This window comes from Poeciliopsis prolifica, unplaced genomic scaffold, assembly GCF_027474105.1.
Source record: "Poeciliopsis prolifica strain line A6 unplaced genomic scaffold, Auburn_PproV2 SCAFFOLD015, whole genome shotgun sequence".
NCBI lineage: Eukaryota > Metazoa > Chordata > Actinopteri > Cyprinodontiformes > Poeciliidae > Poeciliopsis > Poeciliopsis prolifica.
In genome coordinates, this window is record NW_026562390.1 from 10,875,063 (window position 1) to 10,991,824 (window position 116,762).

The 116,762-nt window shown below is 38.5% G+C and overlaps 3 protein-coding genes across 6 annotated transcripts; all 3 read left to right on the top strand.

The window, feature by feature from the left end:
* Positions 1-21,712: 21,712 nt before the first annotated feature.
* On the top strand, positions 21,713-24,264 carry LOC129366292 (transmembrane protein 250). Of its 2 annotated transcripts, none has more exons than XM_055040041.1 (2): positions 21,713-21,913; positions 22,147-24,264. In XM_055040041.1, exon 2 carries the CDS (start codon positions 22,298-22,300, stop codon positions 22,715-22,717), a length of 420 nt encoding a protein of 139 aa, XP_054896016.1. In that variant the 5' UTR covers positions 21,713-21,913; positions 22,147-22,297; the 3' UTR covers positions 22,718-24,264. The 2 variants fall into 2 exon arrangements, with proteins under 2 accessions (XP_054896016.1, XP_054896015.1); XM_055040040.1 differs by having other exon boundaries at positions 21,713-21,902.
* A 3,156-nt stretch (positions 24,265-27,420) lies between these two features.
* LOC129366307 (nucleus accumbens-associated protein 2) lies at positions 27,421-62,109 on the top strand. 3 transcript variants are annotated; one of them, XM_055040066.1, is made up of 7 exons: positions 27,421-27,746; positions 49,621-49,795; positions 49,885-50,655; positions 53,940-54,116; positions 55,617-55,722; positions 55,961-56,058; positions 56,152-62,109. In XM_055040066.1, the coding sequence occupies exons 2-7, from the start codon at positions 49,684-49,686 to the stop codon at positions 56,667-56,669; spliced, it is 1,782 nt and encodes a 593-aa protein (XP_054896041.1). In that variant the 5' UTR covers positions 27,421-27,746; positions 49,621-49,683; the 3' UTR covers positions 56,670-62,109. The 3 variants fall into 3 exon arrangements, with proteins under 3 accessions (XP_054896041.1, XP_054896044.1, XP_054896042.1); XM_055040069.1 differs by lacking the exon at positions 27,421-27,746 and adding an exon at positions 47,468-48,532; XM_055040067.1 differs by lacking the exon at positions 27,421-27,746 and having other exon boundaries at positions 48,560-49,795.
* Positions 62,110-63,272: 1,163 nt separating this feature from the next.
* On the top strand, positions 63,273-89,569 carry nup214 (nucleoporin 214). Its single transcript, XM_055040070.1, has 36 exons — positions 63,273-63,433; positions 65,009-65,204; positions 65,326-65,480; positions 65,740-65,938; positions 66,038-66,108; positions 66,194-66,257; positions 66,664-66,767; positions 67,117-67,223; positions 67,353-67,419; positions 67,758-67,881; positions 70,554-70,712; positions 71,308-71,749; positions 71,850-71,977; positions 72,126-72,214; positions 73,261-73,344; positions 74,627-74,776; positions 75,144-75,302; positions 75,451-75,554; positions 75,644-75,826; positions 76,636-76,724; positions 76,804-76,887; positions 77,058-77,357; positions 77,509-77,676; positions 78,861-78,972; positions 79,343-79,394; positions 80,006-80,075; positions 80,261-80,345; positions 80,445-80,497; positions 80,593-82,128; positions 82,719-82,786; positions 82,898-83,066; positions 83,673-83,831; positions 84,940-85,111; positions 86,219-86,364; positions 87,022-87,055; positions 88,967-89,569. The coding sequence occupies exons 1-36, from the start codon at positions 63,392-63,394 to the stop codon at positions 89,001-89,003; spliced, it is 5,961 nt and encodes a 1,986-aa protein (XP_054896045.1). The 5' UTR covers positions 63,273-63,391; the 3' UTR covers positions 89,004-89,569.
* Positions 89,570-116,762: the final 27,193 nt, after the last annotated feature.

Here is a 116,762-nt window from a genome sequence, read left to right on the forward strand (position 1 = left end):
GCTTTCCTCTTGCCATTCTTCTCCAAATGACGTTTTTGTGGATTAAAGTTCATGACTCGTGATTCTATCCACAGATATGTCAACCTGAGAGGCAGATCAATGCGGCTCCTCTGAAGTTGCCGTGCAGCTCTTTGCTCTTTCTGATTAAAGCTCTCTTTAAGTTTTTGAGCAACTTAATCTCTGATCTATCTGAATTGTTCTTGAGTTTCATGATGTCTACTCACCAATGTTCTCCAGCAAATGTCCTATTAAAAGCTGCGGCTCACATTGGCACTAGAACGCACACGAATGGATATTAGTTACTTATTAGATGACTGCGGATTATCATCGGTTGCAATGGATCTCATACAAATTTACATCATCCTTTCTAGATTTTAACTTTAAAATAACAATCGTGGTGGCGGTGAGGAAAAAATGTGAGACATTTTAACTGAATACAAGGTGTACTTCAGCCCCGATCCTTACATCAAAGTCCCTCCCTTTGATCAGCACCTCAAACAAATCTGGTCCCAAAAAGATGACTTAAAATCTCTTTAGCTGTGGCACATCCCTCCCGAAATGAAAGCCATCCCTCGAATTTCTAACCATTAGCTATCAAACCCCCATCCCTTGCTGCATTAAATGTATTTAGACCTAACAAAGTGCTCCCCCCTGACTCCGACACTTCTTTAAATGACTTGAGAAGGGAAAGAAGAGGAAGAAGAATGATGAGAAGGGGGTGGAAAGCAGGGAAGGGAAGAAAGGCGGCTTGGGAATTTACGGTGACAAAACGACGGGGTCAAGCAGAAAGTGTGATGAAGGTATTGATCAGTGAAGCACGCAACCAACATGTGGCCCGAACCCTGACCCTTAAATAGCAAATGAATCTCAATCCAATGGACTAAAGTGTCTGATACACACTAGAACAGCAGAGATGCATGAAGGCACACAAATACAGTAGATTTCAGATAAAATACACTGATGTCTGTGCTTGTGTGGACTTGTAGTACACATTACGCATTGTAACTTTAATAACATAATTCTGTACTAAATCATCCTGACAACAATTTAGAAAAGAAACAGTTGAGGTTTAAAATTTTTGATAATCAACCTTGATTTGGGTCAGTTTGATGCAGAAACCTCGTAGGCCTTCATTTCTATTGTTATTCCCTGTATATGTTGTTGTTTTCTGCATGAAGTTAGTGGTATATTTCTGCTCACACACAATAAACATGTCATATTTTTAAAAAATGAAAAAGGTTGACATAAAAACATGCAGAATTAAAATGAATACGAAGGTAAACATAATCTTAATTGAAACAAAATTCCAATTTTAAACATTTAATATCAAAATAGTGAAACGTTCCAACATATGTTCCTCACCAGCATTTAACTGTTTTAAAATCTTTGAATATCAACATAATTTAAAGATAGTGCACCACTGTAATTTATTAACATATTGCTCATTAGGTTTATTGAGATAGCGGTCATATAAAACTTTTCATTTTACTTATAATGTTAGAAATCACATAACCTGTCATTAAATGATTCACAGATATTCAATGATCATCCTAAAAATAAAACCAACAAGCAAGTATCAAAGAAAAATATTTAGATTATTTTAACGTCAGTCAAAGCGCTCTTATGATTTAATGTCTCTTTCCATTTAGCATTTCCTGCAACTGTGCAGTCAGCCCCACGTAGGCATGGCACAAACAAACATACGGCTTCACTAGAAACCATTCCTTTCATCTACTTAACCCCCAGCCATATGCATATGCTCATGTGTAAACAGTGACATTACCACGCACGTGCAACCCCCCCCCCCCCCCGACACACACACACACACACACACACACAACTGCTCATATGCATACTACTCCCAAACAAACAAAAAATCCTTTTAAGTAATGAAACCACATAAACTGATATGTTACCCCGTACACTAGAGTTATGGGCACGTTTTACATAAAATCCGCATCGGCAGCATTGTCTGGAATGCATGCGTGCATACGGATTTGCATTTTAGAGGTTATTAAATAAATGAGTGGGGTGAGGTGAACTGGGATAGAGAAAAAAAAATGAAAAAGCAGCCCAATTTTGTGCTCTATCATCTCAAATACTGGGTGCTATAAATAACAAGAACACACACCCTCTTGTTCTCTATCAAACCCCTTTTAGAAGAAACCCCCACCACCACCAGCACACTCACCAAACTCGCTCACACATAACCAGCAGCTTGCACAGGAAATGGGACAAATATTTTTCCAAAGAAATAATCACAACCTAAAGATGAGTTTTTTTTTTTTGTTTTGTTTTTTTTTTCCTTATTTCCATTCAGACTTCTGATTACCTGCGGGGCACAGAGCTACCACTTCTGGATCAGTCCAAGCCTTTTCTAATCCAGCAGGGCTCGCCAGCTTCTCACGAGCAAATCTCATATTTCTAAATGCTGGATTATGCTTTTCTTTTATTACTGCTGGAGCTGCCTGAGGGTCGCAGGGTTAGTGGGGGGTAAGGCCAAAGTGATGAGATTACTGGAAAAGCCTGGGGACTTAAATATGAAGAGAGGAATAACAAAAAAAATACATATACGTGTTCATTAAGATGATGACTGAATGGATTCAAAGATGGGTTTGAAATACAGATAAAAGTAGGTTCAGCATGATTATAAATCTGAGATAAGCTCAAAAGCAGTTCACCAACCGTACAGACCAGGGGAACGTAAACACAGTTTATTACACACAGTGCAGGACTTGTAAGCCCTAAAAAAAAAGTGCATAGAGGCTGAAGGGGTAAAAATTGGATTTAACATGCAAACACAGACATGAAGAGCAACCAGTGTTTGTGAAAGTAGGCCAGGTTCTGAAAGCCTTTTGTTAAATTTGGCTAGGTTTCCACAGCGCCCACACTTCTACTGGTGTGATAACGCTATCACATCACAACAGCTGTAGGTAGCCAACAGTCTGAGAACCGATTGAGATGGTGATGCACAGGTAGAACGCAAGCATTGCAGCGATGGGAAAGACTGGGTAAAAATGACCTTGCTGGAAATAACAACAGCAACCCTTAATGTGTTGCATTACAAGATACGTGATAAAACACTTTTATGGGGAAGGCTGTTAACGCCGGAGTCTCATCGCACATGGTGCCCCCTCAGCAGCCCATTTCATCTGTGTGTATGCGTGTGTGTGTGTGTGTGTGGTGTGTGTGTGTGTGTGTGTGTGTGTGTGTGTGTGTGTGTGTGTGTGTGTGTGTGTGTGTGTGTGTGTGTGTGTGTGTGTGAGGAGAGGTTGGAGTCCACTGATCCTAAGTTGGGGGGCAGCAGCTCCTACTAATTGTCTTTGTTTTCACCTTGGTGCTGCTTTGCCTTTGGTGATTTTTTTCTTTTTGTCCTTTTTCACATCATTGGAAAGAGCAGAGAAATAAGATATGTAGATGTTCCTTTCCTGTTAGAAGGAAATCCGTTTTATGAGTCTGTTTTCTGTTGAGGCATTTGAAGGCTTTTACATTACGATGAGTGTTTATCAGCAGGCTTAATGGTAGACAGGCCATGTTTGTCTTCACAGGACTTTCTATGGAGCACTGAGTGGGGCACATGGTGAATGTGGTCTCAGCACCGCCCTCTAATGGTAGTGTTGCAGAAAAACAATACTTACACCTCGTGCTGTTCGAATATTAAATGTGTAATTCAGCCAGGGATATCATGAAAATTAGACAGTAAATGCAGTTAATTATTAAATAAAGATGAACAAATTGTGATCATTATTTTCTACTAGCATGCTTTATTCTTGTTCTCAAGTTGCAGTCTATTTTTCATCTGCAAACAGAGGACGAGGCTCATTTCAAATTTATTTGAGACCAGTTTACATCCCTCACCAGACTTATAAGTTGCCACAATATTAAGTCAGCACAGAGACAGCTTTTTACATCATTAAACAGCAAAATTTTAATATCTGAAGTTTCAAAATAAAAATTAATGACGACAGTTTTCATCATTAAATGTCAATCAGCAGTTAATTTCTTTGTAAGTCATTTTTGAAACAAAAACAAAACATATTTTACATATTTTAAATTAATAGAATACTTTGAATATTTTAAAACATTTTAAAGGTTGATCTACTCTCTCCTCACTTGTCTGCTCAGTTTGTCATCCTGGCCAGCTACAGATTTAATGACAGCATGCTGTCTGCAAGCTGCATGGTGGTATAGTTGGTAGCAATGTTGCCTTGCAGGAAGAAAGTTTTTACCACAGGATGCAACCTTTCTCTTATATTTAAGGTTTTTTTTAACTGCACTGTTCTCCCTTGTTGCTCGCTGTGACACTTGATCAGTCTTCCCGGTTTTGTGTCACTGTTGTCTTCTTTGCTGTTCACCCACTTCCCCAGTTGTGGACCCTGACACTCCTTCCGGCCCTCATATTCAGGCATTGTAGATGTTAGGCCAGGACTTATTGATCAGGCTATAAATTATCCATGCATCACCTTTCCTCCGCTCATTGCTTGTCTCACAAGCCGTCCAAGACCTTATAGAGGGAAGAAGAGCGGGGTGGAATGGAGAGTAGAGTGGTGAAAGAGAGAGAGAGTCTCCTACAAATTGTTAATTAAATACGAATCAATCCTCTGCTATTCATCAGGCCATGAATCCACCTCACCTTTAAGGTGGGGGGGGGGAGCTGAGGCACGCCGGGCTGGAGAAAAATCAATAAGGTGGGCAGAGGGGAGGGATAAGTGTTTAATCCACCAATCAAACTACATCATAATCATTATATGGAGACAACTGGACATTATTGGGTAAAAAAGGTGGGCTCAGAACACCAACATTTCACTTTAATATAAGACTGCTACCTGCTTCCACTATGTTGGTGTAGGCAGACGTTGACAAAGTATTTAAAAAGTGTGGCACTGAAACAAGTTATCCAAAAAGAATTAGGTCCAAAGAACATGATTAAATTGAATTGTGGATATTCAATCTATGGATGAGGTGAGGAATGGGAGTCTTTAGATAACACTTTTCTTTTGAACAAACTAAAAAAAACAGGAGAAAATTTATTCAACAAAAATGGAATACACATATACTGGCGCGTATAAAATGGAGGATATGTGATCTAGAAAACATCGGCCTGCAAAATGCCAAATATAACAGATTAAGGATTACACAAACAAAAACATATCAAATAAAATACTGGACCGAAAATGTAACCATTGGTAATTTGAACTGGAGTGTGCAGCTGGATAATTATCAGACACACACCAACATCAACAATCTCTGAATGTTTAAACAAATGAAACAAAATAAAGGTTTTGAAGTGGCATAGTCAATGTCTGGAATTAAATCTCATTGGGTTGCTTTAGCCAGTCCAAACTCTCCAGTGTATTTAAGCATTTGTACAAACAGTCAAATGCTAAAAACATTCCCACAGGAATGGAAAAAAACATTCCCACAGGAATGGAAAAGACATGTTTCCAGTCAGCATAAAAGCTTGATGTTGTTGCTGGGAGTGGCACAAATAGTCTATAGGTTTGGGCGAAATTCATTTTTCATAGGGTCAGGCTTGTTTGGAGAGATTCCTCCCTTGATACACTGAGTCATCCTTTGGAAAAAGCATTCTGCATTAACTCAGGTTATGTCCTTTGTGGGAAAAATCTCCCAGAAAGCAAATATATTCTCACAGCTCTGTTATAGGCTGTTCTTCTTAGGACTGGACTTAAATAAAAATCAGATTAAGTCAGATGATCAGTTTTAGATAATGTGCTTGAAATGACCCACTGAACCAGACAGAATGAAAAGTTAGTCAAAGTAAAAAGTTGCTAAGTTTTGTCTTGTTTATCTGTCACCAGCTGCCTGGCCTAGGATGAACAATGGTCAATGTTTTGGTCTCAAATGTACAGCCTGAAAGATGGAAATGAATCGACTCTCTCAGTTGAATACAAAGAAAATTAACTGTTGGAAACAGAGTAATACTAGCAGACTGGGAGACTTGAGTGCCTTTGGATTTGAAACTACAGTAAAGAATCCCATCTGTACAAACCCCACATCATGATTACATGAGTGATTGCAACAGAGCTGTTCTGAGAGTGCTGTCAAACCAAGAGCAACTCTCACTTCCTCTCTCTTAAGAACCCTGGGAGCTTAACAATCATCCAAACATCTGTCTGGAGCCCAGAGAAAGGCAGTGGCCCAGATGTCAGAGAGATTGGTCTTATGGGAGTAAGGCTCTTGGTGCGTATACTGAGCAGCCCAGTCAGAGAATGGGGATTATAGAGCCAAGGATAGCAGGATGTCAACCTCAAATTTAAGTTTCGTTACTACATCTTATCCTGTTCTTTAATAATTTATTTTATATTTTATGACAAATTACACAAAACATTTCTGCATTTGGCAATGTTTCAGTTTGTTTTCTTCTGTATGATTGCAATAACATAATTACATACTTCCAGAAGCAGGATGTGCTTTTACTCCAGAACTTCCACTTTACCTGGAAGGTTTTGTGCTGAACTCACTTGTTGTTTTACATTTGTGTCTTTTCTTTCTCACCTTTATTGCATTTCACTGTATGTGCATTTTTGGGTGGGAATGTAGCAGTGCATATTTCATGTCTCTGAATATTCCTCTGCAAGTGTGGCTTCTGTTTCGCAGTCTTAATCCTCTCCATTGGAGCATCGCCTCACTCTTCATCTGAGAAACAATTTCTCCTGCAGAAGATTCTCTCCTTAAGACCTCGCCCCTCTCTCTCTTGGTGTTTCCACTAAGAGTCAGTCCTTCAAATAAAGCATTTACCCCAAAATCCAGATAGTACTGTACTTTGTCAGAAAGTGTATCTAAATGTGTGATTTAAATTAATTAACGCCACCAGTAGTTATGAATTTCAGACCTAAATTATTGGTGGTGTTAGAAATGTTGAACTTAATTGAAATAGATAAGAAGAGAAATGGCTTTATCTTTTATTCCTGACTTCACCACCTACCTATTTCATCTTTTCCTCTCAAACTAATTCTTCTAATAAATTCTAGCAAAAACCCTGGTGTTGCTCTGCAGAGGAGAGAACATCTGATCCGGAGTACATTTAATAGCTGCTTAGTTCATTTGCGAATTTTAAATATGAACAAGAACACGGTCTCATTCATAGTGCAAGAAATTTTCAAGAGAAATTGGACAAAAATATTTGTTTTTTCAGTGCTTTAGTACTAATAAGCAACAGGATAGTAAAACAACAAAGTAAACTGAATGCAAATATAAAAAGGAGCAAATTACCTGCATTAACTGAGACAAATTACATCCAATTGGATCCCCAGCGCCAGCCTAAGAACTTACACATTCATTTAAGTGAACGAAGCATGGAGCTGGGGCTCATTTATAAAACAGCGTTCAAGTGATGAAATGTGGTTATTTTGCATTCTTTTTCAAAATAAAGACTTAATTTAAACAAAAAATAACACCACGTAATCAGAACATATGGAGCTAAGAAAAAAGCACCAAACAACAAGACGTGTAGAAGGTACAAATCCAGGGGGCACAGAGAAGATGAGCACATAATTTGAAAAACAGAAAGGTCAATTGAAAATGAAGAGAATGTGTAAAAAAGAGTATTAAACAATTAAAAGGGAAATCCAAGACCATGTTCTGGACAACAGAAACAAGGAGGTGTGCTGATTACAAATCTAATAATCCACAAATGAGAGAAACGAAAGCGTGAAGGAACTACTGTGAAAAATAAAATAAAAACCAAACATAATAATAAAAAACTAATTAGAATACTTCATATATAATATAAAATATTGAGAGTTGAGATACCCCAACTGCAGTTACACTCCAGCCCACTATTACCCTTTCAGGATTAGGTAGGCACAAAATAATTGATGGTAAGAGCCTTTGTGAACTGATGGACACAGTTTCATAATATGATGTTATGCTTTTAACTCTTTTCTCTCTTCATTTAGTTTTAAAAATGTCATCCAAAATGTATTTTTAATTTAAAAATATGGATCTTTAACTGAATTTTGCCCTATTTTATTTATTTATTTATTTATTTATTTAGTTATTTATTTATTTATTTTTTTTTTTTTTTTTTACCAACTTCCACATCATCCCACTCAATTAGAGGACCGGCCTCCCACTCCCTGGAGGACTTTCACTTTTTCATTCTTTCCTCCCCAAGTTGCAACAATAACAACCTGCAATTGATAGTGTGGGTCTGATGGGTGGTTTTCTCTAAACGCTTTGCCAGGAGTGGAGAAGGCAAAGGATGCGATGAAGGATGAGCAATGCCGAGCAAGTAATCCAGATGAGGTTTCCATGGCAACTGTGAAAGTCAGGTAGCCTGTTCAAAGTGAGCAGAAAGCCAGGAGGACGAAGCTGTGATCAGGCGCTGTCAGAGAACCGGAGCGCGTGGAGAAAAAGAAGGTTGTGCTGCAGGAAATGGATTGCGAGGCGTTATTCACGGCAGAGAGAGGAGCTGGTAGAGGGATGAGAGAAGGGGAAGGCGGAGGGGAGGACCAAGGCGCAGCCGAGATGAGAGTTTTGCAGCACCATTTTTCACAGCAGACAAAAACATTTGCTGGGATATCAATTTAGAGCTAAGAAGCAGTCTTCCCCTCCTGCCCCATCATCCATCATCTTTTCGTGCTAACCACCACTTGCGCTCTCCACCCCGCCTTCCTCCCACCCACACACATACAAGCTTAGGCCTTTCCTTTTCCTTTTCTTTTTCCATTCTCACAACACCCTCCACAACCTCTTAAAGTTGTACAAAACGCAGACAGATGAAATCCAAAGCAACCCCCCACCAAATAAAAATAAATAAAAAATAAAAACAGAAGAGTGTGACCTGTGGGATCAGTGTGTGGATGTGAATGGGAAGGAAATGCAAAGCAGAGCTGAAAACGTTGCGCCTCAAATGGCTGGGGCTGAGGAGGCGGGGTCTGGCGGCTGCCCCGGCAGCCGTCTCTCCAAGTCTTCTCCCATTAGCACCAGTAGGGGAGACCCCACCCTTTGGCTGCCCCCTTATTGGCACCTTTGCCTGCACCCCATCACTCATCTCCCAGCCATCATCCATCACCCATCGCGATCAATAGGAGGCCACGCATTCATCAGTTCCCTGGTGCTGATGGGAAAAAGGAGGGGCGGCAGGGATGGAAAGGGTTGGGGATGGAACCGTAGCACTTTGAGGGCCAGACGAGAGACAAGAATATCTGAAAGTGAGTAAAAACTGAGGAAAATGTGATAGGTAAAGGAGGAGGAGCCTTGTTAAATTGGGACATCACTGAGGGGATTTTTAAAAACAAAGTTGGATTTCTTTATGGCTTTTGATCTCACCAAGGAGAATATTAATGCGTTTAGGGGTATAAAATATGAGATTGTGCAGAGTCTATTAAGACGTAAAGAGGAGTGTTGGAAAGTGACAAGAGCTTTAATAAAGGCCTGTTTAATATGCAAAAGTCACAGTGCTCTGTGGCAGTGATCATCATCACTATGAGAAATAGTATCTCTGTGCATATCATGTCCACTTGAGGTGTGGCAGCCAAAAACATGAAAATGACTCCATCACCGCAATCACAGGAATACTGACGAAAAGTATAATTACACACATGGAGCACACAAACACGCGGACACACATACAGGGAACATTACGGTGCAATGTCACTGTCAGTCATCCAGCAGTAGTCGGCTTCCAGCAAGGCTCTGCACTTAGTGTTGACAGCTCATAAGTTCTACCAGCACGCACACACAAACACACATGCTGGCTCAGCCCTGAAGGTGGGCCGCAATGGATCGCACTTTACCATGATGGATGCTCTCTCTACCCAGAAAGGTTAGGGACAGGGCAATAAGTTACTGAGCACCACATTCGGGGCGACTCGCAGAGGTTACCGGGAAATATACTGTACAGTGACAGCAAATGCTTGACTGCTGGGATGTGAAAAAATGTGCAGTCTACTTCTGATGGGGGGTTTAAGTTTGACAAGCTACGAGAGCTCCTTTTATCACTTTATTATATATAAAGTTCTGCTGAAACATTTTACATAACTAATTTTACCATAAAAAAAATGTGAAACACTTGGGTGGATATGGAAACTTTTCCTAAGGTATTCTGTGTTCCTAATGTTAAAACCACAAGTTTTAATACATTTTGAAAAGACAACATCTAATGGGGGATGGAAAATAATGTTCTTTTGAGAATGTTTTTTACGTATATGTAAAATAATATAAAAACTGTGTTATCCTTATTCATTAAAACACTCTAAAATGTTACTTTTGAGAGCCGCCTTTCAATGTTTTAACATCCTCTACTATTTTAGAACCTCTACAATCCTACAAGCTGTGGAAATGTCCTACAATTTTTGTCAAAATCTTTTCAGTATAGCTCAATCTCAGTCTGTTTGGCTGTAGTGTCCCTAAACAGCAAATGTTAGTCTTATAACAGACAGAATTTTGACCTAGACTTTGACTGGGCCATTCAAAACCGGGAATTTGCATTGATCAAAATCACTCATATTCCCAGGCCTTGCAGTATTAACAAATTTTCTTTCAGGGTGGCCTTCCACCATTTTATTATGTGGAAGTCTATCACATTAAATCTAAAAATATCACATCAACGGGGCATGAATACTTTTGCAAACTCCTGTAAAGTTACAAAGTGCACAAATCCAAATCAAAAACCACAACTTCTTGAGCTGCTTTTTAAAGCAGGTGAACGCGAATGTCCAGTCCAACCATTAACCACACTGACGTATTTAAGCGTTAACAAAAGAACATGGGATGAGAGTAAAGAAAACTGGGGGTTAAATGACATGTCTAGAAGCCACATTGCCTCCACGAAGTAGCTGAAATCACCCAGTCCTAAAGTCTTCTCTGTGTGTGGCTGTGTCAAATGTCACTCTCAGGTTTCGAACCCTGGGTCTCCATCTGCTCGGACAGCTCTCACTGGATTATTCAGGAGGAGGCTAAACGCTCTTTGTACCGAGCTGACTGAGACAAAACCCCACCTGGGGAGGAAAAGCTACCAAAAACTGTGCAGCAGCTCACTCGTCTTAAATATTTTTGCTTGCATGGGACTAATTGTCATGGTATCAATCACATGTCCATCAAGAGGAACCGTTTGAGCCATTTGAAATTGTAGTTTTTGCTGAATAAAAACAATTGTGACGTAGAAAAACACACATAATAATGAATAATAGAAAAAATCAGTTTAAAAAAAAAATCAATGTCAAGCGTATTTTTTTAGACTATGTATATTTAATTTAAATGTCAGTGGAACAAATATACTTACCTAATATAACCAAATAGAATCCGACTGTATGTAAGAGCAATAAATAAACATCAAAATCATAAACAAGGAATTCATAAAGAAAAAAGTAACTACACAAGAACTCCCATTTGCAATTTATATAAGAGACTCAGAAAACATATAGAAGGCACTCTTTTGAGATTAGACAAAAAAAATTAACTTTTTGGCCAACATGAAAGACACTGTTCATAGAGGACCAATGTTCACCACGAATCATCCAAAAAAAAACATCTCCACTGTGGATAGATGGTTCATTTTTCTTCTACTTTTAGGGACTTTTTAGGATTCCTAGTTGTAAAAACATCAAGAATGCTCCACGAAGTTGTCATTCCAACCAGAAGAATTGAAGCACCAAACAGCCCAGAGTTTTGTCTCTAACATGGCTACTGAGAATGTAGAATTTAGTGCTAATAAATATCGATAGTAATTTTGCATAAGCTATTTATTAGCATTTGTGATCAAAATAGCAATATTACATCTGATATGAGGTGGGACATCATTCTCGGTTACAAGCTGAGACTCGTGAGACAGGCTGGACACAGCACACAGGGAGGGATTGACCGAAGCACATTCAAGTGGTAAAAAGACCGAGTCAAAGTCCAAATCTTGAGTCTGCTGCTTACTGGCATTCCAATCTGAGCTAGAAATGTTTTGATAAAAAGAATAGACAAATATTGATAGAGACATATCCCAGCAGACTTGCAGCTGTAATGACAGTAAATGTGCTTTCTGCAAAGAATTATGAACACATTTCTATTTATTTATTGTGCACTCCTTTGTTTTGTTCTTTCCCCCATAAAACCCCAGTAAAACACATTAAAGTTTACATAAAGCAAAGTTGGACCATCAAAACTTTTCGATGCGCTGTTTTACGCATTTCATTGTTAAGCCTATCATCATTCATTCCTTTTTAGCTTGTCTTCTTTTTCTCGTGTGCAGTATTAACATTTACACTTCGTAATGCTTGCAGTGGTAACTAGCTTTACCTCACACACACCCACGCATTCACATCACACCAGTAAACACAAGTGTTTGCTTGCATGTAAGATAGGAACAAGTTGCAAATAAAAGATGTCTGTGTTTAATATTTGAGGAGTTGAAGGTAACCGCAAACCTACAAACCTAAGGGGGTGGGCAGTGGCTGAGTGTGAAGCTGGACATTTGATCTGGACACCTATTGTAAAAACCTAGAAGACTGATATCCTCAACCTGATTTTTGTTTCACCAGTTCATTTTGCTTGTTTGTTTTCCAGGTTGGCAGCGAGCATTGCTGTTCATTTGTCACAGAAATGAGTTAGAGGAAAATGTGAAGTACTGCAACGGGAAGTTGAATGCAAATAAAAACTATCTATACCTTCAAGGCTCATGAGAGCCAGACTGTAAAGTGGATTTGTAGGAATCCCATAAACATTAATTGACAGCAGTAATCTCCTGTCAAGCAACGTAAGAAATATGAGGCGCAGCAGGGATCAATCAGACATTTAGAGACCCCATCTGGAGCTAAAGACAGAGGCACAGTGAAGAAGAAACAAGCTGCTTAGAAGAAAACAGCTAAGCAGGTGCTTCCAGACTGTAGAATTTAGCTACTAGCGCAACACATTTTGTTTGATAATAAAATATGCCAGAGCATGGTCCTATATTGTGATCTTCAAAGAGTTTTATCATTAGATTCAATGCTTCCCTGTTTCAAGATGCAACAGGAAACAGGCCCCCAGTGAGCATGCAATACCTTTTCCCACCAGATGACCAATATGTTGCAAACTATCTATATATTAATAATGACATTTTATTACAATTCACTTACAGATTTTAAGTTTGAACACTAAATAATATGCTTTTCTTTCTTTGGCTCACTGAATACATCTCAAACCCTGAGTTTATGTCCTGTAACTTTAAAATATATTGCTGGTCTGACATGCTGGAATCAAACTGTTAAATTTCCATTTCACCATGGAGTAAAACTTTACACAGTTCTGAAGAGGCTGCCATATTTCATTTAGCATTTCCTAACATGTATTTCAAGGTCTTTGGAAGAGAAACAAACTCACAGAGGGAATGTTATGGAGATCCGATCATCCAAAATTGTAAGTCTTTGCTACAGAGAACTTTGGACGTCGTTTTGCTTCTTGTCTCATCCTTCTGACTGTACATGATGGACACTTACCTTTTCCACTTTTTATCTAGGCTAGGGATTCTACATTGGATGAAATGGGAAGGCATCTCTTTGGGTGGCTGAGGTGGTTGTTAGATGGCTGCTATGTGAGCGGGGGTACTTTTGTACTTTATTTATCATTAATGGGGCACAGGTAAGAATACACAGCTCGTCTGGCTCTTTGTTACAGAATTAGAAGACTGGTCCAGAAAACCAATGCGTTTATCTCATGTTTTCAATCTAGGCCACGTTTTGGTTCAGCTCACAAGTAGGTCCCACAAGTAGGGCCAGTGAAACACAATAGGAAGAAGTAAGAACCACCTGTTTTAAAGAAATAAACAAGTAAAGTCAGAGGTACAACAAGAGACTGATATGATTTGGAAGAAATGAACCATTCAGCAGTCAGTCATATTTTGCCACGTAGAAATAATTTACAGCATAAATCTTTCTGTATTAAAATGTTCACATGAGTTGGTCAAGGGGCTTGATAGCATGATTCAGTCCAGACATAAATCAGTATAAGTGATCTGATAGATTTTTCTGTGTTAATGTATAGTATTCTTGGCATGTGTGCAATAACTCAAATGAAGGCAGGGAGAATGAGTGTGTCCAGCATCCAGCCCTCTGTTGGCCAAGCCAGCAGGGTTAGGTCATCAAATCGACAACATGACTAACCCATCAATTCACCTCTCCTGACCTCTCAGGCCAATCAGGCTAATGGCTGCCAGTGGTCTGAGTTTTATTTTGCTAGGATCCTTTCAATTGCACCACTCTGTGTTCATAAGCACACTCATAAGCAGACACTTTCCAGGTTTCTAACCCATGTAAATGTCTCTATACTGGCAGGTTCACAACTGCTGAACTCTCATTAGCCTTGACATTTCACTCTTTTCCTTTAAAAAGTGTTTTGTGTGTATTTGTCCCCATATACAACTCTCTAGTTTGTATAAAATGCACAGCGTGCATTCAGGTCTACTAAAATGCAGAATCGCCATATTTTGTCCGAGCTGTCCGATTTGAATCGATATATCTGTGCAGACTGAATCTCCATAAATCGATTGTATCGTAAAAATGTTGAAATGGGTGTGGCTATGAGCATATACTGGAAGTGACAGTTAAATTGATCTGATCCAGTGAGTGGTCACTGTATCATGTTTTCAATTGTTCGATATAATGATAATGTATGGATTCCTAACTGACATTAGTTTACATAAGGGCTGCTATTCCATACGGTCCGGTGTTTCTGCTCTGTTAATGTCGTTATTACATGTGAAATGTGTCCAAATGACAGGTCAAAAGAATTGACAGGACAGAGCAGTGTTTCTTGCAAACATGTAAAGTGTTATCTCGACACTAACAATAAGAGAAATTAACTGAACCAATATACAAATCAAACCAATAACCAATATATAAAAAACATAGATGGAATCATTGGGTAGCATGTCTTTGGAAGAAAAAAACTACAGAAAATCTGGCAGTGTTAAATTATTATTATTATTATTTCTCTCTTTTGTTAAATTGTGATGTAATAAATAAAAAATACGAGTGTTAGAATTGGGTGTACAACAAAGACAAAAAACGACAAAGATCATAGCAGAAAAACATAAGGAAATGTTCAAATCCATCCATCCAACCATTTTCTGTACAGCCTTGTCCGCAGTGAGGTCAGAAGGGGTGCTGGTGCCTATCTCCAGCGAACATTTCGGGTGAGAGCCGGGGTCACCCTGGACAGGTCGTCAGTTTGTCGGAGGGCAATGTTAAAATCACCGATCGCAATAAAATAACATCACTACTACTACTGAGAAAAAACTAATAATAATAAAGTTTGTGAATGTGACCTACAGTCAAGACAAGGAGCTATTCATTCTATTCACTTTTTAAAGGGTGTCCATTTAAAAAATGCATTTTTAAGAGCTAGTTATCCTGGATTCATTGCTCTTCCCTAACTTCACTGAACCACATTGATCACCATATAGCTAAGGCTGAGAATGAGGATGAAGGGATGAAAAGGATTGACCCTTAAAAAGATTTTTGGAACTGATAAATCTAATTGCTTTTGGACAGAAGAGAGGAAGCTGGAAACACTTTTTGCTTTTTATCGTCTTTATATATTGCAGAATGTTTCATTTTCATTTAATCATGTAGCATCATTGTTAGTAATGTAATAGATTTCAGAAAATGTCCTGAGCTAATAAAGAAATTTTTAACACATAATCATGCCTCTTTTTTTGGAGGGGGGGGGGGGGGAGTTCTGCCACAAGAAATTAAAGATCACAATATTTGCTATTGTATTTTTTAACCATCTGTCAACTATGTCCTGCATCTTGGTGTAATGTTACAACATAAAGATCCCAACCATTTCCATTTTCACTCGGCAGTGTTGTTGTCCACCCTACCCTTAATTCCATGGCAACATCATTCATCCTGCAGCCGTCATTAATCGTTTCTTTCTCTCATTTTCATGAAAAAAAATCAACTGAAATAAACTGTGCATCTTTTTCAAACAGAGCAATTTCCCTGCCATCTGTTCACCAACATAAATCAGAGCTTGTTGATGTAAACCTCCTCCTTCCTGAAGCAAACTTAATCCCCCCCGGCCGCCTCCTCCCCACACACCCCAACTCCCTTGCTCTCTAAATCATCTGTGCATATTAATATCCTATGCTTCACTGCCAGCCACAAACAAATCAATATGCAAAACATAAAAACGGGGCCTTATCGTGGTTGTCAAAATCCTGATAACAGAAAAATTTCAGTAAAGGTGAGTAAACAGCTCTTTTTATAAATGACACGTTTCTATTTTGTTAGGCAAACAGTAAAGAGAGAGTAATCAAAATTGTGACACCATCTCTGGGGTTTACAATTGGAACAGTGCAAATACTATCATAAATTCAACCTTACTTACTTTCAGATGTTTCTTGAATGTAATAAATAAATAAACACTCTACCTGTTTTTCAGCAGCCTTACCTCTGCTGCTGGTCTCCAATAAGCCTTTGTCCGTTCCGAGGTCCAAGCTTCACAACTCTCACTTTCCCATACAGATGTTTCCCTATAAATCCATAATCCAGCCTCAGGTCCTCATGCCAGGAATTAACAGTGGCCAGGCCCAATTGGGTACCAAGGAGAACAGAACACACACACACACACACACACACACACACCCCCACACACACACACACCCACACACACACACACACACACCCCTACACACACACACACACACACACACACACACAAGCCAAAAGGAAAGCTTTATATGATTAAAATTAATGTTTGTTTATTAAGTTGAACTTTAAAATCAGCTTGAACTATGCTAAAATTATACCACGTTTCCCGAATGTTGCTTTTGTAATGTATATTTTTTATGGAAACAACCTCTAAACCCCATCTTGTTTTCCAGGTCGGGTTTAACATGTTTGGCATATTGTCGCGGCCTCACAAAACATCCCACCAAAACTTTGAGATACAACAGTTCAAAGCAACATCTGGACAGATAAATCTACAGTGCAACAGGAGCTGGTTTTTAATGACAGCAGATGGCTGACGGGATTAGGAAACACTCACACACACACACAGATGTGTGCGCACAAGAGACACACGAGCACAAGAAATGATGAAAGCAAGAGGAAAAAAGCACTGCAGAAGGCTGACAGTGCTTGAACAGCTCTGTGGCTCTTTCCCAAATAGATTAACGATATAAATAGAGAGTGAAAGTTAAATCCAATTAGTTATATTACATATATATATTTTTTTATATTAGACTTTAATCTTTAGAACAGCTACGGTTTATAATTTCAACATTCAATCAAACCTTTTATCTGCAAAAAAAAACACTCGCTGGGAAGACCGACATCCAGATGCTATGTATGTTCCCCAGAAACATATATTCATTTTTCAAGAATAAATGTAATGTAGAATATCAAACTCATTTACATGTACAAAAATATGTTTGTGACCAAAGTTTAGTCTGAGACAGAAATCTGTTTTGGAGCTCCACTGAGTTACTTCCTGACACACAGCTTTGATTAAACTTTCACTAATTAAAGCCTTCCTCATCTTATTAGCTCGACTAATTGATTTAATTTGTTTCAGCTCAACTATTGGCTGTGACCTCTACTTAGTTAATGAATTAATTGATTTAGCCCAAGTACATCTGAAGGAGTGAAAGAGCATTTTGACTCGTTGACTGTTTAATCTTGCTCACCCTAGAAAACTAATTGGGCTATGATGGCAGGAAAAAAAATTAAAACTTGACAAGGAAGAACATAATTTATATTTTAAACCTTAAAGTAGTGTTTTTAATGGGGGGGGGGTCTTGCAAGAGGAGAAATATAGCAAACTTTTCTGGCCACAGTGCGTGATTATAGCCCGTAGATGTCTTTTATAAGGTCTAAATCAAGCCTAAATCACCAGTGCCTGCTTTATTGACATCGTTTTTCTCAGTAATGGCAGCAGACAAAAAGAGCTTCTTCAGCTTGGAAGCGGTTATTACCCAGATGCAGGGTGAGGATGCTGCGTTCATATCTTGGCACCATTTAGGGCCATTTGCAGCAGTAATGGTGCTGAATGTATTAATATTTCAAAATGAGTAATAATTTAGAAGCTGGAGTTTGTTCAAAGGTCCCTACAAGGCTTGAGTCCATGCTGCTGGATGAGCTACTCTTCACTGGATTAAAAAGTGCTGCTGAAGGTAGCTAAACTTGAACAAATAGCTCCCTCTAGTGGCGAATAAAGCAAATTTTCACTCTCGATCACGTCTAAGAGGGACACAGAAGAACAGCTTTCATCATGAAAAACACAGTTGAGAAATGTCAATAAAAAACAATGCTTTAGGTACATATTCTTAAAAGATTTTTATAGAAAGTATTACAAAAAGTGTAACATGACCTTGTCCTCCAAAAAGCATTCAGTAACTCTTAAACTACTAAAGTTTAAAAAAAATAACTTTAGATGGTGTATTTAAAACATTTCAGCTGCGGATGCATTTCTAATCAAGTTCAACTACATAGATTTTCAGATCAAATACAAACTGTTTAAAAATGCTCTGCTTCAAGATTACCACCATAAAGCTACTTTTTTGTCCTATTTGTTTGACCCTATACCATGAAATAACCTTTTATCCAGATGTCTTAAGCTACCTGAGAATGAGTTCACTGTATGCCAATAGCCTCCATAGTGACCAGATCTCAGAGAGGCTTTGGGATGTGGTGGAGCAGGTGATTTTCTTCATGGATGTGAACCAAAACCCTACAACACTTGTGTGATGCTCCTATTTGAGTATGGGGCCAAAGCCAGACTATGACCTGGAGAGATTTGTATTAGTATATAGTTTTGTTTTCAAATAATGGAACAGTAACTGGTATGTAAAATATCCTTTTACAAGCTTAAAAATATAAAAAATTGTTTGCAAAATACTTTCCTATGCAACATAATATGCGCAAAGGTAAGATACAATACCAAACGTCACAACAAAATACAATACTGTGCTATGTTATTGTCAAGACATGTCTGCAGTATATTTACTACGTGTTTTTCATGCAAACACACATCCTCCTTTAAACAAAATCCAAAGTACAGATTGTAAGATTAGCAGACAATAAAATTTCAAGGTGGTTAATGTTTCATTTCAAGACTGATGGATGTATGAAAGTATTCACTTTATCCTTATAAAACTGTGAGCCCTCTATTTTCTTCTATAATTCAACCCAGACAACTGTAACTGTGTGTAGTCCCTTTTTTAATTACTGTGCAATTTAAGAAAATCTGAGTCTGTTCATTTGTGTGTTTAATACATGAAATGTCAGGAGCAAACTGCAACTCCTGGACTTGAGTTGGGTAAAAACACATGATGAATACCCAGTTTTAATAAATACAGCCATTGAGATTGAATGATCTGAGCTGACTCAAATTTTCATGGAACAAATTACATTAATGAAGCAAACATGGATTAATGTATCCAGCCTCAGTGACACCTTTATGTGTGTTTGATTAAACATTCTCAGGTTTGTTTTTCTCATTTTGCATAATACACCTTTAAATTCTCGCCAATGTGACCCAGCACACTATTAACAACCATAATAAACTTTTTTTTTAGTGTGTGCATTTACTTTGACTTATGGTCACCTGCTGCCATCTGGCTTGCTGACAGCCAGCGGAGATGTAATCCTTCTTCGAGCTCATAAATCGGTCCAGTGGAGGTTACGTGATCTACAGAGTGAAGCACACTCACAGTATGAGGACGTGCACAAGTCCACACACTGTGCAACCTTGTGTCGGCTTTACAGAAACACAAATTCAGATCCACACATGCCCTTTGCAATGTCTTTTTCTTTGCAAATGGCTGCCAGGATAGTCACAAGACTCCACTTTACTAGCTCGCTTAAATCAATGCAGAGCTGCAATGAATCCTTTTATTGAATTAGGGCGTTTTATTTTGCCACCCCTGTTTATTTTCAGTTGAAGCAGATTAAAAAGGAAGGAGACACTATCTAATGTAACATAGTTAAACACTACTTGATACACCACTTTTGAAATGTCCATCCATCAGTGTATGTTTACCACTTTGGATGATGTTTTACAACATATGAAGTCTGAAGAAATGGAGTAATATAATCTTCACGATATGCGACCCCCTATCTTTACAAGGAACTAGTACGTATTTGCTTTTCTCAAACCTCAAGACGTATACATGTGTAAGAATAATCAGACGTTTAATGACTCACTTTCGGTGTGCACTTTTGAAATTCTTGATCCTTCTGCTGAAGCTCCTGATTGCATTTATGTTTTCAGATGTAGGAAAATATGTAAGAATGGTAAGAAATAGTGAAGAAGTGCTTAGACCTTCTATGAAAAACTAACATGCAAGTTCAACATCTCCATAGACTGAAAAGATGCTGATTCAAAATGACATGGCCACTCCAAGCTTGACACCCTGAAGCTCAATTGAAATGTACACTTTCAAACCAACCAATTAAAATGTTTCTAACTTGTTAATCTTCCCTTTTTATGTATTTGGGGCACTGCATAACAAAATGGGTCAAGGCAGCAGCACCCCTGTGACCTTGCATTGAGAAATAAGTCTAGACAATGGATAGATGTCTGAAGACATAAGGCTTACAATGTTTTTGCTAAGACTGAGAGAGCAAAGAGGAAGCAAAATTTCTTGATAAAAAAAAAACAATCAAATGAAAAGCCTTTTCCTGCAAACTTTATCCCTGTAGAAAATTCTCATGAATTTGACATGTATTTCCATTTCCCACATGTAGCTCATAATTCCAACATGTTATCAAGTATTTTTGTTCATGTGTTGTATATGTGGTAAACTTGTGGTCACAAGAGAACCACATGCACACCACATGTGATCTGATCTTTTCCATGTGCAGATCATGTGCTTGTGCTCAGTGTCATACCCTTATCATGTGTTCATGTAAAAGTATGTGGAGCATCTAATACCACTTAAACTGCAAACCCAGGCAATAATAGTATATTTGAATGCTCTATTTTATCTATTCTGTGCTAAAGCTGTCTTCTAACACCTCCACCATGGTGCAATGCAAACCAAGACAAAGTGTGTTTCACTCTGTCTCACCATCATAGATCGTCATACATTATACCGATACACATTATGCAAATATCTTAAATTTTTAAAACATTCAATTGTAGGACAGGAACAGAAGTACGAAGTTTGAAAAGAATGGACTGATACCAATTTGTGGCTCAGGTGTCTCAAATGATATACATATGATATACATCTAAACATGTAATAAACAAATGTACACCTTGAGTGTACCATGTAATACACATATTTGATCCCTATAAATGTCAGATGTGGATTTCACTATGACTGGGCCAAGATTTCCCCTCAATTTGGTTGTGTTGTCTTAGGCTGCAGTACTGTAATAAAGTTTTACTGTTCAACCAAGTCTATAGCATGTAGAGTCTAATTCCTTCAACATCACCACATCAGATAGATAGATAGATAGATAGATAGATAGATAGATAGATAGATAGATAGATAGATAGATAGATAGATAGATAGATAGATAGATAGATAGATAGATAGATAGATAGATAGATAGATAGATAGATAGATAGATAGATAGATAGATAGATAGATAGATAGATAGATAGATAGATAGATAGATAGATAGATAGATAGATAGATAGATAGATAGATAGATAGATAGATAGATAGATAGATAGATAGATAGATAGATAGATAGAGTTCATGTTCATGGATGAACACTGTCCCTTTAATTCTGACGCTGACGTCACTACACGATGACTCGTTTATTTTGCGACCGCACCGGCTCAAATTCAGTCTGGCTAAAGCTACATCCATAGACAGAAAAATATAAATCATAGTGTGAAAAATACCAGAAGGGATTCTGTTTGGGGGGGAATCTTCTGCTCAACGCTTCAAAATGTGATCCAGCCACCAGACGCCTCGGAAAACAGCAGCCCTAGTTTGCTTTGAATCAACGGTCTGTTTCATGTATGATCCTGCAGGCATTCTTGCATTTTCTGCATGTTGCTCTGTGTCGTCGCTGCGATTTACTTGAATATGCGTCAAAGTAATTCGTAGATGTCTTATCCCACCTGAGAATGCATCGTTTGCATAAGTCTGCATTTTGTAGAGCGTTTCTAACACGTTTTGCATTTACAAAAGCATTTACAGGTTCCAGTAATATAAACTGACTGTGGTTGTTTTTGCTTTTCTTCTTGCAGAGTTTTGTTGCATACTAAAGAGGGAATCTGGAAATTCCACTGGTATTCCTGAGCTCCTTCACTAAAGCCGGTCTGGGGGCTGGAAGCAGGTCCCACTGTGCATCCCCACTTGTCACTCCTGTGCACCACACTGGGCTCTGGTAGCCCCTCCATGCCTATGATCCCCATCCCACGCAGGGTGCGCAGCTTCCATGGCCCCCACACCACCTGCATGCACTCTGCCTGCGGCTCGGCGCACACCACCAAGCTGGTGCGCACCAAGTACAACAACTTTGACCTTTACCTGCGCTCCCGGTGCATGTACAGCTTCCTGCGCTTCTTGCTGTACTTTGGCTGCAGCCTGCTGACCTCTCTTCTTTGGGTGCTCCTCTCTGCCCTCTTCTTCCTGCAGTACGTCAGTGTGCGCGTCCTCCTTCGGCTGCAGTACAAGCTTTCCGTCATCCTACTTCTGCTCGGACACCGGCGCCTGGACTTTGGAGTGCTCAACGATCTGATCATCTACAGCATGCACATCACCATGTTTCTGGTGGGGGGACTTGGCTGGTGCTTTATGGTGTTTGTGGACATGTAGCTGAACTGCTGACAATGTTGAAAAGACTGAAAGGGTGCAATGAGCAGGCATCAACCGGCAACTTGAGCATCATGTGGCACTAGACGGGAAAGTACCTGTGAAATCTTTTGCAACTGTTGCTCAGCGCTCTAAGATTTGTCATCCTTAAAAAAAGAAATTTTATCTTGCTAGATTTCTTATCCATTCAACGCCAAGTCACATCACTATTTCATCTTTATAAACAAACCATTAGGTTTCTGTGTAGTTGATCATTGCCATTGCTTGTTAAATATTTAAAAAATTGTGGAAATAAATTACCATAAAAATTTTGAAATAACACATAGAAGCTTCTTTAAAAAAAATCAGATTCCGTCTTGTTCCTATTGATTGTGGTTGACTCATACACTAATATTGACTCATCTAAATAATAAATTATAGAAGTTGATTAAACCAACTACAGTTTTGACATGTTATATGATGGTCAAGAAACCTCATTTGCTTATAGACAATTACTTTAAACCTTCAGTTGTCGAGGCCAATAAAAATGGAAACATTTTCACTAAAATGTAAGACGACTGAGAAAACAAGTACGAAACACGGCAGGGGAGCACACTGCTCCTCCATCCACCTGACCGGCAGTAGTTCAAAAATTCTTTAGCTTCTGACCCACAAAATAACAATGAAGGAAACAAGTCTTGATTGAGTTTATACTTTTTAATCAAATTCAATTAAACAGAGATAAAATAAAAATTGGATAACAGCTTATATAATTTCAAAGAAATTGCCTCTACTCACTAATAAGAGCATTTTTTAATACATATGTTTCACCATAATACTTGTATAGTAAAATTTCTGAAGAGGATCCCATTCTGCCACTCAAGTTGATTTGTGACTTCAAATGAAATTCCATTTTAAAAATGTACTGATCATCTGTTAACCAAAGTCTACTTTGTTTCTTTTCAGTTCCAAACTAAAATCACTTTATTGTCTGCTCACATTAAGATACAGACTAACTAATTTGACATACTGTTTAAACAAAGACATTTGTTGGGTTATTGTTTAATGGATGGAGGCCTTCATATGCAGTTGTTTGAAACCATATACATTCAATTTGGAAAAACAAAACACTCAGACTTACTAGAAGGGGACCAGCAACTTGTATTTCATCCATTTGTAAACCATTTTGTCAAAATAACTGTTTGTTTTATAAAGCTATGACTTACTATAACAAAAAATGTGAATGTCACAGTTGCATGAAATACTGACGTACGACTGTATGACGCAATTTTGTCTTTTGTTTCAACATATCCTGAGGTTTGCTCTAAAAGCCACAGATAAGTTTGACTATATTAGGCCATGTGCAAACATTATCTTTTAAATATACATCTATATTCCAGATTAAGCAAATGTGCAGTTACATGTCAACCCATGGAAGCGAAAAAGGAGCAGTGATGTGTGATTTTGTGGTTAGTGTGACCAAATGTAAATGGATTTAACGTGTTTTTTTTTAAACAATTATTTAATAAATATTCTTGTCTGTTGCATTGTTATTTAAAATGCAAAGCCTAGGGAATGTGTTTACCATGCAGTCCTGCACTCTTGATATCATGCCTCGAGCTGTGTCACAAGAGTGTGTGACAGTTCATCTTGAAAACGCCTCTGGGTCAAGTGTTCCATCAGTCGCTCTTCACATGGTCTCAGAGTCGCTCTGACAGACTTCTCTGTTTAGCTTCCTCTGGCACACAACCACAACTGGACCTCTCTGTTTCTGCCAAGCATAACAATGGACATGGCTGGCTCCCAACAGCCTTATATAGCCTCATTTACACTTGGCATAAAGGAAGCTAACGGGAACTGCTGAGACCTCTGGCTGAGCTGAAATATGCATTTAAGTACTTTATTCTAAGGAACTGAACATTTGATTTAATATAGAATTTGGTTTTAGTTTCCTCATTAAATTATGCAAAAAAATAAAAAAAAAAAAACAGTCTGGAAATAGTTTAAATGCCAGCTTTAGATCTGAACTTTTGACACTAGCTGGTGGGCTGACTGAGACATGCTTGAGACCCATTTGGCCTCTGGCTGTAAATGGATAATCGGGGCAACAATAAGCTTTTGTGCACAGGATAAACACATCATATGCCTCATTCTGAGTCTGGGCCGATCTAACTGCTCGCATGAGCCACAAAGAAGTAGTTCTGACAAGTCATCACCCCTTTTCATTTCTTCTTTTTTGCTTTAAAAGCTGGAAGTTGTTTGCTTAGTCTGAGAGACTCGCCAGACTTAATTAATCACTTGTTGCGTTTGTTTCTGGAAGCACCATGAACCTCTCACCTTGTTTACCATATTTTCCATCAACATTTTGTAACAGTTTTTACAAATACAAGTTAGGTGGAAACCACATAGGATCATAAAAAATGTAAATAATAATCTTTTGTGGGTAAAAAAAAAACAACCTCAATCTATAACTCACTTTAAAATGGCAGTAATTGGAGACTAAGAGTATGTGTCATTCAGTTTTACAAGAAAAAATTGAAACATTTTTAGAAATATTTTCTTGCCAGACTAGTGCAGTCACTGAAATACAGCAAACAGGCTTGTAGAGCTATTACGCCTGATTTCCTCAGAGGCAAATGTTATGTTTTAGCAGCCCTACCTAAAACATAAAACGTTTATTTATTTAAAGAAAGAGACTAACGACTTACGGGTGACAAAATCACTGGGCTGGGGGTTATGTGCTACTCTCCTGGTGAACCCTGGGAAGCATCTGTTCCAGATGTTATCAGCTCACATAAAAAAATTTAAAAAAAGAAAGAAAGAAACAACGGCCAAGTTTCTCATATTTCCCCAAGCTTACTTTTACTTTGCTCGGTAAGTAAACTGTAAGAAAACATCACTAACTATTATGACATGTCAAAATAACATTTTTGACATTTTTCAATGCCATAACATTTCATCTGTGTTAAAAAAAACATTTAGTGCTAATTGGAAAGAAAAGTAAACTTTCTTTTTAAAAAAAATAGCAAAGGAATACAAGTTGAACAAACAACAAATTATAAAGATGACACATTTAGCTGCTGTTCAGTATAAATAATATTTGGACATCATAATCTTCTGCATGACCACCCTTCTTACTGTGGTGGGTGGTAAAATAAATATAGGTCATTGTCCAGTCTAAACGCCAGTGGGTAAAGGAAATGGACCTCCATGTCACATCATGTTTATACCCTAGAGAGTTAAAATCTCATGGATCACTAGTTAGAAGGTCCATGACATTCTGTTTACATATACAATTGCAGACCTGCATACCTTTACCTATATCTGTTAATTCATATGTTCATAGATACATGCTGGGATATACAGACATATCCTGGGAGGGTCTCTCAACTCCACAATCCTAATCACTAAAAAGTGAAATAAGAGTATTGACTGTGACTGTATTCAATTAGGCCCAAAGTTATTTATGCTGCTGGTAGATGTAAGTTCAAACTAATCTTTTAGTATTACCAACATGAAGTAAGATGAAATGTTCATCCTGTTTTCTTATTCTCAAACATAGTATGATTTTTATCTGTGAAATATGCTACATAAATACACTTTACTTATTTATGTTATTGTTTCAAAATAGTCTGAACCTGCAACAGACTGGCGACCTGTCCAGGGTGTACCCCGCTCTCGCCCGGAACGTTAGCTGGAGATAGGCACCAGTAAGAGTTTTAATAAAAACTGATGTTTTTTTTTTTTTGTTTTGTTTTGTTTTTTTTAATGTATGTAAGTAAAGTTCATCTGAAAAGTGCTTTTCACAGACGTAAGATCACAAAGCGCTGTGCAATAAAAATCTACCTTACAAACCATACAAAACACATAACCAGCAGAAGAAACACGACAAAATCAAGAGATAAAAGCCTGGGAAAATAAAAATGTTTTGATGTTTTTGATGTTTTCTGTCTCATTTCCCATTTGAAACAATCTTCTTGGTTAAATGAAAATCATTTTAGTCTTTAATCGGTTTTGGGCTATTCTGTAAAAATCCTACATACAGGCAGACATACTAGATAAATAATGCACATATGAATATGTATGTTTAAGGCTCATGTATTTATTTATTACATAAATATGTAATAAATTCGTTGAATACATACATACATACATACATACATACATACATACATACATACATACATACATACATACATACATACATACATACATACATACATACATACATACATACATACATACATGAAACACTGTTGACTTGAGGTCACTCCGCCAGCAGTTGGCGCCTGTAATTTAGGAGAACAACACACATGCGCATCATGTGTCCTGGGCTGTCTTCATGCAGTGACACGTGAGATACCCACACATGTAAATGTAATTCAGGATCTCCTTCGTACTCAGGCGTCCTATTTACAACGCTTTTGTGCTTCAGTGCGGCACCAAACACAGCGAGAACAAACTTAGACGTCCTTTAGAGCTCTCTAACTATTAAACAGTGAAGAAGAGTACACCTTTAAACCCCTAGAGTGCACGAGATCGTGTATTTAAAAAAAAAATATATATATGTGTATATATATAAAAAAAACAGAAAAGAAAGAGGCGCATGACATGACAGTTAATGTACCGCGCGTACGGTAAAGTGAGCGACCGACTATGTCTGCGTCTTTAAGCAGAAGTCTGTACGGACTGCTGCATGATGTCAGCCTGCTCTCGGTCCGTGCGCTGCTCGTGTGAGAGCCGCATTTTACTTCCTGCACAGGGACAGGAGCGGGCAGAGAAAGAGAGAGTGGGATAGCGAGATGGGGGTACGAGCGGCCGAGACAGGACTAAAAGTGATAGAGTGAGCCAGCGGACGAGACGAAGGAAGAAGCCCGGGGCCTGCTTTTGTCTCCTCTCCCCCTTTTTTTTTTTTTCCTTTTTTTTCTTTTTTTTTTTTTTCTCTTTTAATAGAAGAAGAAGAGAAACGAATCCTACAAAGTTTAGAGGTTATCCAGCCTGCCCACATCTGCGCCAGCTGACAGCCTCAGTCTATGGAATAGCGACATATCGGGTAAATATATCCCTCTCCCACAACCCTCCTCTCTCGGCGTGATATACAGTGCCTGATTTGTGTGACGCATAGGTTTTTTTTTTTTTACCATGCATTACTGTCTCGATTCTCTCCCTTTATTTCTCACTCGGCGAGTGAGAAATAAAGCGACACTCCAGGCGCTACGCTGAAATCATCTGCAGATTCGCTGCTCATCCTTAAATAAAAGTTAACACTCCACAACTTTAATAAGAAGTAATGGGAGCTTTTACGTGGAGGAGCCTCCTCCCCCTCTACTTGAATGCGTAAAGCGCGACTGTCGAAGAATTTTTTTTTTTCCTTTTTTTTTCTGAAACTCGTGAAAATCCGGTGTTGATGTTGGTCAGCGCTTTGACCTCAGGAAGTAGTGTTGTCATTAGTGTCAACTGTACAAATGGCATGATGCTGCGATGGGGCTTACGTCATGATTTGGCCCACAAATAAATATATAAATCAATCAGTCACCAGCCAGGACTGTAAGGCAATAAGTTGCGAAGTGGCATGTTGCAGGTATGGGGGTACAAAGAGGGAGGTGTGTATGTGTGTGTGTGGGTGGGGGGGTTGTCAACTGTGTTCTTATCTCAATACATTAAATAGGAAACTTGTTTAAAAAAAAAAATTAAAAAAATCATGTAAAGCAATCACATAATAGAGCAAAAATAACCAATCTTACATAGGATTGTGTAGTAAACATAAAAATAAACCCAGATATGTTGGTTTTAACTGTAAATTATTCAGAGGCAAGTCTGATTTGTGGTGCAGTTTACCTCACCTGAACTTTGTCATCAGACCATACATCCATACACCCATACACACACACACCCACACTCCCCCCCCCCCCCCACACACACACACACACACACTTACACACTTTTTCTTTTTATTGTGTGTACAGCAGTGCAATGTGTGGCTAGCCAGCAAGTAGTTTGTGGCAGTTTTTCTTCATTTCCTGTTAGTGTTCTTTCCTCAGCAAACACTTTCTCTCTATCACCATGTTGTCATTGATGTTGTCTAAACGGTTGCATTTTGTGTATACCCAGAGGTTGTTTGGATCCTAATCTTATAAATCTGAGCCTTGCAATTTTATAATATTGTTGAAAAAGTGTTTTTAATTATTTTTTTAGCATCCTGGTCCCAAATCCCGTTTCAGTTGTGTCTTCAAAAAACTGGCTTTTCTTTTCTCCGGAGTTAAAAAATCACATTGAATAGGAGGTTTTTTATTTACTTGTAAGAGAACTTTAAAATCAATATATATGTATAGGTGCACCTAGGTACCTTGAGGCAAGACAAACACAGGTTTGTTTTTCCTTCACGCCGTTTTTCTCATACCCACGCTCAAATACGAGGAAATCATTTCTGGGGATGTAGGCGTGTGCTGCAAAGTTTTGTTTTTCTCTCATCCGAGTTTATCACCACATACGTGGAAAATGTGGGAATTTATTGTTCTCCTGAACGGACTCCTTCCAGCAGTCAACCAGCATTGAATTGGAAGACTGCCATGGAGTTTGTGATTGCTCTCAACAGCTGTATTTGTCTGTTTGTGGCTGTGTGCATCTGTGTGATTTGGTGGTGCATTAGTGTGTCCCAGGATGCCCTTGTTCTGTGGGACTCTCAGTTTATGGCATTCCAACAAGAAAAATAAGAATAAAATAAATATATGGACTCCAAGTAGTGAAGATATTATTTGAATGTTAAAAAAAAAAGTATACACTGTATGCAAGTATGCATGTATTCATTTCCTGTTCATGACTTGACAAACCTGTTAAGCAGTTGGGGAAAAACCAACTAAAAACTATTTACTTCATCCCCATTTCCTTTATCCACTTGTCACATCAGTAAACTAGCGGATAGATGCCTGTTGGTTCCATTGGTTCATTTTAAATAATTTCTTTAGCATGAAAAAACCCCAGACACAAATGTTGTTTGATTTAACAACATCCGTGCTTTATGATAAAGGTTTGATGACATAACAAAAAAATGAAAATGATAATATCCGTTCTACTGTCTTTACTTTTAACTAGCCTGCAGCTTCTTTTGTCATTGTGTGTGTAAGTGCGTGTGTACACGTAAAACCGTCTTTTTTTTATTTTATTTTATTTTTTTTTTATGAAAGTTAATGCTTGGTTTTTATCCCGCCCTCTGCTTACCAATGTAAACATGTGTGAAGGGTGTGTTTACATGCCCATAATTTTCTCTGAACTGGAATGACTCACTCTTCATGGGTTGCGATACAGAGCACCAATCATACATCATATTGACAAACAATAGTGGTGCGCTTTCTAGGTATTGCCGAGCTTGTTCAAGGAAAGCCCTGAAGGATAAAAACCTGCTTGGCCTGTTTTGTTCAGGCATGTTGCCATTTGTGGAAAAGAGAATTCAAACAGTTCAGAGTAACACGTGAAAACACGTCCTTATTCTCAGTGTAACTTTAGACGATTCCTAAAAAGACCGACATTAACACACCAAGCGAAGTTAAGTTGTGACGGGAAGTTCAATTCAAAAGATAATGTAAATAGATGAATTACAGGAACAAATGCTTGAAACCTTAACAGCCTTGTCTTTGTTTTATGGTTTTAATCTGCACTCTCAAATATGGTGCAAACCCAAAGTAATAAACACCACAAATCTCCCCAAAGAACAAGCAAAAGAGTTGGCACAAACTGAACACTAAAATCTGCAGGGGTTTTTGTATTCATTTTTAGTATCCAGCCTAAGAGTGTTTTCAAGAAAAAGATGCTTTAATACAGTTTCCTCTTAAAGATGGGTAAAATACAAAACAATGAACAGTGAATAAATGTCTCTAACTTGAAGATCTTTACTTTAATGTTTTATTCAACGTTACAGGCTGTAGTTAATTTCTTTTAGAATTAATTACATTACAATTTCTTTATTGAATTAATTACGAAATTAAATTATGTCATTTTTTTCACTTACCTGCTCACAGAGTTTCAGCCACACAGGTTTGATTGAAACAACCTGATCAAGTGTTGAAACTAAAACTCCTTATATTGTTTTTTTTTATTTTTTATGTAAAGGTAAAAGGTAACCCTGGTGCGTTCATATAAATCAGTTCATGTCAGTGTAAGACGTTAACAGGCAGAATTGGTTGTTAGTCATTAAAAAAAAACTTTAAAAAGTAGTGATTTTATCTTTGTAATATAAAGATTTTCAGAATGAGCATACCTTGTTACATCAGCAGAGATTCTTGCTGGAGACCAGAAATGCTCTTATTAGTCTTTTACTAGCAAATGTCAGTCACTGGTTTTTGAGTTAAAATACAGATTTTGCAGGTGCTGTCTTGCAACAATAAATTAGTGCTCGGAGTCACTACTGGGATAGCAGATGTGTCAAGATTAAAGAGACATGCCTGTGGGAACCTGAGGGCAAGCCCATGGAGACCAACAATCATCAAACATTGTGTGCGCTAAACGGCAGATCTGCTGAATATAAAACAAAAAACAGAGCTTTGACTTTCACAAAAAGTTGAATTAGCAAAGCTATAGAATGAACTTTCTGGATATCTTCGCACTGATTGCAATATCTCTTGTCACATAGTTTAAAGTGGATAACAATGCAAAAAACTGATATTAGAGATATCGTGAATTACTACCGATAAGGCCTGTAAAAAACAACAATAAATTAAACATGCAATATTTATTCACCTGTTTGCATGGAGTCTTGGAATAAATAAATTTTTCCCGTCACCCGTTAAAAAATAATACAACAGATGGAAGTTCAAACATTTATTTGCAATATTTTTAGGGTTGTTACCATCTCTGTCAGAGGGAGCTCCATGTAGTTCATTCATAGAACCAGTAAAGAACTGTTTCTTTCACCAGGCCTGATTTGGAGCTGAAACAGCTGCGTTAAAAGAACTGTTGTTGGAACCCGTCCTCAGGTTATTTGAAGGATTGACACTCTTCGAGAAAAATAGATTAAGAGAAAATTAAATTGAAGTTACAGAGATGTGTTAAGTTGGATTTAACTTTGCTTATTTTCCAAAGCATTATTATTTCACTCCTACACTAACACATATTACAGAATAAATTAGCTAATGGTAATGTATGATTGACGCTACATGAATCTTTACTGGTGTGTGTGGTGCTGTTTTCCTGATGTGTTCTGGTCCATGCAGACATACTTACTAATAATTTAATAGTTTGAAATTTGATATCATTTGTATGTAACAAGGGACACTGCTTGCCTATTTTATTTTTTATTTACTTGAATTTAATACCCTTTTTTTGACCACTATTTAACTCTGATTCCCTTAGGGTCCGACTGCTATTCAAGTTACAACAGTTTCTTCCTAAAAAAATATGCCAAATGTGTTTTTGTCCTTTTTCTTCTCCCGAGATTTGCATTTTTCATTGTTGCTCACCAGCGTGCCAATGTTCTGATGTGATTTTTCACAGAAACACTTGTAACAAATCATCTAATGTATCAAAAAAAAAAAAAGAGAGAGAGAGACATTTCAACTGTCAGCTATGGTGGAACATTGTGTTTGCATGATGTTCTTCTTTTTTTTTATTACTATTATTTCACTTTTCTAAATATAATCTGCTATTCACTTGAAGAACACACACGCAGAGAGAGGGTTTTGCAGCCAGAAGTCCAAGTTTGCAAAGTACTTTAAAACACTTATCTATATCGTTGTCACTTACTGAGCACAAAGATGAAGTTCTTGCTGAAAACTGTGTGAAAATATTGTAAACTGAGGTGAAAAGTGTGAGCCACAGTGAATCGGTAAAAGCCCATAGGAATCTTCAAACGTATTTGGCTGGCTCTGGCTCTTTACGTGCTTTTCAGGAAGCTTTCCAAGAATTTAGACAATGAACAGTAAACATGGCATGTTCCTAGAACAATTCCACATTAGATCTTAGAGATCACGTGGCTCTCTCCCTCTCTGTCCCTTTTTTTTTTTCTCAGAACGGACTGCCCCCACACCACACTCCATAGCAGATAACTAGCAGCAAAGTCTCATGTTCCTTGTGTACGCACTGCAGTTACACTTGACAAGGAACTGGCACAAAGTGACAGCAGTGCTATAGTGCACACTTTATGGGTGTGTGCCTGCGTGTGCAGGTGTGTGCATGCGGTCCTCTTTCTCTCTCTCACTTTGTCTCAGAGATTTCGGCTAAGTGGCATGTTTGGCTGTTGGCAGAATTCCTAGGAAGATCACATGTCATGAATGTCGTGCCTGTGTTGTGTGGGCGTATAAGTTTAGTGGTGTGATCGTGCATGTCCGTGCAGTTGTGCATGGATGGAAAAAGATTATTAAAAAGAAAAGAATGTGAAATGAAAGGCAGCATATGCACATGTGATTGCTCCAAATATTTTCAGCATGAATAGAAGCATGTAGCCATGGCAGTGAATTACAAAGTACTAAGAAGTTTGACAAGGACGTGTTGCTGAAATAGTCATGAGATTGCATTCTCCAGAAGGATGGAAAATTAGATTTCTTTACTTAATGACACTTCATAGTCGATAGTGTTTTGCTTCATTTAATGGCTTTTGTGGTATTAGTCCAGTAAAATTTAATTTAGCCTAAATAGTCTTATAGACAAGATGTTTCATTGATCTTGTCATGTAACGCTTTAAGAGCTATGAAAAGTTGCAATTTGTATATTTGGACTTTCTGGCTCCAGATGTTGTTGGTTTTTTTCTGTTTTTTTTTCTTCTGAAATTAAAGAAGGCTTTTTAAATGGGGTCATACCTTTTTGTAGATCTTTACATTTTAGAGAAGGCTCTCCTGACAAACTTGAGGAAATACACATGCACGCTTTCAGAAAGACCGAAATAGGACCATACACCAACACAGACTTATGCAAAGTACAGAAAGAGCATTCTGTGTGACCTTTATTCTGCAGCCCACCTTAATTTTCCATGCTCGTTTGCTTCGTACCATACATAATTAAATTGCTGCAAACTCCAAGCCTCACTCAAGGCTGCTACCAGAAAACAAAACCTGCTAATCAGTATATAAGATAATAGCTGAGGAAAGCAGATAGGCAGACCCTTCCTCTGTCATGCTGACCTATGTTGCGTGTGTTCTTCATGAACTAACGGCTGGACAGAAAGCCTGACAGGACCAGCAGAAAAAGACAGAAATGTGAGGTAAGTAGTCATTGTTATTACTATTCTTCTTACTTTCATTACCAAAACTAATATCGATAGTGCACACACCCTTTCATACAATAAGCGTGAGAGATTTGCTGACTTGTTTGGGATTCCAACATAGATGATAGTTCTGTGGAAGTTGTGAGTAAGGCCCCATCCACACTTATGTTGATATTTGTGTAAAAGTGTATTTTTCTTCTATGTTTGGAAAAAAAAAAATCTGCATCTTCAGTAGGATGCAATAATCTTGAGCAAAAGTTAAACATCTCGATGTAGTCTAAAGCAAAGAAGGATAATACTTATTTATGGATCAATGCAAATACTGGGTATGATTTTTTTTTTTTTACTATGCTAAAATAAGAAGCGAATCAGAAGAACATGTGATTTGTTGATGAGTTCATTGACACAAGTGTGAAATATTCCATAGATCACCGGTTAGCTTAAAGCAGAAGTTGTACACACAGTTCTAACAAAGATTCGTTCTTGTCTTTGAAACAGCCGTCCAATGAATATAAGGAAGTAGATAAACCGGTGTTGTCAGGTTCTATATGTCACATCTTTTCATTGTTGCTTTAACACTTTGTGTCAGATTAGTATATGGCTCAGGCCATGTTGTGACATCATTAGTAATTCTCACATTTTTTGCAGCACAGACAAAAAGTGTGTTTGTGCTGTCGTAGCCCCGCCCAACTACATATCAGTTCCTTGATACCTATTCTCAGCCTTTCCAAGAATTAAACACAGTGCTGCATTTTAACATTAATATAAAGATGTGTGTTGAATTAAACTCTTGGCCGGAATGTTTAGCAACTAAATGGAAGCCAGCTGATTCAACATAAAATGTATACAGATTTCGCAATTGAGAATGACGTGAATTATACTTGCAGAGTTTTCATTTCTAAGAATGAGCATTAGCGCTGGGATATTTCTGCACTAGAAATGTACAGAGCATGTAGGAACATGTTGTTAATAACATAAGGATTTAAATTAATCACTTCCTGGAGGCACTTGAGGAATGTCTGGCTCACCTTCAGCTCATTGGTTTGGCTTTGCTTTAGGAAACCTGCATACTTTACTCATACCCAAACGAGCACACTCTTATTTCTCACTTTACAGAAGACAAGGGATTTCCTTTTTTTTCTGTTTCTTATTTTTGCGGTTCAAGAGCACCAACCGCTTTACATTACTTTATTCATCTCTGACTACAGTCAGAGACACACAAGATGTTAGCCGCAGCCCATTACAGTTGACATGGTTATCCAGGGTGACATGTTATTTGAGTACATGTATGCTGGCTTAGTGTGGCGCTGACGGGAAGATTCTTAGGTCACAGTTTATGTGTGGGAGGGTGAGGTGGGGGGCAATGCTCTTAAAATAAATATGCATACATCTCTGAGCAATGGAGAAAATCATCTTTCATAACACATCTTTGTGCGAATCGTCTTTCTTTGTCATTTGAAAGTATCTTTGATTCACTTTCCCTAATTTGAAAGCAGAAGACTGTTTCGCCCCTCTCTAGTTTGTATTTTTTAATTAAAACGTTGTTTTTTTAATCCTGTGAACTGAATGCATTCTCTTTGCCCTGATTGAATGATGTACATGGGGCTTTCAGTCATTGTGGCCACAGCTCTCTCACTATGTCTTTGTCTCTTTGTGTGGGTGTGTGTTTGTGCATTCCTGTTTGTAGACAGTGGAGCAGTGATGCTGAAAGATGTGTCCTCATTTTTCACTTCGCACCGGACTTCTCATGGCAGCCATGTTGTTTTTGCCTGATGTCACACGTGTGTCACTATTTTGCAGTCACCTCCAAAACAACGACTTTTAGGAGGCGATCAAAACGACTCGTTTATTCACTCCAGATCTCCCTCTTCTCTATGTGTCACTCTCCTGCTGCTCTCTCCTTTAGTCACTGCTGGTCTTATGTGTTCTTTTAACTTTTAAGCCATCACTCATGATTCTGGAGGCATTTCAGTCAAAAAGAAAGACTTCAGTCTGGCCTAGGGATGTAGAAATATATCCTGTATGTATTTATTTTTTTTAGTTTTATTTTCTTAGTTTTTTTACTAAGAATCCATATTTGCTGACCGCAACTACTTATTTAAATAGACGACTAATATGTCAGTATGTGAGTGAATAGTTGGTTCACCAACAATTATTTAAATCCCTGTCTCTGCTTTATGTGGCCACACTTTCTATTCTCAGTATTACCACAATTGTACTGGTACTGCAGTACAGTACTACAACACACTACAAATATGCACATTTGCAAGCTGTACTCTGTGGCATGCACATTATCATAAGACAGTCACTAAAATTGAAATGAAGTAAGATACATAAATTGGATGATTCGAAATTGATTAGAAATGCTTTTAAGCAAATGTTTTGATTTTGAGATATTTTTATCTGTTTGTGAAAACACGAAAGGGGTATTTTAATGATGAGTTTGTCCTGTAGACCAGTTTAGATGAGGTCAGACATGAAAGCTGCAAAAGGCTGGAAAGACTAAAGCTTGACTCGATTATTCTTGAATAAAAAACATTCTTTGCTTTCAGTCACTTAGGTACGGTGGTACTGGTTGAGATGTGAGATTTGTCAAACAGTAAGATCTCGTTATGCCTAGACTACCAAACTGGAGCATTTGCAAGTTTTGAGGTCTACGACAAGACCAGTCAAAGAATGCCCTATTACAAAAATTACAACTCACTTAGACCTGATGACTAATTAAAAATTCCCCATCTGCCTTTAACACTCCCTTCAAAGGGTCTTTCTTTGTAGCTGTTTATGTAATGCTACATCATGCACCATGAGCTGATGCAAAGACAATAAAAAACATACAGACATCCTGTGACATCTAACCCAATTGTGGTCCCGAGGAGACATTCAGTGACAGTCAGCAGGCCAGCTCCGGGCCACTTTGTCTCTAGATTCTTTTTCTTTTTCTTTCTTTCTAGTGTTTTGTAAAGGATATACGCTGTTTGATTACCCGCCGAGCAAAGTGCAACGCAAATGACAGGAAAACCTGTTTTTTTTTAAGTCAGATTCTGTCCAATATTATATATAAAGAATTCACGTAAACAGTTGAACTTTGTGTTTCTTACGATAAGTAGGGGGGTAGGGGCTTTTTGTTGGTTGCGATTTGAGCTGATAGTTGTCATATTGCAACTAGGTTCTGAGAACTGTTAACTTGAAGAATGTGATTGACATTTTCCAAGTCAAAAGTCCTTACTAAATACGTTTTTGTCACTTCTGGTAATGTTGTATGAAAAGTCTTTAAGCGTATAGAGCTTTAGCACACATAAAAAAAAAAAAAAAAAAAAAAAACAACTGCCTTGATTTTAGTTGTGTTTGTTATGTAGGAAAAATGTCCTATGTTGACAAATACTTATCACTGATGTGACATTTACTGATTTAATTGAAACATTTACTTAGGTCTATTGGAAACCTTCTACAGAATGAGTGTAATTGAAGTATTTTTGGTGCATACTTTACTTTTTAGAAGTTTCTTGGAACTTTTAAGTAGTAATCCACAACTTCCTGTTTTTTGGGATATCACTACGATTTTGCCAAACATGTTTATTTTCTTTACTCTTCAAAATGGGAAAGAGGGAGTCAGAAAGTGGCTACAAAATATTATTAGTCATCTTAATATGCCTATATATTCAGTAAGAGTATTAATTAAAAAGTTAAGAATAGCTGGATTCATGACAGACAAGTTTGGATGAGGACCCAAGTTTATTTTGCCATTATCCAGACAAAGAAAGACAGTAATACATCTCCAAATATCAAATTAAAAGAAAAACTTTATCTAAAATTATGTTTGTACATTAAGACATTTTATTTATTTTAAGGTGCTGAATATCTTATCCTTAAATCGCTATGAATCTTTATTTTTCTTGTATGTCGTGGTGTCAAAAAGAAAAAACAAGAAAATGTTTCACCCCAGAGATTTCTTTTTAGATGTCTTTCCTTAATAAGAGCACTTATACAAAGAATTACTGTTCAATATTAAGAAGTCTTTAGTTGCTTAAGAAATTCACAATAGTCAGTTGTATATATCTATCTATATATATAGATATAGCTATATATGTAGATATATAGATAAGTCTATATATCTACATATATATATCTATATATATATATATATATATATATATATATATATATATATATATATATATATATATATATATATATAGTTGTAATAAGCATTACATAAAAAAGCTAGTTGCAATAAGATATATATATATATCTCTTTGGAACCTGTTCTAACAAATTAAATGTGTAAACAAATTCAGTGTTTTTCAGCGATCTGTCATCAGCTGTCTTGCGCTAAGGCATGCTAAGAACAACGGCACACCTGCTTTCATAACTGTACTTGCTGAAATAAATTATCAAGCTTCTAAAAGCAAACATCCCAAAATTGTACAGCCAATTATTTCTTTCGTAAGCCAACAGACTCCCTGCAGTGGCGTAATGGCTGTTTGGACATGAGAACTTTGGAGATGCACACCAGAGCGCTCCTCCCAAAGAGTAAAACCAATGCCCTTGTCAAAGCAGAGTCACAAGGCAGAGCTGCAATATCCTAACAGTGGGGCCAAGGGCGAAGCATGTGTCATGTTTAGTTCACTTTGTTTCAGACTTATCGGTTGTCGTACACAAAGCTTTGCAGGCAAACAAAACTCAATAAATTCTCAGCTTTTTTTTTTCCCCATAAAATAGAATCTGCAACTTAGTTAATTCAAATTAGTGCTATCATTTCAAACCACTAAATATTGTATTTATGAGTTGTTGAAGTTTCAGCTGTATTGGGATTTTTCAGGCATATTTAAGGTTTAATTATTAGTGTAGCATACTCTCTATAAAATGGACAGATAGCATAATTTGAACTTTACTAATTTTGCTTCCCAACAACAGACTACAGGAAGGTTCATGAAGCGCACCTTAACATTCAAGACATTGTCTAAACTGATTAAAATGCTTATGGAATAACAAGGTTATTTTTATTATGCCAGTGGGTCAGGGCATCTTGAAGGGATTTGCAGAAAATCAGTTTCCTCAGGTTAAAGACGAAATCTACGTATATGTTCTTTATTTCTAAAAGGTTCCTATTGAACATGTTATTTCAACAATGATCTTCATCCATACAGAAAAAAAAATCCAAAATATTTATGAAAAGCCTGTAACATATCATCTAGAAGACACTAAGAAGAATGACAGCTTGGTGTTAATTTCTCTTACTGGAATTGAAAGTGAGGTCAGAAGCTCTCGAGCCCAAGTCTACACTCTTACATGCCAGTCACACTTAGAAGTGCCATATTTATTTATCTGATAACTATCTCCATGCAGTTGATAGAGAAAAACAAGTTATACAATTGGCAAAGGCAGAAGAAAAAAAAGGAAACTTCCTGAGCCACTTAAGAATTATACTTTGTCGGCAACAGCAGTGCATCATTCCATGTGCTGGCAAAAGCAAAGCATAGTTTCATCATTTTCTGTGTGCCAGCATGAAATGAAGTCCCTGAGGCTCATTGAAGATATTCAAAGTATATATTTGAGTCCTAACAGTCACATGGCAGCCGTGAGACTGCCAGCATGTACATATGCATACTTTTTAATTAAAATCTGCCTTAGAAGAAGACATGTCACATGGCAGTTATGACTTGGTTTATACTGAAACTTCACATTCACTCATTTATTCAGCGACTGGAGGGCTTTCTCTTCCTTACTTTTCTTCTTGTGCTGCTGACGTATGGCTTCCCTTAAAGCTGTAAGGGAGTTTTTGGTCTTGTGTCAGTGGTGGTTCAAAATATCTTTGTAGGATGTGTTGCTACAAACTGGAATGACCCACAGGCCCCCGTGGTGCTGCAATTTGTGCTCAATATTACAAAAATATGCGCAATCTACCTGCCATCCTCTTTTTGCTTTTTCATTATTTGTCAAATGCAAAATGTCGCTCCACCTAAAAATTGGTCCCATTTAGATGCTCATTGGTTTTGCCTCATTCTGCAACTTAATAAGATTAGCCTGTTTCTTCAGAAGTTGGTGACAAATAAAACTTACCCTGTTTTCGTGCTTGCTTCTTCCCATCAGATGAGTTTCTCAACTCTTTTTACATTTATCCAATTGTGTGATTCTGCCTCATTTCCCTGTTCTTTTCTAACTCTGTTTTCACTGTGACTGTGCTATGTCAGCTTCTCTTTTCTTGTTTTCTGTTAACATCCTCCACTCCCACTACCTCTTTCTTCCCATCTCCTTGAATTCTTACTTTGCCTGCTCTCAGAGTCACCTTGTCTCTGCTCTCATTTAAGACTATTCCTCTTATGTGCCTTTCAACTCGTCTCTCTTTTCAGTGTCACTTTGTCTAAGTTTCCCTTGTGTACCCATAGCCTGTCATGTATGTTCAGCTGCATTTGGAATGACATCCAAATGTCTGCCAATGTTCAACTGAGCATGCACTCCAGTTCGGTCTGGGATAGTAACCACTAAATTGATTTTATCCTAATAAATGCCATGTACAAGGCATCAATAATGTCTTTGCCTGAAAGAGAACCACTCAAATTGTAAATGGTTTCTTTTTTATATTATTTATCTGCTTTAAACTGTGACTAAATACTTCTTAATTCCAGAAATTATCAGCCACAACTTTGTTTCTTGCAAACTCCTAGCTTTTGATCTTTTTTAGTTTTTAAAAAATTGATCCATAAAAATATCTTGAGTGGAACATTGCTCTGCTTTCATGTGGCACTTTTTTATCAACTAAAAACAACTGCCTTCCTTAGGCAACACATGATACTATGAGGGAATGATTGACTCAAAAAAATAGTAACGGTGTATTTTGACTGGGTTGTTCTGCTCTGCATTCTGGTTCTTGGGTTCAGTCATTTTTAAAAATAATTATTATTATTGATTGTATTTTTTTTTTTTTTTGCTTTGTTTATTTGTGTTTTAGTTGACATTCTGGTTGGCCCATGTTTATAACATGTTCTTCAGTGACTTTCTCATTTATCTGTATCAGCCTTTTAGGCTGGCTCGTCTCCAGCGACTTTTTAACTGATGATTAAACTCACCTGGTCCTGCTTTCTACCAATCACCTCTTCTGGACTTTTTAAGCCCGCATATTTCCTCCATTTCTTACTGGATTCTCTGCTGTTCGTTCATGGTTTCTGGTTCTCTTCAGCAATACTTCATGTTTCAGGTATTAGCGTAAGTTCTGGACCTTATTATTTTATTAAAAACCACATCCTTCAACTCCTGGAGTCTTATGTTCAACTGGATCCACCACCAACTGTGTATGACATGCTTGGGTATTATTATGAGCCTTGGGTGTGAAGGGGAGCACTTTATGCTTTCACCCAGTTGTCTCTGTCTTGAGACATTTGTCTTGAGGGTAGAAGGAAGTCATATTTGATCTGACTGGCCAACAACACTTGACTACAAAAGCATCGAAGAAGCCCACATCATGTTTAATTATGTGGAAGAATTTTTGGTATGCAGTAGAAGAAGGAAACAGTGACTGGGAGAAACATGAATTACTAATGATCTAAGTGATGCGAATATATGACTTGCAAATTGTTAACGCCTAACAACGCTTAGGATTTTATGATCAGTCATCAAGCTGCTACTGGGAAGGGAAGGGCCTGGGCATCTGTTTGTCCACAGCCCTGGTGTGTGCCAGTGTGAGAGGATTGAAACAGCTCAGATTGTATTGAAAAAAGTATTTCTTAATATTGATCCATTTAAAAGTTCAATTGTTTTGAGCACACAAGTTTTTGTTTTTCAGGGATGAGTTTAAACATTTCAAGTAAAAATGTTTTGTTGAAAAAAAATGTTATATGCTTGAACTGATCAAGCCTGAGCTGGATGCTTATATACTATTATTTAAATGCAGTTTGAGACTGACAAAAGCGCATTTTATTTGTAAAAACACAGAAAGGGAGCATTTATGTGCAAGTATGTGCAATATTTTTTTTTTAAAAATCAAAATTTCCTGTGATGATAGTGGATTGTGATCAGTAAAACTATCCAAATATGTCAAAACTCTTACCTCCTGAGGAAATGCATCATTAAACCTCTCATTTATGCACTTTGAATTATAAGAATTAAGCTTTGAATGAGTCTAAATTTCTGTGCCTTCAAAAGTCACCAAGATCTCTTTAAAAGAAATGGGTGCAGTGTCTCAGCACTGGTGCTTAACTGACCTACTTCATTTAGAAACCACAGAAGTCTGCAAAACAGGTTTAAATCTTGATCCTTGACGAGGTTTACTCACAAAATTTGGTGAGTGCAACTTACTAAATTTGAAGATGTGAGTCAGCTTCAATCTGCCACAACCATGGAAGATATATATTCATTTACTAAAATGGTGTCAGATGTAATGGAAAGAACTCTTTTAAAACTCTGGATTTTTGCCTCATCTGTCAACAGAATTGTTTCCCAAAAGTTTTGAGGATCTTTAGGATGTTTTTTTTTTTTTTTTGTAAAATGGAAACAAGCCTTTATGTTCTTTTGACAGGAAGTTTGCTGCTCGGATCTCCCATGGATGCAGTTCTTGACCAGTCTTTCTTCCTGTTTACTCATGCTTGCTGTTGTTGCAGATATTGCTATAGGTTCCTTTGTGGTCTCCTGGTTAAATTGTCAAGTTGTTGCAAGCCTGGCGACTCTTGGAAAGATTCACCACTGTTCCATACTTTCTCCATTTGTGGGTAATGGCTTTTGCTGTGGTCTGCTGGAGTCCCAAAGCTTTGAAAATCACAATATAACCCTTTCCAGGCATTTTGTTTCTTATCTGTTCTTGAATTTCTTAAGGTCAGGGTCTGAAGTGTTGCTTTTTGAGATTTTTTATCCTACTTCATGCAGATTGTATTTTAGTGATGTCGTTATTCTTGGGGCTAGGCAATAATCAGTTGTTGGTGTGGCAGGTAAACGTGAACCAGAAAAGAGTTTCTTTAATCACTCTAGATATGTGATTTACCAAGGGAGTCAATTATACTTACAGAGAAGCGTTTGATTTTTTAAACATTTTTCTTTTACTTTTAATAAATGAAATTCCCATTGGTCACTACTTTTTGTATTTGCATAGGTTACATTTTCATGGCATTAGCAAATATGAGTAAGAATGTTTGTTTTTTCTTTCTTAGTGTTTTTTTTTTTTTTTTCAATTTGAATTTTGGAAGACCAGTCAAATCTACCTACTTTTGAGATACAGGACAAAGAGAAACACCTGGTTCCCATAACACAAAGTGTCTAAACTCTAACTCTACAGTCTAGCTATGTGACCCAGACAAAACACAGACATATTAGGGGTTAGATTCATTCAGCTATGAATTCAATTAAGAGAAAAATAAGTTAATTAATATGATAATTGTACATAAAACCCCTGCTGACTTAGGCTTTTAAAAGTGAAGGCATTATCATAGTGTGATTGTTGTGTTGTCTCAGACAGCATTCTTTTATTGGTCTGAACTGAAAGTATCTTTTTTCTTCTCCTCAGACACAAGATAAGCCTACATCATCAGCGCATATAATTGGTGCATATTGAGTGAATGCAAGTGGAGAGACAGCAGACAATGTTCTGCCCACAACAAATAATTTCATAGTTGTCTCTTTATTACGTAACTGCATGAATCATAGCAGTTTATTTAGTTTTTTTTTTTTCCCTTTTTTTCTTTTTTTTTTTTCCCAGCTATGTGGAGACAACATTACCCGGCAGGGTCTATAGACAGACAGTCACACTATAAGCAATGGCAAGAAGCCTCTCTCTCTCTTTCGCTCACCCTCCCGACATCCCATAATGATACTCAGACAGACTCAGGCAGACGCCTGCTCAGTCCCGATTGGTAGAACTGTTGCCAGGGAGCGTTGCCTTCTCAACGTGGATAGAATCTGTTGTCTGGTACACTTTAGACATGAGAACAACTGCAGGATCTGAATATTTATAACGAGGGGACTGTTCATATTGAGATTGTACAGAAGCAACATAAGCAAGAGCAAAGGGCTCGCTCTGCTATTGTTCAGGCTCACATGAAACTTTTCACAGGGTTCACTCTTTGCATTGGTTCTTGCACTTGAAATGAGACATTAATTGATGCTGTTACTTTTCTGTGTCTTTAGGAGGTAATTGTTGGAGTTGTGGGTAGGTTTTCACAATCTCCATTGTGCGAGACCCGCTTCACTTTTGACCTCACTCAAATGATTCAAAAATAGCCCAAAAAGACCAACTTGAGTTAGTCTTTTTGAGTAAGTGTTTAACCCTTACTCTATTGTCATTTATGCAGCTACAGTAGAACTGGTAATTAAAATCTGTGAGTGGATGCGTGATTGTGCATGTGTTTGTTTGCCATCTGGAGGATCCGCTTGTGTCTTCGCATTATTCAGATAAGGCTGGACCTGCTGTTAAGCTTAATAACACTGTGCATAAGTATGGGTCCCTAATTAAAAATGGATACAACACATTCCGAAGAAAGCAGACAAAACGCAATCAGGGTCGCATTTCAGTTGAGTTTATAAAACAAAATAAAAAAGCAAAACGTCTGCACAGGCAAAGCGCCAGAAGTCAAAGTGAGGTATATAAGGATGAGGATTATCACAACACATCTTAATGTGCTAGAAAGTTTTAAGATGGGAAAGCAAACTCTCCTCGGGTAATGGGAACAAAAGTTTGCAGTGGGGCACACACACGTTTGATGGAATTTGCATGTCAATTCTTGTGTGTGTAAATGCACATGTGCACCTTAAATTTTTCTTTTGCACATTTTCCTCTATAATGCATGTGTTCCTGTTTCTTATTCATTCAGCCATACATTTGCATAAATATGCAGCTATGTGTCTGTGTATATGTGCTATGTGGCACTCTACTGTCCTGTCTGCCTGACTCAACATATTCTCTGCTCACTCTCCTTTGCTCTTTCTCTCTCTCCCCCTCCCTCTTACTCTTTTCCCTTTCTGCTCCAACCCCCCAACCCTCCCCTCCTCCAATCCCTCCCGACATCCTCTTCTTCCCGCTCTGACTGGCTGGCACGTACATGCATGTCTGTAGACTCTGTACTGTGCTTGCTGCCGTGGCACGCGCCAACCTCACTGCAATGCAGCCCTGTGTGCATTAATTGGCAGAGAGACAGTGGGTACGTGGTATGCAGGATGGGAAGGGTAGGAAAAAAGGGAGGGGGTGCTGGGGGGTGAGCAAGAGGCAATGTAAGGACACAATAGTAACAATAACCAATAGACAGACGAGTGGACAAGCAGTCTGGCAGCATCCCAATGGGACAGACACACAGACAAACAGAATGTGTATTGCTGAGTGTGCATGGGGAGATTACCTGACTGTGTGTGTTTGCGTGTGTGTGTGTGAGAGAGAGAGAGAAAGCGCAGGGGACTGAGTTTATGTCTGTTTGCATTAGCATGTTTGCGGATTTGTTTCTCTGGCGTTTTCACAGAGCTTTTTTTGTGTGAGCTCACTCATGTGTGCCTATATGTGGCATGCAGATACCACACACTCTGTGGCTAAGCTCTCCAAACCAACCTCACTGACTCACTGTATTCAACCCTCGGTGATATCTTCACTTTCATGTTTCTGCTGCGACTGAGGAGTAAAAGTTTGCTCAGTTTAAAGTGCAACTTTCTCCACCTGAGGTTACTTTGGCAGAGAGTGAAACGAGTTTGTCTTGATGCTCTCAGGGAATGCGCTCCGATGTAAAAAGTGCTCTGCGTCAGCGTTTTATTTATTTATTTTAATGTTCCATATTCAAACGAAAAAAGATGGAATGAGATTCTGAAGGTCGTGATTGCTCTCATTTCCTAAAATTTCTTTAGAGGGGGCTGTTTCCATCATGCTTCTCAGTTTTAAGCTACAATGCAAGAATAGCAACTTTTGTGTGTATACTTTCTTGCAAACTTGCCCATACGTCATCAATCGTTCTTACGTTTTGTACTTTATTGGGTTTCCATTCCATAGATCATATCAAACCAGTACATTATTGTGAAATGAGAGAAAATTATTTATGATTTTTAAACTATAAAAGGATGCAAGTCTACCCATGCATGCCTGCCCATCTGAGATGAAAGGCCAGGCATAGAGAGCCAAGAAACCCAAGGTAACTCTGGAGGAGCTGTTGACAAGAAAACTAATACCGTAGTCTTCCACTCAAGAAATCTGGTCACTCTGTAAGTTTGGCAAGATAAAGTCATTGTTGAAAGACATCCAATAACAAGTCCTTAACTCATGCCACGTTGGGAGCTTAGCAAATATCCAACAACATAATCTGGTCATAAGGGGGCCAGAGTTAAACTTTTCTGACCTACATGCAAAATGCCACCCTACACATTACACAGAAAGCTTGCACAATTCATGTGCTCCCTGATACCTACTGGGAAATAAGTTGATAGCAGGACCATGTTTCGTTCTCCAGTATGGACATGAAAGCTGGTCAGAGTTGAAGAGAAGTTGGATGGAAATATATTTGAAATATGGTGGAAGCAAACCTGTTACAGAAAAAAATGAGAATGGGAAGTAAGCTCAAACTTGGATTGGGGTGACGCTAAACCTGGACTTCCAATGGAATGGTTTGATGAAAGATTGACCCAGTCAAACTCTAGACTTAAATAACAAGTCCGGGGTAATGGTTCTGCTGTGGTAGGAGGGATCAGGAGATTTATTGATGGATGCAGTTGTGCCTCTTTTGCTGTAATTTGTGTATTTCTCCAGCTTGTAATAGTAAATGGAGAAAGAGCAGAGGAATAATGTGAAATTCAAGATTTAGGTGTCAGTCACATATAGACATAAGCTATGGCTCATTACTGGAAGAATGAGATCACTGATACAGTGATTTAAGTGAGTTTCCTCCGTAGGCTGGTGCTAAGAGAAGAGAAAATATGAGGGACTTTGCCATTTGGAGGGAACTTTGTGTCCAGTCACTGTTTTTCCGCTTTGAGGGAGTCAGTTAATGTATCTGGTCTGGAGAACACCTATTAGTGACATTGCCCTAAAAACCTTTCACTGTAATTGTACTGAAAAGTGGTTCTACAAAATATTGTCACAGTGGCAATGAATGCAAGTGAAACTTTTCAAAAAAGTTAATTGTGCACTTTTCATTCTAGTGCACAATTATGTGCTGCTTTATGTTGATCTTTTACATTAAGTCCAAATATATTTGAGCCTTATAACTGCGTTATGAAAAAATATATGATAAAGTTGCAAGGGTGTGAATACTTTTGCAGCCAGTACGTGTTTACACAAACACAATAATACATTTGTTGCACATCCATCTTAGCAATAAGCATTTTTTAAAGCCTCCCACACAAATCTTTGTGGTAGTTATCATCTTCGATGCTAAGCTTCTTGTTGCCGTTGTCCTATCACTGGCTGCAACATTCGTCTTCTCTCTCATCCACGTCAAGCGACATCTATGGAGGCTGTTTTTTTTTTTTTGTTGTTTTATTTTTTTTTTCTGTGCTGGCAAAAAAAAGTAACAGCAGAGAAATGCCACCTAAATAAGCAGAGCTACCAAAGCGGAGGTGTAAATTAATCATTTAATTTATCAATTCATGTGCAAAATAGGGCTTGTGTGGAGACAGTGCTTTGCTCTGGTTGTGTGTGGGTGTTTTGGCAAGAGATGTCCTGGCATGATTCAGAGAACATACACGACACTTGCTGAAAAGTAAAAAGAAAAAAAAAATCTCTTTATTTGTCCCCCGCTATTGTCTCAAAAAGTGGAAAACACCTCTCGGCAAACTTTTCAAACCTTCCAGTTTGGCTGAGTGAAGGAATGATGCATTCTCTCCAGACTTGCGTCAAAGCGGCAATTCAGAAGTTTCACTATTCCGTGTCTAATTAATTAACAGCGTGCACGACCTCTGCAGGCTTCTTTCATATCTCTTTTGTCTGAGTCATTCCCCTCCCTCTGCTCTGTCGCACCGTGTAGACATCCGTGTTAAGGGGCATGTGGCAGAAGTTGCTTCAATCTAATTGTCTTTCCCTGCTCGTATTGTCCTCAAATGACTTTCTCTCTGTCTCAACTCTCCCCACCCTCCCTTGGACTTTCTCTCTGCCCAGTCGCTGTCTCGGTCTGTAACTGTAGCCTGTGTTTTTTTCTCCCTCCCACTCCCTGCGACGTATAGATACTGCATTGATCAGACACACGCGCACAGACACATGCACACACACTCACTCACCAACCCAGCCTCCCACTCCTTTCATCATTGATTCGCCCTGCTCTTCCCTCTTCTCTCGCTCTCTCTCTCTCTCCTCTATATTCTCTTGCTCCCCTCTTCTCTCTGTACAGCAGCACTTGTTGAATTCAGCCCTCAGAGAGTAGAAAGCAAGGAGAGATAATGATAAGGAGGCATTGAGACGGGGCTGGAGCAGACCGCGAGCAGAGAGAATGGGGTCTTGGAGGACATAAAGATAGGAGGCAGGACGAAGGAAAAAAAAAAAGTCATAGAAGCTTCTCTGAGGCAGACACTTTAGGTGAAAGCGGGAGCTGGCCAGACGGAGGAGCAACATCAGAGTGCTCTTCTTTCTGTCTGTACTACTCCTCATCTGTCCTGCTCCCGACTCTGCTTAAAGCAGAAGACTCAGAACTGTCTGTGCTAACAGTGAGCAGTATTTCTGCGTGTTAGCAGAGGAAAAGTTATGATGTGCTGGTTTCCTCCAGGTGAGTGCTTAGGTGCCAGGTTACACAGTAATTTCCCTATGCAGCCAACACTGCCTGCGCCTGTGTATCTGTGTATGCATGCACACTTTTATGTAAGTAAGCCAGAGTGCATGTGTGTCTGTATGGAGTTCATGAAGTGGGAGAAAGAGAGAGAGAGAAAGGGAGGGAGAGAGAGAGAAGCTTTGTGTGTGTGTGTCTGTGTGTTAAAGAGGCGGTGACATTTTTTCAGTTTGTATTCCTGGAAACTGCTCTGCAGCATTGCTCAATAATGAAACTACTGCGTATATGTATGTGTGTGTGTGTGTGTGTGTGTGTGTGTTTGTGTGGGTAGGTGGAGAGACAAAGACAATGATACAAGGTTCATGGAAGTAACGAAGGTGCAAGTATTCCTGGAGAATGCGCTGTGACGGAATTCAAGGAACTGTCGGCGTTAATGCGTAAATAATAAATCTGTCTATCCGAAGCTTAAAAAGGGAGCAAATGCTGACAAAGAAATAGCGTCAGCAAAATGAAGGAGAATCTATGAACTCTGACATGAAAAACTGTCCGTATTCAGTGGGTTTTGTTGCTGAGGGGGAAAAAAAAAAGTTATTGTCAAGGCTATCTTGTAGGCCGTCAAAGTCCAAGCTGCAGGAAAACTGCTGTTCATGCATGACAAGCAATACGTGGAATGAGCCTTAGGTTTCCAGGAATTAAAAGTCATGTCAAACAACATAGCCTTAAGAGGTTTCACAACATTTCTCATACAGTAGGCATGGTGTTGTATCCATTTTTTTTGTCCTGTGGAGTGACTTGGCTCCTCCTTCCTCTCTCCTGTCTCAATCTCTCACCCACTATCTTCGCATATCCATCTTTCTTTCACACTCCTCTCACTTCTCCCTCAACTGTATTCGTTTTCTCACTTAATTCCATCTCAGTTTTCAGTCTTTGCTTTCTCCTCTCAGTTGTCGCTCCTTGCATCGCTCTCTCTCTCTCTCACTCTCTCTCTTCTCTAGAAAATCTCTTCATATTTCACACATTTTCTACTTTTTTTTCTGCTAAAAGATGTCCTCCATACATTTTTTGTTTTGCCTCTTGTGATTTTACAGATGTCTTTCTTGGTGGAAGAGTGAGAATCTGAAAGCCCATCTTCCTCTCCCCCTTCGGCCAACATGTCCCAGCTGCTCCATGTGGAGATCCCGAATTTTGGAGCCACAGTTCTGGGCTCCCTCAATGAGCAGCGGCTGCTGGGACATCACTGTGACGTATCCATATTGGTAAAAGGTGAGTAAGCTGGAATGTTTTTTAAATCATTATTATTAATTAGTACATTTTGCAAAAATGTTTTTAATGTCCTTCTCTGGCTGAACTAGGTCAGGCTTTCAAAGCCCACAGGGCCGTTTTGGCAGCCAGCAGCCTCTACTTTCGTGACCTCTTCAGCAGCTCAACCAAGACCCAGTTTGAGTTGCCTTCCTCAGTCACACCTGCTTGCTTTGAGCAGATCCTCACATTCTGCTACACAGGGAAGCTAACGATGGCAGCGAGCGAACAGCTGGTTGTCATGTACACAGCTGGCTACCTCCAGATTCAGCATATAGTTGAAAGAGGCATGGACCTGATGTTTAAGGCAAGCTCACCTCACTGTGACTCGCAAACTGCAGGGTCTTTAGAGGAGACGGGATCAGAGCCGCAGAGTCCTCTCAATAATGGTATCGGCCTATCAGTAGCCAGCGTTCTGGGAACCCAAAGCTGGTCAACGTCGTCCCTACTCCTGCCGCAGCGTAAAATTAAAATAGAAGTGGGTGACCCAACACCGATTTCCACACCCTCAACGCAAACCAAGATTTCAACCTCGGAGCTGGGGAGCCGGTTGGCGAGAGCCTTCTACTCAGCAGCTGGAGGCCCTGCCATTCCTGGTATGCCTACCTTCCACCTTCAAGGAACTACTGGAGGCGGAGCCGGGGGTGGGGCAGGTGGAGGAACAGGTGCGGAAAGATCCAGCCCAGGAGAGTCGAGCCTTCCCACCACAGACAGCCCCACATCCTACCAGAATGATGACGAAGAATTTGAGGAAGAGCCATATGACGGGATCGCAGAGGACGCCTACAGTCAGCTCTATGGACGTCCCACTAACCCCTATGGGAGTGAGTACAACATTCCAGTCTTTTGCTGCTTGTTAACAAAAGGCTACATATGAATTAGATATGCAACTGATTTCCAGTCACAAATTTGTAAAGTTTAAAGGGAAACCTTTTTGATTTTTCTACAAAAACTCTTATCTTTTTTCCTAATTTCTGCATATTTTGAAGACATAATTGTCCAAGCAATAAAATATTTATAATAACATGCCTTCTCAAAAATATCACAGTTACAAAGCTATACTGAGACATGTAAACATATCTAACAAACAGATCTAAAATCTTACAGAATATGGGGCAGAATGCTGGTTAGCAATAGCAACTATCAACGTCAACCTCTGCTTGCACTCCTCTGTAGATTTAACTCCATGATCTAGCTGGTATTTCCAAGATCCCCATCAATTATTAATCCAGCATATTCTGTGACAGCATTGAACTATTGAAGGAGGTGAACAGAGCGTTTTTGCTGCGCTATGTTTACGTTCTTGTTATTTTGTTGGCACTATTCTCTGAAGAGAAGAAGCCTAAAGAAATAGCTGAAATACCTTCAAAGAAAACACATTTTCCTTCCAAGAAGTTTCTTCTTATGCTTTGTTTCCGATGGCAGATTACCAATCGGGCCGGTCCAACATGAAATCAACTGATTCCAGGCAGCCAGATTATTTCTGAGAGCAAGAACTCCGTATCACTCAGAATTTAAATTTTAAGAGTTTTATATTAATGTTATGCATAATTGCATTAGCTTTTCACCTGCCTTTGGCTCAAATCTGGGATATTTCCTTGAAATGGAACCAATCCAACGTAAACATTTAAGTAAGACTCGAAATGACTTTCAGAAAAAATTTGTAGGATTTTTCCAGAGGTTTCAATAGCAGGACTTAAAAAAGAAGAAATAAGATGTCAACATCCATTTTATTCCATTTATATTATTTAATCTTTCATAAATGATGTATCCTGCACATCTCAGAAAAGCAGGACGTTGTGCCTCCAGAGTTTGTGTGGGTTCTCCCATTTTAAAGATAGCCTTATGGATGTAGGATCGGAGCGCATCGTGACCAACAACACAGCCCTTATTACAACAATAGCAGCTCCTTCACTTTGTAATGACGTTTTCAACATAATTTCCAACTGGTGCAGTCATCCTTGTTCTTGAACGCATCCGTTTTGTTTACATTCACATCCAAGAAGCTGATGGTTCTGAGAGATGTTCACAAACATGGCATATGCACCCACTCTCCATCATTCGTTTTTCACCCTGAAACTGAAAGGCATGGTATGGGGTTTGTTAAACTCTAGAGTTTCAGTAATTCATGAAATCCACTCTATCTGCAATCAGTCAGAGCACCGCAGGGTGACATTGTTGGATATTTGAGAACCATGCACCTCTTTCCTGTGTGTGCGTGTGATGTGTGTGTGTGTTGTGTGTGTGTGTGTGTGTGTGTGTGTGTGTGCGTGCGTGGTGCGTGCGTGTGTGTGTGTGTGCAAGCAGAAGTATCTTCACATATACACAGGGAGAAATATTTTGTGTGCGTGTGCATGCGTGTGTGTGTGTGTTGGAAATAATGCATTCATTCCTGCTGTTCTCTTTGTTTTGCGTTTGTGCTCATATGTCTCCAAGTCATCACAGAGGTTAGAGCAAATCATTTAGGGTGGAAAAAACCCAACAGTTCCTTTTTTTGGATTTGGGTCCCTCTAAAAGTCAGGTTACTGATGCAGCATCATTACTTATCTGGGATACATCTGCAATGCTCTGAAACATTTATGAAACACAACAACTTGCATCAGATTACCCAAGCTACTTCACAAACTCAATTTCAAATCCTTTATTGTCAAAAATGGAACAGAAAGTGGTGATAAGAATGCTATTTTTTCTTTTGTGGCGTGCATAGTGCCTTGGAAAAGTATCCCTACCTCTTTTTTACATTTTCCCACAACCTCAAACTTCTAAGGTGTTGAGATTTTATGCAGTGAACCAGCAACTTCCAGCTCCAGTCCTGGAGAGCCACTGTCCTGCAACTTGCAAACACATCCATCCTCTAATTACACCTAATTTAAATGTCTGAATCATCACCACAGAAACTCACAAAGTTCTTCATAGGCCTGGCAATGAATCATTCATTCCATTCAGGTGTGTTGTAGCAGAGATGCATGTAAAAGTTGGAGGACAGTGGATGTCAAGGAATGAACTACTGTGACAAGCCAAAACAAAGTAGCACATAATTGTAGATTGAAAGGAATATGAAAAATGCTTTTGAACAATTATTACTATTATTAATTCAAAAACGTGTGGAGTGGATTTACATTCAGCCTCCCAGAGTCCACTTGGGGAGCTACTTTGCTACAATTACAGCTATAAGTCTTTTGGGGCAGTGGCTTCGTAACAGAATGCCATTGGGGTTTTGTTCTGAACTGGGCTAATCAAACACATTATTATACACATTAATGGTTGTATCCTTCCGAAGGGGGAACCTCTGCCGCAATCTCAAGCTTTTTCTACTAGGTTTCCCTTAAGATCCCTGCATTTAGCATTTGTTTCCATTTCCGTAGTCGCCACCATGTTTCAATGTGAGGAAAGTGTATGGAGTATGGCAGTAATCTTAGTTTTCCAACACAGATAGCACTTTTCAATTAGACCGAAATGCTCCTAACTCCTCTGTACTGGTAAACCTCAAACATGACTTATTATGACTTTCTTTAGGTGTCTGCTTTAACATTGCCAGTGCTATATGGGCCAGATTTACTCAGCTAATTGTTATCCTGTTGATACATTCTTCCACTTGAGCTGTTCCCTGCAGGTCCTCCAGATTTATCATGGGGCTCTTGGCTGCTTCTCCAGTGATTGCCAAATGTGTCCACTCTGTCAATTGAAGTGTACTGCATTGTCTTTTGACAGTAGAAGCTGCTTACTGGCTAACATTTTCTAACAAATCTCTTGGGAACAGGTGTACTTGTACTTAGATTACATTAGAAGACAGTAGACTCAAGTCATCTGAAGCAAATCAGTTGGACTGGATGTTTTTTTAGGGATATTGAAGAAAGGAGATAGACACCACATGTCAACCTTTTTATGTTGTAAAAATATTCTGTATGGTGTTCCTTAATTGTGCTGCACTATAAAAGAGTCTTTAACAAATAATCCAAATGAATACACTGACGTTGGTATGAATACTTTTGCAGGGCACTGTAGTCTAGCACACTGTTGTAAGCTTACAGCAATAGTAAGATAATGTTTTTATTTATGTCTCCAATTGCTTTTCCTCAAATTTTTTTTATCTTTTTTATGTTATTAGTCCAAGACAAGCTAGAGTTGGCAGCAATGCCATTGGCCTTGGAAAATCGCAACTGCGTGCTCATCCGCAGAGACCTGGTGGCACTTCCTGCAAGCCTCATAAGCCAGATTGGCTACCGCTGCCACCCTAAGCTCTACACTGAGGGGGACCCAGGAGAGAAGCTGGAATTGGTTGCTGGTAGGCATACAAACACAAGCTTTCATATATAGAGAAAAAGACATTAACATGCACAGATAACATTGGTTCTCTGGAAAACATTCACACTGTTGCACCTAATTTAAATTTAAAATCCAATATCTCTAAAATTGCATTTCACTGATTGAATTAACTCAAACTAATAAACTCAGTATGTCAGAGGGGTGCTTTGTTAAGGGATAGAAACACAATTTATGGATCAGAGAATAAACAGATTATGAATGAGCGAGCTAACCCCAAGCAATCTGTCAAAGGTTATTCTCTGGCTATTAACATTTTTTTTCTATTTGCGTTTATATTTTGATTAAATTAGAAATAGATGTCAACACCTTTTAAATTTGATTGTAATAGCTAATTGAAAAAAAAAAGCTGTCTGACGCACATTCACAGAAGTCACAAAGGGGTCGCGAAGCGTGAATAGTCAGTAGATCTCAGATATTTCAATTTGTTGGGAATGGTGGATTTAATTTGTGCTGTGAATTTACACGATCTGAAAGGAACAAAACAGAGCTGCAGCGTTCTTGTGTGGAGATTTAAGACTGTGGCAGATGGACAACCATCTCTGCAGATATCATCAATCAGGGCTTTATGGAAGAGTGACCGAGTAGAAGTCAGACTAAAGTAAAAAGCATATGACTGGCTGCCGGGTGTTTGCCAAATGGCCCTTACAGAGCTCTGAGAATGTGGAGAGAAATGATTTTTTCTCTTGCTGTTATGATGACTCAAAAACTGAATGATGTGGCCTGACTGCCAGATATTGCTCTTAGAGAGAAGATACTCTGAATGGGCAGTGACCACTCAACATGCGGGGAGCAAAGTGAAAAATAGATTTCTTTTTTCTTTAACATTGAATATTTTCAAGCAGAAGAATTGAGCAATTTTCTGAAAGACAGAAATGATTAAATAGCAACATTAGCAAGTTTTGGTTAGGCTTAGGCATCCAAAAGGAATTAAGAAAATTATAATGTGGTAAAAATCATACCTAATTTCAGTATGCATTAAATGAAGCAAACATGCTTCATTTTGTCTTGTAGTCTGTGGTTCTGTCTCTCAAATGTTTTCATATTGCTTGAATATTTCTTGTCACATTACTTCAGCAAACATAAATGTATTTTACTGGGATGTACAACACAAATTAGTCCATAGTTGTGAACTTTAAGTAAATTGATATATGTTTTTTTGTTTTTTCCTTTCAAAACTATGTGAAATGGAGGTTGTACATATGAATAAGAATTATTTTGCAATGAGTATCTAAAACCCATTTTGGCACAATAACTTTAGGCGTATTGATGATTTTCTACTTGTTTCCTCATTTCCTGGTTAATGATGCTGATGATTTGTTTGACTCCCTTGAAGACATGAAACACAGATGTAACTAAAAAAATAACTTTAACAAAACAAGAAGAAACCTAAACGTAAAAAGAAACGATTTCTGATAGAGGCATTGTTCTCAGGAAATTGTTTTCTGTCCATGTACCTCAGGAACCCAGGTGTTCATGACACGAGGCCAACTCATGAACTGCCATCTGTGTGCCGGTATCAAACATAAAGTGTTGCTTCGTCGTCTCTTAGCCACATTCTTTGATAGGTGAGTGCAACGCAAAGCATGAGTTGTCAGTCATAGTTCAGATATATGTGTTCTTCTCTTAGATGTGTGCTTGATTCCAGCACCGCTGCTGTTGTCACAAATCAACTTTCACACTCCATCTGTGGTCATGTTGTGCAATGCAGCTAAATGAGTGTGTGTTTCTGTGTGTCCCCATGTGATTTACTGTATACGTTTGTTACTGACTCTGCCCCCTGGTGTTTACTGTGTAATTCTGTAGAAACACTCTGGCAAATAGCTGTGGGACAGGCATCCGCTCATCTACAAGTGACCCAAGCAGAAAGCCCCTGGACAGCAGGGTCCTCAATGCTGTGAAACGTAGGTTTATTGTGTAAATTATCTTGTGGCTGTCTTTTTATAACAGAAACTGTTTGACTAAGTGGACATCACTGTTTTTTTCCTCTGTTACAGTCTACTGTCAAAACTTTAACCCTAACTTCAAGGAGAGTGAAATGAATGTGATCGCTGCTGACATGTGCACAAATGCAAGGCGGGTCCGCAAAAGATGGCTCCCAAAGATCAAGTCCATGCTGCCTGATGGCATGGAAGTGTACCGGGCAGGTATGGGCATGAGTGCTGCTGCTGCCGTTGGTCTGAACCTAGCCCTGGGTGCCCCTCAGTCAGCAGTTTCTCTTTCCTTCGAGCATGATTTGAAGAGCCTAGAGCAAAGGTTGTATCCAGATCGCAAGGACCCTCTCAGGACTCATGCAGCCAGCCCTGGCGCAGGGTCGGCTGGAGCAGAAGCCGAAGGTGAAAGTGAAGCAGCAGTCCAGGAGGATCAAGAGGAAGATGACGACGAAGCTGGATCGGAGGGCGCAGACCGATCACTGGGGGCACCTATTTTGGTGTCGGTGGTCGGATCAGCAGATAGTCCTCCTGAGCAGGGGGCGGAAAGTTTTGGACAAAATCTGAGGTTGAACGGACAGTGAATCTCCCTCCCACGTCATGAAATGTGTTCAACACTCACATTTACTTCTTCTCACGGTCTCGTCCGTCACTCTTTCTTCTCCTCTGTGCTTCCTCGACAGGGAAATTTTGTTCTCCACACACAAAGCTGCACTCGCAACTTTTATCAGACAAAAGTTGGTCACACATGCATGCGCTCGTGTGTGCTTGAGTATTTGCAAACTTACATGCAGTGAAATAAAAAAAAACACAGCTATTAAAAGCATACACAGGCATGGCATTAGTCAGTTCGGGTCCAAGTATGTATTCAGCACTTGGGCAGCATTATTCCAAAAGGTCAAATAACAAAGCAGATGACTGTAATGATTCATCATATCAGTGCGACATCACCAACAGCTGGTTTGCAGCAAGTTGTAGTCTGCAGCGTAATATTATTTTATAAAATGACTTCGAAAACTGTATTTTGGAAACATAGCTCTACAGCAAGACCACATTGCATACCATTAATATTCATATAGAATGCATTGTAAAAGAATTGTTTAGAAAATAAGAAACCCTTTCCTTTATTTTACCTTGTATTGCTTTGCCCGAGTATCATACCCCTTGAACCTGTCCATCTTTTTGTCACAGATACAAATTCTATTGAATTTTTGGGGGATTTTGCGTGACAGACCTACAAAAACAGTGCACGTGTGCGAATCGAGTTTGAGTTAATTCAATATGTGAAGAAAATGCTCTACTATTTTTAAGAAAATGCATTTTTATTCATCCCCACCCCTGATTCAGTACTTACTAAACTTCACTGCAATTTCAGATGTTCTGAGGAGCTTTGCACAGCAAGAGTGAAAGTTCTTGTCCTTTTTTTCTTTCAAAATCAGTAACCTCAATTTGTCAAATTGAACTAGAGTATTAAGGATATTTTAGATTTTTGGTGTTTTTTTGGGGAGGGCAGGGGGTTGCTAAAAATTTAGCATTGTTTTCTTGTGCTGATTTCTCACATAAATTCCCTATAAAATACATTAAAAGTTTGCAATAATACATGATATTATATGGAAAAGTTCAAAAGGTATGGATACTTTTACAACACACTCTGTTGTATCACTTTTATGATGAAAATTTCAGAATATTATTTTCTGCAAGTACTTGTTTGTTTTTTTTTCCATAACTCTTAAGAACAAATGCAAGACAACAAATCTATCACCCACATTTGTTGTTTTCTCGTGCATATCGAGTCGGACATATCAGACAAGACTGTCAATGTGATGCCTGTGTCTGCTCCAGACCACACCTCCCAAGCCGCACATATGTACATGCAAATGAACACACAAACATTCATTCATTCATCATTACATTTCTGTAATACAAGCATTTAATGTACTGATGTAGTCAAATGGCACACTGTCCAAAAGAATATGTTGCAATGCTTTTTAACTTCAAAAATCACAGAATTCTTGGAGATACAGAGACATGAATAAAAACATGAGATAATGTCAAGACTTGCATGCATTAGTCCAAACAATGGCTGGAAATATTTGCTAAAGTAAACGGCAAAGTCCCATTTCTGCATTGAAATAAGATAACAGCTACTTTTGCCTGGAGATGTGATGTTAAAAACTAGAAGCACTTTCTCCATTTCTTTCTGGAAAAAGGCTGCCAAACGTTACAAATGATCTTGATGTAACCCTGCTTTGACTGTTTCTGACACCGTATTAGTTTGAGTTTGTTGTTTTTTGTTTTTTTATTTGTATGAATTCTACAGAGTGTATTGTCCACTTAAATGGAGAAGAGTGAATATATGAAGTGCACTACACTGAAAAAACAAAAGCAATGCCAGAGAGGAGTACTGTTCCACATTCATGAGGTGTTGTGAATGTTTTGAGTCAATTCTGTCCTGTTTCCATCCTGTTTTTGTTGTTGGTTCGATTACTCGCTCTCCAATGGGGAAATGAGATGGTGGGTAAATTATTTAAAGAAAACTTTTAAGAGCAAATTACGCTGGTTTACTGCGTTTGCACTCAAGAGAATGGGAGAAGCCGAGGATTCTGGAAAAGCGGCTCCTGCAAAAGACTGCAAATCCCCACCACGACACCCTGATTACATAGTCAATCAGACACTCTGTGGGCTCAGATAGCAACAACGGGTCTCTATTGACGATGACTGTTTCTGTGTTTTGTTGGGGGGGATGGAGGCCGTGCATTCGTCAAGCCTGTCTTCTGTTTTTGATGTCTGTTTTCACGCTCGTTGCCATTACCATGCATAGGACCCAGTCCAAAGAGCCTTTCTTTATCGTTTTTCTTTCATAATGATACACTGTTGAATGTTGGCCCTTGTTTTGTGCTTGTCGTGGGTTTCAATCAGCAGTTGAATAACATTTAATTACAAAAGCAGACCATAAATTTCTATTTTTATCACAAATATTCTAAAAAAAAGAAAATGTGGAAAATGTGGTGATTGCACAAGTGAGGTTAAGCAGGTTTAAGGAGATGCTCCCGGTATATTTGGTCTGTTATGTATTTTTTCAGTGATGTGCCACTTTAGAGGTTGGGCCAAATTTTTCTGTCTTTGACAAGTATATCTTGGATCTTTAGGGTAAGCTTTTAGATATCCCTGCATATAAAAAAACAGGGTCAAGATTGCACTATAGTTAACATTCATTACGTTTACAGTTTTTTTTTTTTCTATTTTCTATTTTTCCCCCTTTGGGAAGAACTGTAATCTGCCCCAGATAAGCCAGGGTTATGAATGGCCAAAATGATGGTTGAATGTAAATTGTAGCATTGAGGGTCACAGTCTTTTTTTTTTTTATGATATAGTAAATTATTGAATCTCTTTGTTTAGTATGTGGCTTCATTTTTTTTATTCACATAAATTGTAAACTTAAAAAAAAATTACATTTAAAATTAACTTTTCTGATAGTGATGTTTTTGCATAAATATCAATTTGTATCAATTTTAAAATTGATACAAAACAAGTCTTCCAGTGTGTTGAAGCACAGGCAGCAGTATCCTAATAAGTGTAAAACTGAGGTTTGTTCAGTTACTCCACATGATATTAAATATGCTCATCTAAGGGTGAAATGACAATATTTACTAAATTATAGCACCATCTTGTCTAATTTATTTGACGTTGCTCTTGTGAGAGGATAAATAATAATAAATAAGCTAAAAATGTAATAAATAGTTAAAAATAAATACATTTATATTGAGAGGAAAGTCACCTAAAAAAGATCAAAAATCAAAACCCACCAATATCCTTTATTAAATCTGTTAAAGTGGTCCGAGTTTAAAATATATTGAATCTGTACAATTGAATCTCTGCTGTCTCTAATGTATCTTTAAACAGAAAGTTTTTTTCTGCATTCAATTTAACACAGTTTTCAGAGCAGTTCTAATTAAAAGAGTGTAGTAGCTAGAAGGACCTAGGAAAATGTGATATACTCCATTGCAGTGATTAAAGAAGAGTGGAACAGTGCCTTAGACTGTGAATGTGGGTCTGTGCCATAATAATTGTTCAGAAATAAACAAGCCGAGGAGGCTGTTTGGATTAGACTTTTCTCTTACTGAAATTGTTATTCTAAACTTTAAAATTATGACTCTAACTATGTTGACATACTTTAGCTGACTTACTTTCTTTCATGTCATTTTCGAATGTAAAAACTTTGCTCCCTTTACTAGGGTCACTGTGTTTATTTAAGCTTTTATTTACAATAAGACTGGCTCCTTCTTGGACACCCTTGCATGCTGAGCAAAATGGGGAAACCTATCATATATATGTAAATAAAATCAGATATAGTTGAATTTGTGCATCCGCTCAAATGCGTCTTCCTCTGTAAACCTCACCTTGAGTCAGTTTGTTAACTTTTTAATCAACCTTTTTAACTTTCCTTTTTAGCTTTCTGGGATCTTTGATTTTTTTTTTTTTTTTATCATCTTGTGCAGGGTAACCGGGTGAAGTTGCACTTTAAAATGAGAAATTCTCAGAGAATGCCATGGCTAACCTATGAGAGAATGAGCTCTATTGGAGGTGTTTAATAGAAAGAAAGAAAAAAGTCAAACAACGTGTATAATTTTTCTATGTTTCTGTGATGGAAACCAGTGTCATGTTTACTGAAAGCTCAAATGAGAAAGAGGATGAGGTTGGTGGGTGTGCAGAAATTGTTCTTACTTCATTTTATTCAAAAACTTTTTTCTCTTCTTTTGGCTCTCTGCCTCTTTTACTGTAAAAATAATGGGCACTGTAAAAAAAAAATGTTATTTGCTCTGCTGAAAGGTTGACCCTGAAAACTATACACTGATATGCAAAAATTACACTTGTATCATAAAATGCATGCCATTCAGATGTTGACCCGGACCCGATGAAACTTCTGATCTTTATGCACCCTGTATTTTATGCTGAATAACTGTTTTCACTGTTTTCGAGCAGAGACTTGAGTCGACTTGCAGTCAACAGGGCTGTATTTTTTTAATCATACACCCTGGCCTTTCATTGAATGTTTGCATAAAATGTAATCTCTTGCATAATCGACAGCAAAATACTGATTAAGAGTGGCATACATAAACTAACTAAGTTGAGTGTGCATCAAAATCTTTAGACTAAGAAAAGAAATGCACTGAAAAGTTTGTGCGTGTATGTCTGTGTCCTCGAACATGATGCCAGCACTTTAGAACTACTTAGAAAACCGAAAGAAAAGAGAAAAAAAACCATCAAGGGTGACCAAGGCTACAGGCAACAGACGAGAAGATGCAACTTTTAAAGCCATGTGTTCAGAGCGCTGACAATCAGAAAAGGGATGAGGCCCACAGTGCACTATGGGGGATGCGAAATGACTTGCTGTGCTTTTGCTATTTGCTTTTGTCTTTCAGCTTGTTTCATTCTGTACTGGCTTACTTTCAGAATGGATGGTCGATGGTGTCATCTGCAGCCTTCTTGGTTTTATGTGTGTGTGTGCGTGTTTGCAGCAAGGACTGACTCAAACCTTGGTGCTCATTGGTCAAAGCTGTCCTCAGTTGGCATGGACCTTATCTGTCATTCTCTGGGCTTTTTGGTGACCTGATGATGGATGACAACACAAATGTTTCAAAGAAAAAAAAAAAGATAAAAAAAAGGAAGATGTAATATGTAATCATGCAACTGCATACTTTGATCATCGTGTTGTTTCTGACTATCAGCAGGGCTTGGCCCAGGCAAATTGGGATGAGGCTATTTTAGTGTTGATACTGCTTCATAAAAGAGACAAAATGTTGAAACGTTTATGCGCCTTCTGACTCTCAAGCATCAATAATATATACTGGAAATGCAAGTTGCCACTTTTGATGTTGCATAAAAATCTCTTTCATTCCCATCATTGTATTTGCCATCATGGGTTTTAAGTTGTGTATTCTCAGAGTACCTTATTTCTTTAACTGCATTACAAAAACATGTCTGCTTTCTAATAAAAAAGTCCTTACTTCACCATGTACTGTACTGAGTGGCTTATTCATTTGTCTTTGTGTCTTTGTGTTCCAAGAGCTGAAAGGCTGCGTTTGGGGATCTGCCCATAGTGCTGACTCCAGAAATCCTATACACAGGAGGAAGCCTTATAGAAATGTGTTTTGCAAGTTCTGATGTACTTCAGATATGTACAATGCAAACGTGGCATTAAAGGGTTGCCAACAGAAAGAAAATAGCCAATGCTGTGGTTTTGCTAGAATATATTTGATAGAATATGCCTTTTTTTCTTTTTGGGCAAAATTTACTATTGAAGATAAAGGAACCATTTTGGAGAAATAAAGGAAATTGTTCCAGTGAAATATCCAAACCTTTCCAAATGTACACTTTTTAAAAAATTTTCTCAAGTAATCTGGCAAATGACCATTGCCTACTTTATCCAGCATCACTCTTCAATAGAAAAAAAGTCACAAAAATGTAATATATAAACAATAACAGCACGGAGCTTAAAAAAATACCTTTAATTTTATGTAATCAATTTATCAATTAATTTTAGATATTTTAGGTTTTCTTATGGCCACTCAGTCCAAATCCCTTGTGCTTCCTTCGCATGCCTTCCTTGTGTATAGAAAGGCTTCTGCTTTCATTCTTAGAGATAGCCAAAAGTTCTACTGTTGTTGTTTTTTTAATTTGAGGTCAAATGGTAATGTTTAATGGATCACTATTTATGATCTTCAGGGGGGTTTCCAGCCAGATTTCTTTTTCAAAGACAATAGTTCTCTGCTTTCTTTCCAGTTTGCCCTTCCAGTTTCAGTCATTTTTGCAGTCGCCTTCTTTGCATGCCAGAGACTTTACCCTTCTTAAAACAGACTAGCATATTTTCCACAACCACAGAATATGTCATTCCACACAGTTGTTTAGGAAAGCTGGGATTAAATAGCTTTTTGCCAGCTGGAAGAAAATCGCCACTTCTACTGACTGAAAAAAATAAAGCAAGGATGTTTCAGACAATAAATAAATAAATAAACGGGGATATGCACAATAATGTTACATTAAAAATGCTGAAAATATAAACAAGGAAATTACTAAATGGTAAATAAAAATATGAAACGCTCAATTCCATTGTGGCCTGAGCAAAGTAATCCTGCGTTCTGGCATCGACTTGCCATCCTGAGATCATTTCTTCAGGGCAAATTTGCGCGCTGCGTGCACAGCTGTACTACAGCGGCTCGCCTAAACTTTATCTCAGATACGGACTTTCAAGAAATAAACACGTAGCGTACATTTTCGCAAAAGGCAGTAGCTTCTGATACTGAAAATGGGAGACGACGCAGACGCCCCTCCCGAGAGGGAAATGAAGGTAAAGTCTTGTGTTGACAGATTAGCATGTGGAAGCTACTGCGTCAGTTCACTTTCTGTTTGTGGCTAGCTTAGCTAGCGAGCTCCTTGCTCAGTTTTAAAATTAGGCTTAGCTTGCCCTGGCATTTTAAATCGTATTTACTCAACTGTAATATTAACATGGACTTTCATGTGTTTTACATAGTATTTGTTTAAATGCCTCTGAAATTAAAGTAGACGATAAGTTATGTCTTCTAAGTTTTTAGCTAGCTATGTGTTTCTGGAACATTAGCAAAATATTGTTCACGCGCGGGGTTAATAAATAACTTTGGAAAATAGTTATCCGGTTATATCACGTATTTTCAGTGATATCAAAGTCTTATCATTTCCTCCTGTGTCGTGCTGGGATAGTTTTATCTTATGGTTGTGTAACAATATTTAAATGACCATGTTTAAACTTGTGTTTGCCTGTTTTCTCCCACTGGTCAATTTTTAGAGCAATAACTGAAAATGAAAGCATTCTTTTTTACTGTTGTTAAATGTTGAGGGGAAGTGTGTTATTAAGCACGATTTAGCTATTTGTTTATGTTTTTAAAAATGCTAATGCGGGATCGCCACAACAAATCTGAAAGCGAAACAATATTTCAATGAACCCGGTTTGGAGACTGGAGATAAACAAAAACCTTTTCTTGCTCTTTAAAAAAAAAGAGAAACCGATTGAAAAAAATCCCCCACCAGTACTTTAAACTCGACGAAGGTAAAGTGTATAAACTAAGGATAGAAAAACCTGGAGATGGCTAACATGTGCACAATGTTGTAGTTGGTAGCACTTGTGTTTTGCAACAAGAAGGCCCTGACTTGAAATCCTGACCTCAGGTCCTTTTGCATAAAATGAGTCTGTTCTTCCTGTGCATTCATGGGTTTTTACAGTGGCTTCGCTCCACAGTCCAAACTTATGACTGTTAGGTTAAATGGCTTCCCTAAATTGTTCATCGGTGAGTGTGGTTGTTTGTCCGTGTTGCCCAGCGGTTTCCTGTCTTAAGTGTACCCTGTCAAACCCTGTAAGGATATGAGGGTCCCTTCAATGAACAGTTAATTCCATAAACATCCATTTGAAGTTGAAAATAATCTTTTAAGCCTGCCAACATATTTCTGGAAGCATCACTGGTGACTTGAATCCGATTAGAATCTGTGTAGGAAGCTACAGATTTGGGTGATGACATCAAGGCCTTTCAACCGCAAAGATTTGGAGCTCAACGTCTAAGATAAATCTACAAAGCAGCAGAGAATACACACAGAAAGCTGATCAGCAAGTCTGATGTGGGGTTGACTTCAATAACTCTCCACAGATTATTGAGAAAGATATAAATAATGTTTGGCATTCCTTTTTTCCTGCAAGTTAAAAAAAAAACTTCTTGGTTAATTGAAAATAACGTTAACATTAAACCAGCTAGGGATCTGAATAATTTTGGACATAGCTGTGTTGTGGTTACAAAATGATTTGTTTAAAGGAACAAAGTGGAAAGATGTACTGTAGCCGATTCAGTGACATGTTGTTTGACCATGATGTACGTAACCTTTTGTTTGTTCTTGTTAGGATTTTCAGTTTCGACAGATGAAGAAAGTACAAGTTTTTGAGGCTGTTGAAGATGTGCCAAAAGAGAGATCAAGTCTACTTACTGTTTCAAACAAATATGGCTTGACATTTGTTGGCCTTGGCCAAACATTCAAAGTGTATCTTACTCAAAATATTCTAGCTGCTGATAGGGCTGATGGGAGCTCCTATGAAGTAGGTAAGAACATGTCCAAGCAAGTTTGATTCAAAATTTTTGTAATAGTATGTTCTGAAAGATATGTCGTTGTGGTGCTGAAACTGATTTTTATTTTATTTTTATTTTTTTTACTGTGTTCTAGTCAAAGGTATACCAGCTCTGGTGGAAGTGACTGGGGATATGTCTTTGCACCACTTGGCTCTGAGTTGTGACGAACTCACTTTGTCAGTTTGTGGGACAACTGAGGAGACCGGTTTGGCCATCGCATTTTATGATGTCCGAACCTTCATAAACAAGGTAAGTGCTTAATGTTTGTTTTAAAAATGCTAACGTTAGTATTTTGTGATTCAAAAAAAAAAAAAGAAACTTTTCCAAAAAGCTTTTCACGAGTTTTCTCACGTAAAGCTGTGAGAAGCACGCAAAACATAACCTTCAAATATGAAAATATGCATTCAAAAATATCTATTTAAGCTTTTTAGCCTTCTGCTTTCAGAATTTCCAGAAAAACTGTGAGTCATTAATTTATTTTCTGATTTGTCATATTTTCTTTTGTCAGGCCAGACCACAGAAGTCACCATTTGCATCGTTGCAGCCACCTGTGGCCTCTGATGCTCTAGTTCAGGACCTGAAGTGGAACCCTGCTCAGCCGTCCATGTTGGCTGCCTGCTTGTCGGATGGCAGCATGATGATTCTTGAGGTAACAGACGGTGTCAGGATTCAGGCCCAGCTACCTGCTAACAGTGGTGTCACCTGCCGTAAGTCTGACTTATATAAATATACTTTTAGTTCAGTTCATACATCATTTATACCTGTTGTTTGGCTCAGTTGCTGGTTGTTTACTTTACTTTATATAGTTAGCTGGAGTCCAAAAGGAAAGCAGGTTGCTGTGGGAAAAATGAATGCCACTGTCAGCCAGTATACACCAGTAAGTGCATTTTATTTACAATTATGAGATCAAATACTTGTTTTTTTTTGAGAAGTGATACTGATGATCTTTTATTGCTCAAAAGACTCTGGAAGAGAAGAGAGTCATCCCATGTCCACCTTTCTACAATTCTGATGACCCAGTTAAAGGTATTAATAGATTTATTGAAAAGGAAATTGTTCTACCCAGGTTGTCGTCTTCATACTGATGAGATATATCAGGGCCCCGTTTCAGAAAGCAGGGTCAACAAGCCCTAAGTAGAAGGCAGATACTTTGACTAAACCTACTTGGTTCTGTGATGCTCTGGGTTTTCTGTTCTCTCACCTTTTCCTTATGCCAGGTCTCAGCTGAAATGTAGGACACACTCTGAGTTTGTTCAGCCAAAACACAAAAAACTACAGCAGCAATTTCAGTCTGCACTTTATTGCTTTAGCACTATAAATATTCCATGTTATGAACTGACTCCATTTTATTTGCCAGTTTCTGATATTCTGTCCATGTGTTCATCATGCACTAAAACCTTTTTGACTCTTTGTTTAAAATTTTCTTGTGCAGCTCTGGATGTGCTGTGGCTTAGGACACCTGTGTTTGCAGTGGTGTATGCTTCTGCAGACGGGTGTCTTGAGACCCCTCCTGAGCTGGTGCTGATCTCCCTCCCTGTAAGTCACACAAAACCTCTGTTGCTCACTCGATTCATTTAATTCAACTAATTCACTTTATAGTTTTCAATATGAAACCCCCATGTTATAAAATAAAGTGCCACAATCCATAGCTAAACTCTGAAGAGCAGGTTATACATATTGAAAACCTCTAATGTGTCATACAAGTTATTATGAAACTGTTTAAGGATATTATCTAAATTACAGATGGTTGAAAGCCTGTAATATAAACTTTAACTATTAATGTACATTAAAACAAACCACAAATTGGTGTCAGAACACAGTATATAGTCAAATGTTTCTGTTTATTTATCACCGATAATTTGTAGCATGTATTTAAATTCACCAGAAAAAGGATGAGAAAGTGGAGCCAAAGTATTTGAACTTCGGTGAGAGTGTTTTTGGCAGCTGTACAGAGCGACAACATCACTACTTCCTCAGTCACATAGAAGACTGGTAAGTGTCAGCATTTTTTTATGCCTACAATAAAAAAGTGTCCCTTTTTACTTTTAATAACTGCCCTCATAGAATTTCATTGCCATGCTAAATTGATGGTTTTGCTGTGTCTTACTGTTGTTTTTAAAGGGATCTTATGTTGGCTGCATCAGCGGCGTCGATTGAGGTCAGCGTGATTGCAAGACAAGATGACATGGTATGTAACAAGAACAGAAACAACGTAAAGAAAGCAAACATGTTAAAATGTCTGTTTTGAATATAGAAAGAAAGAGAATCGCTCTTTGATTCTATCCTTAATTATCTGAAGTAACAAAAATCTCAATGACAGTACTGAACGTCGCTTCTTGATAAATGTGATGAAGTATAGTTGACATCTACAATGTCTATTTCCAAGTATATAGATTTCCCAAATCAGAAATGAGGATTTAGGGTTTATGACAGTCTTATTCACAACCGGTCAAATGAAGTATTCCCGGATTTAGCTAGAGCTTGCTAATAATGATTTGTTCTTTGTTCTGATGTTTGTTGTTGTAGATGTGGGAGGTTTGGCTCCTAGAAGATGCTAGTAGAGCAGAACTTCCAGTGACTGAGACGAATGACGACACCCTGCCTCTTGGCTTAGCTATAGACTACACAAGCCAGCAGGAGATCCAAATCAGTAAGTGTGGTAAACTTTTAGATTATCTAGACTAAGCAAAAGATATCAGCCTTTAAAATTTCTAGATATTAAATTGCTTATGTAAAGAAATATATTCAAATGAGATTGAATAATTAAAAGAAAAAAAGTTTCCACAGAACAAATCTGAAATCCTTTTGAAATCTAACTTATTTAACAAAGTGAAAAAGACTTTTCAAAAGACTGGGCCTGTAGGAAACCCACAGATTTTGCAAAGGAATGTAAAATGTACAATTAAATTCAGAATATAATTTGAACCTGATAATGCTTGAGTTCAGTTGACTTCATGTTAATGTAGTCCATATTAGTATTTCCAGTTTAAACCTAAAAACAACATAATCTGATATTGTTCATTCCTGTAATCACATTTCCTAAAAGTTGTCATACTGAAAATATTAACTTTTGCTGTTTGATCTTATTTCTTGATAGATTTGAACTGTGTTGAATACACCTCACCTTCACATCTCTGTGAAGTCAATGTACTGTGGTATTTAGTAGAAAGAAATTAGCATGTGCTAGTTAGCAGACTAATACAAGCACATATTATTTCCAAACCACTGCTGTTATATTTATCTTCCTTTTGCTGCTAGCATAGTTACAGTTATACATTTCTGTCATGAATAAAACAGCTGCACATTAAAATGACTAATTCATTGGAGGAAAGCATCATTAAGGGTGAGGCTGGCATTGTTGCTGTTATTTCCCTATTTTAAGCAGATGAAGAACAATTGAAAAGTTGTGTTATTAAACTAAATTAAAACATTCTGGACTGTTTTGTTTACTGCATTGCAGAACGGCTGATGTGTCAAATATGCAGTGTTGAATTGTACATTCTCTGTTGAGTAGGTTGCAATCTCAAACATGACAATGCATTTAGGGTAATATTTTTCTGGAATTAGATAACAAAAAGTGGATTAGTGTTGATGTCAAAAGAGAATATCTTTATTTGGACAACTCCACAGACAGTGGCTTGTATTTCGTCTTTGTCTAGAGGCTGCAAAAAGTAACAATAGGGCGGAGAACTCTCTACACAAGCAGAATCACGTCTCACGATGGGTGTTCATCTGCCTTTATCGTCTGGAGGTTGACAGTGTAGGAAAGGCACAAACAAACAGAAAAAAAAATCACTGAAACAATGATGTTTACTAACAGGAAAAAAAAGAAAAGGAGAGGTTCTCAGAATCTATTGTTGCGTCTCTTCATTGTCTCGTAGCCTCTCAGATATGACATGGCCAGATGTAATAATCTAAAAGGAAAGTTTCAAGGCCATTCTTAAAGGCGATAGTTGTGTCTGCCTTCCACAACGAATCGACCGTTTGTTTCACAAGTTGATCTGCAAAAGCGCTGCCTGTTACTCTCGTCTTAGAAACTCTGCAAACTATTTCCATTTAATCTCAATTCATCTCTCGTGCTGTAATACACCGCCTCTTTGTTTCATCTTCAAAATGTTTTTGCTGAACACACCTCTATTGATCAGATGAAACCGAAATCCATCAGGCTGCTTTGTGCGCACAGCATCCACTGCAGTGCTCCGTTGCAGCGTGTGTAAAGAATAGTGATAAGCTACCGTCTCAGTGCACTGTTTCATCCTCACCGGCCCAGACTGGTAGACACGCACGTAGAGTTGCTTCTGCTGTCTAGTCACATCTCTCCTCGTTCACGTCAAGAACTTCCTCCCTGTTGAGGAAAAGAATTGCAATTTGAGCAACATTATGACATGATTGTAGGCTCATCAAAATTTTGATCTGGAAAGAGGTATTAGGGAGGGCAGAGCAAGAAGGGGCGGGGGGGAGAGGGGCTAACTGCGGAGTTATCTGGGGAGAACAAATGTACTCATTAAAATGGCTCAGACAAGCTATAGGACCAAAACAAACAACAAAGCCCAGACGATCCTAATGCAGAATACTGATGAGGTCAACTGACTTTGTTTTTGTTGTTTCCATTTCACCCTTTTAATCTAAAACAGTATGAATTCTTTCAACAATGGTTAAAGTCTTTAGTCCATGGAGCATGCAAGATGGGTTTGAATATCCAAATGCAACTATGTGAATAACAAAAAGAAAGAGCAGTAAACATTGTGATCTTTTACACTCTTTTCTGATATGTTTCTAAGCATTAATATAAATTTTTGACAGAAACATATTAATATAGGTTATGAATCCTGAATTTTGATCCATTGATGTTGATTTAGGCTTGATTTTTGACATTTGGGCTGCAGCCAGCACCATGCAAGATTTTTGTAAATGCAGAGAAGTGGGTGTGAGGAGCTGAAAAGGTTTGAAGGTTTGGCAAGAAGAGAGACACAGTGGGCTGTGTTTTACACAATCAGGCATCTTAAGTTTTTTTTTTGTCTTTTTAAGCACAACTCTTGAGCGCCTTTTTAAGCTAAACACTGGGCAGAAGGAGCCAAGGTCGTGAGATGAGTTTCCTGCTAACATATGAGCAAATGTTCTCATGAATTTTACACTTAAGGTGACAAAGAGCAGTTTGTCTTCATTGCGCACAGCAAGAAAAACGGCTCAACTTTCGCTTGTAAATGTGATTAGTGTTGCTTAAGAAACGTTTGGTTATTTTTGTAAAAAATCCATAGCTAAACTTTTGTGGTTATACATTTTTTAGAACAAACATTCATATCACTCTCTATCTTCCCAAAGCTGACGAGAAGACTCTGCCTCCAGCTCCCACAATGCTAATGCTGTCCACAGAGGGAGTACTCTGCCCATTCGCTCTTCTCAATCTGAATCCTGGGGTTAAGCAGCTAGTCTCACCATTTAATACTCTTACCTTGGAAGGAGAGAGGCAGCCAAAGCCAGGTAAGACTTTTTGGAAACCTACCGATTTGTGTTTGGATTCCTTATTTCTCCCATTTCTCACGATAAGATTATCTCTCTCTCTCTTTTTTTTTTTTTTTTCAAATTGACCATATGATGTTTGAAATAAGTGTTACTGAAATATTTTCAAGCTGTTCTTTTAAGTGGTTTGAAAGATGATAACCTTTAAGCAAATCAAAATAATTGATCTCCTACAGATAGATGTTTACTGGAGCCTTAACACATTTTTTTTACAGTCAACATAGTTAAACATTGCTTTAATTTGTCACTCATCACATTCTCTTGAATTATTTTTTTTTATTAAGGGTTTTAGGTCTTCCACAGATTTAAACATTATTATATAAGCACTACACAAATTTCTACATTCCACTGATTTTGTCATATCTTTTATTAAATGTATCCTATTGTAATTAACATGACTTTTTTGTTGTTAAGCAGAAATTGTACAACTGTAAATGAAAGTTTGTGTCTTATTATCCAATTGAATCTAAAAGTTCTCATTTCCACAATTCAGCTTGTGATGAGATGCACTCAGTGTTTTTTTTTTTGTTTGTTTTGTTTGTTTTTCTATGCACAGGTTCCTCGGCAGCCCAACCAGCCAAAACCGCTGCCTCGGCTGGATCTGCTCCAGCAGCATTCCCAAACATTGCTCTTGCACCCGTCTCTTCTGCTTCGTCTGCTCCTGCTGCATCTTCCCCGGCTGTCCCATTCAGTTTTGTTCCTACAGCTCCAGTGTCATCCTCTTCATCAGAATTTACTTTCTCAATTCCAAGCACTCATGCCGCTACCACTGCCCCTCCTGCTTTCTCCCTTGGGGGATCTGGACCTTTTAGCTCAGTGTCCTCAAACGTCTCTTTTGCTTCCAAACCTCCTTCTGAAACTCCCTCTGCTGCTACAGCATTTTCATTCAGCACCCCTTCCATGAAACCCGCAGCAGCAGCAGCTCCAGCTCCAGTGTTAACACCTCAGAGTCTCCCTGCTGCCTCCCTTCCTTCTGTCAAATTAAATCTAAATGACAGGTACTCAAATCCTTTTTTGTTTTACTTCTCCTTTCACTGAAGCTTTGTGTTTACATATCAGCGTGAATATAGAGATGTAAAAGTTATTTTCTTTCTTTAGATTTACATCAGGGGACACCCCAGCACCAGCTTTCTCCTTTAATTCCACACTTCCCAAGGCTGCTGTCTCCTCTTCCAGTACAGCTAGCACCCTTTCACTCCCAGCCACCAAGCCTCCAGTTGTATTGAGTAAGTAGATGTTTGCAAACACGAATTTTTTTTTGTTTGATTCTTTTTTTTTTAATCATTTTAAGAAAGAAAGAAATAAAAGCTTAAATTTGAACTACAATATTCCTAGTATTGGTTGTTGTTTTTAATCTATTAATTGTTTTGCCAGCCCCAGTGCGTCCAGTTCAGACAGGCACACCTCCCGCAGCTGTCCAGAAACCGGCTCCGACTACACAAGGGCGTGCCCAGCCTCCACAGGTACTTGTTTTTGTTGTAAAGCGCAGGCTTCATAGAGGTTGACGTTTAGTTTTGCAAAAATTATGTCATGTCTCTTTGACTGAATATTTAATAAAAATAATTATCAAAAGAAATCTATGAAATGTAGAGACCCCTTTTGCAAGATTTGAACGCCTTAAAGTATTTTGTCACTGTTGAAGCATATAAACAGTCCTTCAGATCCATTGTATTTGCTCAAGTTTTGAAGATATCAGTTGTTTTGTAAGTGATATGATCTGCAAAAGCACCAGAGCCCGTAGTGTTGAACATTCTCGTAGAATCATAGTTCCTGCCAACGAGTCCTGACTTAAGAGTGATTTATTCAGCTGCTGAGAGTGACTCAGAAATTTCTCTCTCAGTGAAGAGGTGTAGTTGACCCCCGTTGTTAGGCGTGACACCGTCTTCTCGGCCAACCTTTCATGTAGTCTGTTTTTGCGGTCATTACCTTTTAGTCATGTTGTAAAAGCAGAAACAAGTTTGGCAGTTTTTTTTCTACCTTGTTGATGTAGAATTGCTGGCTAATTTCATTACCATTTGGTGTCCAGTTTATTTGTCGACTTTGTACAGCTCAGTATAAACATACACAACAATTCTGTGTTTGGGGGTTTTAAACCAGATATTGGAGGACCTGTGCAAAAATACTAATGCTTAGATATAGATGTTTTGCAAAAAACCTTCTATAAAAGTACACAACTGGTTTTAAATTGCATCTTTTTATAGGAATAAAAGACAAGGATGAGTAGTAACACAGCGTTTAATCCCTTTTATCAATCCAGATGTGATCAGAGAAGTGATTTTTTTTTTCACAATCCTTAATCAACAAAGAGAAAATTCAGCTGTTACAAAACCTTGATTTTAGTGGTTGCCACTAGCATCAAAATAATACTGTCACATAGGCAGGAAAAGTGAAGCTAAAATGGATTTTGTCAAATTGTGTTGTTTTTTGGTTTTTCACTTAAACTGCAGTGTTTTCTAAAGCTTTGGAGGCAAGAGGCTTTAAGTAATCATTTCTTGATATCATTATTCAGGCAACAGTTAGCATGAAGACCCTGGAGAAGCAGCTGCAGCAGAAGAAAGAATCTGATCCCATTATGACTGGTATTTTGGAGGAGGTAAGATGCATCCTGCTATTAATGCTGACATGTTTGTGGGTTCACTTCTTTATTGGTGACATTGTTGTTGCCCCAAAAAATTGAAGCTATGGTAATACTTTGATAGGTTGTGAATAAGACTGTCACGACAGCATCATAAACAAGACATAACACATGTCATGAACATGATTAAGTTTTCATGAACATTTATGACTGTTGTCATAAGGTGTCATAGATTCCTCTTGTAATTGCCTGTTATTTTGTCAGTGAACAATCGCCAGATGCAGGTAAAGCTTTCAAAAATATGACCCATGCAGAATTATGAGTGGCCTTCCACTCAAAACACTGATTATTATGTTAACTATATTAGACAGAAAACATTGTGAGCCTCACATTAAATCCCCAATTGCAATTATTTCAAAACAAAATACACAATAATTTTGTGTGAAGAGACAGAAGGCACAGTCTGAATGATTTCAACTGTGGATTATTGGAACGTTTTATAATAATATGAGCAGTTTTTGCAATTAAAATGTAACAAAAAAATTATTTTTAAAACTACTTTTTTTGAACAAATGGAGACATGTCTCAAATTTGAGTTTGCTCACTTTTTTCAGCAGAAAGGTACAGCCCCAGTCAAAAATTGGGATCTACTGTAGTTGACCCACCTTACCATGTCAATGTTTCAACTCTTATTGTGATACAGACAATGTATTGATGCAAAGTCCATGACATGAAATGAACAAGGACAGATGAACTCTATTAAAATCACTGGTCAAATATCCAGCAACGATTATACCAGAAGCTTCTTGAGGTCTAAAGCAAGTGGGTGGGTTTCTTTTTGCTACCTGCAAAAATCATTTAACCAAACATTTCTAAATATGCTATGCTCTAAACATAGCATATTTAGGAAACATAGCATATTTAGGGCTATGTGTGTAATTTTAACTTGTGTGATTAAAAAAAAAACCAATAAATTCCAACTTCTGCACCCTCTTTTAAAATTTGTTAAAAATGTTCCATTTTTAGATGAGTGTAGGAAACATTCTATTGAGAATATATATCACTGAAAACAGTTACAAAATCTGAGTGAAAATCAAGTTTTTTCTTTCACTTTTGTGCCTTAAGTTTTTTAGATTAGTCACTTAGCTTGTAAAGGAGTTTACACTCAAATATTTCTGGAAAATCTGTAAATGTTCCATAAAATCGCTGTATTATATAAATATATGTTCTAGATCTATAATACAATTGGTGAAACTGTTCTAAGACACAGTAGCAATGAAATGTTTTTGCTTGTCATCAGATTGCACACTTCCAGAAAGAATTAGACGACCTGAAATTGCGCAGCACAAAAGCCGACTTTAAGGTTGGCACTAACGACGAGATGAAGGATCTGAGAAAAGAATCTGAAGACCTTCACATCTTCACCCTGGAAATAAAGGAAACCACTGAGGTAACACTGTTTAATAAAAATTATTAAACAGCTTGAGTTGACCTAAAGCCACAAGCTCTATAGTGGTTATAATTATTTTTAACGCTTCCTTTTGAAGAAAATATTTTAAGTGAATGTTTTATTTTGCATGTTTAACCTTGAAAGTATTTTGTAAAACATGAATGTACTATTCATCAAATCATACTGTAACACTTATTATTAATTGCAAAATCAGATGCTGCCAGCACGCTGGCAGGGCCACAGCATCTAAAAGATCCCTTTTTGTGTTGATCTATTTTCATAATCTTAATTAGCAAAAAGACTGAGTGAAGACCAAGAAAAATTGTTGAAGTTGACATCAATCATTTTCTTTCTTGTAATTTCAAAGTCTCTCCATGGGGACATTGGGACTCTGAAAACCACTTTAATTGAAGGTTTTGCTGGGGCAGAGGAGGCCAAAACACAGCGCGAGTTGAGCAAAGACAAAAATTACAGACAGCTGCTGTACAAAAAGTCTCTAGATCCACGCAGTGAAGAACAGCTCAAGGTGAGATGTGGGTAACACTTTATTTGACGGGTTGTGAGTAAGACTGTCATGACATTGTCATAAACATGACGTAACACCTGTAATGACCATGAGTAAGTTTTCATGAATATTTATGACTGCTGTTGTGGATTTGTTTTTTCTAACTCAGGAAATTCGCAGACTTTACCAGTATGTCACGTCTGCTGTGGAAGACGTGAATGACGTCTTAGACGTGGAATGGGAAAAACACCTGGAGAAGAAGAAGAAGCAGAAGTGAGTCTAAAGCCTAACAGATGATTCCACCAGCATTTTTAAATATCTGAATACGGAGAATATTGTGTTTGCTTATTGTTTCTTTACAGACACATGGTTGTTCCTGGACGGGAGGGTTTGTTCAAAACACTGTCCAACAACATCTACATCATCAACCAGCAAAAGAACCGGCTGGACCAGCTGGTTCAGGAGCTCGCATCCCTGCGCCTTTACAGTAAAAATGCTGCTCCTTCCATTAGCCAGAACATTGCAACAGGATCTACAGCTGCTGGGTAAATAAAAAAATTGGGCAGAGAATTATGCTTGTATTTAGGATATATAATCTGCAACATTTTACTGGTTCCATAGTTACATTTTCACAACTAATATAAATAATTTGAATACTTTCTAAATCCATACGAGTATCCAAAAAAAGATCATTAAGAATAGAAAATGTTTTTATTCCCAGACTGCAATCGCTATGAGGATTTCCTAAAATATTACACTGTCTTTGAAATTGACACTTAAATTTAATGGTTTAGGTATTTTGGAAGTCCAAATACTTATCAAGTTGTGTGGACAGACTTTATTCTTTTAATAAACAAAATTGTTTGAAATTAATTTAGAACAAAAAGCCATTGCTTCAATTGTGCACTTTTTATGTTGTTTCTAAATTTCAGATGAAACTTCTCTGACTCCAAGTCAAGTCTCAAATTTGGACCCCAAAGTATATAACTTTTTTGCAATGATTTCAGCTTCCATTCAGCTAAGACCAACAGTGCTTATTACCTTGTAGGCAGATTTAAATGTAAACATGTAGTTCAACAAAGAAATTTGTTTCGGATAGAAAATGAAACCAGTTTCTCTCTAAAGATAAAAAAAAAACATTCAAGAGTTTAAATTTTTTATTAGAAAAAAGTGGCATATCCAAAAAATGTTATCACTCAGCATTCAATTCACAAAATGTCAATCTTCACAAACTTGACTTTATTGCTGTTGTAAAGTTGTTTTAAAAAAGATGTGTGTGTGTTACTACAATATGTCTCTCACTATCAGAGACATATTGTGGTGCTTAAATTATCTTCTTTCTCTGTGTTCATAGTTTTGAAAATGAGCTTGAGAGTTTAAAGGATGCATTCCTGAAAGCCAGGCTGGATGTTACTCCACCTAAAGTCATAGCCAAGTCTTCAGGTATTGCCCAGTTTTTTTAATATAAAGTCCATGAACAATATTTGAATATTTTCAAACACTGACATGTTTTCATCCGCAGTCAAGATATCACCAATTAAACAGTCCCAACTTCGCAATTTCCTCTCAAAGGGACAGATGCCTCCTGTACGCTCAACTGCACCAGGTACTTTCATTTTAGATAGTTGCGTGCAATTTTAAAATCTTTGCTTTACCATATATGTTAAAGTGTGAACAAACGCCCAGATGTGTGTAAGAATGAATAGTTTTCAAACGGAGTGAAAAAAATTACAACAAAGTAATTGTTTGTTTTTTACTTTTTATTCCCCATTGTAGCCAACTTGTCTCGTTCAGCGTTCCTTTCCCCAAAATACTATGAGGACCTGGACGATGCAAGCTCAACGTCCTCTCTGTCCCAGTCCTTGGAGCCTCACCTGTCTCACTTGGACCAGGAAGAGGAAGAACTACAACCACTTCAGCCCCCAGCTGTGACAGCGTTATCCACCCCCCGCCACCCCACGGTTGTAAGGACCCCCTCTATCCAACCAGGCTTTGGAGCCATTCAGTCCACCCCGCTACCAAAAATTCAATCAGCACCATCTTTGGGTTTTGGACTGAGCCCCATTCCCAGTCCTGGTAATTATGTACTGCCTGCTTATTATTGAGTTAAAATTGCTAATATAATAAACCAGATTCTTTTAGAGTTTTCCATCTTTCATATAAAATAAGGCTGTCACTTTTACCAGTAAAATTACTTATCATCATATCTGCTGCTTTTATGTTTTAGTTCCAACCAATAAAATCAATCTCAGTGGGGCTGACAGCACTGCTCTTGCCACAAAGACGGTAAAACATGGCGCTCCTCCGACAGAGAGAACTGCCCCTGTCACCATGTCTGCCCAGCAGGCTGCAGCCAATGCAGCCATGCGCAGACAAATGGCCAATCAGAAGACAGGTAGGTGGAACCTCTCATATTGATGTCTTATCATCTTTAATCCTACGCATTTTTTCTAATGAGACCAATGATTCTTTGCAGTTCTCCTTATGAGATTTAATTTTGTTTTGCATTTAAATTTATTTCGCTACACTTTGAAATAGTAGGTCTTTGGGATTTCTTTCTCTCTAATTGGAACAACTCTTCCTGAGTTTTAAGTTTTTGCCTTCTCCTCGTGGACACACTGCTTCCACATCTTAGGGAAAGGAAAATGAATAGCCAATAGGCAAGTAGATGCGATATACACATCAATGATTTTGTGCTGGTACTCTATAGCATCTCTTTTACTTAAATACTGGCTACCTAGCTGCAGTGTATCAAAAGTTTTTGTATTTTACTTTGTTTGCATCAGGTTTTTGGATGATACCCAAGTCCTAAACTATGACTTTGGTATCATCGTGGCAAATCTTTTAAAATTACATGTTTGAAGAATATATATTTTTTATGACACCCAGTTATTGAGCATGCATCCAGTATATTTTAGTACAGTAATATTGACAACTTAAAACAAGTACAAGTATTTAAAACAATACTAAAGACAATACTAAAGTATATAATTCCCATATAATATACTTTTTTGAGTTTCTTGAAGAAAATGCAGCAATCAAGCGTGCAACCATTTTGACAACGGCCAGAGCAGCTTTATTGGTACTTAATGTTGTTTGAGTAATTCATTTTGGTAAATAATTCATTTAGTCTGTTTTTCAGTATCTGCCATCATTATTAGTTTTATCTGTTTTGAGGGTGGACATTTCAGGCCCGAAGAGATAATCAGGAAGTGTTTTAAAGCGGCAGAAACATCATTAATGTAGAAGCTATTAAGACATAAACTGAGAATATTACTTGCATTTGTTTGAATTTTGTTAATGAATCCTTATTTACTCTGAACATTGAATATGTTCCAGTAGATCTATGATATACGTAATAAATATGAAATCTTTTACATCATGTTGCAATGCCTTTTTTAAGTCACCAGAGGGAGACAATGGCTTGAAGACAAAACGCTCTAAACTGAACCACTTCATGCTCCAAACAATAACATCTGTTATTCTCCCACCGACTTAAATCATCATAGAAACATTTTTTATAGTTTAACCCCTCACAGACATTCATCCTGTAAAATGCTGATGTTTTATGTCTTCCAGCTTCTGTTAGCAGTTCCTTGACAGAGTCTACCTTAAAGACTGTTCCTCAGGTGGTCAATGTTCAGGAGCTCAAAGAAAAAGGGCTGCCTGTTCAGGTTTCTTCCATCATCAGGTAGACACTACTAATAATTCAGACCACATATTCATATGGTGTCAGCTTCATAAATTTAAACAAGATAATTATTGGCAATCTAAATCAAGAAAATTGTATAATCTTGGATTTATGTTCAACAGTGATCAATTTAAGTGGATTGACGGCATTAAAAGCAACGTTTACAGCATTGCATATCAACTAATGTCACAGTTTTCAGTTTTTCTGACTTTAAAAATGACTGATATTTTATTTTTGTTGTGACTGATGAAACAAAAATAAAATATGAAGAATGACTGTTTTATTATCAAAATAATTATTTCACTTAAAATAACCCAGGAACATAATTTGGTTTATACGTTTACTCCCCTCTTCTGTTTTTCTTTCCCAGCTCTTCGGTGCCAGATCTCACAAAGCAGGCTTTTGCCAACCCAGTCAAGCGAGTGAGTGTGAGCTGTGTTGTCCACACAACTTTTTTTTTTTTTCACCCACATGACGCCTGGTTTTTTTTACCCCTAAAAGAATATCTCATAAAAGTCACTCAACAAAATGTTTAAATGTAACTACTTTTCTGAAAAATAAATTAGTTGGTTTGAAAATACTATAGTACCAAACTACTGTATATTTTTTTTAGCGTTTTCAGGAGCGTTACTTTTGTGAAAAAACACATTTCTTGTTTAATATATCTGAATATGTGTCCTTGGACTTCTGTTCTGCATTAGATGTGCAAAAATTCTCTGATTGCTCACAATTTTTCCACTGAGAACAATTTTGACTGCATAGGTGAGAAATGCCTCGGGTTTCTCTCGTATTGATGCTACAAATTTCTGTTGGTTGACACAGCAGACCCTCCCACCAAAACTGTTCTCGTACATTCCCAAAATAGCCTAAACCTAAACAAGAACGACTCAAGTACATGCATACTATTTTTATTCTCCTCCATCTGCATTAAGATTAAATTTGGTGAATAAAACAGAAGATAAGATGAAGTCAACTAAGTTGCCTTTATTTGTTAATTTCGTGTTTTCATTATAAATTCATTGTATCTTGGCAGACTACCACCCCAGGGATTCAGAAGATTTCAAATGAAAGTACATTCGGTCTACAGCCAGGCTTTGTTTTTGGTGAGTATCGATTAGTTATTCTGTTTGAGGATGTACAGCAAAGCCGGAAAGTTTAATCTCATTACCTGTTGAAAGTGATCATATCAGTCCAAACATTTCATGTCCGCTCCTGCTTATGTTCTTTTTGGCTTTTTGTTATTTGACTTTGATAGCTTTTTACTAACTTCATTAACTTTTTCCTGAAGGTCAGTCATCCAAAACAGATGTTTCAGATGTTCCTACTAGTTCTGTGGAGCCAAGCATTAACAAACCATTTTCCTTCACACCAGGGTAAGTTAACTTCAGTCATGAAAAAAAAAAAGCAGCCTGAGATTATCTATTACTGTCTTTGTTGACCAGGTTTACGTCATAACTTTATTGCCTTTGCAGGTCAGCAGGGTTTCCTTTCCTTTCTGTTTCACAAGGATCTGGAATGACACAAGGTAAAGCCCTTTCAGTGACTTGGTATCAATAGCATTAAATCATCGTTCGACATGTCCACATTGTTTCAGTTGTTTCTCCTTTTATTTCCCATCAGTTAAAGATGTCAGTAAATTCTCCTTTGGTGGAAATGGGAAGATGGTATTTGGTCAGACTGCAGAAGAGCCATTCTCTCTAACCCCAAAGTCTGTGGCTTCTGGTATTAGCACTGGGTCTCCCACTCTGTCTTTGAGCACATCAGGTGAAGCAGCCAAACATAGCTCCCTTTCCACAGCCTTCAGGACGGAGCCACAACCACCGAAGACTTCTGGAGGAGAAACTCTTGGCTGTTTTTCTGGACTACGCGTTGGCCCAGGAGAAGAAGTCAAGGATACTGTAACAAAACCAGCTGCTGCATTTACCTTTGGGGAACCTGGACTTGGCAGTGGCAAGGGAGTACAATCATTCAGCTTTGCATCAAGTTTCCAAAAGCCAGCTGAAGATTCTGGAACTACAGATTTGTCTAAGGGCGCTTCATCAAGCAGTTTGTTCAAGCCTCCTGAAACAAACTCCAAGCCAGCTTTCTCACTTCCCACAACTAGCGCCACACCTTCACCCTTGCCTACGTCTCTTAGTAGCCTTCTTGCAGGTTCTTCAGAGGAACCAAAAGCTCCCCCTCAGCTCTCAGAACCTACGCCACCCCCTGAAAAAGAATCAAGCACCACTGAACCAGCTGGGGAAAACGCCAATCAGTCTGTGGCCCCAGAACCTGCAGTGGATTCCTCATCCACTGCAACATCCACACCTGCACTTCCTGCGCTGACCACTGCCACTACCCAAGACCTTCCTTCTGCCAATGTTGCACCAGCTGAAGTAACTCCCCCACCACCATCTATCGTGGCTTTCTCAACAGAAGCCACCCCAGACCCCTCGTTCACTTCTTCTGTTTCCACTTCTGATGCTCCCACCATGGCACTGGTCTCTCAGGGAGCCCCGCCAGCATTCCAGGTTCCCATTTCTGAAAAACCAGGTTCCATTTTTACACAGCCTGCTCCTGTGCCAGTTGCTACTCCTGTCCCTGCTCCTGCTCCTACTCCAGCTCCTGCGACGACTAACAGTAGCACTATTGGGGTCACACCAGTTATCAATACAGCTGCTCCTGCAGCCACAACTACCACAGCTACAACCGTTACCCCTGCACCAACCACCACTGCCAACACTGTTTTTGGGCAACCAGCTGCACCTCCTGCTTCTTCAGCCCCCTCAGCAACAGGATTTGGCTCGACTGGTTTTAGTGCTTCAACTGAGACAGGTTTCAACAAATCCGTGTTTGGGCAGAGTGGCTTCGGCCAACCTGCTAGCAGTGCCGGATCATCCAGCGGTTTTTCTTTTACCCAGTCGACATTTGGAACTAGTTCTAGCAGTGCAACGACTGGGGGAACGAGTCTTTTTGGGGCTTCAACTGCTGGCGGTGCAAGTTCATTCTCCTTTGGCAGTGGAAGTACCAACACGCCCATCAGCATCGGGTCAGGACTGTTCGGACAAAGCACAACTCCTGCATTTGGTCAGAGCTCTGGGTTTGGGCAGCCATCAGGCTTTGGCAGTAACACCACCACATCCTCATCTTCAGGATTCAGTTTTGGTCAACCCTCAGGTGAGTCTGAGCAGTAACCAATGTATTTAAATACTATATTGTTTGTCACCACAGTTTGTATATAACTCTAACTATGTCCTAGAACACATTCAATGATCTTTCCATTTGTAACTCGCTGGGCTTTAATTTTAGCTCAGTTACCCAGATACCATCTTGTTATTCAGAACCATAAAAAAAAGATCTTAGATACATGGCTAAAAGTGGTAATATGACACTTGTATCTTCCGTTGTTGAAGTTAACATCATCTGACACCTTATGAATAAAGATATGTGCCCAAGAGCGATAAGCAGCTGGATGATGTGTGATAAATGTCAACTTATCTGACCAGCCTGCTCATTTGGTGAGAATTAATGGTATTAAATGGCAGAATCTTACATGAGGATGCTTTTTTGTAATTATTGTCATTAATAGCCAATCTTATTGTGTTGCACAGTTTTTTTTGTTTTTTTTTTTTTTTCAAATATTCTCACTCTGAGGTTTGTATTCAAGTATCTGCCAGAATTTAGAAAACCTTTTATACCCCTCTTCAAACTTACTCATTAGATTTTATGAAATCATTTAACGTGGAAATAATATGTTCTTGTCCCAGGATTTGGTTGCTCTGCTGCCAACCCCGTATTTGGCCAACAGTCTGCAACTGGAAGTGTATTTGGACAAGTATGATTCACTAACAAGAGCTAATTTTAAAATATTTTCTTGAAAAGTAGAACATATAAAAATGTATTTAAAAAAATTGCAATCTTCCTGGTTTGTTTATCCCATCTGCAGTCGTCAACAGGGAGCAGTTTGTTTGGTTCAACTCCAGCCAATGCAGCAGGTTCATCTTCTGTAGGATTCTTCAACGGCCTTGGGGGCAAACCGAGCGAGGATGCCGCCAACAAGAACCCATTCGGCGCCCCTGCTTCTACCGGAGGGTTTGGGCAGCCCGCTCAGTCTGGTATGTTGCTTATTTTTTCCTTTAAAAAAAAAAAAAGAGTTTGCATTCACTATAAATGTAAACAAAAAATATATAATTAGTAGTTTATTTAATATTTTTATGTATTTACTTTTAAATATCTGTACATTGAGAACAAAGTGGATCCAAAGCAAAATTATCTGTGTGCACAAATTTAGACAATACTGATTGAGCTAATTTTGTATTAAACCTGTCACGAAAATATATTTTGCTATCCCAGGAGTTACTGCAGATGTATGATAATATTGTTGTTCTGAGACTATTTTCAACTGATATATTGCTAATGGCTTAATAATGCAAGTCTGCCGTCTCAAAGACTAACTTTCATTTTGTACAGAACACTCCAAACTGCAACTGGAAGATATTTTAAATATAAAACACAAGCAAACACTAGAAATAAAATGGATATAAATCAAACACGTTACTAAAGCAATAAATACAATGAATTATTATGTCTGCGTAATAATTCAGAAAATATTTATCTTCGGAATGGAAATCATTGAGCTCGTTTTAATTTATTATGCAATAAATTAATTGATTGACAGGCTTCCTTGTGACCTAGCTTTTTTTTTCTTATTTACTCTCCAGGTTCCAACAATCTCTTTGGGAATAGTGGTGCAAAGGCCTTTGGGTTCGGCCAGTCCTCCTCTGCCTTCGGGGACCAGAAACCCAGTGGGACTTTCAGCACTGGTGGAGGGAGTGTCGCTTCACAGGGGTTTGGCTCTTTTGCATCACCAACAAAACCTGGTAGGCTGTAATAAAATGCTAATCACACAACAACATCAGAGATCCTACACAGTCTTGAAAAGTCTAGAAACTGTGGAAATTTGCTTTACCATTTTTCAGGTCTGCATAGGTATGGAAGAAAGAAAATTAAGTGTGGGGAAAAAAACGTTTTGTTTGCCAGATTTTTCTAAAAGTTTGATAGAGATTAATAATTGCAATGGTTTGACATTGATTATGTTAAATTGACATGATTCATTTTTGCTTTATGACATCACAAGTTGATTTTAATACATTTTCTATTCATATTTTGATTCTGGACTTACTGAACATATACCAATTCAAAAATGATGAAGAAGCGTTTTTTGTTTTTTTTTAAACTACTTTCTCTTAACTTTTAAATGAGGTTGAATTAGACCTGCGGTTCTTAAACCATTTAATCTGCTGGACAGTAACACAATTTTAAATTTGTTTTATCAAAAGAAATCTCACTTGTGAATGAGATCTCACGAGTCTTCTTCATCACCATAAAATCAGATATAATCTTATTCCAAACCAGTAGCTGGGATATAAAATTTAAACTGAATTTCAGCCTAACATAATTTTTGTTATTTTTCTTCTAATTAGCTGTTGCTGGGATCCCAGTTATCAGCTTCACTGGGATACTGGTAGAGCTCAGCACATTAATGTCCTACCTCTGGCCTTTGAAAGGGGAATGTAATCTTGTTACATTAGCTCAATCAATTATTTACTGGGGCATGCTGCTGGCCGGGCTGTAATTTCAGCACAGCGCTTCTACCCTGCTGCTCAGAAGCATCGAATTAGGTGTGAATTATTTGTCCTAAGTTATCACAGTGCTCTGTTTTTTGAGTTGGTGAAAAAAAAAAATACTACAAATAAATGACACAGCGCTCATAAGTTTAATTTACCATTTGTTTTAGATGCATTCAAGAAAAATAAACTTTCCAAAAAAATTTGAGTGTAAATTGAAACCTCTTTACCTGTAAAGAGTTTGTCTTACACTACTTTTTTTTTTTTATTTATTTAATCAATGTCCAAGTGTAGCGTTTTTGTTTTCTATTGTTCTTGCTGGGCACAGTTGTAAAGCTAACTTATGTTTTCCTTCATGCAGGGGGCTTTGGCAGTCCTCCAGTGTTTGGGAGTCCTCCGTCTTTTGGTGGTTCCCCAGCATTTGGTGGTACAGCATCATTTGGCACAAGCCCCTCCTTCAGCAATCCCATGAATCCCTCGGCTGGTAAAGTGTTTGGAGAGGGAACGGCTGCTGCCAACATGGGAGGATTTGGGTAAGAATTTTGATTAGCATCTAACTTCGTCTCCATACCAGAAGAAGAAAAAAAAAAAGACAAAATATAAATTGTGTTATCAATTGCACAAATACGTACTTTTTCTGAGAAAAGCAAAATATTTGATGCGTCAGATACAATCCTTGGTTTTGGGTCATTTTATTGCTGCAGTTTCAAACAGTTTGAAAACGTCAGTATGAACAGACTGTTTGTGCAGAGCTGAAAGAGCAGCGGCAGCAGAATTCAGCCTGCAGCACAAGCCAGCATTTTTGAAAATCAGAACATCTTTGTGTGCTCGGTTCAAACACACAAACCATACATGCAAATTATAGCAATATAATAAATGAAGACATAAAATACAGAGGTCTAGAAAAGCACTTATGTGGTCAAATCACATGTATCGTCAAATTCAAAGTAATCACTTGATCCATAAAGACTTCAGTTGGCTGAAATTGAAAATATTAAATTTTTGCAGTATATTACACTCTGAAATGTGTGGGGTGACTTTGTATTTAGCCTTTTTGGATCAGTGATTTGTTGAATCTCATTTTGCTTTTTGATTTCTATTCTTACAGAAAATGCATTTAAAATTTAACCGAAAATTGAATATATATATTTTTAACCCCTCTCAACTTTTCTAATCTAATGATGGCATCAACGTTGAGCTCTTGTGTTGCCCTTCCTGTTTGTGTGTTTTGATAGTGGTTGGGTTGGTTGGCTCTGGGCCTAAAACTATGGATCTCTGTGCAGGAGTAGATTATTCCCCTCAGATAATCCCACTTTGGGGTCATGCTGCCTGCAGATTAAACAGGCCTGCTCTCTCTACTACTTCCACTGGGATGCTTATCCTCTGTTTTCCCTCTCAGGAATCGGTGGGTTTGCATTCTGTAGGACAGATTAAAGACGAACAGATCGTGTCCTCTCATTTCAAAATTCTCGCACGTTATTCTACTTCTTCCGCCTTTCAGGCATGTTTCCTTGGAATTTTACAAGCAAGGATGAGAATTATGGTTTTCTGCTTGTCTCCATAAATTACTGATTCAAATGGTGGCTTATATGTGCCAGTTCATCTTAACCTTGATGTGTTGCTATATCTTTGTGTGTCAGGTTCTCTCCAGCTCCCAGTGCCCCTTCGTTTGGTGCTCTGGCCAGTCAGACTGCTCCTTCGTTCGGGACCTTGGCCCAGCAGGGCTCCGCATTTGGAAGTCAGCCCAGCAGCTTCTCAGGCTTTGGACAGCAGCCACAGACTGGAGGTGAGGCACTTTTTGTTGATGTTGTTGTGTCCTCTCACCATTTTTAAATTCCAGAAACAAGTTTTACAGTTTCGGTTGTTTAACAGCGTCGCAGGTTGTTTTGTTAATTATCTTAAATTTTACAGACATTCATTGCTTTTAAAATAAATTTGGATTTTTCAAAGTGAAATACAGAATTAAAATCATTGGCCCATTTTGTTTTTATTGTTTTTTGCTACAGTAAGTAAGTATGGCCTTAGATTTTGAGTATTTTCCAGGTCAGAAAAAAATAAAACATATAGAACATTTCTGCTTCCAGACATTGTAACTTATTCTACTGTCTAAAAGTCACATTCATCCGTCCCTCTTAGCAAGCTGTCTATCATCAGTTCATTCATCCATCATTCTGGCATTCTCTCAATCTTATCTATCTTTCATGTATTTAAATACAATCTGTCCATTTTTCCATCAATTTGTCTGTACGTCCAACTATTCATCCATTCATCCTACCATTCATCCATCAATCTGTCCATCCTTTCATCCCCTTCACCTATCAATCTATCCATTTATCAGTCCATCTATCCGTTGCGCTCTCCATCTGAAGACAATAAACACCCATGATTGAGTTTATCTGCATGTTGCTTTAACTCTAAATCTCTCTTCCTTTTTATTTCCTAGGATTCTCAGGAAACACGTTCGGGTCTGCAAGCCAGTAAGTGTGGTCAATGTGTTTGAAGTGGTATTTTCTGTGAGCGCTGACGAGCGAACAGAGACACATATCTGTGTGTTTGCTGTGCGCTGCTGCGCCCGTGGGGTTTAGAAGCTCACATCTTTTCTTCCACAACACTGCTCTCGGTTAAACCTTTCTGATTTAATACCTCCTGATCCAGCCTAATTTGGTTCCTTCCCCCACCTCATCTCTTCTCTTCCCTCCATTCATCCGAATTTAGAAGTGCTCTGTGTTATTTGATTCAACTTCTAGAGAACGTTTTCTGTTTGACCACTGAATATGAATGAAGCCAAATTAATAAAACATTGGCTCGTATTAAAGATGCCAGAGTACTGGTTAGTGCTGGGCATATTAAATGTGTGTTGAAGTCTGTGGAGGTTTAGCTCATCGGTTCTCCTGCCTTTAGTCATTAGTTTTCCTGTTTTTATGCTTGTGCATCTCCTGCCTCTCTTGTCCTTTTCCCTTCATTTCTGCCTCCTTATGTTGCCGTGTGTCACATGGCAGCCAGTGCTGACCCGGGGTCTCTTCCAGCGAAAGCACGATAAAGTGCACAGACCTGTGTGGACTCGTCCTAGCTTATTGGACACGTTCACGTTCTGATATCAATTTTACAATTACTCTATTTTTTTAAATGTATTTTTTTGTGGATGTGTTCTGAGAAGTGCAGAAAAACACAGACGTAAGTCTACCATCTTAACTGAGAAAAACTGTTTAGACTGAATGTAGCTGATATTAATTGGCTGTTCTCAATGGAATCTTGATTTACTGTCACTGTTTTCTGTTTAACCAAAATAGCTTTTGTCAACACTGGAAGTGACATCTCAGTAGTTTAGAAATCACTCTTAGATTCATTTTTTTTAGAGGAGAACTGGACACCTTACAGCCTCTGGTTCACATTCAGCTATTTAGAGGTTCCTAACCGGTCAGTCAGAAAATTTTAATTCAGCAAGCATGGAGTGCTAATTCTGCACAGTAATTTTGATTTGCTGCTTTCATTAACAAAAATAAATTTTAAAAAAATCTTAAAGGTGACTATTGTAAACCTCCTAGCAGCCGCATCAGCACCCTCTTGTGTTTTCTCATAATAAAAAAAACAGATTAACAACTTTTTTTGTCAAGTTGTCAGTTCGAGCCATAAGCTTGTGCATTTTTTAATATAGCAAACTTCATAGCAAAGGACTGAGTTAATCCAAAGTTTTGTCTGTCGTTTTCATGAATACAGTCTTTATGCCATTGGATATTCAGCCTTTTCGCTAAAGTCTCAGCGCAGTAGCTGCTGATGCAGATGCTAAAGGTCACAGAGTTTTGGAATAGAATATAATAATTAATTATCTCTTGGTCAAATTTCCTAATACTTTGCAGTCCTTTCCTCATTTTTGTTCTGACGTAAAAAGCTAAAGTGGTTCAATCAACTAATAGGACTTTATTTATCACTAGGCTAAACGTACAGAGATTTAGAAGAATTTCTGCTTTATTCTTGCTTAGGAGTTTCTTTTTTAGCCTATAATCATTTGCAGTAGGATGATGTAACGTTATCAATATGACATGTCATTTATTGTCATATGATGACTATTGTCTGAAAATTAGCTACACATCCAGTATACAGCAGTTGACTGTTTTTATTGATTTAAAAACATTATTTTCAGTTTGTAGATTAAAGACAATAAGTCATGGTCGAGTTATGAAATTAAACATTAAAAAATCACTGCATCAATTCTGCTGAAAGAATAGAAGTTTCTCTTAACATATACTGTTTATCTTTTAAACATAACAAAAATATTACAAAATCTAAAAAGTTCCAACAGCTTTTTTGTATTTATTGCACTACTATTGTCTGTCCAGACTTTTTAAATTCTTTCTAATAATTTTTCTTGTGTTGTTTTTTTATTTTAGGTCAAGTTCCCAAACTTTTTCTAGCTGGCGAAGCTAGTGTTCATGATATCTTCAAGAGAAACTGACCAATGCTCAGTTCTGTCTGCAATCAAGCTTTCGGAACCACACAATGCAGGGAAGAAGGGAAACGAAGTGAAGCAAATGATGACTTTCCTCATATTAAAATAAAGCTTTAGCTTATAGAGTACCATTGTTTATCTACATGTTCTACATTTCAGCACAATGCATACTTTGTGAGCTCAGTTTGTCCTTTACCTGCAACCGTTTGTACGAGCAGAAGAAATGATACACTTCAATGTTGGTCAGAAAATAATTCTTCTCATCAAAATATTGTGGCAAGTTTCAAGATATTTTGTACTCGAAAACAAAAATTCAGAGGTACAAAAGCAGTCAGGTGAATATGTCAAATTTCAGGCATAATGTTGATGTATTTTAGGAGTCGGGCCACAACACTTTGCGAAACCATTGATGGGTCTGTTTAGAAAAAAAAAATAGAAATGCATGTTTGTTTTTTAAATTAAAATAAGAAACGAGGGTGTCTGTTTTTGTGAGAAAAATCTGTATTTTTATTTTTAACCTGGAAATAAAGATTCTTTTTTCTGCTTTTGTGTTTATAGTTTTGAAGTTTTGCAGAATGAAAGCTTTAATTTGGAAAATAAATTTTAAAAATATGTGGGAACCCTTCATTTGCAAAACAAAAAAAAAAAAGTTGTGACACTGCAGATCTAGCAGTGTTAAATGTTCCATCTGGGCTTCCTCATTGAGGAAGAAACTAAGGTTTTTCAAAGCGCTCTACATCTGACCAATTCTAGATTTGCGTCTTAGCATTACAATATTCTAACAGAGCAGGGATTCATAATTGCAGGTGCATCCAAACATGAGAAGAGGATTGAGATAGCCCAATAACGCACTGTGCTTCAATGTATTGCCACAGCAGCAATCTCTGGGCCTCCTTTAGTCAGTTTGGTAATTAATGCTAAATCCTTGTTTATATGCAGCTCATTCCTCCATCTTCACTGAGGAGCACATCCACTCGTATGCAGAGCTACACTCTGCCGTGGCACCACTCTGTGGGGGGCGTGTGGTCTGTGACATTGTGGCATGTAGCCTCTGGCAGCAGAGTTGTATGACTTGTGGATCGTGTCAGTGTCACTTCGTCAGCTTTTATCTTCTGTCTTTGGCCAGAACATGTGGCAGAGCTCCTAAGTAGCTCTGAAAGAGGCCTGAGAAATGTCAGGGTCGCAGCATGTGACCTCTAACAGAGACCAGCTATAATTGTAAAGTCCACACTGGAGTTTCGGTGTATATATAAATGGGACCTTGAGGCCGGTGTTAGTGGTGTTAACTGGATCGGAGCAGGTTTCTTCAGCATCAAGTTGCCCAAACAGTGATGTTTGTTCAGCAGCACTTACTTATTCCACGTTCTGGTTCAGGATTTACAGCTGGACACGTTGACAGATTACAGCGCCACACAGACAGTTGCACAGCCCCAAACTTTGTAATGCTTTCAGCTAAAGCGGATGAGCTTATGAGATTCCCAGTGCCCACGCCACAACTGGTCCCCCATGACGGCCTTAAAAGCAAGAGTCCCCTTTGCTGTATTGCACCTTACCTGGCATCTGACAGGAGTATGCAAATGTAATTGTACCCTGTCTCTGTCTCTTTGTTCCCCGTGATCACAAAGTGCTCAGGAGGTTGGCAGCTGTCTTCACGGAATCCAGATAAAAATAGATTTGTCCAAACCAAACACCCACCCGACCACCCCTCCCCAAGCTGCACCCTGGTTCTGTCCCACCCCCACTGTGAAATGATTCGCAGTCCTTCGCTGCCTCGCTTTGCTGACATATTCATCATCTCTTCATGTGTGGCTGCACTTCACGTCGCCAGCATCTTTGGTGCCAGGAGGCATTTGTGGTCAGTCAAGTGTCTCCTTTACTGTACATGTACCAACCATTCTGGTCTTCTCACAGCAATGCGAGCTACTTTGCTTCTTTTTATTCACGGCATTGTTGAACATGGGTTTCAACTGAGCAGAGGCTTCCGTTTACCCTGGTGGGTAATTCTGTGTGCACTGATGATCTAATAATCCTCTAACAAATAAGCCCAGCAGTGCTTTGCTGAGGCAACATCTACAGTAGTGAGTAGATGTTGCCTCACTACTCACTACTACTTGCCTCTTCACTGACTTCTAACTGAGAAGTTAGTGAAGAGCTCCTCTTTTTACATTAGATAATCTAAAGAAATGTCATGTCATTGTATTTATCCTCATTCTGAGCTATTTGTAGCAATTTGCTACTGTGATTATTTTTACTTCCGCAGTATGAATCCAAATCCATCTACCTGTATATGATGCTATGAAGAGTTTTCAGTGATTCATCTGAGCTGATTTTGAGAGTTGAATGAAAAACATGCTACTGGTACACAATGTAATGCAGATTTTTTCGAATCCACACCCGGGGTTTGTATGAAGCATGTGAATTTTGATTTCAGTACTTTCCAGGTTTGGAAATTGTTTGTGTTATCCATGTTTCCTTTTGTCCAAAAGCTCCTTTATTTCTTCTCCTTCCTCCTCATTTCCATCGTTCACTCAAAATTTCCCAGGTTCCATTTTGTAAAGCCTGACCAGAAATAAAATGATTGTGAACTTCAGTGATTTTATCTTAAGATGAGCCTAAATTACATCATCTTTGTACTGCTGGAGTAAGTAGTTATGTCACTGTGGAGATGGAAAAAAGTCCAGAAAAAGTTTATTAAATCTGCATTTGGTTTGTTTTTGTAACTAAATTGATCTAATTCAAACAAGAGTCAATTGTTTCTGAAGATATTTCTCTTTTTGGTATACATTTGTCTTGAAACAAGTGAGAAAATTACATGATTTTCCTACAATCTCTTCCTGTTTTACAGATTAGATGTATTCTTACATGGACCCTATAGTTAGCAAGGTTTTAAGTCTCTCACTCAGTGAATTTTGGGACTTTTCTGTATTTTCTCTTCCTGATAAAATAGCGACAGTAGCAGCACAGTCACCAGCTCATTCTGAGGAAACACTTTATTTGACGGGTTGTGAATAAGGTTGTGATAACTTATCATTAACCCAGACAAAAATGTCTTTGTTATTATGACAACTTGACATTTACCAAGAAATCATGATCTGACATAAATCATGATTTCTTCATTTATGTCAGATGAATCAAGAAATCAGAGTTGAGAGTTGATGTCATGAACTCTCATGACATGTCATGTTGATGTCATGAACTCTCATGACACGTCATGTTGATGCCATGAACTCTCATGACATGTCATGTTGATGTCACGAACTCTCATGACATCTCCTGTTGATGTCATGAACTATCATGGCATGTCATGTTGATGTCATGTAGTCTCATGACATGTCATGTTGATGTCATGAACTCTCATGACATGCCATATTGATGTCTTGAACTCTCATGGCATGTCATGTTGATGTCGTGAACTCTCATGACATGTCATGTTCATGTCAATAACTCTCATGACATGTCATGTTCATGTCATGAACTCTCAGGGCATGTCATGTCACAGCATGTGATGTTGATGTCATGAACTCTCATGACACGTCATGTTGATGCCATGAACTCTCATGACATGTCATGTTGATGTCACGAACTCTCATGACATGTCATGAACTCTCATGACATGTCATGTTGATGTCATGAACTCTCATGACATGTCATGTTCATGTCATGAACTCTCATGACATGTCATGTTCATGTCATGAACTCTCATGACATGTCATGTTGATGTCATGAACTCTCATGACATGTCATGTTCATGTCATGAACTCTCATGACATGTCATGAACTCTCATGGCATGTCATGTTGATGTCATGAACTCTCATGACATGTCATGTTGATGTCATGAACTCTCATGACATGTCATGTTCATGTCATGAACTCTCATGACATGTCATGTTGATGTCATGAACTCTCATGGCATGTCATGTTGATGTCATGAACTCTCATGGCATGTCATGTTGATGTCATGAACTCATGACATGTCATGTTAATGTCATGATCTCTCATGGCATGTCATGTTGATGTCATGAACTGTCATGACATGTCAAGTTGATGTCATGAACTATCATGACATGTCATGTTCATGTCTTGAACTCTCATGACATGTCATGTTGATGTCATGAACTCTCATGACATGTCAAGTTGATGTCATGAACTCTCATGGCATGTCATGAACTCATGATATGTCATGTTGATGTCATGAATTCTCATGGCATGTCATGTTGATGTCATGAACTCTAATGGCATGTCATGTTGATGTCATGAACTCTCATGACATGTCATGTTCATGTCATGAACTCTCCGGGCATGTCATGTTGATGTCATCAACTCTCATGGCATGTCATGTTCATGTCATGAACTCTCATGGCATGTCATGTTGATGTCATGAACTCTCATGACGTCATGTTGATGTCATGAACTCTCATGACATGTCATGTTCATGTCATGAAATCTCATGACATGTCATGTTGATGTCATGAACTCTCATGACATGTCATGTTGATGTCATGAACTCTCATGACATGTCATGTTCATGTCATGAACTCTCATGTCATGTCATGTTCATGTCATGAACTCTCATGACATGTCATGAACTCATGGCATGTCATGTTGATGTCATGAACTCTCATGACATGTCATGAACTCTCATGACATGTCATGAACTCTCATGACATGTCATGTTCATGTCATGAACTCTCATGACATGTCATGTTGATGTCATGGACGCTCATGGCATGTCATGTTCATGTCATGAACTCTCATGACATGTCATGAACTCATGGCATGTCATGTTCATGTCATGAACTCTCATGACATGCCATGTTCATGTCTTGAACTCTCATGGCATGTCATGTTGATGTCGTGAACTCTCATGACATGCCATGTTGATGTCATGAACTATCATGGCATGTCATGTTGATGTCATGAACTCTCATGACATGTCATGTTGATGTCATGAACTCTCATGACATGTCATGTTCATGTCATGAACTCTCATGACATGTCATGTTCATGTCATGAACTCTCATGGCATGTCATGTTGATGTCATGAACTCTCACGGCATGTGATGCTGATGTCATGAACTCTCATGACATGTCATGTTCATGTCATGAACTCTCATGACGTCATGTTGATGTCATGAACTCTCATGACATGTCATGTTGATGTCATGAACTATCATGACATGCCATGTTCATGTCATGTCTCTCACGACATGTCATGTTGATGTCATGAACTCTCAGGACATGTCATTTTGATGTCATGAACTCTCACGACATGTCATGTTCATGTCATGAACTCTCATGACATGTCATGTTCATGTCATGAACTCTCATGGCATGCCATGAACTCTCATGGCATGTCATGTTGATGTCATGAACTGTCATGACATGTCATGTTGATGTCATGAACTCTCATGACAAGTCATGTTGATGTCATGAACTCTCATGGCATGTCATGTTGATGTCATGAACTCTCATGACATGTCATGTTCATGTCATGAACTCTCATGGCATGTCATGTTGATGTCATGAACTCTCATGACATGTCATATTCATGTCATGAACTCTCATGGCATGCCATGAACTCTCATGGCATGTCATGTTGATGTCATGAACTCTCATGACATGTCATATTCATGTCAAGAAGTCTCATGGCATGCCATGAACTCTCATGGGATGTCATGTTGATGTCATGAACTCTCTTGACATGCCATGTTCATGTCTTGAACTCTCATGACATGTCATGTTCATGTCATGAACTCTCATGACATGTCATGCTGATGTCATGAACTCTCATGACATGTCATATTCATGTCATGAACTCTCATGGCATGCCATGTTCATGTCATGAACTCTCATGACATGTCATGTTGATTTCACGAACTGTCATGATGTCATGTTCATGTCACGACCTCTCATGGCATGCCATGTTGATGTCATTAACTATCATGGCATGCCATGTTGATGTCATGAACTCTCATGACATGTCATGTTGATGCCATGTCATCAACATGACATAGCATGTCATGTTGATGTCACGGACTCTCATGACATGCCATGTTGATGTCATGAACTCTCATGTTGATGCCATGTTGATGTCATGAACTCTCATCAATCAATCAATCAAATTTTATTTGTATAGCACATTTCAGCTACAAGGCATTTCAAAGTGCTTTACATCATAAACACAAAACACAAAGGCATGCAACATAGAATAAAATACCAAGTTTTTTTTTTTTTTCCCTCTTTTTTCCCTTTCTTCCCCCTTCCCTTTGACACGGAATTTAAGCGCCTGTTACCGCCGGACTCCGCCGTCCGTTTAACCACGGGTATTCGCCGGGCCCCGTTGCCCACAACAGGAAAAAAAAGAAAAAAAAAACAAAAAAAAAAAAACATACATATCCACAAAATCAAATCCATACATATTACATTTCAAATGCAACTCTAAACAGGTGCGTTTTTACTTGAGATTTGAAGGAAGTCAGGGTTTCCGCGCTGTTTTACAGTTTTCTGGAAGTTTGTTCCAAATTTTTGGTCCATAGATGCTGAAAGCTGTTTCTCTCTTTTGGTTCTGGTTCTGGGGATGCAGAGCAGACCAGAACCAGAAGACCTGAGAGGTCTGGAAGGTTGATACAACAACAGCAGATCTTTGATGTATTGTGGTGCTAAACCATTCAGTGATTTGTAAACTAACAACAGTATTTTAAAATCTATTCTTTGAGCTACAGGGAGCCAGTGGAGGGACTTTAAAACTGGTGTTATGTGCTCTATTTTTCTGGTTCTAGTGAGAACGCGAGCAGCAGCATTCTGGATCAGTTGCAGCTGTTTGATTGATTTGTTGGACAGGCCTGTGAAGATGCTGTTGCAATAATCAATGCGACTAAAGACAAACGCATGAATGAGTTTCTCTAGATCTGGCTGAGACATTAGTCCTCTAATCCTGGAGATGTTCTTCAGGTGATAGAAGGCCGATTTTGTTACTGTCTTTATGTGGCTCTGGACGTTCAAGTCCGAGTCCATCACTACTCCCAGGTTTCGGGCCTGATCGCTAGGTTTTAGTTGTAAAACTGAAGCTGTGCATTGACTCTAGATCGTTCCTCTTTAGGTCCAAAAATAATGACTTCAGTTTTATTTTTGTTCAGTTGGAGAAAGTTTTGGCACATCCACACATTTATCTGCTCTAAGCATTTATTCAGTGATTGGATGGGTTCAGAGTCACCTGGTGACATCGTAATGTAGAGCTGTGTGTCATCCGCATAGTTGTGGTAGCTAATATTATTTCCTGTTATGACCTGAGCTAGTGGGAGAATATAAATATTAAATAAGAGGGGTCCTAGGATTGAACCTTGGGGTACCCCACATGTGACCTTTGACCTCTTTGATGAGAAGTTTCCAATTGAAACAAAGAAATCCCTGTTCTTTATGTAAGATTCAAACCAGTCGAGCACCGAACCAGAGAGTCCAACCCAACTTTCAAGTCGATTCAGTAATATGTCATGGTCGACAGTGTCAAAAGCTGCACTGAGATCCAACAGAACCAGCACCGTGGTTCTGCCACAGTGCGTATTTATATGGATATCATTGAATACTTTTACGAGGGCAGTCTCCGTGCTGTGGTGAGCACGAAAACCAGACTGGAAAGTGTCAAAGCAGTTGGTCATCATGAGGAAACTATTTAATTGTTTACACACAGTTTTTTCAATAACTTTGCTCATGAATGGGAGGTTTGAGATTGGCCTGTAATTCTGCAAAAGTGATTTTGTCCAGGTTGTTCTTTTTAACAGTGGTTTGATAACTGCTGTTTTCAAAGCCTGGGGGAAAACACCTGATGTAAGCGATGAGTTTACGATTTGGATCAGATCAGTAGCAATAACAGGCAGGACTTTCTTAAAGAAATGTGTGGGAAGGACATCCAGACAGCAGGAGCTTGAACTTAATTGACTTATAATTTCTTTTAGAGTTTTATAATTAAGTAGTTGAAAATGGGTCATTTTTTCTGTATTTGTTTTGTTTTGGTACAGAAATGGTTCTGGCTTTGAAGTTGATGTGCAGATTAATCCTCTGATTTTTTTGGATTTTCTCTGAAAAGAAATCAGAAAACGTATTACAGGCAGCATTAGATTGGAGTTCAGGTGGTAACGTCACAGGAGGGTTTGTGAGCCTGTCAACTGTTGCAAATAAAGTTCGAGCATTGTTGATGTTTTTGTTTATGACATCTGCAAAGAAAGCCTCCTTCCATGTTTTAGTGTTAAGTGATAGTTACGTAGTTTTTCTTTGTAGATGTCTTGATGAACGTGAAGTTGAGTTTTACGCCATTGTCGTTCTGCCCTGCGGCAGACTTGTCTTGCAGACCGCACTATTTGTGCATTTCTCCATGGAGATTTCTTTCTACCAGTCAAAACCTTTACTTTAATTGGGGCAATGGAATCAATGATATATGAAACTCTAGACTGAAATCATTTAACAACTGATCTACATCATTACAGCTTAAGGGTGAGGAGGAAGAGTAGATTTGATTAAATGTTTCTGCTGTGTTTTCTGTGAAAGAACGTTTTCACAGTTCATGACATGTCATATTCATGTCATGAACTCTCATGGCATGTCATATATGTCATACATATTGATGTCATGAACTCTCATGACATGCCATGTTGATGTCATGAACTATCATGGCATGTCATGTTGATGTCGTGAACTCTCATGACATGTCATGTTGATGTCATGAACTCTCATGACATGTCATGTTCATGTCATGAACTCTCATGACATGTCATGTTGATGTCATGAACTCTCATGACATGCCATGTTGGTGTCATGAAATATCATGGCACATCATGTTGATGTCGTGAACTCTCATGACATGTCATGTTGATGTCATGAACTCTCATGACATGTCATGTTCATGTCATGAACTCTCATGACATGTTGTGTTGATGTCATGAAATATCATGGCACATCATGTTGATGTCGTGAACTCTCATGACATGTCATGTTGATGTCATGAACTCTCATGACATGTCATGTTCATGTCATGAACTCTCATGTTCATGTCATGTCCATGTCATGAACTCTCATGACATGTCATGTTCATGTCATGAACTCTCATGACAAGTCATGTTGATGCCATAAACTTTCATGACATGTCATGTTCATGTCATGAACTCTCATGTTCATGTCATGTCCATGTCATGAACTCTCATGACATGTCATGTTCATGTCATGAACTCTCATGGCATGTCATGTTGATGTCATGAACTCTCATGACATGTCATTTTGATGTCATGAAATCTCATGACATGTCACGTTCATGTCATGACCTCTCATGGCATGCCATGTTCATGTCATGAACTCTCATGACATGTCATGTTGATGCCATGTCATCAACATGACATGGCATGTCATGTTGATGTCACGGACTCTCATGACATGTCATGTTGATGTCATGAACTCTCATGGCATGTCATGTTGATGCCACGGACTCTCATGACATGTCATGTTGATGTCATGGACTCTCATGGCATGTCATGTTGATGCCATGAACTCTCATGGCATGCCATGTTCATGTCATGAACTCTCATGACATGTCATGTTGATGTCATGAAATCTCATGACATGTCACGTTCATGTCACGACCTCTCATGGCATGCCATGTTGATGTCATGAACTCTCATGACATGTCATGTTGATGTCATGGACTCTCATGACATGTCATGTTGATGTCATGAACTCTCATGGCATGTCATGTTGATGCCATGGACTCTCATGACATGTCATGTTGATGTCATGAACTCTCATGACATGTCGTGTTCATGTCATGAACTCTCATGACATGTTGTGTTGATGACATGAACTCTCATGACATGTCGTGTTCATGTCATGAACTCTCATGACATGTTGTGTTGATGACATGAACTCTCATGACATGTCGTGTTCATGTCATGAACTCTCATGGCATGTCATGTTGATGTCATGAACTGTCATGACATGTCATGTTGATGTCATGAACTCTCATGACAAGTCATGTTGATGTCATGAACTCTCATGACATGTCATGTTCATGTCATGAACTCTCATGACATGTCAAGTTGATGTCATGAACTCTCATGGCATGCCATGTTCATGTCATGAACTCTCATGACATGTCATGTTGATGTCATGAAATCTCATGACATGTCACGTTCATGTCATGACCTCTCATGGCATGCCATGTTCATGTCATGAACTCTCATGACATGTCATGTTGATGCCATGTCATCAACTTGACATGGCATGTCATGTTGATGTCACGGACTCTCATGGCATGTCATGTTGATGTCATGAACTCTCATGACATGTCATGTTCCTGTCATGAACTCTCATGGCATGCCATGTTGATGTCATGAACTCTCATGGCATTTCATGTTGATGTCATGAACTCTCATGACATTCCATGTTGACGTCATGAACTCTCTTGACATGTCATGTTGATGTCATGAACTCTCATGACATGTCATGTTGATGTTATGAACTCTCATGACATGTCATGTTGATTTCACGAACTCTCATGATATGTCATGTTCATGTCACGACCTCTCATGGCATGCCATGTTGATGTCATGAACTATCATGGCATGCCATGTTGATGTCATGAACTCTCATGACATGTCATGTTGATGCCATGTCATCAACATGACATAGCATGTCATGTTGATGTCACGGACTCTCATGACATGCCATGTTGATGTCATGAACTCTCATGGCATGCCATGTTGATGTCATGAACTCTCATCAATCAATCAATCAAATTTTATTTGTATAGCACATTTCAGCTACAAGGCATTTCAAAGTGCTTTACATCATAAACACAAAACACAAAGGCATGCAACATAGAATAAAATACCAAGTTTTTTTTTTTTTTTTCCCTCTTTTTTCTCTTTCTTCCCCTTCCCTTTGACACGGAACTTAAGCGCCTGTTACCGCCGGACTCCGCCGTCCGTTTAACCGGGGTATTCGCCGGGCCGTTGCCCACAACAGGAAAAAAAAGAAAAACAAACAAACAAAAAAAAAACATACATATCCACAAAATCAAATCCATACATATTACATTTCAAATGCAACTCTAAACAGGTGCGTTTTTACTTGAGATTTGAAGGAAGTCAGAGTTTCCGCTGTTTACAGTTTTCTGGAAGTTTGTTCCAAATTTTTGGTCCATAGATGCTGAAAGCTGTTTCTCCTCTTTTGGTTCTGGTTCTGGGGATGCAGAGCAGACCAGAACCAGAAGACCTGAGAGGTCTGGAAGGTTGATACAACAACAGCAGATCTTTGATGTATTGTGGTGCTAAACCATTCAGTGATTTGTAAACTAACAACAGTATTTTAAAATCTATTCTTTGAGCTACAGGGAGCCAGTGGAGGGACTTTAAAACTGGTGTTATGTGCTCTATTTTTCTGGTTCTAGTGAGAACGCGAGCAGCAGCATTCTGGATCAGTTGCAGCTGTTTGATTGATTTGTTGGACAGGCCTGTGAAGATGCTGTTGCAATAATCAATGCGACTAAAGACAAACGCATGAATGAGTTTCTCTAGATCTGGCTGAGACATTAGTCCTCTAATCCTGGAGATGTTCTTCAGGTGATAGAAGGCCGATTTTGTTACTGTCTTTATGTGGCTCTGGACGTTCAAGTCCGAGTCCATCACTACTCCCAGGTTTCGGGCCTGATCGCTAGGTTTTAGTTGTAATAACTGAAGCTGTGCATTGACTCTAGATCGTTCCTCTTTAGGTCCAAAAATAATGACTTCAGTTTTATTTTTGTTCAGTTGGAGAAAGTTTTGGCACATCCACACATTTATCTGCTCTAAGCATTTATTCAGTGATTGGATGGGTTCAGAGTCACCTGGTGACATCGTAATGTAGAGCTGTGTGTCATCCGCATAGTTGTGGTAGCTAATATTATTTCCTGTTATGACCTGAGCTAGTGGGAGAATATAAATATTAAATAAGAGGGGTCCTAGGATTGAACCTTGGGGTACCCCACATGTGACCTTTGACCTCTTTGATGAGAAGTTTCCAATTGAAACAAAGAAATCCCTGTTCTTTATGTAAGATTCAAACCAGTCGAGCACCGAACCAGAGAGTCCAACCCAACTTCAAGTCGATTCAGTAATATGTCATGGTCGACAGTGTCAAAAGCTGCACTGAGATCCAACAGAACCAGCACCGTGGTTCTGCCACAGTGCGTATTTATATGGATATCATTGAATACTTTTACGAGGGCAGTCTCCGTGCTGTGGTGAGCACGAAAACCAGACTGGAAAGTGTCAAAGCAGTTGGTCATCATGAGGAAACTATTTAATTGTTTACACACAGTTTTTCAATAACTTTGCTCATGAATGGGAGGTTTGAGATTGGCCTGTAATTCTGCAAAAGTGATTTGTCCAGGTTGTTCTTTTTTAACAGTGGTTTGATAACTGCTGTTTTCAAAGCCTGGGGGAAAACACCTGATGTAAGCGATGAGTTTACGATTTGGATCAGATCAGTAGCAATAACAGGCAGGACTTTCTTAAAGAAATGTGTGGGAAGGACATCCAGACAGCAGGAGCTTGAACTTAATTGACTTATAATTTCTTTTAGAGTTTTATAATTAAGTAGTTGAAAATGGGTCATTTTTTCTGTATTTGTTTTGTTTTGGTACAGCAATGGTTCTGGCTTTGAAGTTGATGTGCAGATTAATCCTCTGATTTTTTGGATTTTCTCTGAAAAGAAATCAGAAAACTTATTACAGGCAGCATTAGATTGGAGTTCAGGTGGTAACGTCACAGGAGGGTTTGTGAGCCTGTCAACTGTTGCAAATAAAGTTCGAGCATTGTTGATGTTTTTGTTTATGACATCTGCAAAGAAAGCCTCCCTTCCATGTTTTAGTGTTAAGTGATAGTTACGTAGTTTTTCTTTGTAGATGTCATGATGAACGTGAAGTTGAGTTTTACGCCATTGTCGTTCTGCCCTGCGGCAGACTTGTCTTGCAGACCGCACTATTTGTGCATTTCTCCATGGAGATTTCTTTCTACCAGTCAAAACCTTTACTTTAATTGGGGCAATGGAATCAATGATATATGAAACTCTAGACTGAAAATCATTTAACAACTGATCTACATCATTACAGCTTAAGGGTGAGGAGGAAGAGTAGATTTGATTAAATGTTTCTGCTGTGTTTTCTGTGAAAGAACGTTTTCACAGTTCATGACATGTCATATTCATGTCATGAACTCTCATGACATGTCATGTTGATGTCATGAACTCTCATGACATGTCATGTTCATGTCATGAACTCTCATGACATGTCATGTTCATGTCATGAACTCTTATGACATGTCAAGTTGATGTCATGAACTCTCATGACATGTCATGTTCATGTCATGAACTCTTATGACATGTCATGTTGATGTCATGAACTATCATGACATGCCATGTTCATGTCATGTCTCTCACGACATGTCATGTTGATGTCATGGACTCTCATGACATGTCATGTTGATGTCATGAACTCTCATGACATGTCGTGTTCATGTCATGAACTCTCATGACATGTTGTGTTGATGTCATGAAACTCTCATGGCATGTCGTGTTGATGTCATGAACTCTCAGAACGTGTCATTTTGATGTCATGAACTCTCACGACATGTCATGTTCATGTCATGAACTCTCATGACATGTCATGTTCATGTCATGAACTCCCATGGCATGTCATGTTGATGTCATGAACTGTCATGGCATGTCATGTTGATGTCATGAACTCTCATGACATGCCATGTTCATGTCTTGAACTCTCATGACATGTCATGTTCAAGTCATGAACTCTCATGACATGTCATGTTCATGTCATGAACTCCCATGGCATGTCATGTTGATGTCATGAACTCTCATGACATGCCATATTGATGTCTTGAACTCTCATGGCATGTCATGTTGATGTCATGAACTCTCATGGCATGCCATGTTCATGTCATGAACTCTCTGACATGTCATGTTGATGCCATGTCATCAACATGACATGGCATGTCATGTTGATGTCACGGACTCTCATGACATGTCATGTTGATGTCATGAACTCTCATGGCATGTCATGTTGATGCCACGGACTCTCATGACATGTCATGTTGATGTCATGGACTCTCATGGCATGTCATGTTGATGCCATGAACTCTCATGGCATGCCATGTTCATGTCATGAACTCTCATGACATGTCATGTTGATGTCATGAAATCTCATGACATGTCACGTTCATGTCACGACCTCTCATGGCATGCCATGTTGATGTCATGAACTCTCATGACATGTCATGTTCATGTCATGAACTCTCATGGCATGTCATGTTGATGTCATGAACTCTCATGGCATGTCATGCAACTCTCATGGCATGTCATGTTCATGTCTTGAACTCTCATGACATGTCGTGTTCATGTCATGAACTCTCATGACATGTTGTGTTGATGACATGAACTCTCATGACATGTCGTGTTCATGTCATGAACTCTCATGACATGTTTGTTGATGACATGAACTCTCATGACATGTCGTGTTCATGTCATGAACTCTCATGGCATGTCATGTTGATGTCATGAACTCTCATGACATGTCATGTTCATGTCATGAACTCTCATGACAAGTCATGTTGATGCCATGAACTTTCATGACATGTCATGTTCATGTCATGAACTCTCATGACATGTCATGTTCATGTCATGAACTCTCATGGCATGCCATGAACTCTCATGGCATGTCATGTTGATGTCATGAAATCTCATGACATGTCACGTTCATGTCATGACCTCTCATGGCATGCCATGTTCATGTCATGAACTCTCATGACATGTCATGTTGATGCCATGTCATCAACTTGACATGGCATGTCATGTTGATGTCACGGACTCTCATGGCATGTCATGTTGATGTCATGAACTCTCATGACATGTCATGTTCCTGTCATGAACTCTCATGGCATGCCATGTTGATGTCATGAACTCTCATGGCATTTCATGTTGATGTCATGAACTCTCATGACATTCCATGTTGACGTCATGAACTCTCTTGACATGTCATGTTGATGTCATGAACTCTCATGACATGTCATGTTGATGTTATGAACTCTCATGACATGTCATGTTGATTTCACGAACTCTCATGATATGTCATGTTCATGTCACGACCTCTCATGGCATGCCATGTTGATGTCATGAACTATCATGGCATGCCATGTTGATGTCATGAACTCTCATGACATGTCATGTTGATGCCATGTCATCAACATGACATAGCATGTCATGTTGATGTCACGGACTCTCATGACATGCCATGTTGATGTCATGAACTCTCATGGCATGCCATGTTGATGTCATGAACTCTCATCAATCAATCAATCAAATTTTATTTGTATAGCACATTTCAGCTACAAGGCATTTCAAAGTGCTTTACATCATAAACACAAAACACAAAGGCATGCAACATAGAATAAAATACCAAGTTTTTTTTTTTTTTTCCCTCTTTTTTCCCTTTCTTCCCCCTTCCCTTTGACACGGAACTTAAGCGCCTGTTACCGCCGGACTCCGCCGTCCGTTTAACCACGGGTATTCGCCGGGCCCCGTTGCCCACAACAGGAAAAAAAAGAAAAACAAACAAACAAAAAAAAAAACATACATATCCACAAAATCAAATCCATACATATTACATTTCAAATGCAACTCTAAACAGGTGCGTTTTTACTTGAGATTTGAAGGAAGTCAGGGTTTCCGCTGTTTTACAGTTTTCTGGAAGTTTGTTCCAAATTTTTGGTCCATAGATGCTGAAAGCTGTTTCTCCTCTTTTGGTTCTGGTTCTGGGGATGCAGAGCAGACCAGAACCAGAAGACCTGAGAGGTCTGGAAGGTTGATACAACAACAGCAGATCTTTGATGTATTGTGGTGCTAAACCATTCAGTGATTTGTAAACTAACAACAGTATTTTAAAATCTATTCTTTGAGCTACAGGGAGCCAGTGGAGGGACTTTAAAACTGGTGTTATGTGCTCTATTTTTCTGGTTCTAGTGAGAACGCGAGCAGCAGCATTCTGGATCAGTTGCAGCTGTTTGATTGATTTGTTGGACAGGCCTGTGAAGATGCTGTTGCAATAATCAATGCGACTAAAGACAAACGCATGAATGAGTTTCTCTAGATCTGGCTGAGACATTAGTCCTCTAATCCTGGAGATGTTCTTCAGGTGATAGAAGGCCGATTTTGTTACTGTCTTTATGTGGCTCTGGACGTTCAAGTCCGAGTCCATCACTACTCCCAGGTTTCGGGCCTGATCGCTAGGTTTTAGTTGTAATAACTGAAGCTGTGCATTGACTCTAGATCGTTCCTCTTTAGGTCCAAAAATAATGACTTCAGTTTTATTTTTGTTCAGTTGGAGAAAGTTTTGGCACATCCACACATTTATCTGCTCTAAGCATTTATTCAGTGATTGGATGGGTTCAGAGTCACCTGGTGACATCGTAATGTAGAGCTGTGTGTCATCCGCATAGTTGTGGTAGCTAATATTATTTCCTGTTATGACCTGAGCTAGTGGGAGAATATAAATATTAAATAAGAGGGGTCCTAGGATTGAACCTTGGGGTACCCCACATGTGACCTTTGACCTCTTTGATGAGAAGTTTCCAATTGAAACAAAGAAATCCCTGTTCTTTATGTAGGATTCAAACCAGTCGAGCACCGAACCAGAGAGTCCAACCCAACTTTCAAGTCGATTCAGTAATATGTCATGGTCGACAGTGTCAAAAGCTGCACTGAGATCCAACAGAACCAGCACCGTGGTTCTGCCACAGTGCGTATTTATATGGATATCATTGAATACTTTTACGAGGGCAGTCTCCGTGCTGTGGTGAGCACGAAAACCAGACTGGAAAGTGTCAAAGCAGTTGGTCATCATGAGGAAACTATTTAATTGTTTACACACAGTTTTTTCAATAACTTTGCTGATGAATGGGAGGTTTGAGATTGGCCTGTAATTCTGCAAAAGTGATTTGTCCAGGTTGTTCTTTTTTAACAGTGGTTTGATGACTGCTGTTTTCAAAGCCTGGGGGAAAACACCTGATGTAAGCGATGAGTTTACGATTTGGATCAGATCAGTAGCAATAACAGGCAGGACTTTCTTAAAGAAATGTGTGGGAAGGACATCCAGACAGCAGGAGCTTGAACTTAATTGACTTATAATTTCTTTTAGAGTTTTATAATTAAGTAGTTGAAAATGGGTCATTTTTTCTGTATTTGTTTTGTTTTGGTACAGAAATGGTTCTGGCTTTGAAGTTGATGTGCAGATTAATCCTCTGATTTTTTGGATTTTCTCTGAAAAGAAATCAGAAAACGTATTACAGGCAGCATTAGATTGGAGTTCAGGTGGTAACGTCACAGGAGGGTTTGTGAGCCTGTCAACTGTTGCAAATAAAGTTCGAGCATTGTTGATGTTTTTGTTTATGACATCTGCAAAGAAAGCCTCCCTTCCATGTTTTAGTGTTAAGTGATAGTTACGTAGTTTTTCTTTGTAGATGTCTTGATGAACGTGAAGTTGAGTTTTACGCCATTGTCGTTCTGCCCTGCGGCAGACTTGTCTTGCAGACCGCACTATTTGTGCATTTCTCCATGGAGATTTCTTTCTACCAGTCAAAACCTTTACTTTAATTGGGGCAATGGAATCAATGATATATGAAACTTTAGACTGAAAATCATTTAACAACTGATCTACATCATTACAGCTTAAGGGTGAGGAGGAAGAGTAGATTTGATTAAATGTTTCTGCTGTGTTTTCTGTGAAAGAACGTTTTCACAGTTCATGACATGTCATATTCATGTCATGAACTCTCATGGCATGTCATGTTGATGTCATGAACTCTCATGGCATGTCATGTTGATGTCATGAACTCTCAGGACATGTCATTTTGATGTCATGAAATCTCATGGCATGTCATGTTGATGTCATGAACTATCATCACATGCCATGTTCATGTCATGTCTATCACGACATATCATGTTGATGTCATGAACTCTCACGACATGTCATGTTGATGTCATGAACTCTCATGGCATGTCATGTTGATGTCATGAACTCTCATGACATGTCATGTTAATGTCATGATCTCTCATGGCATGTCATGTTCATGTCATTAACTCTCATGACATGTCGTGTTCATGTCATGAACTCTCATGACATGTCATGTTGATGTCATGAACTCTCATGACATGCCATGTTGGTGTCATGAACTCTCATGTTCATGTCATGTCCATGTCATGAACTCTCATGACATGTCATGTTCATGTCATGAACTCTCATGACATGTCATGTTGATGTCATGAACTCTCATGGCATGTCATGTTGATGTCATGAACTCTCATGACATGTCATGTTGATGTCATGAACTCTCATGACATGTCATGTTGATGTCATGAACTATCATGACATCCCATGTTCATGTCATGAACTCCCATGGCATGTCATGTTGATGTCATGAACTCTCATGACATGTCATGTTCATGTCATGAACTCTCATGGCATGTCATGTTGATGTCATGAACTCTCATGACATGTCATGTTGATGCCATGTCATCAACATGACATGACATGTCATGTTGATGTCATGAACTCTCATGGCATGTCATGTTGATGCCACGGACTCTCATGACATGTCATGTTGATGTCATGGACTCTCATGGCATGTCATGTTGATGCCATGAACTCTCATGGCATGCCATGTTCATGTCATGAACTCTCATGACATGTCATGTTGATGTCATGAAATCTCATGACATGTCACGTTCATGTCACGACCTCTCATGGCATGCCATGTTGATGTCATGAACTCTCATAACATGTCATGTTGATGTCATGGACTCTCATGACATGTCATATTGATGTCATGAACTCTCATGGCATGTCATGTTGATGCCATGAACTCTCATGACATGTCATGTTGATGTCACGAACTCTCATGACATCTCCTGTTGATGTCATGAACTATCATGGCATGTCGTGTTGATGTCATGGACTCTCATGACATGTCATGTTGATGTCATGTAGTCTCATGACATGTCATGTTGATGTCATGAACTCTCATGACATGTCATGTCCATGCCATGAACTCTCATGACATGTCATTTTGATGTCATGAACTCTCATGACATCTCATGTTGATGTCATGAACTGTCATGTTCATGTCATGAACTCTCATGACATGTCGTGTTCATGTCATGAACTTTCATGACATGTCATGCTGATGTCATGAACTCTCATAACATGTCATGTTGATGTCATGGACTCTCATGACATGTCATATTGATGTCATGAACTCTCATGGCATGTCATGTTGATGCCATGAAATCTCATGACATGTCACGTTCATGTCATGACCTCTCATGGCATGCCATGTTCATGTCATGAACTCTCATGACATGTCATGTTGATGCCATGTCATCAACTTGACATGGCATGTCATGTTGATGTCACGGACTCTCATGACATGTCATGTTGATGTCATGAACTCTCATGGCATGTCATGTTGATGCCACGGACTCTCATGACATGTCATGTTGATGTCATGGACTCTCATGGCATGTCATGTTGATGTCATGAACTCTCATGACATGTCATGTTCATGTCATGAACTCTCATGACATGTCGTGTTCATGTCATGAACTCTCATGACATGTCATGCTGATGTCATGAACTCTCATGACCTGTCATGTTGACGTCATGTACTCTCATGACATGTCATGTTCATGTCATGAACTCTCATAGCATGTCATGTTGATGCCATGAACTCTCATGACATGTCATGTTGATGTCATGAACTCTCATGACATGTCGTGTTCATGTCATGAACTCTCATGACATGTCGTGTTGATTTCATGAACTCTCATGACATGTCGTGTTCATGACATGTCGTGTTCATTTCATGAACTCTCATAGCATGTCATGTTGATGCCATGAACTCTCATGACATGTCATGTTGATGTCATGGACTCTCATGACATGTCATATTGATGTCATGAACTCTCATGGCATGTCATGTTGATGCCATAAACTCTCATAACATGTCATGTTGATGTCATGAACTCTCATGGCATGTCATGTTCATGTCATGATCTCTCATGACATGTCGTGTTGATGTCATGAACTCTCATGGCATGTCATGTTGATGTCATGAACTCTCATGACATGTCATGTTAATGTCATGAACTCTCATGACATGTCGTGTTCATGTCATGAACTCTCATGACATGTCATGTCCATGCCATGAACTCTCATGACATGTCATGTTTTTGACGATGTCATGACAGTCTTATTCACAAACCGGCAAATAAAGTGTCACACATTCTGAAATGGCTGAAAGAGGAGCTTTGAGCTTTGAGGAGCACAAACGATAACATCCTTAACCTCACAGCGTTTAATTGCACTACCTGCCTCAGCTGCTTTTCTTCACACACTTTCTCTCTGCCTTTAATTTGCTCGAGGATTAGGCAGGTTACTTATCTTGATACTTCAAAGGAGCTTTGCACTAAAAGCTTTAATTTCAGTCAAACTCTGACTATTCAAATCAAAGGGCTCACACAGCGCTCTTACCTTTGCAAGGAGAGCTGTTTACTTGTAACACAACAATAATATAAATAATAATTTAAAAAAAGAAACAGGTGCATGCTACAGCAATTTAAGCATTTGGATTCTCTGCGTGAGAATGGATTACCGAGAATGCGCTTAAAGTCTTATTTATTAGGCATGGTCATGGATGGCCAGCATTACCACAGATGTCAGGGCGAAAGGATTTCAGAGCTGCTGTGATTCTTGGAGAAAGGTCAAAGAAGTGCTAATCAGAATGGAAGATATATCTTTACTCCCGGATTTAAATTTAGATAGTGTCGTCCCCGTTTGACGCCGGTAACATTTTGCAACACGGGCTGTTGGGTCCATCATTTAAGCAAGCAGCCTCTTGAGAACGTTTTAATCTGTCAACATGTAGAGGAGGTAACGATGCAATCTGCTGAATCAAAGGCTTTCCGCCTCCTTTACCAAGCAAGCATCTTCCAAATCAATGCAAATTAAACACTGCAGATTGTCACCAGATGTGTTCTGGCTGCAACGTTTGTGAACTTAAATCAGACAAATCAATATCCAGCTCTCTGTCTTACTCTTTGCTTTACGTGAAGAAAAAGAAATAAATTACATTTATTTGTTGACCGAGATTCCACTCCAGTCCATCATTTGAGCAACATAAGTAATGATTAAATGTGTGAAACAACATGCAGGATGTATGAATATATGATCAACTGACATAAAATTTAACCAGTGTCACCTATTTCTGCATCTGTCTTTGTTGTCCATAGCTTTGTGTAACTTTTAAGACAAAAAATGCAAGTTACCGTTAAGTTAAAGGACCTTTTGGCTTTATTTCATTACCGGGAGTTAAAAGTTTTCAAACTCGCACAAGTTAATTATGAACTAGAGTCAGATGAGAGTTTAACTCTCGTGCAAAGGCTGAGTTTGTAATTGCACCAAGCATCTTGATGCGTTCCCCCCTCAGGAGCTGCTTGTGATCTCTGAGTTTATTACAAAACGCCTGCCTGTGGCAGCGTGTGGGAGGTGTGGGCTCCAACTCCATCACCTGCTGTAATTACACCGATGGCAGCCGAAGGTTGCCTCTGAGTCGTCCCGCCTCGGCTTGTGGGATGTTCACAGCTTAATAGCTATCATTAATTTAAATGGAATATCACATTATGCTGTGTATGCTAATCAACCATTGTCCTACCTCGAGCTTCGGTCCAGATGTACGTGTCTCTCAAACGTCATCCTCTTACATAACCGCGGGGACTGCGGTCGGAATGGCAGGCTCGGAGCTTAAGAGTGATTTTATCTGCTTTGTCGCGCCGTTTAATTTCAATAAATGTTACATAATGTTGTCTGGATGGCACCTACGAGCGCGGAACAGCGTCGCGACCTTTGAGGGTGTTGAAAGGTTTCAGATTTGACCCCCAGAGGTTTGCCCCATGGGTTTGACCTCACTAATAAAACGCCATTCTATCATATTCCAAACCCTTGGGACTCCTGTTTCAGTTTAATAAAAACTTTATAGATTTATTTGTGCTTTGGCCATTATTCTGCAGTAAATCCTAAAACCTGGATAATCTAAATGTATCATGAACCTTTCGACCCTGGGGCTCACACCCGCCATGACATCCAGTCACTCATGGAGGCATTTGATCTCCACATGTTCATGATGCCCTCCACTAAAAACTCAGTGTTTTCAGTAACACATCATGATGCCAGGATGCCCCTGAATGTAAACCTTTCACCTTTTCTCCATTGTAAAACTATTCACATGCTTAACCAAATCAAATCTGACAAACTTAAGCAAGTTCAACTTTTATTAAAATAAATGATTACTTTAGACAAAACTTTTTTTTTCCATCTTCTTACCTATAGGAATGTTATGAGGAGGAAATCCAGTCGTCAATTTCCTTGTCATCAAATAGCTCAGCCTTCTGTTTCATCAAATGACAATCATCCAAAGACTTTCACTCCTAAGACTTGGTCTAAAGCACATCCAGGTGTCCTCTGTTAAACTCCCAGCAGACTGTCTTGTCCTTCCCAGCAGACTGTCTTGTCCTTTAAATCAGGCTGAATAAGATTCAGCTGCTATGATTTTACTCTTACACTGGGGTCATTCTCCAGTTGACTACCTGTCCGACTGACATCCTTCATTCCTCATGATTGATCTGATTCCCACTCGCTTTACGTTGTAGAAGGCATTAAATTTTATTTATTTACTTTTACAGAAACTCAAAATCTGATTTCTTTCTTTCTTTACTTTGAATGAAATTTCCAACATGAAATATTTATTCCCTTTATCAGCGCTGGGCTCAATTTGCAAGTTATTAACAACTAAATTTTGAATTTACACCAGCGTGAAACAAAAACACGGCATGAAAATTTGATGTCCTAAAATGAATCGTCTTCCTTTGCTTAACAGGAATCAAGCTTTTCTGACACTTTCTCTAGTACAGTACAATGTAGTTAAACAGATACTTTGGTTATCATTTGGAAGAACAAATAGGGACAGGTGGAGGTTTGCAGGGAGCTGCAGCCGCGATGTAAATATAGTCGTGAATGTGCAGTTCAGGAATGTGACCAGGATAGCAGAGACCGCATGCTTGGAGCTGACTGGGGTCAAGTAAGCTTTCCATGCAAAGGAGAGTCGATACTCACCTCTGGCTTTTACATTCATCAAAAGACTTTGAACTCATCACCAAAAAAAAAAAAAACATGCAAAAAGCTAATTAAAGAACAATGCTATTCCAACAATATGTGGCCAAAAAGATGTTTGTTTTTAGATTAATGCTCCTTTATATTGTTTAATTATCTTTTGAGATAATGTCTTGGCAAAGAAGTCTCTAAGTGGCCCACACCCATACTTTTTACTTCAAGTATAAAGTTATTTAGCACACAGGAAAGATGTAGTCTACTTATTTTGCATCTTTCTTCATTTTTCCCCTGTTTTTTTTATGTCAATGAAGAACTTATTTTTAATTGGATACAAATGATGTTTTTGTCAGTTACAGCAGAAGCAGGGAGTTTATATTTTCTGGAAGCTTTTTTAATGATCCAATCTGAAGGGAAGATTAACAGAGCATGCAGAGAACATCTATGCAGAAATTCAGTTTCAGCACAATCCGCAATTTGGCAGATTTAAGCCAACACCGTGTCGAGTCTATTTGGGCCTTTTCAGAATTGGTATTAATTTAATTCTCACAGAGTTATATCAACAAAGATTTGAGTAGGTTTGACTGTTTGAAATATTAAAATGAAATAATCAATTCTGGAAAAAAAGCGCAAACTGATTCAGCACAGCGATGATTTAACTCTGTCAGAGCTTCGTGTTTCAATTCTGTTTCAGAAATCCTAATTATTATCTCAAGAAAAACTCTTCTTTGAGGAACATGCAGTGGTTGCCTTATGTTGCAATTTCCTCACTATCGTGACCCAAGGCACAGTGGTCTACTCCAAGTCAATCGGCATTTTGTAAATTCTTGCTTCCGTGTCAAATGACAATTATTCCCCGGCTGAAAATAATCTTGCACATTTGCAAAGTTTTCCAAAGTATAAGTCTCTCCGAATGTTTTACAAAACTAAGCAGTTATTTTATGACACATTTCTAAATGGTAGGCATACATTGAAAACCAATATTCCATGGAAACACGAATTACACGCCATGATTTAACATCTTGTATTGTACCTAATTAGCAGCAAAAACTCGAAGCAGTTATTTCCTGTGTAATATTATCTATCACCTGCATAGTTATTGAAATATTCACGTCTCAGATGAAAATAAAGAAAGCACAATATTTTCTGTTTTGTATATTTTATTCTTTCATGAAAAAGATCTTTATATATATATATATATATATATATATATATATATATATATATATATATATGTATATATATATATATATATATATATATATATGTATATATATATATATATATATATATATATATATATATATATATATATATATATATATATATATATATATATATATATAATGCACAACACCAAGAAGATATATATATCTTCTTGGTGTTGTGCATTTCACAGTTTTAAACAATTTCCAGAACCAACCCATTTTCAAGTATTGGTACACAAAAAATAACACGTTCTGCCCAAAATACTCCAGTGGTGCACTGTGCTTCCAAGAGATCAAACTCATTTTCTTTAGTCATCCCGTGTGCTACATTTGAGAGGGTTACCTTTAAAATGACGAGCTGAATATACCGAAATAATGAGCGAGCCGGACAGCCTATGGAAGGTAGATTGTTCTCAAAATAAAACCAAAAACAAAAGCCAGGAAATGAGGCGAGGGATTCCTGAGTGGCTCGGGGGAGAGCAGGTGCCTTCGTCAAGAAGGCAAGGTAGCCGTCCTCAGAAGAACTGTGAAGGTGTGGGTTTAGGAGAGGAGATGTCAATTTACTTGGCACACAACCTCACAGACATGATTCAATCCACAATGTTCCTCTGGGAATATAAAAATGTTTTTTCAAACCAAGCGGTCACTTCAGGTGCCAGGAGGTTCATGAGGGCATCAGCGTCACACTGCATAGTTTTGGCTCTTGTCCAACATTGGCACATCTCACCATGTGAACAACAAAATTAAAGACCATCAACAAAACAACCCTTCTGCCAAGTATGGAAGTTTTGTTTTTCTCTGGCTGTCTTTTTTTTATTTTAAGGAAGCACATGTACCATTGCTGACATTTTTCATTGGTGTGAACACAGCTTACACATTATAATCATACATGACAGGTTGAGATAAAGAGAAGACACTTAGTGCCTATTAGCTTCAATCCAACATATAAACACTGATGATTATGGACAAACACTCACTCAGAAACCTCTTAAATTCAATTTTTATTCTTATTATTTTTAAAATTCATATATTAAAGCAAACTAAAGACACAAGCTGCACATCTGCACTTCACTCCCTAAATATTAGTAGTGAGCAGGTGTGTTGTGCTTATGGCTCTGTTTGCTCGTGCCTGTAGTCGCATGATCCACGTGCGTCTCCCGCTCCCCCCAAACTAAATGAGTACACACTGCCAATGTGACACCGCAGTGACAATCAGATACCGGCCTGCTCCCTTCCCCTCAGGGGGAGGCTGTATGCTGGTGTGGGCTAGCTCAACCCCTGCTTTATGACAAGGACATAACCTCAGCTGTACTTTGTGTATGTGCAGGATGGAAAATGGCAGCGGGCAAGTGGAGTATTTACGCTACGGGATGTCCGGCTGGGATCTTGGAAAAAAAGTCTGTGAAATAAAGAGTCCTCATGCAGCGGGGTGATGGGATAAAATTAGGAAAAAGAATAATCATCTTTTCACAATGTTTGGCTCGCATCCAGGTTGCTTTCAAAATACGTCTCTATCAGTTTTTGAGAGGATTGAGTTTGTCTTCACCTTTACATTCATTCCTCTCCCTGTGACAGCCCTGCACTGTTAGTATTTGGCCTCCTTAAGCCTGAGCCGTGACTCGAGCTAGTCCAGCTCAGCTCTGTTGGGCCCAAAGAGGGCTTCAGAAAGTGTGCCACTGCATATCTAAATGTGACAGCCATCCCGCAGAAGCCTGAGCCTCCCTTTTCTTTCACCCGCGACTCAGCCTGGGACTGTGGCCGCCTCATGCCAAGCGTGGGTGTCAACCATGTTTGAAATTAGAAAATATTTAAGGGACAGTTCATGACCTGTAGAAGTCAAGTCTGGTTAAAAAGTTATCAGCAGACAATGTCTCACCCATAGCAGAAGAAACAGTAGAAATCTGCATTAGTCTGTCCTGTAGGATAAATCAAATGGCCAGTTCAAGAACGGCCAAAACTAAAGCAGACTTTTATAGTCTTAAAACAACTCCATTCATTAAATAGTTATAGTCATTTACTGTACGTCAACAGCATTTTACAAACCTTTACGTCACTGTCACATTTACACAATGTGGTTTTTTAAAACAAAATAAAAACATAATTATTTACCTAAGAAATGGAGATAGGAGGCAGTGCACCAACAGTTAGTTTCCTTTGTCAAACACATGCTAAGAATGAAACAAGTAAAGCCCTTCCTGTCAGAATAACCACCACAAAGAAAAGCAAGGCAGCATAAAACAAAAAATTGTTCATTCAAGCTGCTATATTTACTTGAGAGAAACTTTGACTTCAAATACGTTTGCATTCTCCATTCAGAGAACGTTTCACACAGGAAGACCAATGGAGGTGCAACACCTATGTACATTTTCAGAGCATATTAACCATCAGCTTCTTTTTTTAAATAAGAGCTTGATGTAAACATGCTAGCTTAATGGTTTATAAAACTCCATTTGAAAAAAACCTTTGTGGCGTTTTTGAGATAGGAGTCATTTTAAGATGGTAGACGTCTGCTGTTTCGACCCGTTGTCTCTTTTAGCTGTTAAGGTACCTTAGAGAACAACTAATGTGGATTTATACAGAACCAAAACAGCCAGAGTGTTATCTACTGCAGGGAAGACGTCACAGAACCTCACTTCAAAAATTCTGAACTTTGCCTTTCCATATTTTTAATTCCACAGATGGATTTGATCCGTCGGTTTTGTCATGTTGTTTGACTTTTAGCGCATTTTCTGCAGAACCTTCGGAGATTATTCTCCAACAGTGTTAACCCACTTCTGTAGTCAGGAGAACAATTTCAATTGGTTTTCAGAAATGTTCATTCATCTAAAAAAATAATCATAATATTTATTGTTTTTATATCCACTTTATCCTGTTTTGGGTCATAGGGTGGATGGGGTGAAGCCTCCTCTCCCAGCTGTCGTCAGGATATACTAGCTTTAGTCCAGCCTTAAGATAAAAGAAGCTATGCTTCTATTTTTGCATGTTATGCAAATGAGATAAAATGGCTTAACTGTTAAGCTTCAAAGGCAGTGGCAGTCGCACTTTTATTATTCTTTTTGGGCAATTCCTGGATGCCACTTCAGATCTAGAATACTGATATGAGACAAATGCTGCACTTCTCATTCAATTATCAGAAAGGTTTGCATTTAAATAGGAAGTTAAATATATAAACAGGTGAGCCTTGTGTGTATTCAATTTGTCTGGTGGGATAAAAATTAAAAAAAGAAAATCAAAAAAAAGAAACTGTCTTTGGAGGAAGAAAATTTCTGAAGTCAAATTTAGC

Coding starts and splice junctions, on each gene's coding strand:
- LOC129366292 (XM_055040041.1), top strand. CDS start 22,298: ATGCCTATGATCCCCATCCCACGCAGGGTGCGCAGCTTCCATGGCCCC.
- nup214 (XM_055040070.1), top strand. CDS start 63,392: ATGGGAGACGACGCAGACGCCCCTCCCGAGAGGGAAATGAAG. Junction 74,777..75,143: donor AAATAAAGGAAACCACTGAG/GTAACACTGTTT, acceptor GTAATTTCAAAG/TCTCTCCATGGGGACATTGG. Junction 80,498..80,592: donor AGGATCTGGAATGACACAAG/GTAAAGCCCTTT, acceptor ATTTCCCATCAG/TTAAAGATGTCAGTAAATTC.
- LOC129366307 (XM_055040066.1), top strand. CDS start 49,684: ATGTCCCAGCTGCTCCATGTGGAGATCCCGAATTTTGGAGCCACAGTT. Junction 49,796..49,884: donor CGTATCCATATTGGTAAAAG/GTGAGTAAGCTG, acceptor TGGCTGAACTAG/GTCAGGCTTTCAAAGCCCAC. Junction 50,656..53,939: donor TCCCACTAACCCCTATGGGA/GTGAGTACAACA, acceptor TTATGTTATTAG/TCCAAGACAAGCTAGAGTTG.